The sequence below is a fragment of the Netta rufina genome (genome assembly GCF_964035555.1).
Source record: "Netta rufina genome assembly, chromosome: 6".
Lineage (NCBI taxonomy): Eukaryota > Metazoa > Chordata > Aves > Anseriformes > Anatidae > Netta > Netta rufina.
Genome location: NC_140129.1, coordinates 7673940 through 7808260, shown reverse-complemented (window position 1 = coordinate 7808260; position 134321 = coordinate 7673940). Strand labels below are relative to the sequence as shown.

The 134321-nt window shown below is 44.1% G+C and overlaps 4 protein-coding genes across 10 annotated transcripts; 3 read left to right on the top strand and 1 right to left on the bottom strand.

Annotated features, from left to right (window-relative positions):
* The first annotated feature begins 18373 nt into the window (after positions 1-18373).
* Positions 18374-36767, top strand: MYL1 (myosin light chain 1). Of its 2 annotated transcripts, none has more exons than XM_084288891.1 (7): positions 18374-18638; positions 29564-29591; positions 32715-32858; positions 34259-34432; positions 34927-35004; positions 35530-35582; positions 36443-36767. In XM_084288891.1, exons 1-6 carry the CDS (start codon positions 18513-18515, stop codon positions 35556-35558), a joined length of 579 nt encoding a protein of 192 aa, XP_084145017.1. In that variant the 5' UTR covers positions 18374-18512; the 3' UTR covers positions 35559-35582; positions 36443-36767. The 2 variants fall into 2 exon arrangements, with proteins under 2 accessions (XP_084145017.1, XP_084145018.1); XM_084288892.1 differs by lacking the exons at positions 18374-18638; positions 29564-29591 and adding exons at positions 28378-28510; positions 29292-29316.
* Positions 36768-47392: 10625 nt separating this feature from the next.
* On the top strand, positions 47393-63522 carry ACADL (acyl-CoA dehydrogenase long chain). Its single transcript, XM_084289188.1, has 11 exons — positions 47393-47529; positions 49514-49675; positions 51980-52117; positions 52531-52695; positions 53642-53708; positions 54785-54949; positions 55511-55612; positions 56888-57001; positions 59026-59153; positions 61384-61470; positions 63157-63522. The coding sequence occupies exons 1-11, from the start codon at positions 47456-47458 to the stop codon at positions 63248-63250; spliced, it is 1296 nt and encodes a 431-aa protein (XP_084145314.1). The 5' UTR covers positions 47393-47455; the 3' UTR covers positions 63251-63522.
* Positions 63523-68857: 5335 nt separating this feature from the next.
* KANSL1L (KAT8 regulatory NSL complex subunit 1 like) lies at positions 68858-126308 on the top strand. Of its 6 annotated transcripts, none has more exons than XM_084289251.1 (15): positions 68858-69954; positions 83633-83771; positions 87457-87654; positions 90753-90874; positions 95481-95682; positions 107205-107367; positions 111419-111529; positions 112012-112071; positions 114485-114609; positions 115944-116068; positions 116961-117015; positions 122510-122622; positions 123896-124076; positions 124704-125006; positions 125102-126308. In XM_084289251.1, exons 1-14 carry the CDS (start codon positions 68867-68869, stop codon positions 124950-124952), a joined length of 2931 nt encoding a protein of 976 aa, XP_084145377.1. In that variant the 5' UTR covers positions 68858-68866; the 3' UTR covers positions 124953-125006; positions 125102-126308. The 6 variants fall into 6 exon arrangements, with proteins under 6 accessions (XP_084145377.1, XP_084145378.1, XP_084145375.1 ...); XM_084289252.1 differs by having other exon boundaries at positions 83630-83771; positions 114530-114609; XM_084289249.1 differs by having other exon boundaries at positions 83630-83771.
* A 4113-nt stretch (positions 126309-130421) lies between these two features.
* RPE (ribulose-5-phosphate-3-epimerase) lies at positions 130422-132579 on the bottom strand. The gene is made up of 7 exons (XM_084289255.1): positions 132449-132579; positions 132283-132362; positions 132071-132210; positions 131856-131990; positions 131610-131696; positions 130632-131191; positions 130422-130441 (listed from the first exon to the last, which is right to left on the bottom strand). The coding sequence occupies exons 1-6, from the start codon at positions 132568-132570 to the stop codon at positions 131069-131071; spliced, it is 687 nt and encodes a 228-aa protein (XP_084145381.1). The 5' UTR covers positions 132571-132579; the 3' UTR covers positions 130422-130441; positions 130632-131068.
* Between the last annotated feature and the right edge of the window lie 1742 nt (positions 132580-134321).

The window sequence follows — 134321 nt, the reverse complement described above, 5'->3', positions numbered from 1 at the left end:
TGTCCCGAGGACCACAGCTGACACGCTCACAGCTAGCTCATGTGTCTGAAGGCAGGGCAGTCTCTTCTTTAACAGTGGAGTAGGCAGACCTGAAAGAACCTCCACGAAGGGTGGTTTTAGCAAAGGGTTGAAAGCATTCCCTGCAGGCTGCCTTCTTCAAAGCCCAGCCTTTTGCAGAGGAGGTGGTTCATGCAGCCTGGTGTTGCGGCAGCAACGCGTCCCAGGCTTCATACATCAATCAGGTAAATCACCAGGGCTGAGACACAGCTGACAAATGGAGTGCTGTTCAATGAAACACTAAAATGACCAAGCTTTGGGTTATTTTACCCCCCACTTTGTGACAAGGATTCACTTCTGAAGAGATCAAGATAAGCCACAGCCACCACGCTGGTGAATTTGCTGAAATGTTCCCGGATGCATCCATAAGCTGGACAGTGCCTGTGGATTACAGGAACACCTTCAGAAGGTAAATGCTGCTGGGGCACTTGAGCCTGGTATTGCAGGAGTCCAAAGCTTCTTGATCACAGGTGCTTTCTCTTTCCAACAACCATAGTTGCATAGACTTTGTAGTCAGAAGCATACACATGTGACCATCAACTAAGAACTACAAATTACATTACTCATTGTGCTGTTTTGGTTTAAAAACCTAGTGCTGCATACTCCAAGAAATAAATGAAAACCACACTTGAAGACGCTGCCACCCAGCTCCATTTTTGTTGCCAATAAGATGAAAAATGTCCCAAATGCTGCCAGCCAAACAGCATCTGTAGGTGTGCAACCCCCACAAAACCCTGCTGTGGTTTCAGCTCTGAAGAAATGACAACAGGCTCAGTGATGTATGAGGTGACAAAGGCAGGGACAGTGCGAGGGGACAAATCTGTTACTGTTCCCCCTGCTCATCTTTCTTTGAGCTCCCATTCCCACACTCAGTTTAGGTACAGGGCAGGCTTGGGGCCCCAAAAAGCTGCTGCTGGAGATGCAGCTACGTAGGGCAGAAAATTATTGGCACAGAGCTTCTTTTACATGAGTTACCCAGCCAGACTCCACTTTTCGCCAGGATCCCCACCATGGTATCACCTATCCCCTTCCCCTCTTTTATTTTTATTTTTATTTATTTTTTTTGTCCAAAGGGCAACAACTTGGCCAAATTTGAGTGGGGTTTTCTTACTGTAGTAACCAAGGGAAGGAAGCCCTGACCTGAAGGCCAGCACCCAGACCAAGCCCCCAAGAGTTATAACACTATCCCGTGCCTGAAGACAAAATCAAGCAGAGTACAAGGTAGCAAACTGTAAATGCAGGAGGGGAGAGCTGCCTGAACTCTGTGGCCGAGGCAATGGGCTGGAGCCTTGCTCCTGGCAGGGGAGCGGGCTTGGAGACTGCCCTCATCCAAGCCTGGGTGGAGGTGGCTTCGGAAAGGGTTTGTCCCCCCCAGCAGGTGGCAATGCAGCCCGACTGCTGCTGGCAAGTCTGTGCCAATGCCCTACCTGGCTCCAGTTGCCAGGGGTTTGCACAGAAGCTTTGCATGCACTTAGCTTAAGGCAGCCGAGCCCAGCAGCTGGGCAGCCACATCCATGGGGTTCCTGCAGCACCCCAAGGGCTCTGCCTCTCCACTGCAGCCACCTCTCTGTGCTTTCCAGGCCAGCACAAGCTTGCTGGAGCCACCCTGAGCCCCAGGAGCTCTCGGTATGGAGGGGGAAGTAGGATCTCCACTGCTATACCCTGCCAGGGCCTGCCTGCTCATCCCAGGGCTTCTCATTTGACCTGAAGCTGCGATAATGCAACAAGCAGGAACAGATGAAGTCTTTTCATCAGGCAGCTCTTAAAACAGCTTGAACACAGAAATGTCTGATCTGGGGCCAATAGGGGCCATGAAAAGGGTAAGTTACTCCTAGCTAGCCGCTCCTGATTTGGCCGAGGAAGGCCGTGACCAAGATTGTGCTCACAAAGAAGACACCACCACCCCGAAACGTCCAGCCAGAGCCTACAGTAAGGAGTTACTCTGAGGCAACTGATTTTAAAAGCAACAGGAATTCTTTTTAACAGGATACAGGGGGTGTGTCCCCCCTCTAGTGGAGCAGGGCATGGAGAATCTGAGGGGGGCACAGCCCCTTCTCTCCTCCTTTGCTACCAGGAACGAACACTTCTCCAAGACTACAGCCTTAGGAAGAAAGAGAAGCCCATCCAAAGCAGAATTCCCAAAGAAAATCTTTATACCCTGATCTAAATTTAAACCTCCAATAACATGACCTGATCCAAGCACAAAGCAAGCTTCACAGTGACCCGTAGCTTAGTGCAAATATCTGATAGATGCAATGAACTCTCCAGGTATCAGAGGAAATGTCGTGCTGGATAGAACGGGCTAATTCAGCAGGCTGCTAAACCACCAGGAATATTGCAGGAAACCTAGCAAGAAAGAAGAGGCTTGTAGTTCAGTTGCTAAATCATGCCTGAAAGAGCTGGGATTCAGTTCATGTGGAGCCCTGGGAAAGTCACAGAAACCAAAATGCCCATGGGGATGAGGTCGTATTCGTACAGTGTGAGGAGCGAGAGGGAACTGAGAAACGTGGAGACCCCTCAGAAGTGGTGCACAGCCTCAAAATGGGGCTTGAAAAAACACATTGCTTCATTGACTACTCTCTTCCTGAACGAATCAAAATAACACATTTAATACCTTCTGCTTTTTTTCTTTCTTTTTTTTTTTTTTTTGTAATATTTTTATTTTTCTCTTTATTACCTTTGCTTCTCTCAGTAGCAGTGATGCTGTGGAAAAATCATCTCTGTGGGTCAGATCTGGAGCCAGTGCCTGAGCAGAGCAAAGCTCATGGCATTAAGCTGGTTTAGGGCAGTTTAGGATCCAGCCCTTCTGCAACAGCTGAGCGTAGGAGTCAGGGGGAGTTTAATTGACTTTGAATGGTTGATCACATTTCAGGCCTACCTAATAAACCTGTTTGTGCCTGACCTTAAAAGTAAGTCTTGTTATATTAATTAAAGGAACCCAGTGACTAAGACATGACAGGCATGGTTTGGTTTTGTGTTTGTTTTTCTTTTTCCCTTTTGGAAAGAACAGGTGAACTCTCCCATCATTGACGCAGCAGCAGAACGGCTCCCAAATACCCCTTGTCCATAAGCTGGAAAAAAGACCCAACACTCTCCCTTTGACACAAACATATTGATATCCCATGTGCACTCGCTGAAGCCCTCTGGCAAAGGCAGGGAGCTTCTTCGTGGCTCTGGAGTGAGAATTATGGTGGCTGGAGCCAAGCGTCACCCACCATCCTGGTACCAACCCAAGGGTGTCACTGACCTGTGGAAGCAGAGGGTGAGCACCGAGACCTGGGCAGCTGCTCTGAGACCTGGAGGGGACCATCCCGTCATCACATCCTGGGGGGTTTCTGCTGCTTCAGAATCAAAACCGCTCCCTTGGAAGCTGCTGGGGAGAAAACAGGACAAAGTGGCTGTCGATACAGCTGCTGCCTTAAGGCAGAGCCTGCTTTTGCATCACCCGCAAAGCTTGGGATTCTCGGCTGCTGCTCAATATTTGGGTAATCTAGATGCTACGAGGTTCCAGCAGAAGGGGAGAAGATGAATAAACCCTTTCTCATGTTGCCCTCAAATCTGGGGGGGGACATTTCTTTTTAACACCCCACGCCAGACAGGACACCTTGCAGCCAGCCCTGCACCCTCAGATGCTCTGCATCCCCTCTGCTCTTTCCAGAGGGGAAAATTCAACAAATTTGCCCCAAAAGGCCACCAGATGCTGTAGTGAATGGCCACCCTGCCATTCATACCCAACTGTTTGTGTGGATGATAGGGCACAACTTGGCTTCCTCGTGGTGAGGAAGACAACCAGCGGCAGAGAAGGCGCTGAGGTGCTCCGAAAGCCTGAAGGAGAGAAAATAAACCTGTGCCGGAGAGGAGCTGTTTCACTCCATCTCCTCATGGCCAGGGAATTTCTCACCGGCAGGACCCGCATCGGGCAGCCCTCATTTTGCGACCGTTGCAGTTTGCTGCAGCATCGCAGTGATCTCAGACAGTAACCCGATCTGCTGCTAGGGCTTCATCCTCCATAAATCCCGCTGGAGCCTGGCCCATAAATAGTTACACCGCGGCACGCAGCTGCATACGGGGCAGGAGCAAATGTTCCACATCGCGGCTGTTGGCTCTGATCGGATTAATTGAGGGGTCGATCATGTTTCTGCCACTTGGCCAAGTTTTATTATAGCTGCCCCCTCCTTACGGCGTGCTCCTGCCAGCGAGGGGGAGACCACGGCACCACCAAGCAGCTTCGTTGCAAGAGACCCCCAGAGCACCTCAGCTGCAGGGCTTGCCCCGTTCCCAGGGTTTATTTGGGGCTGTTTTGGGGCACTTTCTCTGCCACTGAGATGTTGCCATCTCCACGGTCTCAGGGATGCTCCTGGTGGTGGAGAGGAAGGAATTGATAAGCAAAAAATGAGAGTGAGACTGCAGAAGACAATGCCTAAAAGACCGTAAGAAAGTCACAGACTTTGGCTGAGAGCACATCCCACATCCAGGATACCCCCATTAGGGATTTGTAGCTCATTGCTCCCTCTGGGAAAGAGGACAAAGCCCATCACCCAGAACAGGGCTCACCTCCCCACCAGACCACAGCCCAGAGCATTTACAAGGGGTTCACGCCCCCCAGAGCTGGGGAATATCCCTGTCCAGCAAGGCTGTGTGTTAGGGGCATACAGAAAAGACTGAGCCTGTCGTAGGGATCCCAAATGAGTACTCACAGCCGTGGCTTTGGGAAGCACACAGATCTGGTATTTGGGATCCTATTTAAGATAAGACAAGCGTATTTCCCCCTCTCATTATTTTCACAATAGCAATAGTTTCAGTTCCCTGGTTTTCATCAGCAATAATCGAATTCATTCATACCAGCAGCCACCCAGCCGTTATCTGAGAGGTTTATGAATCCAGGTATTGAGTTACTGCCCTGTAAAATGGAGGAGCGAAGCTGTTAGCACTCACTGTCCTGATTTGTGACAGGAGGTAGCAGTGAGGGGGAAACAAAGAGATGTTCCTCACAGCAAGAAAAGAAGTGGCCCAGTATCCTCTCCTTGCTTTTCTCACTCTAAGGTTTAATATGAGGTGCTTTATAATAAGATAGACGATTTGATCACAGGTTGGCTCACTTCTAAAGCCAGGGCACGTGAATTGCCATGCTTTTGTGCCTTCCTTCCCTAATTCTTCCTCATTCTGAGTAATCCCAAATCCTCTGCATCTCTAACGGGAGCTGCTGCAGGACACGGGCAGTAGAAATAGTGGTTGTACCAGATCTGTGCACTGACTGAGACACGCTTTTTATTGTACAAGGTTCATGCTGTGTCCATGCAGACAAAGCTGAAGCCTTTAATAGCTGCAAACAACAGAAGTTTCACATGCCATCCTGCTACGGCTGCTGAGCTGCCAGGAGAGGCAGCAGGAATCCCACACCACTCCTGAAGTAGTTTGGGGAGCTCCGTTAGGAACTGGGAGAAAGCCTCTGTCTGCTTGGGTCCACCTAGGAAGTTCAGACCTAAGGGTTGGATTCGAGCCTGAAAAGCCTCTATGTGATGCCCTGATGACAATTCTTTAATCTTCATTTCAACCAAAAGGAAGAAACTTAAAGAACAGGGGCTGGAGGAGATGGCTGAGAGCTGCTCCTGAGAGGGAGCATGTTCCCATAAACATGCCTCACCTTGGACTGGGGCTCAGCAGACAAATTTCTGTCCTCTGTCTGCAAATGCGAAGTTGGGGCTGCTCCAGCAAGTCATCTGGCTGCTCTCTGCTTCAGTTTTCTCCTATTTCTTTTAGATTAATTTACAGCATCTCTGAGGCAGGGATTCTCACTGTTTCTTGGTGTGGTTTGTAACATAGGGCCCCCAGTCAGAGCTTAGAATCTGGCAATAATTCTTCGCATTTGTCCTAGGGGAAGTAGTAACTTTTGTACAGCATTTTCCAAATGCTCAAAAGCCACCGATTTCTCCCTGTACTTTGCAGTCAGGAGGCACAGCCATGGCAGTGGGGTGTTTGACAGATTTGCAGTAGCCATGCAGAGAAAAAGAGAGCAGCATCCCACGTCTCGCAGCTCCCCGCTATTGCAGAGCTCCCCTCTCCCTCTCTGACCATGCCTGCCGGTGCAGCTAGACGGGGAAAGCCGGGCAGGCAACCCTGCACAGCCCGGCCCTGCAGGCCTGCAGGAGATGTGCACTGTGAAGGCAGGTCCCAGGGACTTGGGATTTATTATGATGCAGATCACACGACCCTGTGCTCTGCCCACGTGCAAGCCCGTGCCCTGGATGAACCCCAAGGGGAGCACAGCTCCGCAGCAAGGAAGTTGCCACCAGCTCTGTAAAAGGACTGTGAAAGTTGATGGTGAGAGGTGCTTTGCTTAACTGCTGCAAAGGTCACCTGCCTGCACGAAAACCAAGTTAAAATGAAATGTGCCACATTTGCTGGCCAAGAGTGTCAGGGAGCTATTAAAAACAGCAGGGATGTCTTGGCCATCTATTCCACAGCAGCCCAGGCACCCCAGCTAGCTGCTGGGCATGCTTGCTTCAGCTCCAGCTAAATCACTGGATGTAACCTTTAGAGGTGACACAGGACTGGGAGTCTTGCGTGGGCATGAAATTAGGGCTGGGAGAAAAGACAACACAGAGAAATCCAACTGGCAGTTCGTAGTGGCCCTGGGAAGGTGAAAAGCTTCATCTGTCAGGAACACACAGAAGGTGGAAACACATGAATGCATGCCAAAAAAAAAAACACAAACAGAAGTCATACCAGGAGTCTCCTCTGACCCTAAAGCAGAACTGGAAGCCATGCTGAATTGTGTTCTTCCCAAACTGCATTGGAAATAAATAAAAAGATAAAAAATCCCCATCTTTGCTTTCCAAAGGGGTTCAGCACTTGTTGTTTGTCCCATGGCAGCACTGGGATGGGAATTCAGGCCCCCCGACATGGTCACCCTGTTCCCCAGAGCTCAGAGAGGAAAGGTGTGCCAGAGCCCAGTTAAACCCTTCCCATCAGTGCAACATCCAAGGCTTTGCAAGTGACACCACTTCAGTGTGCTGGGTACCATAACCCTGTTCAAACATTTTTCGAGCTCTACCCTGTTCCTTAAACCCACCTACCAGACTGCTTGACCATATTTACGCCTTTGCTTTCATCCTCCCTGCATGTTAGTTTCCCATTAGTTTTTTTCTCCCCTTAATTTGAACTCTAATCACGCAGCACACGCGTACAGCAGACTACAAGATCCTGTGGCCCCAGAGACCTTGTTAGGAGCAGAGTCAGCTGCTGCTTCCTCTTCAGAAACCCATCCCTGGTAACACAGCTTCAAAGTGAAGTGATTTCAGACACCTTGATTTGGAAGATGCTTGACTTAAAAATCCATGAAAGGAGGCTGCTTTTTTTTTTTTTCTTTTGCTTTTTTTTTTTAATGGGAGAAGATGTTCATCACTTTCTGAAAAAGACAGAATTGGTCTCGGAAAATCACTTGTGACTCCTTGGCCAATAAGTAACAATTACCATCCTCATTACTGAGCAAAGGATGACAGGGAAAGCAGGTCTGCAGCAGAGTGCACAGAGGAGAAGAGCAGCCCTCAGCTGCCAACACCACGTTCCTCCTGGCAGATGTCTTCTTGTCCAAAGAGTCGTTCCCATCACTTCTTGCTGGACTCTTTTCTCCAGCTGTCTAACCCCCAGCTGCAGCAGCTCTCCTCCCAGGGAACAGAGTGCGGGAGCAGGCGCTCACAGCCACGCTGCAGCTTTGGGTTTCTCCTTCACTTTGAAAGGACAGGACCGTGGGACAAAACGCACTTGTCAAGATAATTAGGAACTGGGGAAACATCAGCTATTAGCTCTAGTACGCAGGCAGAAGATCTGCTAAACCAGATAGGCTTTTCAGTGTTCAGCACCCTCAGGTAGAGGAGCAAATGTGCAGCCGAGAACAAGCAGCACACTGGCATTAAACGTTAAAGCCCACAGCAGGCTGAGAGTCACCATTGTAACAGTATTTAAAGAACAACACTACAGAAAACTCCCTGTGGAAACCGAACTTTTCAGAAGGGGAGATGAACTCACCTCCATAATGACAACAAAAGGGAACCCAAAGAGGTTGACAAAATAAAATGAAAGGTGATGCCAAGTAAAGCCAGCAGGGAATGCATCCCTGCTGGAAGCTTTCTTGGGGACATCTCCACAGTGATGCTCCACGAGAGCATAAGCCCCAGCCAGCATTTTAAGATGGCTTAGAGTCTCAATTGATTTAAGATCACGAAAAGCACAAAGGGAAGAGAGAGACTCCCCAACTCTAACTCCTGTCAAACACAGCAGGCACAAACATGACACTGCAGCCTCACACCTCTCAGGACAGTAACCACGCTGGTATTAAAAACAGAGCTGTCCCCTCCAGTCCTAAGCTATGCTCTAAAAGCTGTGTGAAAATGGCATTCAACATGGGAAGAGAGAGAAGGAAGGAACTGCCAGGAGGTTGCCAAGATGACATCGCTTCCCATCCCTTGGGAGGTGCATCCGACAACACAAAGGTTGGATCCAAGTTCCACCCCTAGCAATAGACAGATTTCCAGATGCCTTGATTTTCAGAACCCTTCATTATTTCAACAGGATTTTATCACACTAAGAAATCCTGTACACTCATGGCAGGGAACAAAGCATAAGTTAGGAGAACACATCTTTTTACATGGCCTTTATACAAATACTAAGTTTTCCAAAGGTTGTGATTTGATTCTAAGCCATCTCCTTTGCCCCTGCCAATTTACGTAAGCACAATAAGAGAAGAATTAATCAAGTGCCTCTAATCATCATCTGTACGTAACGTTTACAATGGCAAATCAAACAAAATGATTTCATATTTTCTGAAAGAAGCATTGGCTTGAGTTCACTGCAGCACATATGGCTTCATGTTATTACCAGTTAAAAGTATTCAAACATTATCTAAAATGCTTATTTTAGACATCTACCAGGAAACAGACCCAACTCCACTTGCCACAGAGAATCGGCAACACAACATGTCACAGATAAAGGGGAGCCAATCCCCGCCAGCCAGAAACACTGCACGCAGCGCCTGGAGACAAAAGGTTACACGATCCCATGGCCCCATCCTATCTTTCTCCCAGGGAGCCTGAAGCCACAAGGCATTTCAGACTGCAACACTAGAGGAAGCTCCTTTATGTTGAAACTACCTTCATTTCATATTTCATCACGTTAGTTGCAAAACATTCCTGCTCCTTTGAGATGGTACAGGTACCATTTATTGCTGGGAAGGCAGATAAATACCAGAAACCAGCATTTCATCTCTACACAATAGATGGAAGCTTGTTTGAGTTTTGCAAAAACCCACTAAATTCCTTCCTTAATGGACAACGTTGTTGTATGAATATGAAAGAAATACTACAAAATAAACATTTGAATTTCTAAATTACTTCAGTGTAGTTGAAATGCCTTATATTCTTTGGCAAAATTTTCGCCAAGTCTATTCACCTTACCCATTATTTTTTTTCACAATATTTGCTGAAAACTAATGATGAATCTGCAGGAAATAAATTCCTACGTAGTCTACTGGCTAATCAAAATGGCCCAGAGTTTACACTGAGAATAGTTACCTTTCCCCATCCTTGACAAATCCAGAAACTAAAATTCATTTGCCAAAATGAACAGATAAATAATTCCAATGTGATCACTGCTAAACAAAAAGGGTGGCACAACCGATTTTAAGAAGTTGTGGGGCTGGAGTTTGTGTCAGGCAGCTCTCGTGTGGCAGCATCACCTTCCATGATCCGATCTCTCACATTGACTTTGGAGGCCCCAAAACTAGAAAAACAATAACTTCTATGCTGCACTTACCACGGTCGCTTCAAACTGGTCTTTCTGCAAACATTCATCCAAATCAGCGTCAGCACTTACTGAACTTGTTGTTTCTGAATTTTCTCTAGGAAAAAAAAAAAAAGATATAAGCTCATAAGAGAAAGAGTTAAAAATAGAAGTTGTACCTGCACACCTGCAAACAGCACCCAGCAGCAAACTGTTGCAACCCTATTGAGTTAATGGAGCTGCTTGAGAGAGATGAGTTTGGGACAAAAGTATGTAATGCAAATAACAGGCATTCCTGAGCTACCTTTGGGGGTAACAGTCTTCATAAAGTATGTCAGCAGCCGCTCGCTGGCAGCTCCAAAGCGATCTCATGTTGCAAAGCGGCTGACTTTGACAGAAGTTTAACAAGCAGGAAAAACCACCTCAGGGCCAGCTATTCAAGCGCAAGGGGCTCAGGTTGAACCCTTGCTCATATCGCACCCTGCAGGTGGCCCACCAGAGCCCTGAATACCTGATAGGGGACAGCAGCTTTCGCTGTAATGCTTGAGGCCTCTCGGTGGAGGCAGAGGCAGCTTGTGCTGGCTGCCAAGCACTGTCACACGAAGGTTTCGTCGTGGTTGAGGAGCTCCCCGTGGCCAGAGGGTCCCCCTGGTCCTTCAGCACCCAGGCACTGACGCCCTGCCTCACCCCGCTGGGTTTCCAGGTCCCGCATCCAGCTGCACTTTCGGGGAGGGTCACTGGACATCTCCCGCTAACAACCTCTGATCTCATCGGTCACACGAGAAGCAAAATGACATTCTTGAGCATCCCCGTGTCACTCGTCTCCCTACAGCTAAATAAGGGGTGCAGAACCAGCAGGCTATTTAAAGAAAGCCAGCAGAGCGACTTGACATCCTGAAGAAGAGGCATTGCACGCATATGCATTCTTGCTCCCCAAAAAGAGGCTCACGGCTCCAACGTGCTGATTTCAGAGCCTTCCCGAGGTCAGTTTTCACATGCAGAAGGAAGGAGGAGGTGCTACACGCACAACACAAAAGGCCAGGCTCCACCACAGACAGTTTTAAGTGACCTGGACAGGTTTGCCCAGGGAATCGGTGGCAGTGCTGAGAGGAAAACCTCCCTGCGTGCTCCGTCCCCCCATGTGGCAGCACAAGGGGTTGCTGAGTCTCCCCTCTCCCACCAAGAGCACTACGGGACCCAGGGTAAGCAGGGTAAGAGGTGCCATGAGACAGCACCTGCTGATGCTATGGGAGAAAGCAAGTCCATCGACACCGGGCTGAGGATGGTGGTGGCCAGAAGGCTGGACCAAAAGGCATAGCGTCAGCTGTACGGGGCTGCTACAGCCAGGGTACCAGCAGGCAACACCCTGCCACCAGACAAAATAATAGCCTCAGATCTCAAAAGCTCCCAATCAAAACATCAGCTCCATGTCTCCATGCTGATTCTCTGCCACAGATCCTTCCCAGGCAGCAACAGACACGCTAAGGAGGCACACGGGATGCTCAGAAACACTCCAAGTGATTTGTGAGAAAGGAGCTGCTCCCAAGCACTGTACTCGTGTCCAGCCTGACAACCATGGCACAGATTATGTCCACAATACTTCCATGGATCTCTGTCAGGGCTTATTAAGCCCTGACAATGAAGTTAGACCCTTAAAAGGACTTTCTGAGATATGTGCAATACAATCCATCACCTGATAGCATACTTCTATAGTCTGCTCTCCCAGAAGAGCAGCATCTTCAGGGATATGATCCAAAATGCGTAAGTATTACCTGAAACCCATACAGATCCCATAAATCCAAAGCATTTACTGCAAGACATGGAAATAACTGAAAAAAAAATGAGTTCCTACAGCTTTGTTCTTGCTGGGCTGTTTCAACTCTAAAACAGCAAGGACTCGTGCACGCAGTCAGAAATCAGGGCGTGCTGGTGTACCCAGCACATTTTGGAGAGCCTGGACGTTTGGCAGTATTTAAGCAAACACAGACTGCGTGCTTGGCAGAGGCAGGATGGCAATGAAGAGGACAGCACGTGTATGATCAAAGAGTGATGCTCGCATCTCTAAGCTGCAGACCCTGAAGGCTGTCCGTACCTCCAGTCATCGTGAAGCTTATTAAGGGCCAAAGAAGAAAAATCAAGATTACAACACTAGATTTCCCCAAAATCAAATTATGTCCAAAAGGAGAGGGAGAAAAAAGGGAAAGAAAAGAGGTCGTTGCCCCATAAGTCACTTTGAGACTTTCCAGGCAATGCAGGTACACAGGGACTCTGTGCCCTATATCAGCTATCTTTCAGTGCCCTTTCCAAGGCTGAAGCCATTCCATCTCCTAGTAGATTACTGAAAGGGGATCTGAGAAAGACTCGGTTCATTTAAATGAGCAGTAACATAACTCCTCTGCCGCACGCTCCAAGGAAAAGGGAAGAAGGGAAAGGCAGTGAGTGTCTGCAGCTCCCACGCAGGGTTCAGGGCCAGGAATCCTGATCGTCCAGAGCAGCACCAGCATGATTTTATCGTATGTTGTGTGAGAGAGTGTGCCAGGATTAGTGTCTCACGCAGCACTTAATCTCCACATCTAAAATCACACAGCACTCCTCGGGGCCTGTGTAAAGAGTCACAGAATCACAGAATTTCTAGGTTGGAAGAGACCTCAAGGTCATCGAGTCCAACCTCCAACCTAACGCTAACAGCCCTCCACTAAACCATATCCCTAAGCTCTACATCTAAACGTCTTTTGAAGACTTCCAGGGATGGTGACTCCACCACTTCCCTGGGCAGCCTGTTCCAATGCCTCACGACCCTTTCAGTGAAGAAGTTCTTCCTAACATCTAACCTAAAACTCCCCTGGCTCAACTTAAGCCCATTCCCCCTCGTCCTGTCACCAGGCATGTGGGAGAACAGGCCAACCCCCACCTCGCTACAGCCTCCCTTGAGGTACCTATAGAGAGCGATAAGGTCGCCCCTGAGCCTCCTCTTCTCCAGGCTGAACAAGCCCAGCTCCCTCAGCCGCTCCTCGTAGGACTTGTTCTCCAGGCCCCTCACCAGCTTCGTCGCCCTTCTCTGCACCCGCTCAAGCACCTCCATGTCCTTCTTGTAGCGAGGGGCCCAAAACTGAACACAGTACTCGAGGTGCGGCCTCACCAGAGCTGAGTACAGGGGGACGATCACCTCCCTAGCCCTGCTGGCCACACTGTTTCTGATACAAGCCAGGATGCCGTTGGCCTTCTTGGCTACCTGAGCACACTGCTGGCTCATATTCAGCTGACTATCCACCATCACTCCCAGGTCCTTCTCTGCCTGGCAGCTCTCCAACCATTCCTCTCCCAGCCTGTAGCTCTGCTTGGGGTTATTGCGCCCCAGGTGCAGGACCCAGCACTTGGCCTTGTTGAACTTCATGCAGTTGACCTCAGCCCATCGGTGCAGCCTATCCAGATCCTCCTGCAGAGCTTTCCTACCCTCGAGCAGATCGACACACGCACCTAACTTGGTGTCATCTGCGAACTTACTGAGGGTGCACTCGATGCCCTCGTCCAGATCATCCAGATCATGCCTGGCAGAGTTTGATACACGTGTCCTGCCCTTGCCCAGCAGGAGCCAGGCACAGCGTGGCTGCGTTTAGCCAAGGGGCTTGCACATCAGAGCTGCTGTGTGATCTACAAACCTCGTACAGCCACGAAGGCCAAAAATAACAGTTTGATGGGACAGTGAAAAGCAAACTGCAAAGAGCTCTTGGGCAACTCAAGTTCTTCCCCCGAGAACAGCAGTGTCGGGAAGGTTTCTGTGAGGCTGAACCTGAGGCAGAGGCGGCCCCGAGTAGCCCAGCACCTCCTTCAGGGAGCTGCTTCTCCCCGGGCAGCCTCCTGGGGGCACGGAGATGCTCTCGAGCTCTTCGAGGAATGCCTTGTATGTCTCGCCACCGCTTGCTGGGGGACGCTGACATCGTCTGGGACAGAATTAGAAAACCTTGAGCGGGAGGCAGGGCGACTGGGCACAAGTGCTAAGTCAGCCACAGGCTATATGCGGCGCACCAGCTGGTGCCTCTCCTCCCTCCCTCCCGCCCCAGGGCACATGCACGCTTCCCCCAGCCCTTCTCAAGCATCCCCTGTGCAGGTAAAGGGCAATCGCACTCTCTCAGGCTTCCCGCAACCAAATCCACCACAGCAGCCTTGTGTTTTCAGATATCCATTCCCTTGCCTGCTCCTTTGAAGCTGTTTGACTTCAGCCTGCACCACTGATAGCCTAGGCACAGCCCAGCTTGCCAGTGCCTTACACAGCGCTTGGAGGAGCCAGAAGACAAATCCTCCTTCCTTCGGCACGCCCATCGCCCCCCTCCAGCCAGAGCCCTTCACTTGTGGCCGCAACCCAGCCTTCGTGCCATTCACATGGCACTGTTTGCTGCTCACCTTCCTGTGCTCTCCCCTGCCCGTCCAAGGACAGGGCAACATGCAGGCTCAAAAGGTTTTTGGGAAGGCTCACACTTGTTATGGTGCCTTAGCCAAAATCCAGCAGAATGCACAGCCACGTGCCCATAACCACGCGTGCATAGAAGACCTCGTTTGACCAAGACAGCTCTGAACATGCTGACCCAACCATTTACTGGGCAAGACTCCTTCCCCAGCTGGCCAGGGTGCCACGTAGCTGCAAGTGCCTCAGGTAGGAACGGGCTTTACTTTTCTGTGTTGAAAGGACCTTGCACTGACAAAGCCAAACCACTGGTAGAAGAATTCGGTGCCTTGGTGCACGCAGTCAGCATCGTAGCCTGAAGCTGAGATCTTGAGAGAATTTGCTGGCAGCAGATCCCCAGCTTGTTACTTTAAGCCTGTGGTGAAATGTGGGAGAATCAAAGCAGACAAGCAGTCTGGCCAAGGCAGAAATCTCTCTTACAACCCCAAATCCCACATCTATGAGAGCACAAGAACCTTTGCAGCATCTTGATGTGGAAAGATGCAACTAGTCTCTATCACCTCAAGAACAGCTTATTGTGGTGAAATGGATTATATTCCTTCCCAATTTGTTACAAATTACAGTAACTCCGATAACTGCCTAAATGTTTGATTCCTTTCTACATCTTGTTATGTTCTTGGCCTTAGGTAGTCCCCCTGGCAACAAGATTCACAGCTTCAGCTTGGTGCAGGAAAAAACACCGTACTCACATACTGGTTCTGTAGCTCACTGACCCTCCTTTGTGTGGTTTCAACAAGCTTCTCCATGGCATTCCCTGTGCGCCTTGTGACTTTGGATAATAGGATCACTTCCCACTTATCAGCTAAACAAAGTAGGTGGTTGTACCATGGCGCAGCTCCAAGCCGCTGCAATCGGTCTCAAAGCTCAGTGCTTGCCAAATGGCACACACACGCTTACAGCTTTTCCTGCTGACACTGCAGCCACCCAACCTTCAGCAGAGGAACACTGCAAATGCTCAACAGCAACAGGTGTCAGGCAGGAGTTTATCACAGGAAACGAAGGACATGTCAGACAGCTGAAACGGTAGAAGATGAGTAGGTACGGGGCAGCAGAAATGCTCCAAGAAGAGTCCGAAATAGGTAGTTGTAAATACTGCCTGTATGCCGAGTGCTGCACACCTTGCCTGAAAGCGAGCTCCCCTGGGCCCTCCCAATGACTGCTATCTCGGGCAGCCTAAGGCACCCAGAGGGAAACCACTGGCCTGCGCCCTTCCGAGCAAATCGACATGGGAAGAAGCAGGCTTTACCTTCTGATCCCTGTGCAACATGCTGCAGGTATGCTGGGAGCAGCAAACAAGTGTTTCTTGGGCACTCGTTATAGTGTGTGGGCCTTGGTGGACATACGAGAAGCATAAGAGGAAAACGAAGGTCCTTCCTAGACAATCAAAAACCCAAGTATATACATTTTTTAATTACTAGGAAAATGGGAATCAAGGTAATTGCATCCTCAGTCCTTTTAGACAGCAAAAGGCAGAAGTGTCAAAGGGAGCACACTGTGAGACGGAGCAGAAGCAGTGGCACTCACCCTTGCATCCAACAGCTCCAGAGCTCGCCCATTCCCCTAGCATACGGCAGATCCAGCCTGCTACTTCAGTGCCTGGATCTAAACCGGCATCTCCCTCCTCCAAAAGGAGCACCCGGCTCCCTGGGCTATAGGAAACCCTCTGGCAGAGGCATCTTGGTAAAGACTGGCCCAGAAAGGCAGACTTAAAAGCAACTGCAGAGGGACAGCAGCCCTCCCACCCCAGCGCTGCCATCAGCACCATCTCTGTGACCCAGGCTTGAAGAAGCCAGATGCTTCATTTTGAAAGTGGCAGAATTAATCATATCAGTGCTTCAGAGGGAAGAATGCACCTCCCTTTATTAAACCAACCAAATTTGGCCCAAATGCATCAAGTTTTGCATTGGCCAATACCGCATCTTCATCAAACTTTGGGAAAAAGGAAACAAAACAAAACCAAGCGGATCCAAACCTGTTTCTGCAAGTGACAGGACTCACGGAGCACGGCACCAAACAAACAACGTTCCCCCTGCTGCATTTTCTGGGGCCTGGTGAAACCCAAATCCCTCTCCCTGCTGACGCTGCCTCCCCCTGCTGTGGGATTCTCCTGCAGGATGGAGGTGCCCACGCACCCCGGCAGGACAGATGCCAGCGATACCTCACATCCTCAGCTGCTGCTGCTTTCTCTTAGAAGTGGATCTGGGCAAATCCCAGTGAGCGTGAGGCTGGGAAGTGGCTGCTAACAGCACAGGAGGAGCCCTCCTGCTGCAGCACCTGGCCCCAGAGCACGGGGACACATCTCCTCCACGTCACCTGGGGCTTCGCTCCCTGGGGACAGGCAGGGGCACACCACACACGCTCCCAGGGATGCCTTGGGGCACATCCAAGCTCACCCACAGCACCCTGTCCCAAGAAACGTGACAGAATCCAAATCCTTAACCCAGCTGGTAAAATAAGGACCTGCCACCCACTTCCTTCTTTGCACCTGCTCATCTTCCCACCTGATCAATATGCAATTATTTTGTGGCAGCTCCTCACAAAACCTCTTTTCCTGACAGCCATCTGCTTTCTTAGGCCACGCAGTAAATTCATGCTTCATTTTTGGGAGCCTGTCTTCCTTAGTTTAACAAATATTTGATGGTGGCTTTCCGGACTATTTCATTGCAAACCTCTGGTGACTGCAGAAATTACTGAACTTTTTGTGTCACTGGTTTTTGCAATTAAAGTTCTCATAGGTAAAAAAAAAAAAAAAAAAAAAAAAAAAAAAAAAAAGATTTCCAACTAAGTTACATCTCCAGGATCCATTTCTGCTGGTGGATTTTGCAAAAGTTTGGTTTGTTTGTGCAGTGTAGGACAACAGCATTACACAAAGGCCTTTGAGGGCTGAATTTCTAAGCACTTGCAGAGTGCAGTTCACAAAACTCATAATGGCCCCACCAAAAGCCTCGCACTCGGGAGGCTGAAGAGTGAATGGAAGAGAGACTGCTGGACCAGGGAAGAGTAAAGAGCAGCTCTGAATTTCTCTGCAGAAGATCTCAATCATACAGACCAGGGAAACCAGGTCTGAAAGTCAGAAGCCACTTTGTTGTGCTGAAGAGGCTGTTGACAAGAAAGCTGCATCTTCCAGTGAGACCTGGAGAGCACAGGGGGGCCATCAGGAGACTGCGGGGTACAAGGAGAAACAGACACAGGATGGGCAACCAAACAAGGGGACAACAGAAACTCCTCCTGTGCCTGGTGGCTAGTTCCTGATTATAACTACTGTAGGAGAAGGAAACCTTTTGTGGGGGAAAACATGGCATCCAGCTGATCTCCGGTCTATCTCGGGCTCAGCTTATCCAAAGGAAAGGGAAAAAAAAAAAGGATCAAAAGGAAGAAATTAAAGGAAGCAATTTTAAATTTTAAACAGGGTCTTAATGTGATAGAAAGGAAGTCAGAGCAGCTGAGAAATGCCCAGGGTTTGGAGAGACGCCTTGGTTAAAGGCACTGCGGTGTTTTCCATATTTGTCTGCTTTATTTTTAAACACCCAGAGCCTTTGCTTGATCAACACTTCCTTGTAAAAGGAGGAAGCAGAGGAGGAGTACGGGGCTCTGGGGAGAGAGGCAAACGAGGCTGGAAATTGATGATCTTCCCAGCCATTAAAGTCAAAATTCCTGCTTGAAACCAAACCCTCCTGGAGCACTGCGCAGGCATGGGGGAGAAGGGGAGGGAAGGAGAGAATATGTATTACTTCAGCAGAACCCAGGTTCTGATGAGAAAAAAGGACCGCTCAACCCACGTCCGAATGTCGGCAGCAGATCTGAAGCTGGGTTTGTCACGTTTCCCCTCCACTTTCCACACCTTCAAAAAAATAAAAATAAAAAAACGCAGGGAAGGTGGCTGGGGTTTTTAAAGAGGGGTGGGGGGGAAGCCACCGAGGTCCCTTGATCTTATGAAGCCCTGAACTCTTACATTCCATTTATAGCCCGAGCTGGAATGACATCCCCCTTGATTAGCAAGCTGTCCAATCCAGCTGCCTGGGTCAGGACTGTACAAGGCACTAAGTGAAATATATATATGCCCTTTTAGATTTTAGCACATTGGGTCCACCCCCAGGGCACAGGCTGTAGCTCATTCTGACCACTGCTTCTCTCCCAGGAATCACTTTTAAAGGGTTTTTAAACTTTTTTTTTTTTTGGGGGGGTTACCTCTACTCTCAAGTTTAAGCAACACAAAATGGCACCAAAGAAGGACGTAAAGAAACCAGCAGCGGCCGCAGCACCAGCACCAGCACCCGCGCCAGCACCAGCACCGGCGCCCGCTAAACCCAAAGAGCCAGCGATTGATCTCAAGAGCATCAAGGTAAATGGATGAACGTGTGCTGAGCGCTGACCCCGAGCGCTCCCGAAGGGGAAAGTTAGCAGAGTCCTTGCTGAAACTGGCAGGGAAACGTTGTGTGTGTTTGTTTCCTGCTTGGGGACTGTGGTGAAATGAATGAGTAGCCCCCCAGGGATTGATTTCTTGATCTGCCTGAGCTTTCGGTTGTGTTAGCAGCTGGAGGGATGCGAGGCATGGCGCATGATTTAATGCAAGAACGAAGCCTGGTGATTTCAAACGTGTTGTAGAAGGTGGCCCTCAGAACTTTTTACCAAATCAGAATCAGTCTGACCTGTTTTGTAAAGCTGAATTTTAAAGTTCCACCAAAAAAATCCTCAACCCCCAAGCCCTGACCTAAATGCATGAGAAAGGGTTACTGAAAAGTGAAATGAAATGTTTTCCCATAGCATGGTACTAAAAACAGATGTTATTTTGCAGTTTCCCCTCAAATTTATTTCCAAAATTTTGCAAATACCTGATAACCCTTTGGCCATGTGTTCTGAGATCAGCACTCCTTATCTTTAAAAGCAGAGATGAAAAGGATTTGCCAATTTCATCTATTTTCATTCTCTTTGCACAACAAACATTGAGAGAGACCCATGAGCTAGAAAGCCACGAAGGGAAGCATTTCAAGTGATTTCTCCTCATCTCTTCATGTTTACTCAAAATTTGCAATTTGCTTCATATTGAAAGTAACCAAGAAAAGATTTGCAGAGGTTTCCCTTGACCGCACATCCATTGGAACTTGCGCTGAATCGAGACTTTGCATGCCACCCGACATCACCAACTGCTGCCTGGCCCCTTCAAAGAGAATTCCTCAAATTCCCTTCAAAGGGAAATTCTCTATTTAGAAAGAGCAGAGAGAGGTTAAGCAGTTAAAGAGATGAAGGGACAGACCCACTTCTCTGGGCATGACTATACATAGTTATTCTCCACCTACCTGACAAGCTGATTGGTCCCAGGGCCAGTTTGCTGAACGCTGCATAAGGAATCATGCCCACTAGGAAGAAAAGAAGGAGTACAAGGTCTCCTAATAGGACCTACTCATTTTAATTTCATGATGAATTCTGCTTCAGGTGCCTTAGTACACACAGTCTGTCACCCACACAGTCCCAGGATTGTGACCCATTTGGTAAAATTTCTGGAAGTTTTAACTTTCACCACCAGTAGCCAGTCCCTTGCTGAAAGAGCACATAGTTTCTTGCAAGGCTGAAGCTGAACTCCCTGGCAAAGCAAAACCAAGAGCAAGAGGGGTGGGAAAAGACACTTTGGAATATTTCGAGTGATCTTAGTAAAGGCTACAAAGAAAGCCACTGTTTTTGAGAATACTGTCTGAAAATTAGATAAGACCTCACATTTCACCCATCTCCAGAGATGAAGGGGACGCAAGCTAGATTGCCTACTAAATAATTTAATATGATTTGATAGCTCTCTGTGTCCAGTTCATTAGGGGAAAATAGAATTTTCAACTCCAGTGATCCCAGCTAATCTATCTTTACATAAATAGACTTAACAGTGCATTACCCACTGAAAAATGGCCGGCTGCAGTCTGAGGCATCTCGGTGGTTCAGCCCAACCTACTCCTCTACCCGGGCAGCTCTCTGTCACAGCAGGATATATATACAGGTAGCAGAGAGAACACGCTGGGTTTTGTCACGTTGGGACTGAGAAAAGATAGCCTTCCTAAATTCTTTCTTTTGAAAGATACCATCAGACACTATTCTTCCTCTGTGATGTGCAGAAAAACCTGGGCTGCGTAAGACAGAACTATTCCCTTACCATTAGTGGAAGCACATAAGCATTACTGTTCTTATTTGCAAATGAGTAAAGCTACGAGCAGCACGCTGGATGGTGCAGGGCTGCCCTGCGATGTGCTGCTGGCACAGCCCCTGCCACACAGGCTCGTCACTGTCGTAGATCCCTCTCTGAGCATCCCCTCTGCTCTTCATCCTGACCTCAAGGAAGCCTTGAGGCACTGCAAGGAGGGATGGAGCCCCCCAGCACTGAGGGGGCCACCCCATGGCACAGCAGTCACCACAGGGTGGCACAGGAGCCCGCGCTGCCTGTGAGGGTGAAGTGTCCCCTCTGTCCCCAGCCTTCCCCTCTTACCTGAGCCTCCACAGCAGGCCAGAGCTGCCCAGGTAGACTGTGGCACCTCCAGGGCTGGCTCTTTGGGAAGACACCAGGAACAACCACAGCACCTTTGACACAGACTTGGAACAGGAGCAGGGGCTGGAAAACCTCCTGAGGTCCCAACCAGCCACCCTGGGCTACCCGGTTGCATTCTTTGAGACCTCAGGCAGGGATGGGAAATAGCATCCTCCTCTAAACAATTTGCTCGGGAGATATATGTGGCAGAGTCAGCAATCATAATTCACATTTTCTGACTTCTAGCTCAATCCCTTCTTTATCAGTAATTAATCCTGAATCCTTCCATTTGGCCAGGAAAGCATCAGCACAAGAAAAAGCACAGCACCATTTCCAGCCAAACTCTGGAGCCAAAGAGTACTTAAAGCTAAGCTTCTGACCAGGACTCTCAGTAAACAGCCCAAGTCCTGGGGCTCTTTGCACAGATTTACCAGTCAAAACCTCCAGCCCGCCCAACAGGTCCCTTTCCAAACGGCCCCCCTGTGCTCACCAGGGGAATTAGCAGCCGTGCTGCAGCTTGCTGCTAACAAGGGATTCCTGGGACCACCTAGCTGTGGGGCTGGTGAGAATCTGGGGGGTCACAAAGCAGGCAGACGCACAGAAAAGCTTCTGTAATTTTTACACAAGTTCCCCCAAGCTCCTTCCATATCTTACAGCTGGAGCGGGGAAGAGTGGAGCTGCCTGATCAGGGTACAGCAGCTAAATAATCCAAACCTGGCTGTGCACTTCATTTCAATTGTCATCCGAAATAATGTTCTCCAGAACAAACAGTAAAGAGGTTTAGCAATATGACAGGGGATTCTTTTGGGGGCACCCCTTCCCTTGGATGCCCTGCTTGGTCTGCCTTCAAGGAAACTGGTTCTGGGCCTCTTAGGGTGCATGCTTTGAAAGCCAGCCCTATTTATGAAGTTTCAAGCTGGGTTCTTGCAAAAGCAGGCACCCCAAAACCACCTGGCATCCTCAGAAACAGTGACAGGCCTCTCACCCTCTCGCATCAATATTGTCTGTTCTTTCTTCCCCCTCCACCCTAAATTAACCAAATCAAAGCAAATCTTTGGTGATTTCCTAGTAGCAGATTTTCTGTTTTTGAGCACCACCTATTGACTCCAGCACCGAGTAACAGGAATATGAGACTTGAATCTAAACTCAGCCCTTTATCACCTCACCTCACCGTAACCAGCACAGGAAGGGAATCGAGGCAAAGACTGGGAGGAAGAGGAATTTGTTTTGATGTGGAAAATTAAAAGACCCTTCTTCCTCCTACTCAAGAAAACAAAACTCAGAATTTACTCTATACAAATCTTTCCGGCCTTAAGTTATATTTCCAATTTTCCTTATCACTTGGGCATCCTGGGACTTGAATGTCAGGTGCACAGGTCAATAGTTACATCATAACTGACAGGAAAAGAACAGGGTGAGGGACACAAGGGAATGTCACCAACTGGACTTGAACAGGAACCAACAACAATTAAGAGAGAAATGACCATTTGGGTCATTTTGTTAAGAGACCCCTGGATTTTTTTATTTTTAACCTAAGACTCTAGGAAGGGCATTCTCACAAAACGTAGCTCGTTTGTTTTGTCAGCTTTTTTCTCCCATGCACACCTAAGCAAGAAACTCTGAGCTGACGAACAGCACTGCTGTGGGCCACTTCTGATGAGGATTCCTCACGTGTTGGGTTTTGCAGCAGAGGCAGGGAGAAATGCCTAAACTTCATACTGTCCAAATCAGAAGCAGGTAGAGAGGGTTTGTTGTGTTCAACTTTGTCCGTATCACCAACACACAGAGTGTGCTTTTGTTGTTGTTGTTGTTTTTTTTTACTGGAAATCTAAGGGTCCTGCCCAGCCTCACAGCATTGGCCATAAGGCTTTGGGACTGGAGATGCTGAGCTCAGTGCTTTGTAGGCTCCTGCTCTGCAAAAGGTGACCCGAACACACAGTGTTTCACCAGGCCCTTTGCTTACAAGGGTACACCTGAGGGTACTTGCAAGTATCCACAGTATAAGGGACACTCGTTTGGTGCATGAGGCTTCCCACACTGCTGCTTTCAAGATGAAATTCCATGGACAGGGACCAAACATGCTAAGCCCTGTTGCAGATAAGCTACCTATATGCACAGGGGAAAGTAATTCAGAGCAATCCACTAGTAAAGACTTGCTGAGGCCTTGCGCAACTGTGTGATGCATGATGGAGCCTGCTGCATGGCAAACAAACCTGTGTGATTGTTTTGCTTTTAAATACAGAGCTCTTAAGGCTGTAAAAAGTGTTTCTTCGACCGTCCTAACTCTTATTACATTTACTACTCAAGGAGGTGACCTCTGAACAGGCATTGCGGTGGATATAACCAGAGAGAGGTAATGTCCCTAAATGCACTGACAGAAAGCTGCTGGGCTGGAGGGCAAGCAGGACTGCAAATGTCAGCTGAAGCGCCCAGAGCGACGACGCTGCAGACCAACTCTGTGCGAAGTGGCACAGTGAGAACAGGAAGGTTAGCAGGAGCTGTGCTCACAGCACTAGAGGCTTTCTTGGGAACTGGCAGGTTCTTGGCTGAAGTTTTTGGCGCAGGCCTTTAGGTTATGCCTGATCCGACCCCAGTGATGACTCCAGAAAGATTCTTTAGGACGGACATACCTGCAGGACAAGGTCACCAGCCCCAAAGCGCCCTTCAGGTAGGACAGAGACAAACACAAGTACGACTTTGCCTGGAGAGATGTGCAAGTACCTATCAGACCATCCAGGCCAGCTTCCTCCTATCACTTTGACTGCTGAGACACAGCAGCATTTGGGATCCACTCCAGAGCAGCCCCGGCCACCACTCAGGAAGTTTTCTTTACAATTTTTTCAGAACTTTACCTCCTGTTTTTCCTCCTTTTCCTCCTAAAGTGCTAAGCAAGGAGTCCCTCAGAAGCAGAAACTTCCCCGTATATTTTAGCAGACACTTGCTTACATCTGCTAATGGGAAAAATGGTTTGAAAAGCAACGATTTTTGACAGGGCCCCATTCTTAGTAATTCACAGCTCTGGCAGCATTTAAAAGATGCCTATAGCCTTTGGAGGGTCTGGAGAGTGACAAAATTTGGTAGAAACAATGGAATTCAGAGAAAATGACAGAGAGAGAAGCATCTCAAAAGCTCACTTAGAGTACTTTCTAGTGCTAACATGGTACAGACTTTCTCCCATCACCAGATAAACTGAAAGAACCTAACAGTATTTCTAAAACAGCTTTAAACCCCTCAGTGCACAGAGATCATTACAGACAGCAACAAGATATTTGAGGTTATCTTACATAAGGTAAGAAGAAGGTGACTAATTTAGCCAGTGACAAGTAAAGAAAGAAGTTGCCTGTAAGGAGATATGAAACAGCCAAGATGGAAATTTGCCCCTGGCTCCTTGAGGCTTTATTACATCTTATACCCACTGCCAAAAAGTGCTTTCAGCTGGCTGCTTTACTGCATAGCATTTAAATGTCAAGTAGCAAGTTTAAAATAATGTTAATACTCTACCACTGCCACTGGGAGGCACGTTAAAACAAGGGATGCCTCAAAGAGCAGAGCTCCAGAGCCTCGCATTTCCTTGCACATCCCCTCACTGAGGCACATTCATGCAAAACTAAATGCAATTAGAAAAGGGACACACTAACAAATGAGCACATCTGAATGTCCTTCCCCCTATAAAGCCAATACAATCTGCGCAAAATGGTAAGATCAGCAGCTGCAGCACATTTCACTCCCAGGCATTTCAGAAGGGCACGTTCAATTAATTGCCAAGGTTCATCTAAAAGTTTTTGCCTAATTGTAAAGTTGCAAACTAAAGTCAGCAAACCAGGAAGTTACCCAGAGTACTTGGAAGGGGAAAATCTAACCCAATTCATCTATGTTGAGTCCATTAAACTAAGAGATTTTGAACTATTCTTCCAAACCTTGTAGTATCTCACTTCTTTCCCATATATTAGCAGTGTTCATCTTTCTTCTTTCTTCTATTATATTTTCAGGCAGTTTCATTCTCAAACCCTGCATTTAGCGTTTATTTGCCTTCTAAAAGGCAGGAGGCTAAATGCATCAGGCTGCTGATTCTTACTTAAACGAGAAGCAGCCTCTATGAATTCTGCAGCATCGATTGCACCAGTTACTGAACCAGGGTGAGGGTCAGCACAACGACTGCCTGCTTTCCAGCGGGGTTTGAGAGCTCTGTAATCCTGCCCACAGTCATGGCTGCTAGAAAATACGTGCATCTGTATTAATCCGGGAGCAGGCAGTAGTGGCAAGCAGATACTGTGTGAACTACAGCAGGCACAACCCTAGCTATATCCACCCAGAATTAAAGGAAATCCTTTAAGGCCTGTATAAACTGCTAAACATATAACAGGCATCCTCAGGGACCCTCTGATATTCCCCTCTCTGATTTTCCCAAACATCCAATGAATTCTCAGTCTCTTCTATGGAGACAGCACCTTGAACCACCTGGGGGCTCTCTAAGCAAATCCCAGCTAAAATGATTCTCTTCTCTGTAACTCACCCAAAGGGTACCAAGCAGATGGAGCATCTTTAGCTTCCAGCAGCATCCTTTCCCGGGCCTTTTCACCCTGCCCAGACCCATAAAACGAGTACAAAGTGGCTGTGGCTCAGCACAGCTGTATTTAGAGTGCCCACCAGCCCAAACTGGTGAGAACAGCACCACACAACAAAGACTTGGACCAGGGGTCCAGGAACCAGTGATTTTTTTGAGAGAAAAGTTAGGAACTAATAAGAATTTGGAAGTAAAGGTTTGGATGGATTGGGTTTTCTGCTTATCTGGTGATAAGGAGTTGCATATAACCCTGTTCACCCTACCCTATATAACCAGGTTCTGGTCAAAACACTTCTAATTTGCAATGAGAGGAATAGAAGGCGGTCACAAGCTATACCTGAAGAGCATTAACTGAAAATAAACAGCACTTCTCCTTGGTATAGATATCCTCCTGGATAATAACTTAGTCCATAAGTAAGGGCTGAATCAAGTTAGAGAAATCCAGTTCCTGCTGTTTTTTCCCTATCTTACAACATGTTCCAACAGAACAAAGGTTTCCTCATTGCAAGATCTTCCTTTCTACCTTGGGAAGTTTTTGAAAGCTTCTTACAGAATCACAAGTCTTACCTTTGACGATTTTTTTAAAGGATTGTTGCATTTGCTTTCCTGAGGGCATTTATAGATGCACTTACTCAAAGTGAGTAGCATTTTAAGCCCCCGACAGACCCCACAGGCTGAAAGCAGAGTGATTCTTAATTCAATTGTATGTGATGTGCCCATGCTAGAGAATTACTCCCCAGCAAAATTCTGTCTAGGACACTTTTATTTGACAAGTAATGAAATGAAGGGCTGATGTGGTGCCCAGGTATTTCCTCATCTAAAACCTGAGCCAAAGTCTCATACAGTCAAGAGTTCAGCTGGCTTATATGGAGACCCCTCTCCATTTATACACACCTGATAAACCATTCAAGCCAGATACTTAATCCAGGTATCAGTTTTCTATATTCAAGACAAATGTGCCCCAATTATTTTCTGGTTGTCATCTAACATGTTTTAGGATAGGTTTTGTTGTAGCCAACCACAGAGCTGACGAGGAAGTGAAGGTATCAAGAAATGTTTTCTTTGAACCAAATTCAATCATGTTGTTCCAGGGGAACATTTTCCAGTTGCCAGCACTGGACAGCAAGAGGCTGAGGGCAGGAGGAAAATTCCACAAAAGGCAACACACCACGTTGACCCAGGCAACATTTCAGCTCTGCCAAAGTCTTTAGAAAGCTTCTCTATTAATGCATCAGGACTGATGGCCAAGATCCATATTAGCTTTCTCACTGCCTGTGCTCCAGCCCCAGGCAGTATTTAATTAGAAGGTCTGAACTGTGCTAAGCCTATGTTGGATAATTCAGACAAAAAACATCAAACCTCTTTCCTACACAGCCCCATAGCCATGCTCTGTCCTGAATACGGTCCCGTTCCCACATGAAAATAGGAGCTGATACAAGTAGAAGAGGAATCAAAAGTGAAGAACTGGCAGCAGAGCATTTTTCATGCTCAGTATATGTTCCCCATATTCCCCCAAAATGCAAACAATAATCTGTATGGACAGAGTGTTTTCCAACTGAAATGACTAGCTTGGAAACTTCTTTGCAGTTGTATCTTTAGTTTTTAAGTGGGGAAGTAGGAGGCTAAAGTCTCAAATTTAACTAAATATTTTGATTTATTTTGATTGTTCAGTTTAAAAAAAAATGTTAACAGTCTGCTTGGATCGGATTATTTTTTTCAGACCACTCAACAGACTGAAAAAAGCTGAATATTCAAAAAGGTTATGCTTATCTTCAGGGTAACTAAGTGAACTGCAGCAGAAAGTTTCTCACTAATCACATTTTATCATTAGAAAAAGAGTGGCAAGTGCACAGCAAAGGAAAATAACAAAAAATTAGAGAGGGGATGTTTGCAACATGGAGTCTGTTGCTGTCACAACCATTTCCACGCCAGCTTCATGACCCTCCCTACCCATTTGAGGTGACAGGGAGCAAGGTTTGGAGCAGTTTTTCTCCCTCTTTTACCTCTCACAGCACCCATTTGGAGATTGTGATACAGGCTTATAAGATGGCACACGATAGGAATTGGTCTTTGCTACTAGAGGAAACTGCAGTACCTCCCTCCTCAAACCTATCCTGAAACTCTCCACTAGCAGTCCCAACGGGACCTCGTCTGCTACCCAAAAAGCAAGCGCTGCCTTTCCCTACCATGAATAGTCACCCTTCCGACACCCAAAGCTTTCTGGAGGCTCTTGCTTCCATCACGGCTTCTTCCACATGCCTGTAGAACAAAAACCTCTCTAATTCTGGCCCCAGCAGCTGCTCTCCTCACCACACCAGTGAGCTCTGAAGCTGGCACACTACTGTCCTACCCCAACCACTAGAAGGAGGGTATCCTAAGTGTCCCACTGCTCTGAAAGGAACTTGCACATCAGATGCAAGCCTAGTACTAATATAGCTGGGTGCAAGACACTTGCATCAGTTTTCTCTTAGAATCATTCAAAATTTGGAAAACCCAACCAGCAGCATTTGATTGCACCAAACAGACAAGCAGCAACGCCACTCATCTAATGCAAAGCACCATATTATCCAAAAAAGGGGTCGAGAACAGCCCAGTGAAGGTGCAAGGAATATGAGCGATTTCATGGGCTTTGAAACAAGCCCAAAGCACACCATCCAGCTATACCTTACACACAACCTGCAGGCTACATGCAAAAACAGCCAGCTGGGCAAACGCCTTGCACCTCTTGCCCCAAGTGTTCCTCAGTCGCTGACTTAATAGCTTATCGGAAAAATAGGAGCCTTCCCTAAAGGGAATTCTTGGTAGGCTTGGACAGGGAATATCCCTGCTTGACGGTCCGGACCCAGAAATTGCTGACGTGATTCAAACTTACTGCTTGCTACTCCCCTGCCCCTCTCCAGCCTCCTAAAAATAGCCGTAAGATGCCCATCGAGGCATGGAGCCTCCTGTCACTTTGCCCTAAGAAAGCTAAAGAACTCACCGAGGGGAGGGGCAGCTTCCTTCTGACACCTAATCCAGGCAATGCCGTCAGCGCCGCCAGATAAATAAGAGGAAGAAAGGCCAGGAAAGCAGGACCACTCTCAGAGACATCTCAGCTAATCCCTCCTGCCCGTCCGCCGCTCTACTTTTCCAACTCTCAATCATGGTGGGTCCACTAGAAAGCTAAAGTAGTTCGCAGCAAGCCAGTGTATTTTACATGATTAAATCCAGCTTCTCGCTCAATTTAGTTCTAAGTGGGAAAGATAGACCAAAAGACAGCTTAGGGTTGCTTGATTTTCCTCCTCAAGCCTAAAGGACTGTGGGAGGCTTTCCAGTCAGCCTCAAGCTCTGCTCTAGGCGGTGGTAGACGTGTGGTTCCTGCAGCTTCAGGCAGAAGGGTTACAGTTTGCTGGTGCTATAAGCATTTTTTTAATCTAATGCAAGAGTGGCAAAGGAAAACAGTAATATTTTTGAGATAAGAAAGTATTATAGTTTAGTACTTTATGAAACAATGTACTGTCAAAAGCTAATTGGAAACAAACTTTAAGGGCATGGTTTATTTTCTTTGTTAACGTATAAAAAGCTGCTCGTTAAGCGATATTACTTCAAATGGTCATAATAAAGCAGGTCTACACTAAAGCAGTAAGCGACCTGATGCTACATTAATGACTTATATGTTAGTTAAGAGGCTTTAGATTGTTATTGCTTCTAGCCACAACCTTGGCTTTCCCCAGGATGCAGATTTTAACAGAACCTTTAAAAACAGAGCTGGTGATGCGTTTTTACAAGGCAGGTTGCTAGCTTAGGTTGGCAAGGCCTAATTAGGCAAGACAGAAGTGAGAACACTCAGCTACCTTGCAGCTACCTTGTGCTATTTGCTTTCTCTCAGTGCATTTTCAGCAGTACTAGCTCTCTCTTTTTTTTTCTCTCTCTCTTCCCAACTGCAGTCCTTCACTCCTGACCAAATTAATGGTAAGTGAAACAAAAATTAAACTTTACCAGGGGCAGGAGGGGGAACATAATGGCTACTGAACACTAAGTATTCACCAGTCTTAAGAGCTCTTTTGCTATCTGCATTACTTCTGCACATCTGACAGGCCGTATTTTTGCTGTTTTGGAAGATACTCACGGATTGAGCTGGATGCTTTAGAAAACAAGCAGGTTCTCCCCCAGCCCCCCCTTCCTAAGCTATTTTTTGTGATTGATTTCCTTCCAACAGATCGAGTTCTCCAAGGAGCAACAGGATGGTAAGTTACAAGACAGCCAATGTGTTTTACATGTATGTGAGTTCAGAGAGGAGCTACAGGCTCAAACGTTTAACCTTTACCAAAAGATGAGCTAGGACTTCAGCCAGTACAAGTCACCACAAACTTGGCTTCAGAAAAACTGTGCTGAGTTACACCGAACAGGAACATGGCCTCAGCCTTACATGCAATTTATCCGTGTGCTTATGTATGACCCAAGCTGAGAAGTTCATGAGCTTGTTTGAGTGGAAATAGCGTGGTGTTACCAGCTCTACCTGCTGAACATTTTTCAGCTGTGCTAAAGGGTGCTGAAAAGTGGTCTTTATTTTTAAGCCATGAGTGAAATAGACAGATGAAGTACAACAGGAAAGAGTTAAAAATTTCATTTAGCTGGGACTTTATATGAACAGAAGTATGGGATTCCACCAACGGCCCACTTGTCACTTTTGCTGGGGGATGCTATGGAAGGGGAAGCAGAGAGTCTGTTTTATTGTAAATATATTCATGAAGCATGGGAATGTTTGGCAAATAAGCGACTTGTGCAACCTGTTGCTTATAATGTAATAGACTGGATATTATGCTGAAATCCTCAGGGATCTTGCTGTATTTCCTGGGGGTGATTTGTTGAGCACCAAGTTGCAAATGTTTTTTTTCAATCTAGTAGACATGTTGATAAAAAAAATCCTGACATGAGCAGTTCCCCCGAAGACCTGGAAATTTAAGCTGAAGTTTTTAAAATACTTCAGAAGATGCATTTAGGTTATATTAAATAATGTAGTTTTTAAAGACAATGTCTAAAATTCCATATCAAGTACAGCAGACCTCACTGTGAACGATGTATTTAGAATAGAAAATACAGGGATTTACTAGAAAGCTAGAGGAAGAGGAACAGCTTGAAGTAGCTCTTAAGAGCTCTAACCTTCCTGAACACCAGCCTTCTCCGGGTTGCACCATAAAAATCATCAGGGAGAGGTACTGTGCAGCAAGTGGGCACGGAAACCTTCTTCCGGCAGTCCAAATAGTCCTGGTCACAAAGGAAAGAGACTCCTCCTTACTTTGTAATTCTGGAAATTTTACAGAAGGGTAGGGAAGGTTCAATAGAGAAATGTCATCAGTTCAAAACTGTTGGCATGTACAACAAAGCAGATTTTTCTTCCAGCTTCCCTACATATTTCAGCTCTAATGCTAAAACACTGTTGATTAAAGCAAGCAGAGAAGCAATTAATAACCACTTGCGAGAGGGAGGATTTCCCTGGAATAGAGATGTCCCGCCCTCAGTAGCTATTTCCAGCCACACCAGCTGCTCGGCATTGCCCCCCTTAGAGAGGGATTTTAGATTTGCTTATTCCAGGGGTATAGGACTAGGACTAACTATTAACAAAAAAAAAAAAAAAAAAAAAGATACTGCAGTGAAGCACATGCCTGAGACAAAAGTAAAATTTTCTTCTGAGCTGAGGAGCTGTGTTCAGAGCCCAATGAACATAAACCTCCATGGGATTTACAAAAAAAGAGAAACTCTCCCACTGACTTTGCTAATAACAGACTGGAACTGTATTTTATCTCTTGCTCTGGCTAAATGTCATGAATGCACCAGGTGAAAGATCTGATTGTATGGTATAAATCAGCACAGCTCCATCAACCTCGTCTGCTAGAGCACGGGCTGATACGAAGCTGGGATACTCTAAGGGGAAGCTCTACACAGCTCCAGAAGGCCTTGATTTCATCATCTGCAATAATAGCTGTAAGGGCAGAGGGTTAGCAGTGAAGGGTTATAGGTCTCACACATCAAACAGTAAGAAGATTAGTTTCAGGTGTATTAGATTACAGCCTACCAGGCTGACATCCTGTATCAGCAGTTTTACTGGGTGCCAGCAACTCCTCCACTAACACAGTGTATGGATGGCTGGAGCAAGAACCAAGTACCTCTGTCAGATGTCCCCAGCACAAGATGAATGAGGACATGACTTGATGTGGTTTATTGCTCCTAAATCTGCCCCGAGGCACAAAGAACATTCCACCTACACGCACTGCGGGACACAAAGCCTCTCCCTAGCTGCTGGGAGAACATGACAGCCAAGGGAAGGACATTGCGCTGCTTTACTCGGAGTTAAAACACTGAGCTATTAGGCACTGCAGTGCAGGAAAAGACCAAAACAACAGCACAGACCAAAATGCTCTGGACGTATGAGGTTTGAAAATGGCCTTTTAGATAAACCCATTACATTTTTTTTTAATTTTAAAAGATACTTTTACTCATTGCAATAAACAGCTTAAAAAGCTTGAAGAATACAGTAAGATTAACATGGAGTTTTGTAGCAGAAAATGAAGACAGGCAATGTGTTGAAGGCAACTGCTTGCACCAATTTGTATAGGAAAAGTGTCAATACCCCTAAGTCCTTTGTCAGCAGCATGGGGGGGGAGATGATTGAACTTTGATAATTTGGCAGCACTGAAAGAAGCAAAGTCTCAAAGTTGTATGCACTGGGAACGTGCCAGAATAAGGCAATGCAAGTGTTGCCACTGGAAAAAAGCTGGATATTCACCCATCTGTAAGAAGTGAGGACAGACAGGAGAGCAAATAAAGTAGAAGTGTCTTTTTAAGGCAGCTTTATGGAAAAGCAAGAGTAGCAGCATTTGAAATCTACCTTCAAGTTTCCCATTAGTACTGTGTGGCTGAGATGCTGGAATTGCAGGCAGGACCCATGGATGCAGGCAAATGTTTTGCACTCCTATGTGCTTTGGCAGAAGAGTCCCAGTCCTTGGGCAGGATAAAATGGAGTGGATTATTCAATAACATTTTTACCTTCTACTACCATGTCCTATAAAGAAACGTGTTCTTGAATGGCAAAGTCTGTAGAAAGCTTATCTTCCTCTGTGCTTGAAATAACTACAGGGTCAATCACAAAGCTACTGGTGGTTATTAAAGCCAGGAAAAGTTTAAAAATAGTGAAACCAAAACATCAGAAGGGAGGAGTTTTTCTTGGGACCATGGGTCAAAGATTCCCCTTCTAACTCCCCGGGAGTCGTTGGAACGGTGCCAGGAGACAAGAGGCTCACATCTTTGTCCACACAACTTGTCACTGCAGAGCTGTCTGGCTTGATTTAACCACTGCTCTTCCCTTGCAGACTTCAAGGAGGCCTTCCTCCTCTTTGACAGGACTGGTGATGCCAAGATCACCCTGAGCCAGGTCGGTGACATCGTCCGGGCGCTGGGGCAGAACCCCACAAATGCTGAGATCAACAAGATCCTGGGCAACCCCAGCAAAGAGGGTGAGTGCCCTGCAGTCTCTTCCAGGCCCTTTTTCAAACTGAGGAACTGTAATTAGGCAACATTGGTACTCACAGTAGGAGGGAGAGGATTTTTTTGCTCCAGTAGGGAAGTCAGGTGGGATCTCAAGCAGGAACACATGGAATTTCACCAGTTCCTTTTGAAGAGGATGGCAGCCCATCTGTATATTTCAGCTGAACAGGGTGTTCTGCTTAAAACTGGTACAAGCATAGACATACGAGGTGTAGGCTGGATGTTTTGTTAGTGGTCTTTTACTAGCTGCCACTTTCTATTTCCTTTCCTCCCCCTTTTAGAAATACGAGCGGTGAATACTGTGATAATCTTTTCACAAGAGCTTAGGTACGGGACATCCCTGAGTTCACTCAAGCAGTCACTTATTAAGATGGGCTACATCATATCCAAACACTTACATTTGGCAGAAGAGGCTCTAAGGAACAACTCAGAAGTCCTGAGTTCAGCATTAACACCCGTGGGAAGCGCTAAGCAGAGGACTAACAGTGAGGTGAAACCATCAAGGTGCTGTAAGTGACTAGAGCAATAACTGTCAGGGGTTTTATATAGTCAGGTAGCAAAATACTTTCAGTAATAACCCTACATTCAAAAATTTCTTATGTTTCCATCTATTATATTTCATTCCTGCCCAAATGAAAACTGCTTTTTGCAAAGATACAGGTAAGAAAAAAAAAGAAAGGGATCGTTTTAGCAGCCTTGCTCTAACAAAAACACATGGGGAAGGCCTCACTGGAAACCACAATTTCTGGCTCACGGAAAGAAAGGGGCTAGATGCACTAAGCTTGTGAGGCCTTCAGCCTCTCCACACTGAATATGTGGAATATTCATATTCCTCTAGGCATTCTTATTCTTAATTGGCTTATTCTTTTGCTAATAACCTCTGCTTCTACATCCAAGAGAACCCAAAGAGGTCAGTAATGTGATATTGGCAGCCCCAGGGGCTTGCCTAAGTCCCAACATCTCACTCTTGTTGTCTTTCCCCACTGCTTGGGGTTCAAGATCCGTTTTACCATATTCTGTAGCTCCCGCCCATCAAAATCTTTTCAACAATCAACTCATACAGCAAGTTTCATTCCTGGAAAAAAAAAAAAAACAAAAAAAAAAAAACACACAAGTGTAAGCTTATAAAACTGTGTGAAAAGTTGAGCAAGTATGTGAAAACTCATATGGATGTGAAAATTATCTCCCATGGTAAGAGGGAATTCAGATTTCACAGAGAAACTGCCAAATCCCATGGGAAAGGCGGGAGTAAGCTGGAGAACAAGGCGTGTAAGTGAGGTGGGAGGCTTCCCTGCATGTGGTGGTGAATACCCCAAGTGAACACACACTGAAGTGTGCAGTAGCATAGCAACCGGTGCTGTCTTTCCAGAGATGAATGCCAAGAAAATTACTTTTGAAGAGTTCCTGCCCATGCTGCAAGCAGCTGCTAACAACAAGGACCAGGGTACCTATGAAGACTTCGTTGAAGGTCTGCGTGTTTTTGACAAGGAAGGCAACGGCACAGTCATGGGGGCTGAACTCCGTCACGTACTGGCTACGCTGGGTAAGGGATTATCACCTCTGAACATTAAATTGCTGCTGTTTGAAGGCATGAGAGAAAGGAAAGATGTTCTAACTAGCTTGGAGAGACAGGAAGCTACAAGGCCAGACAAGACCAGGTTTCTGACCTGGGAATCCAAAGGGAAAGGTGATATAAAACACAATAGAAAACTTAAAAGAAAGGCTTTATTACTTCTAAACTCAAACCAGGTACAAAGAGACCTCTTGAGTGATAGACAGAACAGGCTGTAAACTTCAGTGAAGTAAAGCACACAGACAGAGGATTTGTTGTGTAGTTTCTTCACTCTGTAGAAATAACTACAATTGCTGTGTCTATGTGCATGTACAGAACTTCTAAAGAGAGTTAAAATGAATAAATCTCAGTTCAGCTGTAGGCCTTTTCACTAACCTAGAAAACACAGGAAGCATTTGGAAGAGCTGTAGGATCCAGCATCATGTGTCTGTGTAAGAATTAACCAGGCTGTGTCTGTTCTCCAGGCGAGAAGATGACAGAAGAGGAAGTAGATGAACTGATGAAAGGTCAGGAAGACTCCAACGGCTGCATCAACTATGAGGGTAGGTGTGGGGGCTCACCACACTCTCTCTTGTCCTACATTTCAGCGCTGAGTTTCATTGCACTTGGCTTTTAGCTTCTCCGGCAAACCAGCTCGACAGAGCTACAGCTGAGTTATGTTGAAAGGTTTATGCATGAAAACAAGCACTGCAACACGCTTAGCCTGCAGTCACACTGCTGAAAAGGCTCGCTTTGGTCACAGCAGAGAAGGCTACTGCTGTCAGCCCTGGGTCTCTAGGCTCTGATATTCTGGAGAAAAGCTGTACTGGGGGGAAGTAAACTAACCCACGGCAAATGGCTTAGGCAAAGCACTCAGTTTGTCATTGGTCTCACCACACCTAGGCAGAAAGAGAATACAGTTTGTACAATATTAAGTTCTTCAAGCTTCCTATCACATTACCAAATCAAATTCAATCAGAAGTGCCTTTTCGACACCATCGGCTCCTGACCAGCTCTTGCCTTTAAGAGCATTTCCCAAACTACTATTTACTGCTCCTTCTAACCATCGCATTTGTATTTCTCCACAGCATTTGTAAAGCACATCTTGTCTGTCTAAGTGGACATCCCCAGATATGAAATGGTAGGTTCTTCACATTTGCAGTCTTAACCTTGTCTCTTTGCTATGCTTGAAGGTTCCTACAAGTCCATGGTTACAGACACAGGTTATAAAATCAACATGACACCATCTCCCCAATGATACAATAAAATTAAACTGTTTTCCAAGAGCAAGGAAAACAGGAGAGCAGATTCTTGGGCCTTAATCCCAGCTCCACAACTGGCTGGAAACTGAGGCAGTGTTTAGTGCATTTTTTTCAGATATCTGTACCATGAAAAAAACAAAAAAAAAACAAACAAAAAAACCATTCAGTTTATCCATGATCACAAACACCAGCTTAAATATCATCTTAGATTTCTGTTGTCATACAAAATTGGAGTTTACACTATGAAAATTGACAGCTTAAGACATTTATCCTATAATCACAGAGAATATTTGTTTAAAGAAAAAACAAGTCTAAGCAACACCTTACAACATATAGATTACTGTAGAGAGTAGCCTCAATACTTTTGTGAGCTACTCTTCAAATAAAATTAAGTAATCACCTGAAAAAAGTATTTTAAGTCATGATCAGTAGCCAAAAGGTGGCTTCAGAAGTATCTGAGCATTTAGCAGTATTTCTACAAAGAGAGAGCAAAACCCCACAACCCTGACATGATTCTCTTTTGTCAACAGCAAAGGCCAGCAGATCTCTTTAAAGTGCAAAAACAAATACCATGGCTCTATGGGCCCTTTTGGACTGTTATTCTATCCTGGGAAAGACAGTCTCAACTTTCATAAGAAACAGACACCTCAAGATAGAAATCAAGGGCTCCGTTTGTTATTTTGCAAGTGTTTTTTCAGCCAAAGGTGACTTCAAGTTCAACTCTCTCATTCCTTCCTAGAACAAGTCAAATTCGGAAAGACCAGATGGCACCTAAGATCTGCCCAAGTGAAATTCGTGCTCTGGCAGGCACCATCAACATGGAAACTGCAGAGGACTGGACGACGTGCCTCTAAGCCCACTAATCTCTACCAGTGCATCCACAGGTATTGCCTCTGGGTCACTACACTTCCAAAAACTGAACTTTCATCAGGGCAAGCAAGATGGAAAAGCTGCTACCATCCAGCATTCATCCATCCCAAGCATCTCTTTCCATGTTGTTTCCCATGAAGCAATGTAATCCATTGGAAAATTAAAGCATCAATAAAACCCTGTGGTCACTTTGAGGCTATAAAGTCTTTTTTCCCCCCACCTAAAGCAGTTCCAACCTACTCAAAGCAGAACTCAGCACTTAATTTATTTCTGTATGTTGTATTCCACAAAATAAAGTTTTATGAAAAAAAAACAAAAAAACATATTTAAACTTCTTCCAGAGGTCACTCTACTTAGTTTGGATGAAAAGGGTTTTATTGGGGGAACCAGCAGAAGGAACAATTAGGGATCCACCACCTACATCAGCACTTGAATGTTTTGGGGAGGACACCCGCTACCTGGCACCAGAACAGCCCCTGGGGTGGCATCTGCCTTGAGATCCCAGGCAAGACCAACCACGGTGACCCTAATTTGGGGAGCCATTCAGAGCCACCCCCTTCCTGGCAAAATCTCCTCCTTAACACTACAACAGTGAGTCCACAGCACAATTAGGAAGGGATCCTAACTACCTGCGGTATTTGTAATCTTATGGACATGTGGAACAGCAGCCGCCCATACAGGCTCTGTACTGGGGGCACCAACCCCATGGCTGTAACCCCCCAGGCCTGGGGAGCCCAATAACCACAGGAGTAGCCAGCTCTCAGAGCTGTATTGTTACCCACACCTCCCCGCCCTAAGCGTAGCTCATTGCTCCTTTCCTTGAGTGTTCCCAAAACTGCCTTACCCTCCTTTCTGAGGGTCAGCTTGTTCTATAAAAATCCGGCTTAGCCTTATTAAATTACCCAAGAACCATAATTCAAGAGCCAACAGGTGCTGCAAGGGCAGCTGGTACGAGAATAAGCCACGGCACAACCAGTGAAGCAGCAGCTGCCTCTTTTCCAAGGCTTCCCCAAAAAAGTCTCCCACTTAAACCCTCAACATGCTGGCAAATGGGGCCAAGAGAGACCCAAAGATGAGCCCTGCCCAGAGACCTATGCCAGCAGGTAGTTTACAGGTGGTTGCTTCATGCAGTGGGAAAAAACCTTGATAGAAAGGGAAAAGAAAAAAAAAAAAAAAAAGGAGGTGGTTGCTTAGCCTGTCCTAAAAAGGTAAGGAAAAAAAGCATGAGATGCATTAACCAAACTATTTATAGGGCCTCAGCCTGAAGGATGTTTCTCAAGGGACTGCTGGACACCCTTCTGTTTCTGAACATACTGCATACACACATGTTGTGTGCTTCCTCCTTCCAAGGAAACCGTGGATCTCAGTTGCTGGGAAAGCAAACAAAAAGCAAAACACTTCACCATTTACACTGTCAGGCTCCTTCTGATGCTTCCTTGCTACACTACCCTGACACGCAGTCACGTAGCCAGCCCAGTCCAGGGTTGGACATGGCCTGAAGGACCAGAACTCCCATCGCTCGTTCCTCTCTGAACTGCAAGTTCAGTTAACTTTTCAGATATTTGGGGCCCAACCCCAGACTAGTAGCAGAATGGGATGACTTCTCATTTGTGGAGAAATAGGCTGGATTAAGCTACCCATTAAAAAATATATATATATAAAAAATCATGTTTTTAAAACAGTCCCATGTTATGAGACATAACCAGCTCGACAGTACTTCTCTGAACTCTAATTGTTAAGCAATCAGGACAACATCACCTACATTACTCCACTACAGTAAGATCAGAGCAGAAATAATTTTCAGATAAAACAGATGAAAATAAAGAGAATACTCCTTTCCCACTAAACACTCTGAGTGGGAAAGGATTTCATTGAGCTACACAGGGAATATATTTTTATGATAGAGTTTTGGTAGTTAAAAGTTTCCCATCCCAAACATAAACAATTATTTGTAAAAAAATAATAATAATAATAAAAATAATGTCCATATTCTGATAAGACAACATTTGGGGATTATCTTCATTCAACCATTTATAAAGAAAGACCCACTCCTTAAATAGTAGCCTCTTCCAGCTAGTGACAGCTTCAACCAGCCACTCTCACTCAACCATTGTGACAACAACCGGAAAATTGTTACTACATCTTCCAATGAAAACAAGATGTTTTGACAATTTAAAGAAAAAAAAAAAAAAAAAAAATGTTCTGAGAGAAAGAACAAACCCAGACCACTCAGTTTTAATTCCATTGATAAACCCCATCCCAACAGGTACCCAACCTGAAAGCACAACTTGGAAATGCATAAAAAGCCCTGGTGTGTTTTTTATGAGCTGCCGAACCCTCTGCTTTGCCTCAAAAACAATTAAAAAGTTAAACTTGTTGATTTGACCTACTGCCCACATGCTAGTAACCCCTGCATTGCTCAGAGCTCTGATCTTGGGGGATGCTCCTGAAAAGAAGGCCTCCTCTCCTTATTTTTTGCTTCCTGAGGAAAGATGTGCCCAGCACCAGCAGCACCACGCTGCACTCCCATACAGCACGTGCTCGCACAGTGCTGAGCTCCTCAGCTCCTCCTCACCCCAGAGAGAGAGACCGGAGACCCCAGCAGCTGCAGAAGGCTGCCCTGCATCTGCTCAGGCTCCGAATGGAAAGAGTGATTCTCAGTCTTGGTCATCTGACACCTCTTGCTATCGTTGCATTTGCTTTGTATTTTAAATAGAACATTGTTAATGAACATACTTTCCATTACTCAAAGCAATTGAGTTTAACTCCTCAGGAGCAGGGCTAGATCCCAAGGGAAAGGTCAAGCTGCAAAACGCTGGCCCTTGGCACACAGCACCATGGAGGGTGACTGATACCACAGAGCTGGGGCACCATACAAAACCAAGGCAGAAAGGGCAGAACAACTGAGGAAAGGTAGCTCCAACACATGCCACCACGGAAAACCCAATGAGGAAGCTCAGCAAACACATCCTCCTTCTGGCAGAAAAATTTGCACGTACAAGGCTCCTGACTGAACAAAGTCCTCTAATATAACCCATCCAGGGATGTAAGTCTGCTCCCCCATAGCAATATTTTCTTTTTTTCCACACAGCTCCCCTTTTACAGTATTTCATACCATTATTACAAGACCACTCCACTTCAGCAGGTTTTCAAACTAATCTCAGTTTTTAAACTGAACAGGTTCAGTCTTTTTCCAAGCAGTATCTTGTTGTCCACGTAGCCCTGATGTAGCTTAAACCCGCATCCTTCTTACAGCAGGGAGGCTGACTTTTATAGGGGTACAAGGAAGGGCTTAAGTGTCTCATGGAAAAAGGACAGTTCCTTAGTAACCTATTATTTCTCATTTATTTTATCATGAAGAATGCCACACTTCCCCATCTACCCAGGTACTTACATTTATTTCAGAATGAAGACTGAAACATTGCTGAAGATACAGGATTTCACTCTCACATCTACCTTCTAGATTAATTGGCACAGCATACATGAATATCAGAGCACAGTTTATTAGAGCATTAAACTGAACTTTCCATTACCAAAATCTATGGTTTGGGAGGATGGTATAGATTAGCCCATAAACATTTCATTTCTTCACTAATGTAGCAATGATGGGCAGCAGCACTCCTAAATCAAACTGTTTGTTGTAAAAGAAAGGCTATCGCCAATCCTCTGGAAAGGATTTGCACTAAGAAACGTACAAGGGAGATTGACAAAAAAGCAATAAAGACACGTGCACATATTTCCTTAGCAGCATGAAAAGTATTACAAGACAGACAGTTCATGCTGATTAAAAGAAACAGCCATGATAATAGATATTCATAATTATACTCTGAAGTATACACAAAAATGCAAAGTGGTTTAGAGACTCACTTCCCAAAGCAAGCAAGGTTTCCAGACTGTTTTCCAGACTTCCTGGTGCTCCATAATAATAAAATGTCTCTTTCCTTTGAGAAGATCCTCTTCCAAGGCTCTCAGCCCCCATTAAACTCTTTCCACCCCCACCCCCCAAGGGCTTGGGCAGACACAAGCCCTGTTGAATCTCAAAAACCCTAGCAAAAGTAACAGAAAATTCTCTCTTTCCAGGTAAAAGGAATTTATTGCTTCCTACACCCTAGTAACAGAGGACATGCACATCCTAAACTGCACATCCCTCCATAAACAGCATGTATGTTAACACACACCATACACCTAGTACCCCAGGGGAGACCAGGGATGCGTGTTTTAGGCTCTGTCCTTTAGTTGTTACGCTTCTTAGGTCTACCAAACTGGAGTCAGAAAAACAAAATAAGTTTTGTCTTGTCTTCCTAAGTATCAGCCCTCCAGATTGCTTGCCCAAGAAAGAGCTTTCTTCAGGTCTTTGTGAAAGAAAAAATGATTCATTTTTTACTCCACACTATACCAAACACTGCCATTTTTCAAGCTTTTCTCCACACAAATGACAGCACTTATTTACCACCTCATTAATTTAAGAACTGGTTTCAGTCCAAAGTTTATCATCTGCAATGTTCCTGAATATCCAAAAAGTTAAATTTGGTTTTAATCAACAACAAACATTTCTGCCTTTGTTTAACTAACAAAGCTTCTTCTGCTCAATTTCTTTATAATTCGGGACCATCACTGATCTTTTAAGGGACGACTGATGTTATTACTGGATTTTTTGCACCTCCCTGATAAAATAAAAACCATCAATTAGATGAACCATATAGGTCACATCACGCATACCAAGAACAATTTAAAAAGAGTAGGAGTTACCTACTTTTTTTTTTTTGACAAGTTTGCTAAGGTTCTGTAACAAGCCAAACCCGTAAGGGAGGTCAATACTTACACAAGCTCAGATTGCAGCCCTACTACCATAAAATAGCCCTGCTAAGCACTACAGGGCAATGCAGAAAGGTATAATGGGATGGTTGCAATCTCTAAACCCAACACCTACACCTGTGTGAGACTGGTGCTCAGCTGATTCAGGTTCTTGAAAGCTATGAAACATCTGTTAAAGAAATCCTTTGCTCCCCAGTGTATGTTAAAGTGACTACATTAATCTGTGCAGGTCTGTAGGAGCTTTCATCATCCCAGTTCTGCACTACTCCATTAAATACAGACTGACTCTCTCCCAGCCCCTTGCTACACTGGAGATAAGAAAACTTACTTTTCTATTTGCCTGCACTAATAGGTGCAGGCAAATAATGGCTCCTGGTCTCTGTGTCTAACACAATTAGCACAAAGCAGGGGAATGAATTCATAGCACAAGCTGCAACTGAGACCTCTCAAGCTCATTTCACCCCACTAACACTGAACTGGTGAGCACATTTTTGGTTAATGCCTGAGTTAGGCTGGATCTCAGCTGAAGACCCTGAAGGAAATGGAGGAAATGCTGAGTATCTCGTTAGCACTACAGCATTCAAACCCTCAGAGATGGTTAATTGAAAAACAAAACAAAACAAAACAAGAAATGTTGCAATGTATTCTGCAAATAAAATACCTAAGCTTATGTAGAAAAGCTACATAATTTGGAATCAGGAGACCTTAGCATCATAGTTACTTGGCACTTATAAGGAAACAGCTAATGGGACTGATCTCAGCATTAACTTTATTATTTGAGCACTATTAAAGCAGTCGAATGGAACGGCTTTCCCTCAAATACCAAACAAATAATGAATGCGAAGTCTGAGGCTGTAAGCATTGATATTGCTTGAGGAGAGACACTTTAAAATGCTATTGGAAGTGCTTGTTGCCAGCACACAGGATGCCACTCATCTTGGTTCTGATATAACAGAGAGCAAAGAAGTACATTTTCATCCTTGTATAAATACACCATTGATTACATATGCAGGCAGTAAACCAGTTCTGGGAGATGAGGCCATATGTGCACAGCCCTGTTTCAGACAACAACAATACTTTCAACCTCCAGCAATATAAATTTCACATATTAACATCCATTGTGTTCAGTAAATGCCATTGTGTGCCTTTTACATTCAGAAACTGCAGCTCTGATCTGTGTCACTTGAAAAATAAGTAAATTTTAAATGGTCTGTGTCTGATGTACATAGGCCGACAGATCTGAGTAAGAGACAAACTTTGCTGAATTTTTGAATTCTTCACAGCCATCTTTGTGAACTTTTACCCCATGCCATGTGCCAAAGGGAACATAGACTGATGAACATCTCAGTAGCTGAAGTTTCCTTCTATGGTTACAGACCTAATAAATTCTCCCTACAGTAGAAACCCCTCCAACTTCTTCACTGGGAGTGCTGCTGTTCCTGAGCTCTGATAGAAATGATTTTGAAAAAAAAATTCTGAGTAACGCACATAATCCTGCTCCAAATCAGTACCGGCACATGTTGAAAACTGCTGACAGCTGCCTAACTCCTAGAAGATGTGCTGGCACATGTACGCATGAGAAGTCTTCACAGACTCAAGCCCAGCACCCTAGATTGGCAACTCCATTTTAAACATGATGGTTTGAAGTTTCTCATAAAAAGACACGAGGAAAAAAACCTTGCCCCTCAGATGGACATAATTATCTTCAGGCCAAGCCATCTTCTCTGCTCATGAGACTTACACACTTGATTCCCACATCCCTCTCCTTGCTGATACCCAGCTGACTGACTTCTCATAAGGGTCTTGGAGGGCTGTGGTGTCTCTCCAGTGAGAAGGAGCTGGATCTCCTGGCAGCAGTGTGTCTATATGCTACGGGTGGTCAGTGAGTGAGAGCCTGACCGTGGTGCTCTGCTGGGACGGAGGAAGGTTACCAGCACCCCAGAGGAGGCCCACCACTCATCGGCCACAGTCTCTCTGTCACATCACATCACACATGCATATTAACACCGTGTAACCCCAAGCAAAGGCTCACTAAGGACAGGCACATATCAGAGGAGACGTAAGTTGAGAGCCTGCATCTTGTTCAAGCTTGCCCTGCGCTATAATGCCAACATAGAAAAGTTGGACAAAGATCATGCAGGTCCCCTGATGGCCAGACATGCTAAATTGGCACCTGGGCTCTTCTTGAAAGAAGACAGCACATAACCTTTAAATAACCTACTCAGAAACCAAAGCTCTAGGGTATTCATATCAGACATGAATAGTTGGGCACTCTCTTTGCAAGAGACTGAAAGTCTAGAAAGGGAATAAAGAGCTTTGTGAGAGGGCTCAGTGCTGTCCCTTACTGTGTTTTCAAAGCTTCTGTTTTTTCCTGCAGCTTGACTTTACAAACAGCAGCACCACTACATGTAGCAAGGCAGAGGAATACACTGAATCATAGGTCTTTTAAAAGGAGTCTCTGTTACCCAACCATGCAGACGGCCGAGGCCCTCTGGCAGAAGTCGTCACCTTCAGGGCTTGTACCCACTGTTTACCTGCTGTCTGAAGGCCTCTGTTCAATGACTGATCAGCTGTGAAAAACATGCCTGCAAGTGGTTCCTCCACTTCAAACTGGGTATCAAAAATGATTTAAAAGTCACATACATGCCAATTGCACAGGGAAAGCTCTAAGGAAAACTAGGACATTTGCATTCAAGGCCTGCAGTTGCGTGTAGTTTCCCACATAAAATCATCTGTTGTCAAAACTAAATCCAACACACCTATTCCTAGAGGAGAACATGCTTGCACAGCAATAGCTGCTGCTGCAGATGTCATAGGATTAATGATGTCCTAGTCCAGAAACACAAGTGGAAGCTTGTAGATGGCTTATTTGACAGAAAAAAAATGCATGCAATGGGATTTGTTTGCTCAATTCTTTTATAATTGTTTACCTGCAGTGGAAATAAAAGACAGCAAAGAATAACTCTGGAAAAAAAAAAAAAAAAAAAAAAAAAAAATAATAGAATTCCTGACAAAGAACTGTTCAGACCTGGAAAGCTTTGCACAGGCTTTGTATCTGGAGAAGGTATACTCCTCAGATGAAAAATAGGAACATTTTGACCAAAACCAGAACAAATTTCATTTAATCTGTCTTACCCACAGATCTCCACCTGAACACTTTTTCTCCAGGTAACCTACAACTTCCTTGTTTATAAGTTTTGCATTTTGCTAGGCCCCATGCACTTTTTCAGCATTATAATGCTTTAAATTACATTCTTTTTAGTAAATACATTTGACATTGTTCCCAAAAAAGGAGGCACTGAAGAGACTATGGGTTCTTTCCAGCTGTAGCAATGACCTATAAATGCTGAAAATCATAAAAAAGAGCATAAATAGTGACCCAAAAGAGGGGTTCAGCCAAACCAAATTGCAACAAAGCCCAAATGTCACAGTGTCCTCAGATCAGGGCAGTAATACACTGTGTTAGAGCCCCCTGAATCAGTGCTTTAATGACATGCTGGCAGCACTTATGGTATGAGAAAGGTGGTGATACTAATGCTGTGTATGACTGGGGACTGTAGTGCTTACTGGTATAACACAGATTGCTCTAGCAGTTTGGAGTCTTAAAGGAAAAAGTCTGGCACTAGCCACACAATATGAGAGCAGGAGAGCTACTAGTTCAAGAGAATTTATGGCTATGTATGTATGGCAATCTGCATCTCTCCCCTGAGCTGCCTGTACCACAGGTCAGGATGGACAGACAGGCCATTTCCTGGTATGGCAGATAACCTTAACAAAGAGAAAGATTCACCGTGAAGAGGGGGAAAATCAAAATCAGAGACTCACCCTGTGACTATGTCCACATGAGGAACAAAGATGCAGAGACCAGAAGGAAGGTGTACACCACTGTCACTTAACACAGTGCTGTGTCCCTGCAAACGTGCAGAAGGCTGTGATAATTAAAGCACTATCCCAAACTGGAAACAGCATCTAGAAGAAGGCCGGAGATGTGTCCGCACTTTCTGCTCTGCTGTGGTAACTATTTCTGTCCTGTTTTCTGCAAGCAGAAAATAAGTAAATAAATAAAAAGAAAATAATTGTTCTTAATGTCCATTTTTTTCACAACCACCCTTATTCCCCCCTCCTCCCCCCCCCCCCCCAAAATATGAAAAATATCACTCTGCTTGCCACTGTCTGAGGCATTTCCTGACCTCAGGAACTGACATAGGAAGCCTAGGCAAAGCTTGTTTTTCTGTGGCTTAGGGCAGCAGCTACCATCTCATAGCTCTTTTATAATTTTATCCTGTGTGTGGGCAGTGGGATTTGTCCTGCCAGATCTCATCACTGCAACAAAGCCACCAACTCTGTGAGCAGGGTGACCAGGGCACCCCCAAGAACGTGAATCTCCTCAGCCTCAACAGACCCAGGACCAAGGTGCTACGCTCATCCTGGAGCCAGTCCATGGGGTGCACTCCAGGCATGATGGGACCTCACAGGCAGGCTCAAATCTTACCTCTGGGCACCCAGATTCAGCAATTCCCACCAGTTTGTTTTATTCATTTCCTCTTGACGCCCCTCTGCACTAACACTTTCCCCTGCGTGCTTCTCTCCTGCCTAATCCGATATAATACAGGATCAGGCTCCTGAGTGAAAAAATGGTGTGTATTTTCTGGCTGCAGTTAGTTTTTCTGGTAAGGGTGCTTCTGGTAGCACAAACTCTGCATTGCCAGAATATCAGACCAAAACCAGGAGAAGCAACAGTCCCTTCAGGATGCCCATCAGTAGCAACAGCAATGCCTCTGGCGCCACCGTGTGGCTTAGGCACAACATTGCTGAACAAAAATGAGGAATTTTTGTCTTAAAAAGAACACAACAGGTTTAGACTATGGCCTGATGTACAGAAACACCCAGATCATGGGAATTCTCTCAGAGAATTATGTTCTATTCACCTCCTTGTAAATTACTAGCTTTAAAATAACGACTTTGAAAGCTATCTTCTGTGTCACTATGCTTTTGAGTTCTGAGCCACTTCAGTTTTTTTGTTTTGTTTCTCAGCAAATATGAGGGTTTGAAACCTCCTTTTTGCTTACGAATTTGTGCCACCTCATGACTCCAGGAGATAATGCCTGAAGTTTCCCCTCCACCATGTGGGGAGAGAGGAAAGCATATAAAATCTCCCTGCCTGGAGCTATATATTGTTTTAACCCAATCCTCATCACAACCATTAATTAGTGCTATTTTTTTTTTTTTCTAGGCAGTTTGTATTTCAGGGCTTTGTTAAAGGAAACAGGCAGGAGCTCCTTCCTGAGTGGAAAGATGCTCTTTGATCCTCAAAACTTTCCCAGGTGGCTGACCCAGGAGAGAGGGGACGCCACCAACAAAGCCCTGCGAGAAAGGGCATAACAGGGATGTGGTCGTGAGGTAAAAATAAGAGCGCCAAAAATTTTGGCACACTTGTTCTGTAAATTAAAACCCACCTGGGGCCTGTGGAGCTGTCTGGCTGCTGAGAAGGACAGTGAAGGGTGGCTCTTGGGCACAGCCCCATCCCTGAGGGGACATTGCCTCAGAGGAGGCAGGACAGAGCCGAATCAAAGGCCTCCCAGAGGTTGGGAAGGATTCATGCCCGGTGAAATCACTCAAATAACCCTTCAGTAACTCCCTGAGTGCACAGCCCCTTGCACCCCATTGCCCACTCCCCTCTTCACCTGAGCCACGATTGTTTCTGCTTCCTCGCTTCCTTCCATAACGTGATTTCCAAACTACACTTAAAAAAAGCACAGCTATTTCAACATAATCCTATTGTGAACACGGATGGATTAGAAGGAGTTTATAAACGAAGGTAGGCAGAAGCGCGCTTCATCACACAGGCGCGTATTTCACGACAGCCTTCAGGAACCAGAAATCCTTCCCTTTACAACACAAGGCAAGGACGGGAGCAACGCCTCCCTGACTGCAAGCTACCGCAGAACAAACCGAGGGATTATATATTCTGCATGGAAATATAAAATCAACCCCCGGGGAGGCGCCCTAGCAGCCGCGATCGGCGGCGGGGGCCCGGCGCTGCCTCACCGCCACGCCCCGGCGCAAAATGGCGGCGCGGCTGCTCCGCCTGCGTGGGCTCCTGCGGGCCGCCGGCCCCCGGCCCTTTTCTGCCCAGGCCAGGTAGGGGGGCGCCGGGCCGCGGAGTGGGCACGGCCCCGGGGGCCCTGAGGGGGCTTCGAGGTGCGGGGGGTGGCGTGGACGGGTGGGGTGTGTGTGTGGGGGGGGGGGGGGGGTGTCCGGGTGGCTGTGTTTGGGGCTGGAAGGGGGAAGGAGCCCATTGGGGAGGCGCTGAGAGAAGGGGGTGTCTGTTCGTTGGGCGTTATGTGGGGGCACAGATGGCTAGGCAGATGTACAATGTGCATGTTTAGGCATAAATGTGTGTGTTTTCCTGTCTGTGTGGGGGTGGGTGTGTAAGTGTTTGTGGGGTTACTCACAGCGTGTGTGCCCATCTACGTACGTTTATGTGTTCATACGTGTGAGCAGTGTTCATGTCTGTATGTATCCTGTATGTATCTGGAGGGGTTATAGGCATGTGCTCATGCAGCAGGAAACTTTTAGGCACAGGTACAAATCTCTAGCTATATAAATGTGTATATATACATCTACAGGTGTCTATCTATATACATATGTTGGTGCCCCACTCGCAGGAGGGCTGCCAGGATCCGGGCGAGCCCCCCGAGCATCCTGGCCCCAGTGGCTTTGGGAGCGCGCTGGCAGGGCTGAGGCTGACCTTTGCTCCACTTCTGGTCACACTCAGGGACACGGAGTCCCGGTGGTGACAGCAGGTGACAGGGAGGACGTGTCCTTGCCCTTGTGAGACATGCTGACCTGCTGCAGGAGAGATTTTAGGGGGAGCAGCAGGGCCCCGGTGGCCTTGGGTGGCCTCTGAATTTTGAGCTGTGCCACCGTGGGGTGGTGGAAGAGCCCTTGTCTGCATGCCAAGTGGGCTGTGCGCCCTGAATCAACAAAATAGCCAAAAGAGCCGTCTTAAATGTAGCTCGGTGTTGTCATAAGTAGCTTTAAAAATAAGCTGCAGCTTTTTGGGGAAGTCCGTTGTATACCTAGCATGGGAAGCCTGAGTCTGAAAGCACAGCAAGCAGGTTGTGATACTGCATAGTTTGGGACAGGATTGGAGAATCTCTTTTCCATTATAATGTAGCTCAGCTCTGCGGGTATAATTTCTGCTGTCTTGTGGCAATAAAGTAAAAGCAAGTCAAAGAATCCAACACACAAAGGTGAGAAATGAAATCTCACTTCAGCCATAAAGTGGTATGTCCTTTACACTGTAAGCTCCTGGAAAAGTTTTAAACCTTACTGACTTTATTTATGCTTTCCTCATGTGGTTTCCACTACTGAAATCTATCACTGTTTCAGTTTTCCTTTTTTTTTTTTTTTAATAATAAAAGAACCTTATTTTTGCAGATGTTGGTGTTAAGAGTTGTGTGATGATTAACAGTCCTGTGCTAACCTTTTAATGTATGCAAAAATAATAAAAGCTAGGGGATGTTAGTATTATTTTCAAAGTTAAAACTTTGCAGAAGTTGATGATAATGCAGGGTCTAATACAGCTGTAAGAGTGTGCGAATCCACGTTGTACTTTTATTTTGGAGAGTTTAAATTTTTTGCCATTATGGATCCCAAGTTCTGGGGCTTCGGGGACCGTGTATGAGATGAAGTAAATAACAGGAATATAACAGTAAAGAACAGGTTGTGAAGGATCACAACCCACAAAAAAACCTTTGCTCGTTCAAAAAGTTTGTTATTTGAAGTTGAACTGAATTGCTTTTTGGGGTTGTGTCATGGGGGGATGAGGAGGTGGTGATTTTTAGCATCTCTGAGGATGAAAATATTTATCCCCTTACTTATGTATGTATTCTTATTGTTTTTAATTTATTTGAAGTGTTAAGGACAAAATGTTCTTGCTGAGTCTTTGCTGTCTCAAAGCCCAACAAAGTACGGTATTTATTGCAAGTATCCTTTGGATGTAATAGTGGGTTAGACTTGTGATATGAACTAAGTTTAGCAGGCAGATGTTTCCTTTCTTGTAAAAGGGTTGCGTAAATAGGGATAACTGTTCAAACGGGTATTCGCCTTTCTTTTTTAGCCCTGCACACGCTGAACAGCATGGCACAAAGCGCCAAGAACCCTCTTCAGCTAAAAGTTTAACCGATATAGGAACTCGGAGGATCTTCACATCCGATCATGATATCTTCAGGGAGAGTGCCAGGAAATTCTTTCAGGAAGAAGTGCTGCCTTTTCATGCAGAGTAAGATACCTTTCAAACATTCTCGTTTGCCAAATAGTTTGCTTTTATTCTAAATATGCTTTTTTGGGTGTTACTTAATATGACAAAATAAACAGGGTATTTGTTTTCTTTTACCTTCTATTTTCAAATTGACTTGATTAAAACAAACCTGCCTATAAAATTTATGTGTGGATGAGTTGCACACAATCAAAATTCACAGAATACTGAGCTGCCATTATCATTTTAGGCATTTAAGCAGGACAAATGCAGTCTGTAGAGCTTCAGCCAAAGTATCCCTATTAACTCTGACACTGGTGTTTTGATGGTAAAGTTAAGGAGACAGTTACCATGTTGTCATCCAAAAAGCATTAACGTTGTGTCTGGATTAGTGCAATGGATATTGGAGATATGGTCCATGCAGGATGGTAAGCTGGAGTATGCATTACCCAGAAAGTTGCACAAAATATTGTGGTTTAAATTTGCATGTTTTTTGCTTCTGTGGAAGTGTGTGTGCTCTCTTCTACACAGTAGAGGTGTCATTCTTCCACTGAAATGGAGCTGGAGTTTTTTTCCCCTTTATTTTAGTTGCATATTATAGTTGGGGGAGGTGAGATGGGAAGGAACTGAGAACTTTTTTTTTTTTTTTTTTTTGAAGGGAATGAACTGAGAACATGTGTTTTTTTGAAGCGTTAAGCTGCAGTACTGTCTTGAGCAATTCTACTTTACCTGAAAAACATGCCTGTAGAAGCAATGGGGGGGCTAACGAAGGGCTTATTCTTCAGTCATGCTGCAGGATGAATTTCTTGATGCAGTTCAAAGTGTATCTACAAACAATCGAGATGGCACAACTGAGTGGGTGAGGTGTTGTGGCTCCAGGGCCGAAATGAACAGCAGGAAGCAAAGGAAACTGCTTATGTCGGGATTGTTGCCAGTTTTTTTTTTTTGTTTTGTTTTTTTAAACTCTAATCAGGACCTCAAAGTCATGAAAAAGTGGATTTTCCACTACATAATCATATTCTGTGCACAAAAACAGATATTGTCCTTCATCTTTTGTTAGAATGACTTCTGCTTACAAAGCTGCGCCAGATACTGGATCTGCGTGAGGTTAATTACGATCTATGTACTAGCTTGCTGACAGCTATTTCCTAGGTAGATTGGAACAAGTCAGACTTGTGTTCTTGCGTCACTTCAGTGACCTCTGAACCATTTTGTTCTCGCACCTTTGAAGTAAATGAGGAGGCTTCAAGCACAGAATACCAATTGGCTGAGCCAACATGAAGAGACTGGTGTGGCATCAACGAACATGGATGGCTGTGAGAAGAAGCATTAGTGAGGGGTGAGGGTAGAGACAGGAATAGCCCCGAAAATGGGGGGACAAAAAAAAAAAAGCAAATATGGTCAATAGAAGGATTTGTTTAAGATTTCCAGCGCAGGAGCAAAAGCTCTGGGAATAAGCTTAAGTGTATATGGGATAAGATACATTATTAACTGTGGATAAAGTGCTGTGGTATAGCTCTAACACACAAGTGAGTGCATCAGAGGAATCTCTCATCCAATTTATCTACCATATTATTTCAAAAGTGTGACTTAAAAAAAACTGTGCCATTAATAGCCATCCAACTTCCTAATATGTTGGCGAACTTGGTAAAAAGGTACTATTTTTCTGAGAACAAGTAATTCCTGTAGTTTTAAATCTGCAGACTGTCAGCAGATGAGCCTTAGCTATCTATTTGTGGACTTGAAACCACCGTGCAGCGTTAATTTACCAAAGTACAGTGCAAAGTACACAGGCTGTTGTTTTTCTTCCTTTAGGTTGCTAATGTGTTGACGTGTCTTTCTTAAAAAGCAGTTCTCACTGATGGATTTGAAATCTTTCACAAACTGATGTGTTTATATGCATTTTGTATGTGGGGAAAATAGTGTCTGGAAGATAAGTAATTATCCAGATGGTTGTGGCTTAATCTTCTAAATCCTGGTGTAGTGCTCAGACCACTAGGCAGCACAGCCTTTCATAACAAGGCTTAAAGAGATGTTGGGTTATAGATTGGAAACAGGAGTTCAGACGTGTTATATAGGTGATGTCTGTGGAATGCCAGTGGCGTTTGTGGGCTTGGAGGATGGAAAACCTGTTATTAAGCCACCACTTCTTAGCTGGGAAATTGTAGTTGTCTCTGCACCCCACTTGTGTATTGCTGAGGCTGAAAGTCTCTCTCCTGAGCAGTGAAACCTGGCTGCAGGTGCTCTAGTGGGAAGTGGCAGCCATGACAAATGAGAGGTAGCACATGGGGAATTTAATGGATGACTCTGTTCTTGTGCTGTTTGCAGGTGGGAGAAGGATGGCCAGGTGAGCAGGGAGCTCTGGGAAAAAGCTGGACAGCAGGGCTTGCTGGGTGTTGCTATTGCTGAAAAGCATGGAGGCATTGGAGCGGATATTCTCTCTTCTGCCGTGGTCTGGGAGGAACAGTAAGTACTAGACACTTCAGGAACAGTTTCAATCATGTTATCAATAACCTGTTTTCGTCATAAGAATTCCTCTATGGTTACAGAAAATAGTGTTTCTCATGAGAAGGATACTTTAGACCTATGTAAGTCCCTCCTGCTTTAAGTATTCCAGATAATTGTTTAAGTAATAAATGTCATTGTGCTCTACTGCTAGGACCGAGGGAAGCACTTTCATTAGTCTTCTAGGTCATACAACAATTTGGCTGTGAACATACATTCTATAAATAACAGTACAAATGCCACGTGTTCAGGTTATGTATGAGACTTCTGTGGGGTCGGGCTTTCTTTCAGTGTTGGGGCCATGTTGTAAAGTTGTCAAGTTCACTGTTTAAATTTCTGCCTGAACTGTTTTGCTTTTTTCTCCACTTTCCAAGGATGTACGTTAACTGCACTGGCCCAGGCTTCAGCCTTCATTCAGATATAGTCATGCCTTACATTGCAAACTATGGCTCTGAAGAACAGATTAAGCGCTTTATCCCTGAAATGGCTGCAGGCAAGTGTATTGGTGCCATTGCCATGACAGAACCTGGGGCTGGCAGGTAAGCTAAAAACAAAGACAGATGGTCATAATGTTATGTGCAGTCTACTGATTTCTCAGTGGAAAAAAATTCACAAACATCCTGGTTATATGGTCATCTTAGTAACTACACAACAACCTAGTATAGGTAGGACTTCAGACTTACAGATTACAGCTTTGTCATTTCAATACTCTTGCTTAGAAAGCATTTCCTTATTGTATTGCCATCGGCAAATATGCTTTGCATTTGCTTTTATAATATGATTTTATAGTTAATAATCTGCTTGTCATGTGAATATAATTTTAATATGAAATGTAATAAGGAGAAAATCACGTACATCAGCAAAGAAGTCTTGACTTCTTTGGTATTAGATTTGGTTTGAAACAGGTTGTTGTATTGTTTTTTTTCCCCTCTGAAAAACAGAAGTGTCCTTCCTTTGCTGTCATTATTGAAGGGCAGACAGCACATGTTTTGGGTAGACACAGCTGATCAGGCCAGTTTCCAAAGCAGAGGAACAGGTGAAGAGCAAAACCTTTTGGTGTCACACTTCTCCAGTTGGTAGGCATTGCCAACAGCTTTTTTGCAGAGCCTCCTCGTTAGGACTGAGCCTGCTCAGAAGGTGTCCTTTTGTCTGGCATTTGTCTTCTGAAGCATGTCAGCATAAGGGGAGGCTGACCCATTACTGATACATTGGTGTCAGTTCTTGATTATTACCACCTCCCAAAAGCCAGTACATTAAAACCACCTCATGCTCCTGTACAGTGGCCTAGATTTGCATCCCTTTGTGCAGTAGGCTTTTGGTTTCTGTTACACTCCAAACCATTTCACCATGTTCCATTATCCTGTGCATTTTCACTGATTGCATGTAGGGATGGTATGAAGTCTACTTTTATATTGGATAGAATTTAAGAGACAAATTGCAACTTCTGGAATGGTTTCTTGAAGGACCTTTTGAATTTCATTCTAGTGATTTGCAAGGAGTACGAACATATGCAAAAAAAGATGGAAGTGACTGGATTCTTAACGGGAGTAAGGTAAGTGAGCAGACCTATGCCACTTGTAGCCTTTGGTAGTTGAATGCACTCAGTGAGGGATGTACACCGGAATCAGTGTTTCCTCCTAGTCCTTCCACTTTTTTTTCCAGTTGTTTTTTTAGTAAGACTTATATTTTTGCTATTGGCAATTAATGGACCAATTTATGGAAGGGTTTCAGCAGGTAGTTTTGTAGCTTTTAAATCATATCTAAACGCTTTCTTTTTTCTTGAACTGGAAGAAGTCCTGCATAGTATAATCAGAACCAGGGTTATTTCTCAGTGCTGAGGTTGAACAACAAAATATGTGTGTTACCAATGTGAAATCTTCTGTGGCCTGAGTGGCTTGTTAAAATGCAAGCTGTGGAATCTTTATTCAGGAACCTGCTGCTCATATTAGAAAGACAAAACCACTGCATTAGATTCCAAGTGTATGCTGTCAAGCTGTTACAAAGCTGGCAGCATTAACCTCATCTTTTGTTCCCATAATAAGAAAGCAAGAGGGCAGAAGTAAAGTGTTGAAATAGAAGTGTGGGTTCAACAGGTGTGTGGTAGGGTTGTTTTTGGTTTTTTTAAAGCTTCATCTTTCTGTCCTCTTATTTTGTAACCCTGTTGGAATCATAGTAGTGACAGAGACTTAAGGCCTTAGCAGAATTTCAGGTGGTGAGAATGCATGCAAACAAACTTTTACAGTAGGTGTTTAAAAAAATACTCCCTTGTTCTGTGTAGTTGAAGTCAAGACTGCGTTTCTTTTGGTGGAGTTAGGATGAGTCATGGCAGGCGGATGGATAATTCTGCAGAACTGTAGTAAGCAGTTGTTAATAGAAACCATTAATAACGTTTATATTTTATACCTTGCTAACTCATCTTCTTTAAAAGAGAACCTCTCTTAATTTGATGTCTACAGTTGAAAGCACTTTCTGTCTTTATCATGGGACAGACAAAAGAAACAGATTTGTGTTCTTTAACTTCACAATTCTGATCCTAACCATACCTCTCAAACTAATCCTTCCCTTTGACAGACCTTGTTCTAAAGCAAGTTTTTGTTTTTGTTTTTTTTTTTTTTTTTCCTTATACAGGTATTCATCACCAATGGTTGGATGAGTGATGTAGTGATTGTGGTTGCAGTTACAAACCGAGAAGCCCGATCTCCTGCTCATGGAATCAGCCTTTTTCTGGTGGAAAATGGAACAAAAGGTTTCATCAAAGGACGCAAGCTGAACAAGATTGGCCTGAAAGCTCAAGTAAGTTAATACAACCTCTAACCCACAGTAGACTTGGAGGAATTCTAAAACTGGTTAATTCCTGGCACTAGCTAAATAAAGATAGAATGAAACTGTGCTGTTATCTTAACTCTTGGGCTTTAGAGCACAAAAAATATACATCCAAAGTATGTATGCTGAGTTTGCATATGGATGTCTGAAGCACATGATGTTCAAGGAGAGGTTACAAAGCTGGATTTCTTCACTCTGAAGTTTGGATGGGATGGGATCATGTTGCTGTCTTTAGCTTTGTAAACAGTGTCTGTAGAGATGGAGGAGAACAGTGAAAGGGTAGCAAGGCACACAGGTTACACTGAGGAAATTTCTACGTTGGTGCTTCAGGAAGTGTAACTGGATAAGGCCCTCAGCTGTCTGCGTTGCTGAAGCTGCCTTGAGTAGGATATGGGTGACCTCAGGAGGACCTTTCCAACCTAAATTCTTCTATGACTTAATGCAGTAGCATGAAAAAATGGGGTGCAAAAAAAGTGGAATGAAGAGATGAGAATGTCAGACTAAAAACCCTTGCACTTAAAATCCTCTTAGGACACAGCAGAGCTGTTTTTCGAAGATGTGCGGTTGCCAGCAAGTGCCTTGCTTGGACAAGAAAACAAAGGCTTCTATTATTTGATGGCAGAGCTCCCTCAGGTAAGAGGAATGAAAGTGTTTGTTGTCTTTAGGAAGAATACAGAGACCCAACTTTTGTCATTGCAAGAATCTGCCTTAATCTTAGAGATGATTCGTCTTGGAGAGCCACATCTGTCTCAGAATTGGGATGTCTGTAAACAGCGTCCTGTTGATACTACTGCTTTTTACCTGAGTTACACAGTTTCTACGGATAAATGTTTGGTTCTTTGGGCATTAGTAACAGTCTTGACATCCCACCAGCTCAAAGCCAGAGCTCTGAATCACAGTTATTGAAGAACCTGCACATAGGGTATTATCTTAAAGAACATGTCAGTTTTCTCATACACTTCTAGTATGGAAGTATGGAATTTTGCTCAATAGACTACATACAGCTTGGAGCTCTCATGACTTTGGCATTCTCTAATGAAAGACCAAGTGTTGCTGTTCTAGCTTTTCTAATTGCAGAACCATATTAAAGATACAAGTTGGTTTTTTTTCTATCCATATAGCAAAGTAGAGAAGTTGTTACCAAAATGTCTTGCTAGTGAAAATAACACAGTTTGACTTACTGAAGCTTTGGAATGGTTTGGGAGGACAAAGAGGCAATGCGATTTTTTTTTTTCAAAACACAACTGTGCTTTGTCAAAACTGACTGTTTGCCTCATCTGGTAAAGATCATGTTTATTTAATTTTATGCTGTGAGTAAATATGAAACCTGATTAAAGGAAATGTACTGCTTTAAAAAAAAGTGCACTCACAGATTCAATGGGATGCATAAGATGACTTCACCTGTGCTAGAAGTAATCGTTCTGTACTTTGTTTCTCAACACGTTATGAGAGGAAGGAAAAACAGGTAGTGTTCTTGTAGGTTTTTGTTGTTTTTTTTCAAAGGTTGTCCAATTGAAATAGGTAAACACAGTGTATTTTGTTTTTGTGTTTTTTTTTATTATTATTTTTTAACTGAGCTGTGAAAACTAATAATTAAGCATAAATCAACGTGCAGCTTTCAGTCAGTCGGAGTCCTATGGTTGACGTGTAGCTATTTTTCTGGGATGATGTTCTGTCAGCAAAATGACCAACAAGCCTTAAAAGTGGACTTCAAGCATCACGACGTTTGTGTCACTCATTAATTTCAGTAATGTAGTGTCTGGCTTGATCCCTAGTGTGACTTCTGCCCCTCTTTCTCAATGAACATCACTGAACATCTGTTTCCCAGTTGTGCATTTACGTGTGAGCGTCTGATGCACAGAAATGTAGGACTAATTCCCCTGGATTCTGTAATTTGTGTTTCTAAAGGAGAGACTGTTAATTGCTGATATGGCTCTTGCTGGCTGTGAATTCATGTTTGAAGAGACAAGGAATTACGTGAAGCAAAGAAAAGCCTTTGGGAAGACGATTGCACACTTACAGGTGAGTTTAAATTGTAAGACTTGTAAAGCCAGATGCACAATGGAATTTGTATACATTCATATGTGTAATGTTGAGCAAGTGAAAGTCACTGGACTGTTACCAAAAGATTGCTTGTAGAGCTTCACTCTTGGGCTGTGGCTGATTCTTTCATGCCCAATGTTTTTAAAAACCACTAAAAGGCAATGTGTGTATTTTAAGTCAATAAGGTACCCTACAGCAGTACTGCTTTTGGAAGTGAAATATGCAGTAGAAACTATACTGGCTTTTTGCTGATGATGAAGTAAAAATATTTTTTGCATTTAGTCTTGCATTTTTACCATCAGAGGTCCTAATCCAGGTTTATTACACCTGCTTGGATTCCTGTATATGCCTGGAATCCTACAGACCGCAGAAGAGCTTGGTGCATGTGCAGGTACTGCAAAACTGCACATAATGCATTGCAGCAACATGATCTTCATGAGAGTGATGCTCAGGGTCCCCAAGCAGTGACCTTGCTGCCTGAGTGCCTGCAAAGGTGTTTGTATTCAGCTTTATGGGTGTAGTAACAAGATTCCTGAGCTACCAGGTAGCTGGGTATTCAAGTGATAGCATTATAAAACTGTTGGATTTACTGTTGGAGTATAGCTCACTTTTGACAGTGCAAGTTAAATTGTATTTTGAGGCGTGCTTACGCTATTTGGCTGTTGTCAGAAAGCCCAATAACATGAAAGCAACATTTGATGTAATTTTCCTGAAAACTTTTTATCTTTTAAGGCTGAAACAGACCAAGCTCCTGTGTATTTCATCTGTAGGATAGGAGTGACTACTACTTGTTGGAGCATGTTAGCTTCTTTTCATATGCTTCAGAGATAATTGCAACTTGAATATTTTGATTTTGTCTTTCTTTGTCAAAATCAAATACCTAATTACTGGGAATAGCAGCAGAACTGAGCTCTTCAGAAGGGCTGGAATGGGAGGTATCTTTCTGGAAATCATGATCTTCATTTCTTTTTGAACCGAGTATTCAGAAATACTGGAATTTAGTATGTGCAAGGAGCAGATTTAACACAATAAATGTATTTTAAAGTTTATGTAGGTGTGGAATGCTTTCTAATTGTAGTAGTTCACTGTTCAGAGACCTCCAAAATAACGTTTTTCTAGGGTAAACTGTTGCCAGTCACTAGGAGGCCAAAATTGAGTCAAAAAAAAAAAAAAAATAATAAATCCATTCTTGCATACCTTTTCAGTTTCCTTTTTGCACTTAAATGTGCATGGAATCAAAAATCTGTTCTAATTAGAGCATTGACTTGCCTAATTCTTTGTTTTTTTTAATACCGTACTGTAGCAGGACTCAGTTATAATAATTGTCTAGGGAAGCAAGGAGACTTATTCTATAAAAGTTTAGAACAGTGAGATCGGGCAAAACTTCTGTTCCTGTTTGGTGTTTTGATCCAGTTCCTACCAGAACTGCTCCAAGATGATGACATACTTGCCTTACTGGATTTTAGGTATCCTTAGCAATGGATTTTACCTTTTCCATCTAGAAAGCCTTTTCCAGTGTGTCAGAAAAATTTCTGATAGTTGGTCTAAAAACTTCTTTGTTTTTGCATATCTCTTGGCAACGCTTAAACTCTGAAAAACTAAATGCTCAGACGATGCATCCAATGTATGATGAAATAAATGTTACAGCTAGAGGGAAAATACATGCTCCCACAAGGGGGAGCAGAGAGTAACAGCTCCCACTACCTCTTAACTCTGTGCTGTCTGGGAACTTGTTTTCAGGCTCTTGGAGGGTTTTCCCCATAATGCCATGTTTTGAGTTGGTCTGGAGGATTACAGAGCAGTAAATGTCTCTAATAAGATTGGTAAAGATGTAATTGTATTGAAAACATTTAAATATAAAGAGCCCAAACTGTTTTGAAACAGTGATATCTTACAGGAATGCTTCTAGAAAATGCTTCCCGTTCTACTTCAAATGTAGCTTAAAAACAGTACTACTTCTACTCTTTCTTTCCTCTGCCTTATCCGTCCACTCCCAAAATAAGACTGTACAGCACAAGTTGGCAGAAATGAAAACACAGATTTGTGTGGGACGAGCCTTTTTGGACAACTGTTTGCAGCTGCATGCAGATAAACGCCTGGACTCCTCCACAGCTTCTATGGCGAAGTACTGGTATGTGGTTGAAGTAATCTGGAAATGTTACTTGTATAACCTTAATGGGAGTCTAATAATAAAAACGCTGAACTGCTCATATTTGAACAAAAGATAAAATTACTGTCTGATTAATAACATTGTCAGTTTCTAGTAGAGGCCACTAGCTTTAACTTAAATCAGGTAGTCAACAACAGTGAGTTATGTTGAAAACCAGGGCTGCTAAAACAAATCAATTTTAAAGTAATAGCATGCTTTTAAAATAGGCTTCCATTAATACTAAGACCAGGACTCAGCCTCAATTAAAAGTGAGCATTTCATTGGTATTTAGAAAAAGTTACATATTTCTATAACAAATCATTTTTTTCTTTTTCTTAATCACAAGTTAATTTGAAGCTCATATGATACAGAATACTTTTCAGTTAGCATTACTTAGCAATAGTTGTTTGGCCCAGCTACTTTTCGAAGCTATCTGGTTTTGGGAAGAAATAGTTGGCTACAGCCAGTGCTGCAATTGAGACTAAACAGTTCTTTCTTTTATTAGCCAGAACTTCTCCTCCTGCTCCCTGTATTTGATGGTGTTATCTGTTAACTTAGGCTTAACCAGAGAAATCTGGATGAGTAGGGGCATCTAAGATAAGGCACATGAATTTGTAATCTGTGTAGTTTTATCTTGGTTGTAAAGATAAGAGGAAAAAAGCATGCCAGACATTAACAAAAAATGTTATAGAAAATAGAGATTTACAGGTTCTAGACCTTCAAAAGTAAATGTAGAGTTAATAAGCAGAAAATGCTGATGGAATATAGTCAGAATACCTACTATGAAAGTAAGGATTTTATTTGAATGCTATTCTTAGCACTGTTTACCTAGAAATAACAGGTACGTAAGTAGACTCATTCAGTTCTGAGGAGGAAGAAACAGCTAGTGCCAGGTCAGATGCAGACTTGCTTTGGAAAAATCTGTTGAGGAAGTAAGGAATTTGAAACTCCCCTATCCACTCACGTGTTAGTGCCACAGTTTGTCGTGGATTTCCCCATTCCCTATTAGAGTTCCCATGGCTCCTTTCCATAGCACTCTTAGATGGTCTAGAAACTGCTTGAAAGTAGAACTGCTTCATTCCCTAATATTCCAGGGGACTATCTCCCATTGATTTTGCTTATTAACTTTTGCCGAGTCGATGTCTTGATTTAGAGGTTGGGTGAATTTTGAAGTGTAGCTTGTGTCTCTCTCCTGATACCTGGTGAAAGGTCTGTAGACTTTGTGGTGGCCAGTTGTACTATATAGCTAAATTTGGAGATACATTTAAAGGCAGTTGGCAGTAACTCACTGTTGCAGGTCTAAAATTGGTATAATAAACTGTAAGAACCTAGCTGGAGGGTTGGTTTAGAGAAAGAACTCCTCTTACATTTTTCCATGAAAAGCAATTGACTCCAGTGGTCATCGTCTTTACTTCCGTTATCACTCTGAAACTGATTTTTTTTTTTTTTTTTTTTTTTTCCCCCAGGTCATTTAACTTTAGCTTGAACTTCTAGTGCAGTTAAAATCCTAGGGGTTCTTATGTCTGATTTTCATTGATTGTTTGAAATAACATGAAGTATGTAGCGTGCCAGAAGCTGAGAGATGCAGCACATCGACTTCAAAGGGCATGTTATCCCTCATGTTCTAGAGGGAAGGCTTGCAAAACTGAATGCTTTAAGAAAATTATTTTAGATAATAAAATTATTGAATATTTTGCAGTGAGCAATCCTGTTTAAGAATTGAAGTATTCTTGCAAATTTAAAGCTGTAAAATATTTATGGGAAAATAAAGCATTCCCTAATAATGGTTATAGTTAAAGAGCATCATGGTATGTTGGTGGTGGGGGGCAGAAAGCCTGCAGTGTTCTTAAATTTTATGATGCAACTGAAGGATAAGACCAGAGAATATACCAACCTGCTTTACAAAAGAAGTCTCTTAGCCTGTGAGAAAGGTAAACAGGTTTGTTTGTCTTGAACGCTTTCCTTCTCTGAAAGCTCTTCTGTAAGGGGAACAGATCTTAAATGGTTTTCAATTCAATGTATTTGTTTCTCATCACGCAGGAAGAAAATAGCCCTCACAATCTAAAGTATTTTAATGGCCAATGCTTTAGATCAGTTATGAAATATAGCCAAGAAGTTGGCTATCTTTTTGTCTTGGTAACTTCTCTGTGTCTCTGGTAATGTTTCCCAGCATACATCCTTCTAACAACCAATTTCTTTTTGATCATTTAAGGTCGTCTGATCTCCAGAACAGTGTAGCTACTCAGTGTGTGCAACTGCACGGTGGCTGGGGGTACATGTGGGAGTATCCAATTGCAAAGTAAGTGTAAGATTTCAGACTTGAATGATGAAGGATTACTAGCAAAGTAAAATGAGGCACTTTTACATCTACTTGTCAGTTGTTTTGTGTTAGTACTGATTTACTGTTCCTTTTTCATCATGTTTATTGAAAGGCAATCCTCTGTCCAGATGTCTGCAGGAAAGCTTTGTTTTGATCCTCCAAATAATTCATAACCTGTTGAGCAATTGCCTGTTTTTCACAAACAGAAGTTCTCCTTGTAGGAGTAATAGGGAGGAAAAAAAGTATTTAAAAAAGAAAACGAGCTACTGTACATAATTTATCTGGAATTAAATATATATGCATGAAGGGGAAAAAAGGTTGGTCAGCCTAAAGTTTGCCTAATACTGTAAAATAACAAGTTGCCTAATCAAGATAATCAAGAGCATGAGTGGTTATGTTCAGCTTTTTGTACCTTTTTAAATGATAAAGCTGAGGGACTTGCATGTAGAGAGATTTGTCATTCCCAATTTCTGGCTTTATGTTTTTTGGAACAGTTACAGAGTTTTTACCATTTTCTTACATTCTCTAGGAAGACGTTTTTTTATTTCTCTACATTCCATTGCCACAACAGGATATGTAGAGCTTCTGTTTAAAAAAAAAAAAAAAAAGTTAGAAGGGTTAACTTGAAGTTAAAAGAAAAATAGAAGGGTTAGCCCCAGTTGTTATAAGCAGATACCTAGAGTTCGTTTTTTAAACTGAGCAGGTTTAGATTCGTTATTCTAAATATACTTAGAGTATGAAGAGTTACTTTCAACTGACTGTTTAATGTGTGTTTTTAACGCTCACATATTTTGTCGAGTGTCCTGCATGCTATCTCATTAAATAGGGAGGTCAGCAAGCCCTGCTCGGGGTGTCTTTGAAGTGCTGCTTATCTGTGTGTGCAGCGGCTGTCTGTATGGGGATGGCGATTCCTGTAGTTCAGCAACTGAGCTACAGGGATCAGGGATCATCTACAGGGATTCAGTGGGCTGCGCTCTCTGTATAATGATGCAGAATTAGGATGGGAAAGCACACTGTCACCCCGTGTGCTGTCACCAGCCATGCATGTCCTGGGGCCAGTTCCAGCACAGAGATGGGAATGATGTGGCTGCGTGCAGCTCTTCAGCTGCTGGCCCACATGGAGCTGGAGCTGGTACCAGCAGAAAGCTGTAGCCAGGCTGACGGGAAGAAAATTGGCACTTTTCCTCCCAAGGTGTTTAAGGCCCACCTGAAAGAAAGAACTGACAGCGCTGGTAGCAGTCCTGTTGACAGGATCAGACAGGCCAGGGCATTAGAGCAAATTACCATGATAACTATCAGGTTGGCTCTGCAGGAGTTGTTTTTTCACAACAAGGAGGCACCTGGCTCCCAGAGGTTATGCAGGCGTGCTGTTGTCGATCAGGACGTGTGCGGGGGTGAGTGGGGTTTTGGTGGCCAGAGCTGAGTTAATGCACAGGGGATGTGAGGGAAAGAGGGAACAAGAAGCGAGGGGGGAAAAAGTGGTTAGGAGTCTGGTGTTGTAGAGCTTTTAAAACACCTTGATGTGTGTGAATCTCCTTAGAAAAGTACCAAAGTTTGTCTTTCTCACTTTTCAAAGTCACTATTTTTCCCATTTCTCTTTTTATTGTATATACATTCTGAGAAATGCTGATTTAAATCTTTTTTCTTTTTTTCCCCTGTCCGCAGAGCTTTTGTGGACGCCCGCGTTCAACCCATCTACGGCGGCACCAACGAAATAATGAAGGAGCTCATTGCTAGGGACATTGTCAGTGACAAGTAGGGCGGGCGCTTGCCCCGCAGAACCCCTCCCCACCCCCTTTTATACTAACACATGGCTTAACCTCAGCCACCCGAATGTAAGTAGAAGAGATTCGCCTAGCACGCCAGCTCCTTCAAGCAGACAGAACCTCGAGGAGAGGGGCGGTGGCAGCAGGAGCAGCTTCCTGGGGAGTCCTTGCTTCGACCACGAAGCCCTGCGTTGAGCGGCATCGCCCCGCGCTCTCAGCCGCCCCGTGCCTTACCCCCGCTGCCCGAATAAAGCCTTTCTATGCACACCCCGCCTCCCTCGCTCCGGGCGCGCCGGCGCGCCCGCGCGCGCTGGGGAAGGGGGCGGAGCGTCTGGGGGGCCCCGCCCCTCCCCTCGCGCGGCTTGGCCCCGCCCCCGGGGCGCGGCGCGCTTTAGCTGGGCGCGGACTGTTCAACCGCGGCACTGCGGCCGCGCCGCGCGGGCCGGAGGCGGCGGCGCCGCTGCTGCTGCTGGAGGAGGAGGAGGAGGCGGGCGGAGGCAAGCGCGGGGCGGCGGGGAGCGGAGCGGGAAGGAGCGAGGGGGGGGGAGCGGGGAAAGCGGGGGAGAGGCGGGGGGGGGGGAGCGCGGAGAGGGGAGCGGGGAGAAGCGCGGCCCGGCGGCGGTTGGGTCCCGCGGCGCTGGCGCGCATGCGCGAGGGGGGCTGGGTGGGGGCGGGGCGGGAGGGGGTAACGGTCCGGGAGGGGGCGGGGCTTGGCGCGAGGATTGGGCGGGAGGGGCCGCGCCTCAGCCCCCTCAGCGCCCTGCCTCGGGCCCGCCGCGGCTGGGGGGGGGGAACGAAATCCCCCTCAGCGACACCCCGCGGGGCCCGGGACCTCACCTCCCCCTCAGTGACACCACTGGAGACCTCAGCTTCCCCTCAGTGACACCCCCTCAGCACTGGGGACCTCAGCTCCCCCTCAGTAACACCCCTCAGTGCCGGGGACCTCAGCTCCCCCTCAGTGACACCCCTCAGTGCCGAGGACCTCGACTACTCCTCAGTGACACCACTCAGCTCCCCCTCAGTGACACCCCTCAGTGCCGAGGACCTCAACTACTCCTCAGTGACACTCCTCAGTGACACCCCTCAGTGACACCCCCTCAGCACCGGGGACCCTACTGCCCCGTCACCGCACCTGGTGCCTCAGCGCGGCACCGCTCTCGTCTAAACCCATTTTTCACCTCCCTCCCCAAAGCCACAGCTCCACAGGGCAGCTGGGTTGTCGGTACGGACCTCGCAGCGGATCTAAAAGTAACGCGAATGTTATTTCTGTCAGTAGCACGCATTAAAGATGACTTCAGATGCTGCACTCCGAATATACGGTGCCGCAGACTGGGCAGGAATTAGTTGATGGCGCGGTAATAAACTTGGAAATTATCCTCTGTGCAGCAGCACCGGGAGAAAAACAACCCTGTGAGGAGATTTTAATGAGTCATGGGTTTTACCATAAATGAATACTAATGAGTTCCACTTGAAGTATGTCCTTTTTGATGTTTTTTATGATTAGAACTGTTTGGGTGGTCTGTCCTAAATTGCGTTCTTGCTGTTCAAAGAGAGATCCTTTGTAGGTGTGTGGCGGTGTTTTGTTGTTTTTGTTTTTTTTTTTCTCCAGAGAGGAGAGATTTATGCTTGTATCTCCCGGGGAGCGCAAAACCCCGGGGTTTGCAGTTTTATCTCTGTGGCACGGACTGCGCGGTGAGCGCTGCTGAAAGCTGAGACTCCCCGCATAATCCTGTCAGTTTGTTTTTTCAGGCTATTAATAGAACAAAATACGAAAATGCTTAAATACTCGTCATGAGTAACCGGGCTGCTCTTGAACTGAAAACAAAGGCTGCCTACCGAGACGATTTCTTTTCTGAAAGAACAGTCCCAAGCATGCTAAATACGGACTTCTTCCCTTTTTCTTTCATACTTCTAACCAGGACGTGCCCGATGGGACCCGTCCCTCCTTTGTGGCCATTGCTGCCGACTGTTCTGTCAGAAAATGCAGACTATGCCGTGAGCTCTTCCCTCTATTCTTAGTAATCGTTACGATCCTGTTCCCCTGGTGAATATCGGGAGGGCAAGGTAACGGGGACCCGCGTGGATGGATGCTGTGGAGGAGCTGCCTGCGCTGCGCTCGGCGGCGGCTGGCGGTCGCAGCGAGCCAAGAAGCGCCGCAGTAGCACCTGTCTGCCAGAGCAGCGCTTTATTTTTGTCCGGCGATAATCGGAGAGGCGGGCTGAGAGCAGCTAGGGGTTACAGGACAAACAGCTCAACGCTGTAGGAAACCAGGTATCGCCAGCTCTGTTGCAGGTGGTACCTGAGGGGCTGTAACGCGGCTCTTGTCAGTTGGAAATAGAATATTTTTGTATGCTCTCACTGAACTTAATTTGGGGTATTTCAGCAGATGCTGTCATTTGCTGGTTACTTTGCTTTGCTTTTGGAGTGTTTTCTTGAGAAGGAATAAACATTGGAAGTTCTGTCTAAAACACAGTTAATCTGTGAATAAACCAGAAACAAGTTAGTTATATTTGTTTGAAATGTAATTTGTGGGCAGACAACTGAATTTGAAAGCAAAAAATAATAATACAGAGGAGCCTTACAAGCCCTCCCACAAGTGGAAGTTTTAAAAAAAGATAACAAAAATCACGAAAAGATAAACCCACACCCTTCCCAAGCAAAAGTCCCCCAGCATGTTGTAGTGTTGTGTAACGTAAGTGATATTGTTATGCAAGGGGGGAAAGAGTCAAAAAGCGAGAGGACTATAAACAAAAGCTGCAGGCTGGGAAGGGAATGCCAGCCTGCATGCAGCCGGGCTTGCTCTTGTTGTTTTTTAATAGGGTGCTACTGCTGGCCTACGTGAAGGCATTAGATTCAGGATTCAGACAAATTGCAGTGAGGTAAGGTGGGTAGAGAAGGGCGTAAGAGCAAAATGTTCGGTAAGGAGTAAGCAGAGCTGGCAGGGTGGAGGGCAGCAGCAGAAAAGCAGGGGTAGCTGGGGGTTAGAGGCTGGTAGCTGTCATGTTCAGTGGTGAGAGAAGGCAGCAGGGTGTGGGTCGGGACAAACTGCAATCCCAGGCTGTGTCCTGCTGGGTAATTAAGGCGTTATAGAGGATAAGCATAAAGTCACTTGAAACATCAGTTGCTGTCCTGTGTGCGTCTGGTACTTGTTTTCTTCTCTTCCCCTTTCTTTACATCGGCTTTCCTTTTTACAATACTTTTTAGACTTTCGAGTGAAATACATATTACACAGACAAAAAGCAAAACATTTGCCAGTTTAGTGTGGAGGTTTCAACATCAGCACAGCACAAGTAGAACACAATGGAAAAATCCTTGAAATGGTTTACCTGTGACAAAAAAAGCTTTTTCCAGAATGACAACACAGACTTTTCCTCAGTACTGTATTACGCTACTTGCCCTCCCTCCCCTTGCTTTTTTTTTTTTTTTTTTTTTTTCCCAGAAGGTAATAGGTTTGGCTCTGAAAACTCAGTTCCAATAAGGGTGGAGTGAGATTATTTTTTGCTGCCTTCTGCCAAAATGAAATAAAATGTGTCAACATGAAAATTGTACAATTTCTGTGGAGCCAAGTGCTTGTACTAAAGTTTGTTTTTAATTTTTTTTTTTCAGCTCGTAGTTTGTTTTGCTGGTGTGCCAATGACATTTTGTGTGTTTGTGTGTGAACTTCTTGGAGAAATGCCAGGGGCTGGAGTCTGGGATAGTACCAGCTTTTATAAAGTCTTTTTGATGTCGCTGAAATTAGAGGAACACACGTGAAGCGTCTCACACAGCTGTCTTCAGGGCAGAAAGGTTGTGTGAAGTTTGTAAGTTCCTGGGTGAGGGGTTAGGTGGGAGATGTTTCTCTTTGAAAGCATTTACTTTTTAGTTGTGTTTTAGCTTAACCATCTTTTGTCAGGAACTGATAATTGGTGGCTTGTGTGGTGCTTTTTAGTTTAATGTTAGGGGGTTAATTTGAAGGTACTTCAATTTACCTTTTCTTTCTATCTTTCCCTTAAAGGAGGGGGAAAAAAAAGGCCCCCCAAACTAATGTAATTGTGCCTGTTAGTTCCTACAGGGGTAGAAGGACACAGAGCTGTCAGTCAGCGTGATCCGGAGAGCATTGCAGCGTCACAGGCGTGGCCTTGTCAGGTCCCAGTCACGGGGCTTTTACTCTGAACAGCTCACTGCTAGGGAGGGTGAAAGTTAAAATCCTGTGGTTTCTTTTAGTACTGTTGTTTAGGGTTAGTGTGAGGGCTGCTGAACCTGGTCCCGGTGATGCTGAGTAGGAGCTGTACAGAGGTAAAAACCTAACAGCCGAGCTCCTAACTGCTTTTCAGGTTAACCAGAGAATTTACTGTGAAGTTAGCTGCACTACACTCACTTTTGCCACTCTCCTGTTGTTTCTGGTGTTGCCTCTAGTTTCTTAACCAAGAACAGACAGTAGCTTGCTGTCCAGGCTTCTGCGGGCCAGGCTCAGTTCAACCTTCCTTTGTGTTTATTTCAACTCCTAAACAGAGTTGAAAGTAGGGTGTGCGGCAATGATTCCTGCACTGCAGGCTGTGAAGTGATAAAGTGGGGCATGTCGGAATAGCCGGTGACAAGGGGTAAAGGTTGACCCTGGTCTCTCCATCCCAATAGTTTGGGAACCCTTGGTCTAAGCGATGACAAGCCACAGGCAAAAGAGTCATTATAGGAAAGCTAATTGTTTTTACTCCAGGGGATATCGAGGAGTGTTGGGTTTGTATTAAATAAACAGTGTCTGATGAGTAAAAAACAGGATACAAAAGCAGGGGAAGGATTTTAGGAAACATTCAGAACTGGCACTTCCCTGTTTTTAGAGCACTAGCCCTGATGACTAACTCCTTAAGTGTTCTGTGAGTGTATATAATTAAATAATCAAATACTTGCTCTACATAAATTGACTTTGAATACGTTTCTCCTGGTAGTGAGTCTATTTCAGAGTGTTTCATCATGTGGTAGGTGTTCTGCTTAGCTGCACTTGTAATAGGTAGCTGCACATCTCCCATTCTCCTGTTTATGTCACACTGTTGTTGACTCATTTAAAGTTTAAAAAAAAAAAAAAAAAACTTGAACGAAGACCAAATGCAACTTAAAGTTCTTATCCCCAGAGCAGATTAAAACAAAATCCCACCAGAGTTCTGGGTTGGGAATATGTAGATGTGCATCGCATCTGCGTTTGTGCATCTATATATACACGCGCGCTCTTTTTAAAATGCAGCCTTCTAGTCCTACGCTTTTGGTTGTGTTTTGAGTTTAAGCAAGGTTAGATGACAGTCGTGAACTCTGAGAGGCTTATTTCTAAGACTGATAGGATCAGAAATGTGATGAGGTGTGAACACTTACTCCCCTGCAAGGTGGAGGCTTTTATTGCACATGGGACAACCTCTGCGTGAAATAAATTAAAATTTGAGTGTTCTTGTTTGCCTCGTGGGAGGGCGTAGTCTGTGCATGTTCTTTAGATAATACCCTTTTTATGACATTTAAATAATGTTTAAGTGTTGAAAGACTGAAGTGCCTGACTGAGTTGTATTTGTATCATGTCATGAAAATGAGAAAATTTACATGGCCCGTGTTGTTTTCAGGTTTGCTGTAAACTACCTACAGTAGCTATAATGACACCAGCCCTCAGAGAGGCAGCAACAAAAGGTCATGGTATCCACTTGTCACCTTCTTTGTCCTCTAGAGCTATGGAGTCTGATACAACTTTGTGCATGGAAAATTCCAGAGCAGTGGAAGAGAAGATAAGAGAGGACTCCATCGCACGGATTACTTGCTCAGTCCTGGGGTTCCCCACTGCTGAGCCCAGCCTCAGGAATGATATCTTCAGCATGCAGCATTTCGCTTCTCCGCCGTCCTCCAAGCGCTATCAGTCTGTCTTGTTAATGAGCACAAATTCTGCATTTAGCAACAAAACCGGTAAGCAAATGAAAGCGGGAGAGCCTGACTGCTCCAGGATGAGAAGCGCGTTACATAATGGTGCTGACACATCGCTCGGTCACATCAGTCATTCGGGACCTGAGGAGCAGGTCAAAGGGGTCGCTTTTCCAGACACCGCACCTCCAAATCTGGCAGAAACGCCAAGACTTTCGGATTCAAATGTGACCGAATCCAGTACTGCAGAGGAAATGCAGCTCTTAAATGGTAAATGGTACAAGAAGAATGGGTTTTGGGGTAGGGCTTTGGGAGTCTGCACTGAAACAATAAAAGGGGGTTTATTACACCAAATTCTTCACGGGCCTTCAGAAGGGATTTTGAGCTGCACCCCGGAGGAGGTGTATGCTCGCTTACTCCAGTGTGTCACTAAGCAACAAAAGGAAATCAGTCGCGCCAAAAGGACACAGAAACGTTTACAAATGCTCCTGGCAAAGCACGTTATCAAACACTGTGATCAGCAGCTGAAATGCTTTGTAAAACATCAGTTACAAAGAATGAAGGTTTTCCACGAGCCAACCAGGTTTTCGAGCAGTGGCTCCCTCAGGTGCGCGGAAGGTTGGCCAGAAAACAGCACAGCTACTTTGGAAGGTAGTTCCAGTGCGGATGTACAGAACGGAGTTTGTGTTGCTCCGGGGGAAATCCGGGGCTTTGCACTTTCTGCCGGAGGGCTGCTGTCTCGTGTGGAGAAGGACCTGGACTCGGATGCAACCTGTAGCAGCTCAGACGAAGACTGTGACGAACAGACTGTAAGAACAACTGTGGAAGCGTAAGTGTTAAATTCCTGCTAGACTCATGTGCTTCATGCTTATAAATCAAGCTGGAGGGGGCTAGACCTGCAAATTCCTTCTGGTGTGAGTAACCTCACTCCGTAGGTAGGCCTCCTGCAGGAGGACTGCCGACGGGAGCCAGGTTTGGCAGGGTCCAGCCAGAAGTAGGAGCATGGAACTGTGCAGCGTTTACGGAGCAGTCACTTCAGCAGGCTGTAGAGCTTGACTTTGTACTGCATCCTGTCAGCTTGCATTGCATTAGCGCTGCTAATTATTCCCCACTCCAATGATGCTGTAAATCAAAACAAATAGTGATAGCAGTGCAGAAAAGGATACTTTAGGCCAGTAAAAAAAAATAAATCTTTTTATTCATGTTCTGAGTCATTAAGTATTAGTCAACATTAAGATCTTGAAGTCCACTGTTACATGGTTAAGACTAAATATGATCATCAATGCAGATGTCAAGCCATCCAGAGTCTGGGGGGTGCACACTGAAAAAGTTTGGTTCTTTGAATTATAATTAAAAATGTTAATTTACTTAATGAGGTTGTTCTGTTAATTTGAAGCTGGCAGGATTGTTTTTGTTGTTGCTGGTATCTTTTTCAAGAAGTACTAGAGTGAAATTAATGTAATTAACTAATTCTGCAGTTCTCTGGGTCTATTAAATTGACAAGTAACCTGTCAATACGAATTATTGTAGCTTTGGAAATCGGTGATGGGGAAGACAAGTGGATGGTTAAATTGTTTTAGCCTGTTTTTTCTTACCTTACTACAATGTTAACTCTCCGCTGTTGAGAAATTGTAGAAAGCAGTGAGAAGACAGCTTCTTTCCCCTTCTGACAGGTGAAGAGAACAGAGCACGTCTTAAGATCTGGTAGGATGTGATGGTGAGAGTAGATAGGTAGGAACTTTCTGGTGCTTACATTTGTAGCACCTGAACTCAGGACAGTTCTTGTGTTTGCTGATCTACTATTACAGGAGGGGACTTTTAGGGAGTTTCTGGAAAGCACTAAGAGTGACACTGGTGTTGAAGGAAAATCAAGTATTTAAAAAAAAATAAATCTTAGTTTCTTCAAAAACTTAATGTGCAGAAAAAATCAAGGAAACTTCATCTTCCTTTGGAAGAGAGCTGTGCCCTATTATGTGGTTATAGCTTCATCAACGAAAGCTTCGATACAGCGTGGTTGTATCAAATCCCTGCTGCATGTTGTTGAACTCTGTAGATCTGGAAAACAGTAGAAGAAAAGCAACATAAACATGACTTTTCATTTTCTTTTACGTATTGTCAGTGGTAAATACAATATTAAAAAGACCAAAGCGTAATGAGTTGCCAGCTGAGCTATGATCGCCTTAAATATTTGAGTCTGCACAAAATTATTCTTTTGAAATACTTCAGTGCAAACACAGAATCGTTGGCTCCTGGTGCTGGAGAATCCGCATTCTTCTCTTAGCTGATACCTTTGAACTTCTGAGTACCAGCTCTGCCTCTCGGGTTCTTATCTGGTGATTACATGACCTGAATAGGGAGAACTGATGGGAAATGCTGATTCTCGGAGGGTTGTGAATAGTCTAAAACTTGGACTGAAGTTCTGTGCGAGGGCTTTCTTTTTTATTCTTGCCAGGGACAGTCCAGTTTCTCATTCTGCCAGTCCTTTAACTTTATTTCTTCTTTTAGCTTATGAATTCCTTAAGTTATCTTTCCACTTAAGGCTTATTCAGTTTGTTTTGTTGCACTGACAAAAAAATGCAGAGGCTTATTAACCACACAGACACCACCTTTGGCTCAGAAAATCCCCAACCTGCAGCTGCTGGAAGCTGAGGGAGTATTCTTGAGAAGCGCTGCTCTGCGCTGCCCCGTTTCAAGGCTGTTATCTGGCCACTGCTTAGAGGCAGGACACTCGGTAGATCATCTGTAGGCTGACTTGGTGCAACTTCTTTTTTTTTCTTTTTCCTCTTTTTATGTTCTTCCAGTAGAGCAGCAGGGATACTGTGGTTAGCAGTGTGCATTAGCAAAGGCTTTGCTGCGTTGTCAGCACGAGAATCACCGGTGTTTGAACTGTGCTGCTGGACCAGCAAGCTCAGAGTTAAAGCACTGGCTAATTTAAGCTGAAGATTTTTGTCTGTGTGCACAGGTTGAGCCAATGCTTGAATTCACATTGCAGCAAACACACGCTGTCTCTTATCAGAATTTATTGCTATCTTAAGCTTGGAATGGTTTTCTTCCTTCTCCACCTTTCCCAAGATGTGTCTGCCTGGCTAAAAGGCCATACTTCTCCTCCGGGATGGCAAAGGTGCATCAGTTCTGCAGCAGTGCAGCTGCTGAGCCTTGCTTTTCTCATGAGCTCTATCACTTGGAAGTTCCTTTGGGTTGCCTTTGAGCAGGACAAAAACCCAAAAACTTAAAAGTTAGCATCCATTTTTACTTCCACTTAGTGGTTTTATGTTGCTGTGAAATGCCTTTCTCTCCTAGGGAATTGGTTCTTTGTGCTTTCCAGAAATACTGTGATTATGTGGGTGAGGGAATGTTTGTTGCCTCGCTTTTTGACTTTTATTTCTCACCTGGAAAGACTCCTCTCTGTTGTATTCTAGATGTCACGAGGTTCTATTAATGCAGTGATGGATGGGGAAAATGTTTGTGGTTTGCCTGTGTCACCTTACACCGATTGCATTTAACTTTCACAAATCATCATGCTAGTCGGAGGCTATTTGCAATACATCCTTGTTTTGTGTGTGTGGGAGGGGGTATCAATCCAAAACGTACGGGGAGAGAGAGGACCCTCCCCTGTCATATTTACCTGAGACCAGGCTGTTTCCCATCAGCACAGCGAAGTTCTGATTCCAGCCCCAATATTTCATGGCAGGCAAAAAAAACGGAGCTATTTTTAACTTCTTGAACCTGTTCATTCTCGTTACCCTGAAAAGGGTTTTGCCCGATGAGTGTTGACATAAGCTCTTCTGAGCTGTGTCTCGATGCTTCGTGTCTCAAGTACGATTGTCTCTATCCATCTATCTCAATACCCACGTTGGTCGGTTGCAAATAGCCCCTACAAGGCGCTTAGACCGGCGCTCATCCCTTGGGCCTTGCATCGGTACTGTCCTCACACAAGAGGTTCTCGGTCTGCTGGTGAGCGCGGTTCTTTTAGCTGACAGTTCACCGTGCTTCTCTGGTTTCTAGAGAGACCGGAAAATCTTGTTCCCAATTCTGAAACTTCATCAAAACATATTTGGGCTTTTGAGTATTTGTCAATACGAAGAAACAGTTGGCTTATCTCAGGAATTTCGGTGTTTTGCTGCTGGTGTCAGCTCAACGGCGTCTTTAACTTGTCACATCTTTCATGGAAGGTTTCTTAGGCACTGTACCAAACTGTCCTCAGCAGCTTGTCGTTTCCTAGCACTTTTCTGGCCTTTAGGCCATAAATTCCCTGCAACACTGTGTAGGGGATATGGTAGTGTTTCTCTGTGCTTTCTTAAAGATGTTAGGTGCTAGCTCCATGTTCAGTGCGTTAACCAAAGCGGCTGGAGTGCCCAGGGAGGCCATCAGAAAGCTGAGCATAGGCAGTTCCCTCAGGAATTCACAGCAGCCAGCTAAAATGCAGCACAGACAATGCTGCGCCAGCCGAGGTTACTTGGAACTTTTTGGTTTTTCTTGAACATGGAAGATTTACCGTAGAAAATGATGTCAGATTTCAAACAAGGTGACCGGGGGGGGAGGATGTGAGTTTGCAGTGCTTTCGAGAGCATCTCTGCTCAGGGAGCTGCCTGCCATATCTTCCTGGGCTAACTGCATCCTCAGTCAGGTGTTTTGTGTGATCCTGATGTGGCAGGAGGTTCTGGTTGTTTGCAGTGTACTTCCAAATGCCCCGAGTGATCTTCCAGAATCAAAAGATCCATCCCTGGGGTTCTTTGAAGGCACAGCTGCTCACTCCATCAAGCAGTAATGTCTGTACCTAATTGATTAGAGAGAAAAGCTTTTTACAATAGATTTTTCTGTGAAACAAGTCGCTGTCTGTCTACTTGGGAACAGTCCCGTGCCCTTTTCCCCCAGTCCTCTTCCCCCATCTGAACACAATCCCTTTGCATCATGTGGTGGGATTTTTTCCTTCTGAAATATTTTCATGCTTTTCCTCTGATTTTGAAAGACATGTTTTACTGATTATCTTCCAGCAACCTCAAGCCTGACGAAGTAGCATTGTTGTACTTTTCCATGCCCACAGGGTTCATTGCGCCTGGAAACTTTTCTAATGAATGTGCAGAGATAGTAAATCTGCCCCCACCTCCTGCTTTTTCTGTTTTTCGTTTAATTTCTAGTTGGAAAGAGAAAAGATTGGAAATCTACTTTTAGTACAAATACTTGGCGGGGAGGGGAGTGGTAAGGCGGAAAGAATACAGGAAGGAAGAAAATATTATGACGGGTATCTCCAGATCTCATCTGTTTGTTCTAGATTATTTTCCATTTTTGCTAGCATTTTTCTCATGGCTAATTGAGGAACATCAGTGCACTTCTGCGGGCCTCACGACAGAAGGCACTGCTGAAGGGCTGGGGCTCATTGCCCATCTTTGAGCCATGTTATAAGGGGAAGCTATTTGTTTTTGCAAGATCAGGTCCTAATTTTCCACTCTGAGCTGTAATTTCACTTCAAACCTGATAAGAGAACTGGATTCTGGTTTTTGGAAGGGGAGGGAGACAGTCTGCCAGCACTAAATGCTGTTCTCCGTTTCTCTTAAGCACAAAACCCCAATTGTTTCCAGTTTTTAAGACCTTTTTAGTTTACAAGTCAGGGAAATGTCTTATTTGCATAAAAGATTAATGTGAGGGCTTCTGAATACATAGAAATTCGTAGGTGCTAATAATATGCTGATTTCAAAATGTTTTACACATTGCTTTTTCACGAATTCCATTCTCTTAATTCTTGGCTCTTGTCACTAGGATGTGGGAGGAGAGTTGTTACCAGGGAAAGAAAGAAAAACCAGCTTTCTATTACCTTCTGTTTTCTTTCTAGGGGCACAGGTATTATTTCAGAATATACTTTAACCTCACTTGGTTGGATTTCCATACGAGGGATTTGCAACTTTTGGGTCCCCCTTTCCTTTTACTGTTTTTCTTTAGAAATCTGGTGTACGGCAATAGCAACTTGGTTTTGTGCAAGACTTCCTTCTTGCAAGACCAGAGTAATGCTCTTGTGAATAAGGATCCTGATTTCAAACCTGTAATTACATTAATATTTCTGCAGCTGCTGAGAGCAGGCTGAATGGTTGTAATGAAAGGCAGCAAGTTTGACAAGTTGTAACATGCGAGGGAATCTCAGAGCTGGGAATGTCAAAGCTTTTGAGCTAAATAAGTGCTGAATGCATATTAAATAAAAACTTGGCAGTGCTCTTCTGAATGACAGCTTAATACACAGTCACTACAGCATAGTAGAGCAGAGACTCTAATAAGCAGACACATGTATGTACACGATATCCTCGCGCGCTTAATTAAATGGTAGATCAAGAAGAGTTTTTGGTGCTCGATGTGAACTGCTGATTAATCAGGGCTTTACGGCGAGTTTTTCTTCCGTTGCTAAGCTGTGAAATGTGCTTGTTTTTATTGCAAGATTTGTTTACGATCAACAGCAAACTGTCTCTGTTCCATCTTGGGGAGCGAGGGCATTGTGATTTCAGTTTGCAGATAACGTTGATTTCAGAAGAATCGACTTCAAAGGGATACGTCCAGTGCCTTTGAAAATCAGTGTTCGTGGGCCCCTGATACAGGAAATCATTTAAATGCTTTCCGTTTCACATGAAATAAAAAGTGTGCATAAAGGCTTCCCAAAATAGGAATGCTCTCCTGTAACAGGGTTTCATTCATACTGCTAAATATGGGTTAGGAATGTAACTTTAGATCTTAGATTTAAATATATTGACCTATGCTCTTTTTTATTGAAACCGAAATTGCTGTAAATTATTTTCATCCCAACGTTTTACCTAGCTGCTGTGGGCTAGAAAGCTTTGGGGGGGAATTTTAAAGACTTTCCAATTAAACAACTTCTAATTCTCAACTCTGGCATTAAAAGAAATGCAAACTGAAGTGCGTGCATTGTAACCAACCCTTCCTCCCAGCCAGCAGGCGCTCACCATGAAATGCAGTAGGCCTCCACCCCAGGCTCCTACCAAACCCCCAAACCAAGAAGGTTGCAACTGTCCAACCACAGATTGGTCCTTCTGTCCGTCCCTTGTCCCTGCAGCCCCTGGCGCTCCATACAGCCGGAGCGAGGCCACTTGGAAGCTAGAGTGAGATGTCACGGCACTGCCACACCTGCCTGCCTCCAGAAGAATATAAGGACAGATTTTGGGACAAACTTTGGAGGTTGCAAAGGAGCACTGATACTCTGCCTGCGTGCTGCAATAATGTGCTACTGTGCCTGTCTTTAAAGGATTATATTGTAAGCTCTAGCTTACTTTATGTTGATCATGGGATGCATACATAGCACTGCTTCCTTGATGTCTTCTTTCAAGGGCAGTTGTGTAATACAGGGAATTTCTAGGCTAGTGTTCCTGGTGTTTTGTTGTTAGCCTATTATGTTGTGCCATTTCAAGGACGAGAAAAAAAGCCTGTTTCCAGGCAGCCCTGATGTTCCTGAGTTTTGTTTTTTAATTTTAGATTTTCCCGTGCATGTTAGCACTACCTGCTTCCATGCTCTGTTGATCTGATCTTCAGCATGCAGAAGTTAAGTGGAAGAAGCTGTGGTGCTGGAGCAGCTCATGGAAACTTAAAAACTCATTCCAAAATATTTTGAGCAAATGGCATTTCTGGCTAAGCATTTTACAGGTGTTTTTATTTTATTTTATTTTATTAAAAGGTGAAATGGTGCCGACTGTTTACCTTTCACAGGTTTTTACTTCTCGGGTGGTTAATATTCTAACTGACCCTACCTCCACCAGCAGTTTGGCCTTTTATCATTAACATCTGTGAAGAATTACGTAAAGAGAACTGAAGATGAAAAGCACCCACCAGTTCATGAAGTCAGCCATTGGAGTTCAGCACTGTAACAGATACCTGTTTTAAGAAGCTGAATGTGTTTGTTTTGTTGAGCCCTCAACTAACAGTTCAGTGCGAGTGTGACAATTCAGTCTCTGTATAAGAGCTATAGGAATTGTGTGATTCAGTGCAGGAGCCTTGTAGCTGGAAAATACTGACTGTAGCATCTCCTTGCATTAGAAGGTGTAATTTCTCCTTTTCTAGGATCTCCAAGCACAGAAACTCCTTTTTTCTCCTTATATTTTCAGTTATCCTACAGTTGTTTTTTTTGCCCCAAATACTGATTTTTCCCCTTGCTTCTCCCCTTCTTACTTTCCCTTCTAAACTTATTTGTGGAAGATGTAAAAATCTTACTGTGTCGCCGCTTATTTTTCTCTCCACTCTAACGCTGTATCATGGATTTTCTTTTCCAGGGAAACCCACAGTTATGGTTGATAATTTCAGGTATCAGTGCCTAAATTCCTTAGGCCTGCTGGCTCAGCAGAAATGTTCAGCTGGATCAAGTTTGGCAGTTTGGGATGACAAGAGATGGTGGGCGCCAGGAGTTGTTGCGATAAGCAGTTGCCGATGTCTGTAGACGACAGGGAGAGCTGTAACCCATCTGCTGGGAGGCCGGGTGGTGTTTAAGAGGGAAATCTCTGCCAGGTAAAAACTCCTGGTGAACGCCAAAGAAGATAGCAAGCCTGACTGATCCAGCTGCAGACCTTTTATGAGGTCTCGGCATAACTCTGCGTACCAGAGCGCCTCTCTCAACCCATGAAGGGTTTTGAAGTGTGTAGCTTGGTTTGGTGCCTGTTAGCACAAAACGGTGGCACATTGCTCTCCGTGTTTGGTCTGTGGTGACTGTCAGAGTAAATAAGCAGTGTTCTGTTGTGTGGTGCGATGCCAGAGGATGGTTCTAGCTGCAGTTTGTTTTCATCTTGTTTTCACTCTGGGATGAATGGAAGAGGTTGAGTTCACAAGGCAGCGCTGATTTTTCTGTCATGTCCTTATTATGGATTTAACAGTTAACTGGTCCAGGGGAATTAATACTTCAGCAGCAACTGAAGTTAGTTAATTCTGAAAACAAACATTAAGTAGGCGTGCTGGAAGAATTAGTCCTTGAGAAAGCATTTACGGGTCATTTCAGAGTTGGACATGTTTGTTTAGCCATTACAAGGGTTGGAAGTTTTTGGTGGGAGTGGGCATTTTTATCTCATGAGTAAAATCTAGATAAGATTGTCTAGAGTACATTCACGACATGTCTGAATTTACCTATTTTAAGCCTTTTTTTTATATGATACCATCTCCTGGTTTTCACATGTTAACTCCTGTTGACTGGCAGTGTGGAGAGAGGAGAAAAGGAGCCCTGCTGAATTTCACTGCTGTGCTGTCAGAAGCCCCGCGCTCACCTTAATGCCTTGCAAAACTGCTCGTATCCAAGCCAGCTGCTTTCTGAGCATTGCCACGTGTAGTCCCAGGCAAGCTGCCTGCAGTGCTGGTGTAAAATCAGGGCCAGTTGAGGACGTTCACAGGCTCATGGCTCCGCTCCCGTGGGACCCCACACAGCTAGCATGCTGTTATGCTGGGGTGAGACAGTGCCACGGGGTGGATGTGAACTCTTTGGTGTTTACATACGACTGAGTGAGCTTCCCAAGACAACCGGGGGATGTGTGATATTTTTTTTTCCAGTGTGTGTTAAGTCTCATGAATTTCAGCATGAGTCATACGATGTCTGGATAAGGATTTAAAGATCGGGAGAGTTTTCCGATTGTTCACTTTTCAATTCTCAGACTCGAGTCCTTCATCAGAATAGTAACGTTCTGCTGTTGTTTGCAGTGACTCCCCACGAGACAGGTGATTAGCTTGTAATCCTGAGAGTAATTAGTCTGTAGTTTGGGCTGATCCTTGCTCCCAAATATTTCATCGTCACACGGTTGGCAATGGGCCTGTGGTAGCACAGGAGATCCCAGCGAGAGGAGGAGATGAACCATCAGGGCTGGCTGTGGTCAGGATCACTGCATCGCTTTGGGACTAAATCATCTGAAAACTGGATACCGCAACAACGTGGGATTAAATGGGAGGGGATGTGGCATGGCAGGGAGAGCAAAAACCACAGGGTTAGGAAACCGAGGTGGGCATGTAAGTGTGAGAGCATGTCAGGAGCAGCTGCTGTTCTTACATTTCCTGTGGAATTTTGGAGTTTTTCCCATCCACCCAACGTGAATGCCTTCCTCCCCTGCTTGTCCTTGTTGAAGAATGTCATAACTTGACAATTCTGACGTTCTTTGAAACAAAGCTTTTGGGAGGAGCCTGTGTTTGGAGTTGGCAAACCTGTGTTCTAGAGTCTTGGTGTGGGTCTGCCGCAAGCATCCTCCTTTCCTGTGTGGTAGGAAGCGTCCTTGTCCCTGCAGGCATGTCACGCACGGTAGGGGTATGCTAAGTATTCCCTCTCAAAATTAGGAGGCTGGAAGGCTTTGCTTTCCTTTTAATTTTCACAACTTGAGATAAGCGTGGAGAACCTTGCTTTGCATTCAGCCGTGTGCACTGAAGTATCGGCTTTCCAGAGCACCTGTGCAAAACCCAAAGAGCAGTGTGTGCCTAGCACAGCAGTGTTATTTTGGCTAGCAGTTCCCCTTTGCACTTGGTTAAGTAGCCTGGGGTTGTTCTTTGGGACAGGCTGATCTTAGCTATTGGAAAACATAAATCTCACCCTCAACTTCAGTGAGGCCCCGGGAGGAGAAGACACTTCTTGAAGTCCTCTAGCTTTCTTCTGTGCTCTTTGTGGCTTGTTTGTTCTTTTGCATTTCTTTTTTCTTTTTCCTGTTGCAAGCCATACAGGACTGACCTCCTGCAGTTCAGCCAGAACAGTAGAAATGCCAGCCAGCATCTCACCGGAAGACAGATTTTGCCTCTCCTGCCATTCCAGCATGTTTTTCTAGGGAAATTCAAATGGTTTACTTGTGCAAAATGAGAATTGCTCCATTTCTTGTCATTCTCATGGCCCCGAAGGAGTGCAGGAGATCACCTGCAGCTCGAGAGTCAGCTCAAGAGCACTCAGTTTATCTGCTGATAAATGTTTCATTGTATTATAGCACTGACCATTAGTAACTGTTGGAAATATGACGTGGTTTGTATGGACTTGCTGGCAGCATTTGAAATTCCTGTGGAGGAGGTAGGATGGGGAAGCACAGGAACTAAGTAGAGAAGCTCTGCAAAAGGAGTGCAGAGGAGGCAGGACAGACAGCTGCTTCTTTTCTTGTCTCCTTCCCAGCAGAGAACCAGAGCTGGGAGCTTCTGCTGTAGCACCTGAGCTGACTTCCTCCTTCAGTCCTGGTTCTTTTTGTAACTTTGGTGGGTGCTTTTTTGTTTTGTTTTGTTTTTTCCTTTCTCTGGATCTGTAGAAGTAACGAGTTTCACCTTGAATCAGCTTTCTTTATCCACCTAAGCCAAGAAAGAAAGAAAGAAAGAGGGACACCAGAGTTACTAATTATCCTAGTGTTAAAAAGTATTCAGTCATCTACTCCTGTTCATCAAAAACTGGCCCGCAAGTTCTTGTTGTCTCATTTCTTTGCTGAGTGCATGTTAGGCTGTACACTGCAACATACCAGGAACATGATACACAACAATTATGGCTTATTGTTTTATTGGGATAGCGGCTTGTTGCTGTTCAGTGCTTGGCTTGCCGTAATATTTGCTTGCATACAGCTCGCTGTAAGATAAAGGTAGCTTATAAAGATGTTATGATTTGCTGGGGCGTTATAGGATTTACTAAATAGGTTGTAGAGAAACACATTTGGAGGCAAAGATGGTAGATAAATAACGTGAGCTCAAACAAAGGGCGAGGGACTGAGATGGGAACAGAATTTTGTATCTTGGCACTTGCCTTGCACCTCCAGCCCCTTCCCTTGTGCACCGGTCTGTCTGTCTGTCTGCAGGGCATCAGAACTAGGGAAGGGATCGAGCCTTTAACTAACGTGCTTCATTCACCTTCCTCCTGAGGTTAAAATTAACCACGAGCAATTCTGCACCCGTGTCACTGCGTGGCTGCCCAGCTGCTTGTACTGACACCAACACGGGGCAGCCGGGGCTGGCAGGGGTGAGAAGCTGAAGTCGCTTCCTTTGGCGTGAGCCTGGTCTTGGAACCGGTGGAAACTTCCTCGCAGAGGAGCCTCAGGACATCGTTATTACAGTGTAATTAAACTAACAGGATTTAATTGCATACCACTCTTTATGGCTTTAAGAAATACCTACGTAGAATTGAGAAGGGAATATCTACATAACAGATTTAACACCAGATGCGTGAATTTGAGACTGAGTTTTGTGTTAAAGAAAAAAAAAGCTGTGCAAACACATTTTTGAAAAATAACTTGTGATGCAACTGTGGAGCGGATTTGTTTGAGATGAAAGGCAGTAATATACAGATAGGATTTGTTTATCTTAAGGTTACAAAATTTAATTGCTCTTCTATTATCTGTTGTGGTTAGCTATGTGAGCATGGATTCCCTTACTGGCACGCTGGTTTCATACATAAGACCAGCTGCAGCCCTTGCCATTCCTCTTTTTGTTTCCCAGCTGTGTGGACAGGCTTTTTATTTTTATTTATTTATTTTTTTTTCCTCTTCTGCTCTGCTCCCCCCTCCATGATCTGCTTTAAAGCAGCAGTGTTCTCCCAGCACTGCAGTATCTGGCTTGGGCTGTATTTCTGGCAGCGTGCTCCACCTTCTTTCACCTGGCCTTCTTGGGGTATTGTCCAGCTTCTGTGGAGTTTTTTTTGCAACTATCATCTTTATTCCTGTTTAACTTCGTGTGTTAAACTTAACTAAGGGAAATGTTACAGCCTCAGTAGGCAGCTTTTTCCTTAGAGCTAGCATTTTGCCATCCTCAGGTCCCAAGACAAATCCTTTTCCAGCCACCACGCTTGCTTGAATAGCTGACTTCACTGAACTCCACCTTGGGCCAACTGGGAATTCAGATCCTTCCCCCCAGATTATTTTATGCTTTCCAGAAGCACAAACATGCAAAATCCGTCAGTCCCGGAGAAAAGTTCTCCCTGGCTAAAGCAGAAGTCACCACGGTTACTTACCGAGGGCTAGCAGTAAAGCAAAGAGAAGGAAGAGATCATCAGAAAAAGGGGTATTTATGAGATGGCTTCCTTCTTCCCTACTTTCTCCTTTTTTCCTAGGACAAAATCACTAACATTTACATTTTTTACAATACATATTTGTAGAATTTTTGAATTTTCTGTTTGATGGTAATTTTATTTGGTTGCACTCACAATCTGGGCTTCAACAGGACGTGTCCATCTCCTGTCTAATTTCCCATGTTCGTTTTGTCTGTGCAGCAGAGAGTTCAAGTTGGTTGTAAAATATGTGGGCAGAAACAGGGAGGTAATTCCTGGTAAAAACGGGAGATGGTGTATTTTAGAGGTAACCTCCCAGAGACTGTGTCTAGTTTTCCTTGTATGATAAAGTAGACAATGTTCTGAGATTTTGAGTTATGTTTTATAATCTTTGCCTTGAAAAATACCAGGATTCTCAAATTGGTGATTGTTCATGCCAGAAAACGTCTAGTGTCTTCTACAGAGTGCTGTGTTACCTTTTCTTTCCTTGTTGAGATTGTTGAGGTTGGCATACAGTTCTGCATGAAACAGCAGTTTGTGTGCAGTGTTCCTGTGCCACTTTGCTTCCAAGTGCTGGTGTCTTTTCTTTCTTCTCTTGTGATACTTTGATGTTCTTCATTGCCAGGGGAATGAGGGATCACAAATTCTGCCTATGTAAAACTGACCGTGCAGTGTTATCCAGGGTTGTTCCAATCCAGTAGTTTCTCCCAGTAACTTGATGGAACAAAAGCACTTCCCTTCCAGAAGTTTGATTTTATTTATTTATTTTTATTTTACTATTATTTTAAATATACTTTAATTTAAAGTTACTCTTGTATTATCTCTGTTCCTTAAATTTATCCGACCGTTAAAATGATTTGCTGAGTGGTACCATATGCCATTCATTTGTTTAATATGTGGGTTGAGTAAAGTTTGCTGATAGCAGTAACAAATTCAGCATAATGAAGTTAAGCTAGTCATAATGTCAAGTACCTGGAGGCATATCCTTTGTTAAAAATACACCTATTTGTAAACTGCAAGAGCCGTTATTTTGACCTACCTATACTATACTTACCCAGCTATGTTTATAAAACAACGTGAATAAAAGAAAGCTAAACTACATGGTAGCATTCTTGGCCAGTGACTTGATAGCTCGCTGGCCATTGCTGGATGATGTCTTAGTAGATCGCAGTTGTTAGCAACTGATATTCATGGAAGCTTGTGGGAGGAAGTGTGCTGCAAGAATTTGGATGCTGGCTGGTGGAGTGGCTGGAATTCTTCACAAATCTGTGATCTGCATTAACTAATATAGTTCGGTAGTTTCTCCAGCTCTGGGTTTGCAATACCTAACAGAGAAGTAGCCTAGCCTGGGAATAGTTAGGAACGTTGATTGTAATGGTTTGGGCAAGTTCTGTAGTTACAGAAATAAGCTGATGTGAAACTGGATGGGTATAATCAGATATTTTCTGAAAGCAACTGAGATGCTTGCAACATGAGGCAGAGCAGCTGTCAAAAATGTTCTTGTGCAAATGTGGTTATCTTTATTTTTGGACTAACCAGCATTTTGTCTTCACAGCAGCTATACTTCTGAATGGAAGTGGCTTGCAGACAGAGCTAGAATTGGCAGCCGTTGGACATGGCTACAAGCCCAGATTTCAGAACTAGAATACAAAATCCAACAACTAACTGACCTTCACAGGCAGATACGTGCCACCAAGGTATTGTCTGTAAGCTCATAACTGGGCTTTTCCAATCATTTTTTATTTTTTATTTTTTGACAGTGTTTCTTGTAATATTTATTTCTGTGGTTCCTCGTTGTTGTTGTTGTTGTTGTTGTTTGTTTTGCCCTGGAGTTCTTGTATCTGAGTGGACTGTTGCACACAAAGGTTAATGACAAAGACATCAGGAGCTGCAAAGTGTTGTACCCTAGAGGCATCAGTACAAGTCTGGGAGTCAGGAACCTTTCTATCTGTGATAGTTAGAGACTTTGTTAGTGACTGTGAGGGTCCTGGCACAAGGTACTTCATTTGTCACGCTATTTCCCCCTCTGTGGAGAGGCAAGATGTAGCTTTTAGGAGGGGTGGTTGGCTATTCGTTTTCATGTTGAGAGGTTTGGGGGGCTTTTTTGTTATTTACAGTGCATGTTTATTCTGAGGAGTAGTTAGTTAATGTTTGTACAGCACTTTGAACAGGTCAAGGATTAATTATTACTAAAATTCCAAAGCGTATAACTCATGTACTGGCCTTTGTAAATCGAACTGGCTAGACAGTGGTAAAGTCACATTCCTGAGACATTAATAATCTATCTATCAATTTAACGGCTTGTCCAGGTCAGTCTCCTGAGCAAGAAGCCTAAACCTGTGATCGCTCTGTTGGTGTGAGAGTAGCAGGTTTTGGAGAAGGGCTCATTGACGAGCCTCATGTAAGTTGTGTGATGTGTGCTGGGGTCAGATAAGCACAGGTGGAGAGGAGCCAGGAGATGCTTTACGTTTTATGTGGCTGAACATGAGACTTGGCGGGAGGAAAAAGGAGAGGGAAATCGTGCTAGAGACTGTTTCCTTCTGATCACGTAAGAAGCCTTCTTGTCATGTGCAGCTTTATCTCTCCTGGTCACAACTTTTCCGCAGTTAGGTTTTTCTTTAAAATAGAAGTGAAAGGAGATTTTGTATTTTGCTGAATGCTGAGTGTCCCTATTTTAGTGTTGTTCTAAATACCAGATACCTGCTAGATATGCTAAATACCAGATATGTGACAGATACATACAGCCTGTTATGCCCCAAACCTATCACACTTGAAGGTGGCATAGATCTCATGAGCTGCAGGACAAGGAGAAAGAAATAGCAGAGAAATGAGGGAAAGAGCGTTCTTTTAGTCATGCATTTTCTTCGCATTAGGTGGCGGGTTGGCTCGGAGCCTAGTCATCTTCCTGCTGGAGATCTTTAGTGACATTCCTTTTTGCAGACTTCATGCCCCTTTCACCAGCTGTGGTGTTCAGCGTTTGGCTTTGTGTCCCACGGTGAAGGTGGATGTGTGTTTTCTTTGGCTCTGGCCATTCTGTATGCGCGTTTGTAGCATGCCAGTGCAGCGGCTATGGAAGGACATGCAGGCTGATAGAAGAGCTCTTTGTTTTCACTTAGTGGCTGCAGAGTAGTTACACAATATTGGTCGAGTTTGGATGCTCTTTAATGGTTTCAAAGTGCTTTCTGTATGTTTTGAGTGGAAAAAAATGTGATTCATAGCCAGTGAACAATGACTTCAGGCACAACAGGAAGGGAGATGGTTAAACCATGACACTTGCGGGCAGTTTTTTGGCCTGGTGCATTGTGTCTTCTGCATCCCCGTGCACGCAGAAGTAGAAGCTTTGGATCTTTGAGAATCGGTCCATTTAAAATCTGCTTATCTGCCTAACAAAATAATTTGATTTAATTTTGGGGGAAGCAGACAGGGGAATTTCGTTGCCAAAACCTACTGGTTGTAACCAGTTTGACTTGTGATTCCTATATAATCAAGGTTAGTCTTCTAATCCTTTTGTCTTCCTCTTTTATGACTATTCTGTCTTCCTTTTCATATTTTTCAATTTACTCTTCTGTCCTTTTCCACTTCCCTCTATCCGTGCTTGTCAGCAGGATTCCACAACTTCAAAAAATAAAATTTCAATGGAAAGAGGTGGGTGTGGGGGGTTCCCTCTTGTGAGTGCTTTTCCCGTGAGCTTCTGATTTCAGAATTTGTTTTAGACATTTATAGATTGTTTTTAGCCTCTTCCCATGATCAAGACCTGGGATATTTTTGCTGCCTTACTTTCTAAAGCTGTTGAGCTGGCTTGTCCTCCTGATGTGGCACATAAAAATTAGAACTATACTTGAACTTCCTTGAACGTAATGCCCACTTTGTAACTGCTGTGGCCTGCAGATTAGAGTATGATAGTGTCTGGCTTCATTTCCATCTGGCAGAACTTGAAAAGCACAGATGGTGAACTACTACCTAATAGCAAATGTGGAAAATCTTGTGTTGACCTGGTGGAAATCCAGAATCTCTGTGCGCCTTTTGGACACGGAAGCAAGTTTTTAAGCACCTGAGTTTATTTTTAAAGTTTTTTGTTGTCAGGCTTGAAGTTATATCTTAAACAGAGGAATAAGTTAGAGGCACAAAGAGGGACTGGACAATTCAATGTTTTTTCCTGGTCTTGTCTTTGAAGCCTCTTTGAGAATTGCTTTCCTGTTTTAGGACAAGCTGCTGCTGAGGCAGGAGGCAAGGCACAAGTAAACCTATAGGACCCTTGATTTTCTACAACCTAGGTGAAGTCTGTCCCACCATCTTACAGGGGTTCCTTGTGTTCAGTGACAGTTTTCCCTTGCTTTTAGTGGAATATTCCCACTAGAAAGAAAAATTTGAGGCAGAGCAACTGAATGATCCCATTCTTTCCATATCTGGTTGATATCTGAGTAACAATCAGTAAGCCCTTTCTCTTTGGAGTATGTCTGTAGAGGCCTTTTCTGAGTATTCCCTGTATTTGCTTAAGATAATGACAAATTAAGAGGACATTTGAGGAACTGTTCGCAAGTTCTTTTTGTTTATTTTGTTGAATGCTTTAAGTTTGTTAAACCAACTGAGATGTTACCTGGGAATATATTTTACACTTCCGTTTTTCTTATCTGTGAAGTGGAAAGCACAGTGGGGTGTTCTTTTTCCTACTTTCATTTCTTAAACTGTTACTTCCCTACCATGTAAATCTGTATTTATCTGATTAGGTGATGTACTTTAGATGGTAGATCATATCTCGTGCCGTGTTTGTGCAGAATGCCTTGGAAAGGATTGAGATTGCTAGAATATGTAGGGTAGTTGCGTCTGTAATTATGAAACTCTAAAAATGCTCGCCTTAAAAATCAATTATTAAATTGTAAAAGGTTTTTGTTTTGATTTGTAGCAGTCTGTACTACATAAAACGACAACCTTAATGCGTTTCGTTTAGAACATGGATAAGAATAAGAAAAATAGAGTGCTTTAAAATGCCTCAGAGAAATCCATTGGCTGCAGAATGTAACCAACTTCAAATCAAAGGTGGTTGTTTCTTGCAGAAAAAACTCTTCTTAAACCAGCAGGCAAATGATCGTGTAGTTGCTCTAATAAGTATGAATTTCTGATTTGAATTTTGGCACAGATGTTTAAGCAGTGGTTTAACACTGTAGAGCGATTGCTGTTATAGGGAGTAGCACGAGCAATGCAGCTTTTCATTAATAAAAATACCTGCTATTTTTATTTTTGTGTATTTAAAATCTGGGCTAAGTGCTCCAGAGAGTCGCTGGGAGGATTTAAGGGGGATGTGCCAGGTTCAGCCGCCCCTTAAGCATGATTTAGGAGGGTTAATTCATTGTCAACCAACTGTGTTCAATTGCTGTTGTCTAGGGGATGGTGATCTTAGAAGAATTCCCATTTCCAAAAGACATTTTGAAGAAGCAAATACAATTGACAGACCAAGAAGCTTTATTAAACGCCACAGGGAATTCGCAAGCTGCCATTGAGAGACAGGATTCTTTGCCGGAGCATGACTTTGAAATGTCACCCAGCAGTCCTACCCTGCTTTTACGAAACATAGAAAAACAGGTAAAGTAAAATAAGAACTGAATGGTCGATGGAGCCAAATGATTTACTTCAGAAGCAGGGCAGGTTCCATGGTGATGCCACCCAAAAAGGAAGGTATTTTGCACTCCTGAGAGTGGGTGCTGTTGGATTCAAGGGCTTAAATAATACATTGTACACAGGTTTACAAATTAACCTTTTATTTCTGACGTGTCTGTGTTACCGCGTTGTCTCCATCAAAGCGGCCACATAACCGCTTCTAAAAGCTATCCCCAAACCTGCCTCTCCCCTGTAGTTAGGTTTCGTGTAGAGCTGCCACAGGTTATTTCAGGAAATACTTGTGTGAGATGAAGGAGTGCAGCTGAGGATGGAGGTATGCTGCATTTTACGAAAGCCCCAGCTGGATATAATTGTTGGGTTGGCTTTTCAAGTGTTGCAGGAGCAATCCGGCTAGGAGCTGAGGAATTCCAGGTACTTCCGAGGCAGAGCCGTGAGCAGAGTTTTGGTTCATGGTGTTCAAAACAGGCATTTCCAAGATTAATTCCAGGAAATAACAATAGAGACTCCAGCAGGGTTTTCTTTTGCTAGAAAGTACGTAAGGAATATGGTAGGATCACATTGCTGGAGGAGATACAGGAAATTTGTTTTCTGAATGAGTTTATGGGGTTAGCGTAAAGCAAACCTAACAAAAGCAGTATGGTGCATTAATTACCTTGCTGCTGTCCCTAAATTCTTGGTCATATGCACTTTGTTCAAGTAGGGTAAAAGCAGCTTTAGATACAATGTCTGTTCCTGAATCTCTGTGCCAATTTTTCTTATTTGATAGTCATACTTTCCTGTTCTTAAAATGCTTCCCCTGTTTGATGGTTCTTAACCACAACAGACAGGAGCGTGGAAGTGATGAAACAGGAAATTGATATGCACAGTGCTGGCAATTGCACAAGGTAAACCAAAGAGCATTTTTAGAATGTGGTAAACGTCCCCTCTTAAGTGATTATTTGGAGAATTAAACACAATTTTCTTTTAGTTAGACACTTAACAAATGAGGTGCTAGGACTGTGTTTGCTGGTACCAAAGCATCTACAAAGAGAGGTCCAAGAACTGCGATGACTTGGAAGTAGAAGTGCTCTTTCAGTGCATCTCTCAGATTACACCAGATTTCTTCCTTTTTGACCACACAAAGATGTGGGGTTTGATTTTGGTTTTATTGTTTTATTTTTTTGACTATTGGTTCTATAAATCAACCTGGACCCTGGGTTTCTTCTTGTTCACTGTCAAGAACAGCGATGCTGTAGGCTGAAGTATATCCGCACACATTCCCACATAATTCTTCAGTCCTATGTTAGAGCATTGCTTTGTTAGAAATAAGTAATTTTACGTGTGAGCGAAAAAAATGAAACAAAATACAAAATGACTCAGCCTCTCTTTTTTAAATCTGTTTTCAAGTTCTTTTCAAAGCTATGCAACGTCTTAAAAACATGTAATTTTTTCCTTGCAGTTTGGATGTCTGCCATTGTTGTGGTGCTTTGACATTCAGTGGAGTCTTTGCTCCTTTTACGGATTGAATGCCGCTGAGATTTTGAAATCAATCTGCTAAATATTTTACTGACAGCGTGTTTGCTTTGTCCAGACCCTTTATAATTGACTTGCTATTTCTGTGCTTTAATATCCATCCCTGAATATTTTATTCTGACGTGAAATTTCTACCTGATTAGCCAACAGCATCACTTAAACATTAACAGAAAAGACGTGACTTGTAATAAAATGGAAAATAATTTTTTCAGCCTCTTTCTACATAAATGGTAGTGCCTGAAAACATAAGCCAAACGTATGGAGTGTTGCAGGAAGAACGGCCGAAAACACAACAGACACTAGTATGGTCAGATCATGCTGCCCTTTATTACCCGAAAAGCCTGACTTTTATAGCAAACTTAACAGGGACGGATAGTGTCTCACACAAGATTATTGGTCAAAAGCACTCAGACAAACAACTGCACGAAAACAACCCCACCTGCAAGAAAACAACCCCTTTGTGATTAGCAGTCATGTAGATCCCGTCCTTGAAGCCAGCTGCTGGCAACAATATTTTTCTAAATTCCTCAGTTGGGTGATGTGGGAACACTGTCATGGGATCGTCTCATAGTCATCCTGGTAGGTTGGTTTGCTCAGCTGCAGCAAGCCATGGGATCTTTGCTGTTTCAAAAATCCCTCAACAATGGAGTAACCTTTAGTAATTCTTGTTTTAAGCAATCATAGTCCTGAATGATAAACCCACAAAAATTTTAGAAGTTTAAGAAAACGTACTCCATTTCAGATACATTTCACTTATGTTTAGTATGCAGCAGACAGTTTCCTCTAAGTAAACTTGTGGCTACGTTTGCTGTTGGAATAACCATTAAGGTTTGACATTTAAAACAAAAACATTGTGAAATGTTATCTGGAGTCAGTCCACAGCTGCATTGCTTTACAGGGAGTAATTCTTAGTTTTAACAGACAACCTGCATTTGTTTTGGGACAGCCTTAAAAATCTGGCATTCTGGGGGGTGGGCACTTATTGCTAGTTTTAAGGACATCAGAAGATTTTAGCCAATCTGTCTGTAGTTACTCTTGTAGATTTCTTTTTAACTACAGCGAGCAATGAGGAGTATTCTTTTAACAAAAAAAAATACTCTGGGTGAACAAAATGTACAATGAATAGCAGACTTTTTTTTTTTTTTTTCCTTTCCTGTTGAAATGCTTTCTGGACAGCCAGTTAGCTCTGAGCTGCAGCTGTTGTAATGTCAGCTGTAAAGTGTCCTGGTTTCTTCTACCTTTCAAAAAATGTTGCGCTAAAATACTGAAATCACTGATGTATTTTGTATGTTATTTATTCAATGTCTGTGGCTGGGAGTTCAGAGTTGGTTTTCTTGTTTGTTTGTTTTTGTTCTGTTTTGTATAGCTGAATATGATAATTGTGAAAGAAGGAAAAATGACCTCTGATTATTCAACAAGAAGAAATTAAATATGTTTGTTCCATGATGTATGAGACTGGAACCCTAAGTAGGAAAACAACAAAAGCCCAGGACCTTTGTGCTGTTGAGTATGGATAAGGGTCTGACTACCTTCCGTTTTTTATTTTCCAGAGCGCACAACTGAGTGAAATCATCAGTAGCCTAATTGCTCCACTCAACCTGTCTCCAGCCTCTTCTTCTCTCTCATCCAAAGCTTGTAGGCACAGGCAGCTGGTCAACGGCATCTCCTTCAGGTAGGTGACAGCGTGGTACTGTTTTGGTTGAGACCAACTGGTAAAGTGAGGTAAATGGAACAGATTATCCTTATGGTAACAAATTAGGAAAAGAGAACTGCTTTCTGTAAATTTCCAGAGAGACAAAGTCTTGCTTGTAAAGTTGAGTGTAGTAAGTTTCTGTTTGGTTCTTAAATGCATCATAAAATAATGCCATCACTGTAATTGCACTTACGTACTAGGATGGAGAATGTGTCTGTGTAGTAGTGAAAGAATACATTAATATCATGCTACTTTTGATTATTTTAGTCTTAATGTATTCAGTCGGCATGAATTCAACTTGAATTACTTGAAAACTGACAAACTAGACTTTGCTAGGTTAGTAGAAATCACAGGCAATGCCAGCTGTGGCACTGTGGGTCAGGGTCTGTTTATTTGTTTCATTAGTTTGCTCTTCATTTTGAGGCCAAATTTGTCTTTTCCAGCTGCTTTTTCAGGAATTTGAGAGAATATTTTTTTAGTTTGTGGTCTTTTGTTCTGGATAGATTTACTTTCCATGTACATAGCAGCTTGAAATTAATACTGTAGACAAATGTTTCTCAGTACTATCCATACGTTGTAATAATACCATCCATTATTCATGAATTTTCCAATAAGCTGGAGGTACTAATCAGTATTATTCTCAAAACGATACTAAGATAATTATCTACAGTCCTGTCTTACAAAAGACCTAGATATGCAGGGTATTTCTCTTGAGATACTGGTAATGTGATTTGGGGGGATGAAGGAGTTGCTGAGTTATTCACAGATCTTGATTGAAATGAAGTGGGTGAAGAAGGTGTTCCCTATCAGAGCTGGGGCCTTCTTGGCAGCGTCTGCAGCAGAACCTAATTCCCTGGCTCCTGGCTCTGCATGGGGCTGGCCACACCGTCTGTTTCTGCAGCTTTGCTGCAGAAGCTGGAGCTTCCCCCGAGGAGATTATAATGAGCAGCTTGGATGGGCAGCTTCTTTAGCCACCGTCTGTTGCCAAAGCGATTGTGTGACTGTGCCCTAAATTTAAGGATGAAGGGGTCCCGTCACGGAGCATTCGTGTTCCTGATGTGTCGGTTGTTTACAAATAACACAGGGAAAAATCAGAAGGTTCTGCTGAGCTTTGGAGTAGAAGTAGCCCTAAAGCAGAGTTGCTATTAGAGTTGGGGATATGGAAGAAGAGAGGAATTTATGCTCTTGGAGACCCATGCCTTGAATCAGTGACTTCCTCATGGAACAGATGAGGAAGGGTTCCTGCTTTTAAAAGTGTTTTTAGTTGTCTCCAAAATCAGTCCTCTTTTGGCTTTATGAGCAGCACGCTGGTTTGAGCAGCTCAGGGAGTGCTCACTCTAAGGCTATTTTTTTTGTTTTACTGATGATCTCTAACAGTCCAAAGAAGAATGGGAAGACTTGGAAGATTTTCTCAGTGCTGTAGCTCAGAACTGAGAGGCGTGTGACCTTTCTATTTATCATCTTGGAAAATCAGTTAAATTAGTTTAATTTTTCACTTCTTCTGAAGTGTTTTGAAATCCGTTAATAAAAAAAAAAAAAAAAGCAGTTCATTAAAGATGGTAATTAAGCACAGGGTAGTGGTTACAATAAGAATCCTGCAGGGAAATTTCACTGACTCCTACTTGTGGTTTTGAGTATGTTTCAGGTTTTCATTGTATTTTGCTGTTGTTGTTTAGTGTGCAGTTAATTCAGGGAGTTACCTACTGGAGTTGGCTTCTTCTCCCCTCACTCTTCCCAGAGCATTGTGACTGAGTTATGTACTTGAGAAAGTACAAATCAAAGCCAACTGACAAGTAGGGTGATTCGGAAGACAAAACAGAAGGGATGACAGCTATTTTTACTTAGGTAAATTGTTGAAATTAGTTGTAGGCTCCTGATTTGAAAGATATGATAGGCCATGTTTAATGTGGGTCTGCATGTGAGGTGCTTCGAGGTTGATAATCATTGATTTGCAGGATGGTTGGTTACTTGGGCTGTTCCCACTGGAATAGGTGGAGCATGCATGCACCTTCTGGTTGATTAAATGCGGGTAACCTTGAACTGCCATTTGTTAAGGTCTAATTCCATTAGTGGCTTCCTTTTTCCATGTAGCTTTTCTTTGGCCAGTTGAATCTGGATCCCAGTATCAGCCAGGAGCATTGTATGAAGTTAAATGTTTGTAGTAGCAGTTCCTTAAGCTAGTGAAAACCACTTTCTTAGCAGGAGAGAGGAGGGAAAAAATTCTTTCGCTGAGAACAGATAGTCTGTCCTGTGGCTTCTGGTGTGTAGGAGTGTCTGTAAGGTCTTGCTCTTCACCTAGGCTACCGTGCCAGAAAGGCCAACCTGCAAGTTTGAAAGGAGTACTTCAGCAAATTCGTGAATTTTACATCTGGGGATAGTTCACCTCTGTTCTTCTGTAGAATCTCGTTTTGAAAAGCACCCTCAATTAAGATCTAAATAAACAGATAACTTCAGCCTTGACTGGGAAGCCTATTTGCAGAAGGGGCAGGAAAACCATCCTGCTGTGTATTGGAGCTGCAAGCCATAGAACTGACAATTCTGCTCCCTCTGAAAATGGAGCTGAAAACGTTCCTGAAAGGCACAGGAGGGTAAATCGAACAGCTGGAAAAGACTGCAGAGAGATTATCAAAGACCTAGGCAGACCACCAGAACAAAGGCAGGGATTGCAGAAATTGAGGAGCCAGACTGAGGAGCTTTTTGTGCTAATATTCTTGTCCAAATTGTCTTGTACGTAACAGGGAGGTAGTGGAAGTCCAGAAATTGGTCTTGACACTGTCTGACATGAAGGGAGATAATGAGAGAGAAATGGGGTTTTGAGAATTCAGAGAAAGTATTTTAAGGAAACTTTTGCATGGACTTTAAATATTTAATTTCTTTCTCAAGTTTTAAAAGTTCAACATTAGCATTGAGAATGTCATGCTTCAGTATTTTGGGCTGTTTCTTGGCACTTACTTAACATGTCCCTCTAAATAAATTATACCCTTCTTTTAATTAGCACATTTTTTTATTGAGTGTGTGTTGCTTCTTGGGATGGTTTTGATACGTTAAAAGGCTGGTTCAAATTCAAGCCAATCAAGCATTATTACCACACCAGCACAACATGGGACAGTGTTTAATCACACTTTCATAGCAAGTGCTTCTGTTTAATAAAATGTTCAGTTAGCAGATAGTTACTTGTCAAAAAAGATTGGTAAGTGGCCTCATAATAAATTCATTTTCAGATTGTATTGTCTGTTACAAGTTTTTTAAGGAATCTGTATCTTGCCAGATGAAGTTCCTGAGAGAAAATAATCACTGCTTCAGAGAAAGTAATGCTTGGTGCAGATAGATGACCTGTTAGGAGCCAAGGCTGCAATACCCCGTGTACTTGCACTTCTCAGGAAGTTGAGAGTTGCAGTCCAGGTCTTCAGTATCATAAAAAATAAATGCATGCTTGAGTGTTTTTTGCAGTAAGCTGTTTTCTTTGCAAGCAGGTGTTGCTACAGAAACAAAACAAAATTGGGACACATATAAAAGCGAAGAGTGTTCTTCCCACTGAATCATTCCTACCCAAATGGAGGGCGTTTTGAATTCTCACCTTGCAGCCTACCTTGTTTGGATGAGCAGGCAGGCTGCAGTTAGGTGAGAGCGAGGGATCCAGGCATGTTAAACGAAGGCAGTTGTTGCTATTCTTGGCCCTGCGCTGGCACATGGCTTTTTTGCTCGTGTTCTATATAATAAATGTTATTATATACATTCTCTATATAATAAAAGTAAAAATAAAACAATACCATATGGTTGCAGTAGCCCTTGCTCAGTCCCGCACGCCACTCCAGCAGTTCTTACTCTTTTCCCCAGCCAGATTTGCTGCTGTCATTTCTCTCTTTGAGCTTATGTATGAGGTAGATACTGTTTGGTGATAATGAGTGAATAGATAAACAGGCTAATGCAATTCGATTGTTCTTAGTGGCTTCACTGTAATAATTGTTGAAGGAAGTGTCAAATACCTTTCCCAAGCAAGACAGTTCCCATCGTTTCCCTGAAGGTGAGGTTTAATGGCTTTGTGTCGGACAAACTAAACACGCAGAATTCCTGATTCTGATACAAAAGTTTCACAGTGAGTTGCAGCCCCTATTGTAAGATGTTAGTAAAGCTTCAGTCCTTGAGCAAAACTACACGATCTGAAAGTCTTCTGGCAGCACTCTAGGTCTTCTTTATGTTAGCACGACTGTTGCTTTGAGCAGAATGTAAGTTTGTAGGGAATTATTAATTGTAATTTAATGTTCATAGGTATTAGAAGTGTCAGAGAGAGTTCTTGATTTGGAAAACCCAAGAACTGTTACACGCTCAAAATCTTAACTTTATTTCAACGTTGGCTTCTGTGACCAGAAAAGTAAGCAAGAATGATAAACTTCCTTTTGTAACACAGAATTAGTCAAAGAGCAAACAAAGTACGTACATGGTTTCCTGAAACAGTAAACCAAAATACTTCAGGATGTCTTAAAATTAGATGGCTAATGCTAATCAGAGCTTGAAATCTTGGCCTGTGTACATGGAGTGTATTTAACTTTATGGTTTTCCTCCCTTATTAATTATGAAACTGCAGAGCTTCAGACAACAGAGAAGTATCCTCTTCGAGCAGCTGGTTGCTTGATCATCAGCACATCAAGAAAAGAAGAAGAGACAGGACAAGACTAAGATCTCTCTCTGTGACCAATGTCAGCACATCTGCCCGAACGAGGCCACTACATAGTTTCCAGAAGAGAAAACTCTACAGAATGCACGGTGCCTGTTACTGGAATCAGCAGGTAGGCCCTTGCCTCTCTCTCCAGGAGACAAAACCAAAGAATCTGGCTGCTAGAGTCAGTATGTGTCTGTCTGGTATGTCATAAGCACAGTGCATGCTGTGTTGGTTATTTGTTACGTTCAGGGAGCATATAGTGTGTGTGCTGGGAGTACTGGCTGTGTCAGCAGGAGCTCAGAGTTAATGAGTCAAACATAAAAATTAAAGATCTCGCAGAATCCTGCTTTTCAAACCAATTTGTTGCATGGCTATCTGTAAAGTTTTTGTACAGTCTAAGGACAGCTCAAGAGCTTCCTTGGGAGGCTTGACTGCTGAGGAAGCATACTATGGTGTAAATCAGCTGCCTGCTTGTTTTCAGAGTATTTGTTTTAACTACAAGAAAGTTTACACAGCTGGTGGCACATTATTTTCTAGGAAATTAAATAGCAGTATCTTAATCTCGTTTCCGTTTTTGCTGTTCTTGATTAGCTATGTTGCCTCTTTCATGACTTTTTATGAGTGCTTTAAAACTCCTAAAATTTTCTTTTTTCGTTACAAAAAAATTAATACTTCAAAATGGGAAAAAAAAATGTAGAGCAAGACAAGGCATATCTGTTCACAGCTGATATTAATAGCATATTGCTGGTAGGAATGTATAATGAATTTAGCTGTGGCACTTAAAGCAACAGTAGCTAATCTGGGAGCAGAGACAGTGTGAACTCATTCTTTAGAGCAGTGTTAGTCCCAAGTGATTTTAATTTCTCGATTACTTTGCCTTTTAGAAACAGCATTACAGTGACAGAAGTCTCCATGTCTCCTGTTAACTATCTAGAAAATACAAAGTGTACCAATGGTCTGGGGGGAGAAATTTCCCCGCACGGATGTTCTGTGTGAGTGTGCTGATTCAGCACGCTCTGCGAAATTGCAGTAAGTGTCCTAGTTTTAGCTAAAGACGAGCAGAAAGCAAGAATTTTGTTGAAAAGCTGTCTGGTTTCTTATTAGCTTGACTTCCCAGCTTCCTGGCCGCGGGGCATAAAGACTTGGCAATCTGCCTGGAGGGTTGATGGTGGGGGTTACAGTTTGGGAGCTGTAGCTCCTAGTCACTTAGGCATCTCCTCTTGCATTAGCCAAGGAGACTGCTGACCTGGGCTTGTTTCCCATTCAGTTCAGTCCACGTCCTGATAGAGAGCTGACAGGACTGATCCCAAGCTGAGGCCTGACCAGTGCTTCTTGCTGATCCTTAGCAAGAGACTCTAGGACCTTTCCTTCTCCTTAAGCATGCTGGGTTTCTGTTCCAGATGCAGCTTCTAAATTGCAAGCTCTTTTGGAAGCCTGCATCCTGCAGGTTCAAAAATCTCAAATACACACCTATGCATGCAGGCAGAAGTTTCTACAATTGCCCCTTATGCGTCTGTCTTTTAAAAGCTGGTCTAGAGCAACTACAGTCCAGAAAATAGCAGTAGAAGCTTGTGAATAGAAACTTCATTTCTGCAGACCAGCACAAAGCGGAGTTTACGTCGTCGTCTTCAACCAGCAGGAGAGCCAAGCTGCTTTGGGTGCTCAGTAGTTTACCGAGACCACAATCAGCAAGTGTGTTTTATGTGTGTGTCTGCTCCGTGCTCTTCACATTTCTAGTGCTGGGTTTCTCTGGGCTAAGCCACCTCGTGTCTCTGTACCGAAAGCACAGAGGTGGCCAAAGATGGTGTGGTAAAGACCTGTGCAGGGAATGCTGTGTCAGAGGAGCCTCCCAGAGCTTGATGAACATAACCTCTTGCTGCTTTCCATTTAAAAATGACCACTCCCACTCTCCCTTTAAAAAAAAAAGCATTCCCATTTTTCCCGCAGAGGAGCCTTTAGCATTAGTGAAATGGAAGCAAAAATGTCCTCCATGTTAAAGGAATTCCCGTATGAATTCCTGCAATTTTAAGGCATACGCCGTGTTTTTATATTCCTTCTGCAGTGATGTGATCCCAAATCACAGAATCACAGAATCACAGAATTTCTAGGTTGGAAGAGACCTCAAGGTCATCGAGTCCAACCTCCAACCTAACGCTAACAGCCCTCCACTAAACCATATCCCTAAGCTCTACATCTAAACGTCTTTTGAAGACTTCCAGGGATGGTGACTCCACCACTTCCCTGGGCAGCCTGTTCCAATGATCACATTGGTTTGGAATCTCTAGGCTGCTTTCCAAATATCTAAAACGCAGTCTTATCATTGTTGAGTTTCTGTAACGGACCTCATGGGAGAAGGGGAGAGATCTGTTCATTTGCATCTCTTGCCTAGTGATCTCTTTATTGACTCTGACTCCCAGCATCTTCAGGGTGGCTGAAGGCCACATAACTTGGATGCCATCGATAGCTACTGGAAATGTGTGCACCAAGACTGCAGGGCAAATGTATCTTCTACTTTACAATCAGGTACTTGCTTGGAAGGGTTTGGAAAATCATTGCTAGCCTTAGCCAGCTTGTGATGGGTGACTGTATGATTTGTGATGATGAGTTAATGCTTACCTCAGCTCTCAGCACAGAAGTTTGTGGTTATGCTGTGCTTTCTACCTGGGGAGTTAACCAAGGGGCTTCGTGGAGAGCTGTGTTATGTGCTACAGAGGGATTCTGCTCATGTTCCTGGAGAAAGTAAGAGGTGGTGGCAGCAATCAAGCTGTCAGCTTCAGACTTCATGCAAGTGCCAAGCTCAATTAAAGTTTTCAAAATTAAGGTAAAGATTTAACAGAGGCACATACAGTGTTGGTTAAAAACAGAGATCCTGCTGGGAAAGTAAGGGATAAAATTGAAGTAGACAATTTCGGCATGTTCTGACAATCAAACCTGAATGCTTATCAAGTCTTAGGGTTAAGAGCCATCAACAGTGTATAGTTTCATTCAAGAAGTTTGATTCTAACAGGCACTGGCACTGTCTGACTCGTGCACTCCCTACACTTGGTCACCCAGCTGATGAGATTGCTCAGCTTGAAAAGCAAGCACACCGGATATCAGCCCAGGCTGAGCTGTAGATTAGGCAGATGTCTGAGGGTAAGGCTGCAAAATGCAGAGCGGCCTCTGGGACTGATACCTATTTTTCTTAGAAAATGCATTTATTTTCCAATTAGTAATCCAGCAAATTTCCTCTGGCCTTTTGTAGAAAAATTCGTTATTGCTTAGCAACATGGAAAACAGTTGGATTTTTAATGTAATGTTACTGTGCTGCCTCTGGCAGGTGGTTCCCCCTCATTTCTTTGAGTTTTAAGTATTTTTATAGCCCATGGTGCCATGGTTTGTGAGCATCCCCCTTTCGTTAAGGACATTGGCCTGACAGCAAGCTGCAGCTAGGGGAGACGTGCTGCTACATCCCTGCAGCAGCGGTGGAGTTAACAGAGAGCAGCTTGCCAAAGTCTGAAAGAGAAGATTGGATCTTCTGAACGCTGCAGCTCCTCTGCCAGCTTCTGGTTCGCACAGCCAGCGAGTGCCTGGCGGTGCTGATGGGCAATGCAATCTGAGCAAATGGGGACAACTAAAGGAATCACAGTCAATGCAGACTTCCCGTGTGTAGGATGGAAGAAATGCTGGCAGAGCTTTGAGGAATTTGTTTTTTCAGGAGGGCAGATGACCGACTATGTGCCCTTTTGTTTATTGAATGGCATTCAGAGCGTTGTCCTTAGCATCTCTTCAAATTCTTTTGGGAAGCTCGTTTTCCCCGTGCAGCCCCCAACATCCATGTTAGGAAAAGGAAAGTATGAAACTGTGAGCTGCTATCCCATCTGCCAGTTCATAAGGTCACTGGGAAGAGAGCCACATTTTTTCTCTATCTGCTGCCATGCCGCATACATTTGCGGTGCTGTCAAAAGTTTGAGTCTTCAGTGACCCAGTAGCCTCCCAGTGCCTGCTGAGAGATGCCCTGCATTGTCCTCTGCTTTGTTGTATTTCTCTTCTGAAGAAGAGTATACCTTCCTCTACTCCAGTATTTTAGGTAATGGTTATAGTGTCTACAAGAAAGCAAAGAACTCATGCAAGAAGCAGTGCAAAATTAGATGAATCCTTGAAATTGCCCTGGAAATGCAGGGGACCTGCCAGGTGAACAAGATAGCTAGGCTGCAGTGGGATAAATAAACCAGGATGTGGGGTGTTTGCCTTATTCGTTACCATCCAGTATCCTCAGGAACTTAAAACATCCTTTGGGGCCAAATTCTCTTGTCCACTAATTCAGAATGAGTAAGTACCCCAGATCATCTTTTGGCTGTGGAATCTGTTTTGCATCTTTCTTCTTTCGTTATCTAAATACCTCAGTAAGAACTTAGGCCATCTCTGGGTTGCGAGTCAGTGCGCAAGCCACTCAGAACAATCCCCTTGCACAGTGAACCCTGGGACTACAGTTTGGTTCGGAGTAGAGGACGTGAGTGTAGTGATGATTTCTTCAGCCAGAGTTTTCAATGAGTGTTAAGAACTTGCATGTGGGGTAAAACTTTGGAGCAGCTGCAGGCGTGCTCTAGTAGGAGGGACACGTGCTCCTGGACGGGGGCTGGAGCCCTGAGATGGCTTCATTTGAAGCACTGAGCTGCGATTGAATCTTTTCCTGGTGTTTGTGGCATTTATAACTTTCTTTTTATATTTACAACATTTATGACATTTCCACCCGCACCCACTGTGGATTCTCCAGTGCCTGGGTGCATCCACAAATACTTTTTCTGCAGCAGGGACCTGGAGTATCTCTGGCTACTTTTTGCCTAAACTTGGAGGAACTTGAATTTATCTTTGAAATTTCAAAAGCTCTATAAAATTTATTTAATAGCAGCCAACAAGTGTTACTACTACTTGGGTAGTCTCAGCGAGGTCTTTGCTTAGCTCACATGTCCTGGTGTTTGCTAGAATGTATTTCATCTGTGTGCCCTGTGTTTTGCTGTTGTTATGTAAAAAAAAAAAAATAAATTGTTTCACCCAGGTCATTCTGTTCCTTCTTCGTGTCATTAGCTAGGATGTTACGTTAGTTTCACCTCTTCTGATTAAGTGTTACTTCACCAAGAGGTGTCACTGGGGCTTATACAGAGATACCTAAAGGTAATAGGCCAAAGAGGCGTGAGATCTGCCTGCTATCAAATTTGGTCCTCTCAAGTTTTTGTGGGGTTCTGGAGCACGGTGTTTGTGTTTTTTTTTTTTTTATTATTATTTTAATCAGAGAATTCGCATTGTATTCTGTATCTCCACCTGCTGGAGGAAGGCATGGTTGTGTGGACTGAGGCACATGTGGGGAAAACTGCTATTTAAACTTGCAGAGGTGCCAACACCCTGAAAGTCAGGAACTGAGGTGCAAAAGCTCGCTTTTTTAGATGCCATGAGCAAACAGTTGGTATACTGTTGCCAATCTCTTGCGATTGAGTATTGCTGTATTTTTCTTTTCAGTCTCAGTCTCAGTTCAGTGAGAGCGTAAGAATATCTGCTTCCATTTAGTGGTTTAAAAAATATTCCTGCTAGTCTCAAATAATAAAGATAAGAAAAGTGAGTGCTTATTCAGAAGGCTCAGAATCGAGGCGGGGGTTCATATTTTAATCTGTTACTCACACCAGTTCTATTTTTGCATCCCATTGCTTTTCCAGTGCGTGCTTAGTGCTAGTGATACTTTCGGTAGATGTCACTTGATAAACGCATAAGGATCTGTGACCAAGCCTTGTTAGTATATATATTTTATATATATGTATAATCTGTATTATACCTAGCGTGCAGAGCCTTTTCCTTAATTGCTGAGCATGTGCTATCTACAAGTGGTCGGTAGCTAGCACCAAAAATCAGAGGAAGAGAGAATATGGGACAGGGCATGTGTGCAGGCAGGCAGCTCCACAGGGCACTGCATGTACCGGGGAAGCTGGCCCCTCCTTTCTGCCAGGTGTATGCCTGTCTGGGGATGAGTGTTTTATCAACCTGCTTCCTAGCATACCATCCCATTTCCTCTGCCAGATTGTCCCTTGTCACGGTTTATTTGCTTTTAAGGAGATTGGGGAGATACAGGTGAGTTCTTTGTGGCTGTTGTCAGTTGATGGTTTCTCTAGCTGCAGATGAGAGTCTGCAAATGAGAAAAGGAAAAAAAAAAAGAGCAAGCACTGATAGTAATGATCCAACGTATCGTTCAGTAGCCGGCCAGCAATTCTGCCTTCAGGCGGAGCAGCAACCATTTCCCCGTAGTTGCACTGGAAGGAACCTATTGGTTGTCATTCCCCTTGGTGTGTCACTGGATGTTGGCTCCACCACCTGCTTCTGCACAGCTCACTGGCACTGCTGGCTTCTCAAAAGCTGTGAGTACAAGGGGCGGTGCTGTCTTGTCAAGTCTCCTGCAAACTATTCACAAGAAGAGGACGCATCCTGCTTTAGTGAAAGTGGTGGAGTGCCCCTGTGGATGTGTCAGTCTTCTGGTCTCGGGGGGAGAATCCATTGGCTCTGGTTTACCAAGCTTGTAAGTGGAAGAAGATGTTGATTAGGTTAGTGTTTTAACTCTGGAAGCTTTAAAAAGAAACTCTCTTATATGTAAAATCAGGAGGGGAAAAAAAAAACTCATCTGGAAAAAAAAAAAAAGGTATTTTGTACACATTCAACTATTCTGAGTGCGTGATAAGACTTATCTGTTGGGGAGGAAGGAAGGGAGAACACCTTTGGCTTTGTAATTCTGTGATATGAGTAGAACTAAATCCCTCTTGGTAAGGTTTACGTTAAGCCAGTCAATCTGTAAATTCACTTTTCCAGAACAAAAAACTTGAAGTGTTCTTTTCACCGTGTTGCTACTTTAGCTTATTAAAATGTTTGAGTGTTTTACGGATCACATCTACTCTTAATGTCTATATGGCATTTTTACAAAACATATCTACATGGGTTAAAATGTCTTTCCTTCTTTGGATTTATGTGATTGGTCAAAGATGAATCACTAACCTTGATTTTTTTCTGTTGATTTGCTTCTTCAACAAAAGGGCTTTGTTTCAGAATGTTGAAGACAGCATACATGTCCCCAGAGCAGATGGAAATCCATCTCCCATTGGCTTAAAACTGGATTAAGGAAACCAAACTACATTAGTACTTGTGAGAGGCAGGTGGTCTGTGAGAAAGGTACAAGCTACCGGTTCTTTTATGACACCGACCAAAGGTCTGAATTTGAGACGGGCTGGATGCTGAGTAAATTGCCACTAGGCTTTATGAAAGTCAGTTTCTTTCAGTTCTCTCCCTGGAAAAACAAACCTCTGCCACAGGCTCTGCCTTACCCACAGCTTGAGTGGGGCCAGAGGCAGACTGCCTGCGGTACATCCTAGGGCAGCTCGCTCTGCTGCACCTGCTGCACCTATGTATAGATGGCAGGCAAGTGCGTGGGAAAGGTCATCTATAGAAACTGGAGCTGGCAGGCAGGCTCTGTAACACAGCGTGCATCCCTGGCACCATCTGTTAGGCACCTTCCCATGGAGGGCTGTCCGAGATGCTTCGCCCATCTTCCCCCTGCACCTTAGGCTGGCCTCTAAGGTGGGTGCTAAAGCACAGAAGCAAGTGGGTCACACGGTGCTCTGTTGGTTTGAGCTACACGTAGCACTGCTGGAGGATTAAAAGTGAGCAGTGTGTTTGTTCAGAGTGGGCATCAGCCATCCATATGGCGGTACTCTCCTGTCCCACAGGTAAGCTTCTGCAATGTGGTTGGCTGCTCTTTTACTGAAGAACAGCATTTAATATTTATGGAGGTAGCTCCTATTTGATATTGCTGTAAAGTTCTGTGTGTGTGTAGGGAGAATAAATACTCTTTCGGGCTTATAAGAGTAATCAGAAGCAGACATGACGGGTATTCAGCAGAGTGTGTTCGAGCTGATTAAATTAACTTAGTGGCTTCATACACATTGGTGTAATTGAACTGGGGCTCTCTTGTACTATTACACTTGTACCATTTTTGGAAACGTGCCTAAGTTTCAGTAATCAGTAGCTGAAACCATGAGGCGAGTATTCAGAAGTCTCAACTGGGAGCACAAAACATTTTTCTTTTCAGTTGTGGCATGCTTCACAAACTTATTTTCTCACTGCAGGACGATGGTTGGCTGGCACTGTTAGGCTTTCTGATCTTTCTAGAATAATGGCATGACCCCATCGTGCCTTGGCTAATGTATTAATTTATCACAAGGAAGTGCAAAAATTGTTTTGAATATCAAAATTAATTGCTCACTGCGTTGTCTGTGACCCAGTAAGACAGTACTAAGAAAAAAAAAGTCCCAAGAAGATTAAAATTCATAATATTCTGGAAAATTAGATTCTGTTGGTGACACCACTCCTTATGAAGTTTAAAACAGAGCTGCTATTTTAGCTTAGGATGTAAAGGTCACACACTTCTGATTTCCTCATAAGTACAGCATATTTTCTTCTCTGTAATAGAATTAACCAAATGTAATGCTGTTCTTCATATCTACGTACGTCAGGAAGCACGAGGTTTTGCATTGCAGTGCTGAAGAAAAATGTGTCACTAGATGCGTAAGGTATTGTATGGCAGGAGAAAAACGATAAGGGTTGAGTAATATCTTTCTTGCCTTCTGAAGGGAAGCTTGGTGCTGTAGCCAGGCTTGTAGACACCTGTCTTCTGAGGGCTCAGTGCCTCGGTTTTCATGAAACCGCTTGGCTTTGCTGTGGCAGAGTGTCTGTGTTAGTGGGGTTGTTTTGTTCAGTTGTTTGTGGTGGTTGGTGGGGTGTTTCTTCGGTTGGTTGGTTTGGGGTTTCTTTTTTTGATGTATTGCAAAATCAGTAACTAACGGCTGTAAAAGTCAAGCTGTGGACTCCGTTTGATGCCAAATTGGAAGGGGGGAGAGTTTTGTTCTCCAATAGAGTTCTTCAGTTTTATTTCATTAAGGTTGAAGCGCTTTCTTTGAGCAGCAAGCTTCCATTCCAGAATGAAGGGCTTCAGAAATTGTTTCATCAAGAGTTGATTAAATCAACATTCCTGACAAACACCGTGATTTCACTAATTCAGCATTTTCCAGTGGAAAACTACTGCATTAGAAATTTAAACCAGATCTAGCAACTAGGAACACAGACACTGCCAGGCCTTTTTTATTTTTTAAGCTTTTTTTCTAGTAACTTCAGAGGGTTTAACTAAAATTGCTCTTTACTATATAAGTCCTTATTTTCTTTTGAATTATGGACCGACTTAATGAAAGATGGAATTATTTAGGTGTTGATGCCAGAGCATTGAAGGAAATAATGCACAAACTCAGGCGTAAGCTTTGGAAACTCCAACCACAGACAAGATGAGGAAAAGAATTGGGCACTTACCAATGTTGGCAATTTGATTTCATTACTATTTCAAAATAGACAGATTGTGGAGGTTATTTGACCATTTTATGCATGTTTTTAAGGAGGCTTAGCTTTAAGCTGGATTGTAAACGTGTTCACAAATGAAGTGCATTAAAGCAAGTCAGGACTAATGGACTGGCTGTCAGCATGTGTTGGTCTTTGTCTTTTCTAAGTAATTTTACTGATTACCATTTGGGGATTTCTTTAAAAAAAAATAAAATAAAATAAATTTACTGTACTGTGGATTCATTTCTGAAAAAAATGAGGCAGAATGAGTGCAGTAGCAATTTAACTAGTGGACATTGAGGAAACTGGTTCATTTCTGAAAAATGTATCTGGAAACAGCTTTTTGTGCAATTTTGAAAAGCAAAATTTTGAAATTGCATTGAAATCAAAAGCTCTTCAGGCTTTAGCTTAATGGTCCATATAATGGGAAACATTTAAGTTTGCTTTAGCACTTACTGCTTGCTATATATTGGCTTCTGTGCCAGCACTTCATGGATATTTAAAGTTTACCAGAAGAAGCATGCCATATGTCTGCCACGGGAAATGACAGACAGTGCTTTGAAGGAGTCCTGGGCTGGAGAAGAATTGTTTCCAAAGTAAGCCAAAAGTGCTGCTGAGTAAACGTGTGTATGGAGATCATCAGGGTGGCTCAGGGGCTGTTCAAGTTCTCGTTTGAGAAAACTGGGAAACAAAACAAACAGTCCTCACTACCAAGGGGTCTCCTCTGCTCCAGCATCCTAACAGGCAGTGTGCGTGAATTTAAGAGATCCTGCAGTTTGTTGATGGGGAAAGGAAGAAATGGAAACGGGATTTTTTTCATGGGATATTTTCAGGCTTAGCATGGGTTGCAAAAACTGATGCCACCTGACAGAAGTAAATTATTTCAGCAGGGGGAGGGATTGTTTCTGTGGTGGATACAAGCAGTGCATCACATACAGGTGAGTGATGCTGCTAGAATACAGCCTGGAGTACCCCAGGCAGGAGGCAGCTAAAGAGATTTCTTTAAGCAGAAGGATTTAGAAATACAAGCAATGTTTGTTTGAGTGTCTTTCCTCTGATGCAGCTGCTAGATGTTTTCCTCTTATTCCATAAAAAGTCTTAAGAAAATCAAGACCACTGTTAAATCCATTCTTGCAGTTTATTAGGTTGAAATCCTTTTCCAGGAGATGATAGATGTGGCTGTCTGCATGGTGTTAGGCTGAGAACCTCGAAGTACCTCAGTTGTCTCCGTTTTAGGATTCTGCAGCATTTGGCAAAGTAACAAAAACCTCGTTTTCTGCATAGCAGTGGAAGCCCTTAATGGCAGTACCTTTGGGGTTACTACCGCTAGTCTCTAGAATGGCTGAAAGTGGCATCGGCAGCACTATTGCCCTGTAGTGGTTTTGTAGCATATTCTGAAGCGTGGACTTGAGTTGCTTATTACTTAGGAGTACCTTGTTCAGCTCTTTCCTTCTGTCTTTGAGAGCTCAGCATATTGCCTGCACCTCCTACTTATTTCTGCCCATTTTCACCCTGCCTTTTGCCTGTCTTGCTACTTTGCACCCACCGGTTCTGTGCAACCCATCGTTTAACTCGCTGTGCTCTAACAGGCATTGCAAAGAAGCAGCTAAATTGCTCTTTCTCAGCTCTCCTCCTAGTAGTAACTCCTCTTACTACCTATTAATGAATTGTTAGTGCATCCCTCTCCTGCGTTTATTGTTCTATATCTTCTTTTGTGTCTGTTGCTTATCTGACATTTAAGTTATAACAAGACAAGGGCTTTGCCCTCTTGCTTTGTGTAAATACACTGCGTGCACAAAATATTTAATGTTGTATCTTGCATTAAAATGTACAAGCTGTCTAGAGATGTAGTCACTAAGAATCATACTAAAGGGATAAATGGAGGAGAGCCCTATGCATAGTTCAGCGTTATTATTGTTTGTGCACCCATGTCGTGCCTATTGTGCTGGAATGGCATTGTAAGGGGTGGTGGTTGGTCACAGGATATATCGGAATAATGATTGGAAACAGCTATGTTTTGCTCTGGAAACCCTGACAACTGTTTCCTGGTCCTAATTAAAGGGTATTTTTATATTCTTTGTATTGTGCACCATAGTTCATAAGAAGTGGGGTTAGTCATGTTTAGAGTAACTAAGTTTGTAGGAATACTTTTCCCATTCACACATCAAGGAGTCACTTTCTTCTTCTGGTCCCAGTTTGAGGGAAGTGAGTAAAGGAGAAATTAACCTTCCGTTCTGTGTATCCATGCAGACTTCACCATCTAGAGATGCCTCCTTTCCATACAAAACTCAGTTACCATGCGTGGTGCCAGCCTCCACGTTGATCAGCAGTGAGTACAGAACAGAATCGAGAATACTGGATTATGTGCAAGAGCTGGACTCTTCCTTCCATCCCGTCTTATCATTCCCTTCAGGTAAGTAACTCAAACCTTGTGACTCTAACAGGGTTGGGCTTGTGAAAGCTGTAGAGCTTGTGGACTACTTTTTCCTACGAGCGATTTCTTCTAGAATTTAGTTCTCTTACAGAAAACTTCACACTGGCAGAACATGAGTTTAGACTAAATGAAAGCCTTAGCTTCATCCTGACATATGAAAAGCACACCGGCTAGATGTCCTGTGCCAGTAAGACAGCTGCAATTCAGAAAGACTGCCACAGGAAAAATATGGGGGTAATCTGTGGCTTGTTTCACAGTGTGTTTGATAAGTCAGGGCTAGTCCCTTCAGTGGTGCTTTTGCCTATGCACTCCTCTATCTTGGTTCTCTCGTTTTTGAACCACTTCCAGTTCAGGCCCTTTGCACTAGGCTCAGAAAGCTTTTACTTTAGTTTTTGTAATCGTTCTTGTAATAGCCTTTTTGATGATCTTGTTTAAACCATAGTTCCGGTTTCTGTCATCTGATTCTTTACATTTTTTGAACAGTAATGCAGATGGTTCTGACTCTTCTTGGCCCTGAAACTAGCGCAGGTGCAACTTGGCAGCACTTGGGGCTTCAAAATTGCACATGAAGTGTGCAGGAAGGATTCATTCTGTTAGATATCCTGATGGACCTGAGGTATTTGCTGACCAGTACAGCAATCCTGCTGTTCTGGGTGTTGTCTTTGCCACAAAATAATCCTGAACATGAGGCTTGGACTTCCATGGAACTGTGTGAGCCTTTAATCACACCCCCTGGCTTCCCAGAATGACGGAGTTTATGCTTCCTCCTGCTGCTGGGAAGTCAGGGATTAAATGAAGTGTTGGGTTTGGTGAATGCGTCGCTGACCAGTGGAGAAGAGCTGGGTGTGGATGTGGAACCCTGAGGAGGTCTCAGCTCCTGCAGGTTTACATCCCCCGTGTGGGATCCAGAGGAGATTCCCTCAAGGGGCAGACAGGGGGAATAAACACTTCAGGAGTGCCACAGCAAGCATCCCAATCAGCAGGACTCCTCTGGGAAGAGGAGAAAGAAGCAAAGCACCTCTTAAATCTTTGTTCTTTCCAGACCCTTTCCCTCACTTACGCCGTGTCTCTGGCTGCCCAGCTGGACAGGAGCCAGGGGCTAGGCAGTTGTTCCCAAATCCCTACAGAGGAGAGCTGTCCCCACTCGCTGCTGCTTGGGTGGCTGCCAGTTTGTCTAACTCATCAGATTGTTTCCTTGCTTCCGCTTCTGTGCGAGCCTCACTGTACTACAGTGTATATGTTTTGGGTGGCTTTTTTCAGTGTTTCTTAAGACATCTGTTCAAGGATAGTTGTTTAAGGCTATGCCCCTTGCTTTCATTTTTTCCTTAATCTCAAGGGAGACTAGGAAGTTCGACAAGAATGTTGGAAATCTCTTTTCTTAGAAAAGACGGCTCTAGTCGTCATGAAAATGAAAGAGACTGAAAGGCTTTTGATTGCCTTGTGGCTGCTGTTGGTCACTTTGCCAGGAGGGAGGAAGAAAAATGTTATTTTAGCTTCATTCTGATACCAAGGACATCTTGCTTTTGGGGAATATTTATTCTCTTTTCCAGGAACCTTAGCCTTGCTAATAATAGATGAGACAGGAAGAGCGCTACGCTACTATGTCCTGCTCAGATGCAGTCCTTGCTTTTGAGGACTGTGCCGTCTACTCCATCGTTTCTTCCTCCTCACGAGGACTGCTCGTCTTTTTGTCATTTTATTTTATATGATCAAATTATGAAGAAGCGCATGCTAGAAATTTTCCAGTTTGGTCAGGTAGTCTGATTCACTTTCAGGTTTTATTTGCAGCTTCCTTTGTTATCCCCTTCCAGAGGGACAACTTCTCTTAAAATACCACTTGTGGCGTGCCCACATCTTTTATCATTTTCTTTTGAATAAAGAAAGTTTGTCAGCAGCGTAGAAGAAAAGGCTTTTTTTTTAAATTTCCTCCGTGTGTTAGAAAATATTATTGGTATTTGTCTTATTTCAAAATTCTGTGAATTAGATTCTTCAGTGTGTGAGGAGGGATTCAGATTGAAGATTCAGATGTTGTTCTCTCTTGTATTTATTTATTTTTTTTTACTTCCAAAGGAGAATCATAATTTACAGACAATTTAATCGTACAGTGCAATTGGACTGGCTCACAGTGTACTTGCATCTGGAAGTATAATGCTCGTTACAGATTTAAGTCCTGCCCTTAAATATTTCCATATTACCAAGGGTCTTTACCAAAAATATGAGTGGTTACATTATACCTTGAGTATAGAAGTGCCTTTTCAAACTTGCACCTTGACACCTGGAAAATTGTAGTTTGTTTCTGATGTTTGGGTCTGGTATTTGTGCATCTAGCTTGTGGATAATCTGGAACAAATACTCCTGCCCTTTTAATTAAGGTACAGGAGTGCATAATAAAAAAACCCTGAAACATCAAGGTGGTTCCCCAGGGGGGAAAAAAAAAAAAGGCAGGAGAAGCTTTTTTTGTTGTTGCTTACATAAATGTCATGACTAATAAACCTTTCAGACCTTATCGATGCTTTACTCAGAGGTAGAATAAAAAATGTGCCAAAAAGCTTTTGCAGGTCACCTTTAGTCTTGTGACAAAATACCTGCTTAGATCAGTATCAAATTTGAAATAATTTGTCCTGTTTAGTTAGCAAAATATATTGAAAGCTTCTGTCCTGGCAAGTCCTCAAGGCTAAGGTTGTATGTAAATAAAAATCCTCCAGTGCCCACCCTGTGGCCCTGCGCTCAGTCCTCTTCTCATTCTGAATGTAATAGTTGTCAAGCGTGCTGCTTACGATGACATATTTCTTTCTACTTAATTTCTTTCATTTAATTTTGTTTCCGGAAAGGCTTTTCAAGCAGAGACCAATTTTTCTTAAGCCTTCCTGTCCTAACAACAGTGGCTGAATTCCTTACCACTTGAGATGTTTTGCAGACTAATTCTTGGTTAGAGCTCCCTCGGGAAATGAATTGCATTTCCCCGCTGTAGCCTTTGCCAGGGAGAGAAAGAAGGAATGTACCTTGAAATTACCTCTAGGCTCCCAGCAGTAGTAATTTTCAAAAGCGTTAATTACTTGTACACAGAAGGCTGAACCGAAGGCTTTTCAGATTACAGAGGAAAGTGCGCTGTGTGCTCTCCACTGTGCTGGGTTTTGTGCAGGAGGTAGTGAAGAGGGGAAGACCCCGGTCCCGTTCCCACCGTATCCTCCAGAGCTTGGTTCCAGTCATGGGGTCACTGCAGGTACAGACATAGTTTATTCCAGAGTAAGATAATCCTGCGCTTTCTTACTTGGCCTTTGAAGACTAAAAAAATGCTGTTAATCTACAAAGTGCCTACACAGAGATTGGTTGAGGAGCATCACTTAGGTTTGAGTCCTACTTTGATCTTAGTTGTCTTGTCAGCCCTTAGAGCTCACAGTGGTGGAGAGAGCTTGGAACCACTTGAGCGTACTGCCTTGGTCAGCACGTGTGGCTGCGTAGCTTCACAGCTAAAACTGGATGTGGTGTTACCCTGGCATAGCTCTCACTTTCCAGTAGCAGAAAGAAAGGTACCTTCAGTTCTTACCTCCCTGCAATTACAGGACGTTATATTGTGTAGTACTTGTCTTGGAGAACAGATGGAAAAGGCTACAGATCTTTGCCTGCAGTGCAGGATCCCACACGTGCAATAATTATCTGGCTGAGAATTACTTTGCCTCAAGTTTTTTACTTATGTATGCGAAACTCACGCCTCTGAAGTGTCTGGTTGGGCTTTTTTTGATTGTTGTCATCCGATTTTCCTTTTGCCAGTTTTGGGTGCTTCCCTATATTGTGTCCAGCTTGACTGTGTCAAGATACTGCAGCCATGTAGCGGTTAGTCCTCATGGCATTGATGTTCTGTATGAGCTGAAGGACTCAAAGCAGTATTGCTCATAGGTTGTATTACGTAGCACTGCGTAAATCCACTCCTAGACCTTCAGTGATGATGCACAATTCATTATGTCATAGGTTGCCATCTTCCCAATACACACTCCATTCACTTTGTGTGTGTTTTTTTTTTCTCCTTCAGATATTCCTCTTCACATATACTTTGAAACATTATTAAGGAAGGATGACATCAAAGGAGAACCTGTTGATGCCTCATCTCTGGGAGTGGAGTTTAAAATATCTCCAGACAATGGTATGTAAGGCAAGACATTTTAATATTTGCAAGACTGTTTTTCATTAGTTTGCCCTGAAAATGTTTAATGTATAAATTTGCCACAAAGTAGGTTATCAGAGAAAGTAATGGGCTAGGGATTTAGGTGGAAGAGGAATTTCTTTGCCAAGCACAGGGTCAGGTACCCTGCTGTTAAGCTGAAGCAATCCTTTCAGATCTGCAGGATGGCACCAGTACAAATGCAGGGAGTTTGGACCACAAGGTCTCTGCAAACACAGGTGCCTGCCTGCAGTATTCTTTAATACCTGGATTCCTATCAGAAGTCTTTTTTTTTTTTCCCCTATATTAAGTAGTTCACCGAGACCGCCTGTAAATCGCAGCAATGAAAAATAAGTTTACAACATGATACATGTTTATGTTGTAGCCTACAATCAGCATAATGTTTCTCTCAAACAATGGAGCAGTGACTGTTTATCTAATTCATAAATCTTAATCAATGTCAGGAACATCTGACCAGCTGTCGGAGGGAAGAAAGAAAAGACACCTAAGTGAGACAGCAGTAGGTAAGAGACAAATTGTGTTAAGACAGTACTATTTTTTAAAACATTTTATTACTGTAGAAATGAGTTTATCACGGGCTTTTGAGAATGAATTTTAAAGTATCTCCAAAAAGGATACTATTACAAAACCTTACAGGAGTGAAGAAATGAATTTAGGATTCCATGAAAATAATGTGCTACTTTAAAGCATCTCTTTCTTCATCGGTTTGTATTACAAAAGGAGACAAGCTTCTGTATTTTATTTTTGGAATGCTCTAAGGAAGCTGCTCAGCAAGTCCCACTGCATTTTGCCGTGTCATTATTTTCACCATGAATTTTGTATAGTAGTATAGTGAAACATATGAATTGCAAATTTATCTGTCAAATTGTGCACCCAACCAAACACTTACTATTCCTGGCAGTTTGGTCAGCTATGTTTCATTTGTCATGTACTGTCAGTTGTGGTTCTGGCTTCCTTCCAGACAGTTAAGAGTACTTGTGGGCTACCAGTGCTTATAATTAGTATTTTCACTCTTCTTATCTTTATATTTTAAGCCCTTGAATCTGTACTTCAGCAGTAGGTAAATTAATAGAAACTGCTCTGAAAGTTCTGTAGAACCACATAGAATGATGTGGTAATTTAGGGACAAAAATTCAGCATGCCCTTGTAGAGATAAATAGCATCTTACTTCTGCAGGCTATTAGGATGTAAAACTTAACAGATTCTGTTAGAGATTGATTTATGCGAACCTTCAGAAAATGCTTAGTGAAACTCCCCCCAAGGTATTTGAGGAAAATGACTAATTATATTATTCTAAAATTTCCCCTAAGAAAGAACGAAAATATATAAATCATCAGTTAACATTATGGAAAAATACACTTCCAGTGCATATCCAGATAAAGTTGCTGGTGTAATCTTGCAATAGAGGTGGGAGAAGGGGAATTGCTGCAGATGATTTAACCAAAACTTATGATCTATTTAAAAGCAAACAGCAACAACGAAAAGCAATGTACATATTGGTTAGGAAGTTGCAGGAGGGGCTGAAAGATGCGTTTGGACAGACTAAAAACTCTCAGATTTAGATGAGTTTGTGGGTCTGGGGTGGGTTTTTTTGTTTGTTTTCCTCGTGTTTTTTTTTTTTTTTTTTTTTTTTTTTTTTTTTTTTTGTTTGTTTTTTGTCCTTCCCTTCCCTTTGTCATGCACTCTCCTCTTGTCTCCTCCTGGGGGGTGCTTTCCCCTGTCCCCTCTCGCCAGCAGCAATCTTTTTTGTCCGTGCCACCTGCTGCCCTAACCAGTCACCAGCCCCCACAAGGCAGGTGCTGGCCCAGTGCTTCCGAAACCACGCTGTTCCCCTAAGTGAACAACTGGAGTTACTTGGGAGCACTAGTAAGAGAGAAAACTTCTTGGTATAAACCTTTTGAACTTACAGTTAGGCTTCTGCCAACAGTATTTGGCTATTTGAGTTAACAGAAGGGAAAAAACAAAACCAACATCTTTTATCGTAAGGAGCATTTCCCAATGCCAGAAAACTGCAGTGTGGTATCGTTGTGAGTAGCAGCAGCAGTTCTAGCTTATTAGTGCTGGGGGTGTAGTACTACATATTTATTCCTAATTTGGGCTCTGTCTAGGAGAAATTATCCATGGGGAAGGTCAGCCTGATGATCAAGGCCAAAAATAAAAGCTGTGTGCCAGGGAGCTGCAGAGCTGCCGGGGAGATGAGAGTTCACGTACTTGACCCAGTGCAATTCAGTATTTAGGATCTGTCTCATCTCTTCTTTTGATGGTGGAATCCACCGACCCTTTACATTAGCCGCTATTTTAAGTTTGAATTCTCATTGTCTACTGGAAATTCAGGTAGAAGAAAAGCAGAATACTGGTGGTTAACTTCTGAATCCCTCCCAGCTTTGCTTACACTGGGACTGAGTAAGAGTAAACAAGAATTACGATTTGCCTGGGGCAGTGGACCACTGCTAAAAGAAACCACACATGGAGATCTAGAAACTAATTTTGTTACCCTTTCTGCCAGTTTTGTTTTACAGTTTTATCATTTAACCAGGAGGAATCTGTCACTTAGGGATCATTAAGTCAGTGGGATATGAAACACTGTGTGGGGACACTCAGAGCATTCCTCTAGGCCTGGTTGTATTTGCTGTGTGTATTGTCTAGGACAGTTTCTGTAAAAAGAAGCAGGATTTGCCCGTATGAAGCTGGTTCCAGCAGAAGAAATCCTTCATAGAAAGAGAGGGATGAGTTGTGTGGAACAACAGGATGAGTAACAAGTGTTTATTTAGACAGCCTTTTATAGTGTTTGGTAAATCTCAAGTGGTTAGCTGTGGGCTTCTAGAAATGACTTTACTCTTACTGTATGGAAAAATCTCCTTAGTCTAACAGGCAACAGACAGTGTGCAGTATTGTTTACTACTGTTTTTGTGACAGGCGAACGTAACACTAGGTTTGAGACGTTCTCCTTTCAACATGCAGAACCAGAATCCCCTAGCAGTTTTGCTGCCGTGACCAGCGTCAATGCGATGTCTAGGCCCTCTCACAGCACTTCATCACAGGTAAACAGAAAGTGTGTCACTGTCTTAACAGAAATGTTAACAACTGTGCAAATTAATAATCCACAAATACAGGCTCTTTAAATCTAAGCTAATGTTAAGTTACAGTAAAGAACTGTGAATTAAGTGAATTACATCAAGAAATTTATTCCAGATTTAGTATGTAGTGCCCCTAAACCAGATAATTGGTTGTGAAGAGTTTTACAGATAACAGAACTGAAATAGATGCTTAATTTAGTGGCATTGGGCCTTTCATTTTACTTTTTTCCTCTTAAGTTTCATTAAATGTACTGTGATATATGCTCCCAGTTTTACACAAGAGCTCTTGCCCTTGGTGCAGCTATGCCAAATGGCATCACTGTGCAAATACATGTATAGTCACAGCACTTAGTAAGTCTCAGCTTTGCTATTTAAAACCTCTTGTGCAGCACTAATGGCAAAGTCTCTGGTATATGAATTTGCTGAGGAGCAGCAGAGCTCTGATTCAGTGAAGTCCTTGCAGAAACACACTTTGTTTTAATTCTATTGGAATTAATTGAGAAATCCATAATAATACTCAAATCGCAGGCCCACGGTTCTATTAAGCCTGGTGTTACACTGGTGCTCAGTAAGTCATCGTTTTAATCTGGAGATGACGACTGGAGAACTGAATTAAGATCTGCAACCTCCGAGCAGTTTTGATAATACTCACTCACATTCTTGAGGCCAGCTTTAAAGAATGTCTAAACGAGCATTTTAGAACAGACTGCTTCCATTAACTATCAGCTAAAAACTGAGATCTTGCAATATGGAGTATACGATTTAAAACTAAGCTTTCTCCTGTAATCTAGAAAATTCAGTTTTTGACACTTGTAAGTTCCATGAACTATTGAGGAGAGAACACTGGGAATGTAGTATGATCATTCACTTTTTGTCTTTTGCGTGTCTTCTAGAAAAATATTTCCATGTAGGTTGTTCATCACTGCTAAATGTAGATTCATTCTCTCGGAATTAATTGTGTCATGCTGAAAAACCACTTGGGTTATGTGTCAGTAGATAGGTTACAGAAGGTCTTCCTTATAGGCTGAATGTTAAGAAGAACACAGCATTAAAGTTCTCTTAAGTATTCAAAATTAACTCTACGTGAAGTTAGAGAAGCATCCTTTGATATCAGTAAGAGCTATGCAAGCAAGGAGTTAATCTTAGAGGTGAGATGGTTTTAAGATCTGTTGAAATTACTTTAAAAAAAATAATAATAATTTGGGCTCTAGAAAATCTGTTACAGAATATCTCAACTAACATGGATTTCCTGTCATATAAGCTGATAAATCTCCTCTTTTATTGATTCTGTTACACAGCATAACTCGAGGAGGAGGTTGAGAAGTGAGAGCTCCTATGACATAGACAACATTGTTATTCCCATGTCGCTGGTGGCACCGTCAAAGCTGGAGAAACTACAGTACAAAGAAATCATTACTCCGAGGTTTGTTCATGATCTCCTTAGTTGCAAAATGAACACGAGAATACTATTAAAGATATTAACATCTAGTTAGATGTTGTAATACTGAGATGATCTTTTCATGTGCTTGTGGGGTTTTGTTTGGTTTTGTTTTTTACTATGCACATCAGTTTGTGTATAGGAGTGGATGAAAGATGAGTGGTGGGAAGACTGGACAGCTGATAGCACAAGGGAAATAACATGATAGGCGCAGGGTGGTGGCAGATGCACAGACTGGCTAAAAATAGAAGTGTTTTTTTTTATCATCTTAATTGTAGTGATACTCATGGGCTTAAAAGTGCTGTTGGGCTGACATGCTCTTAGTTATTTGGAGATTGCTGTCTTTTGTGTTACGGTTCACTAAAAAGTAGCTAACAGCAAATTAAACAGAATTGTTTTAGCATATTATTTTTAAAAAAATTTCCATTTTGATACTATGGATTAAGCTGAACTTTTTCCATATAGTGTAAACACATTATTTGTAATCCACAATTCTAGAGATGTAATAAATAAATACATCAATAAAAGAACATCTTTAGTTTGCTAGAGCAGAGTAATTGATCTCCTGTGCTATAATTCAGTGTCTTTTAAGTACTGCAAGTTGCCTGCAATACTGTAGCTGTTCTATATTTCAATCTCTAATTTGTATTTGTTTTTATATTGTCTCTAAAGATAAAACACTCTGAGTAACTTAAAAAGTTTGTTGGGGAAAGGAAAGGTTAAACGTTGGGTTAAGAAAGGAGAATTACATTGTGAGCATCTGCTATTGGCACCTGAAATTTGAAATTATTTTATCTGTAGAAACAGAGTCTTTACAGCTGAACCAATGAAGCAGCGTGTAGGTAAACTAATTCGACTTTTCTTGTTTCATTTCTAGTTGGAGAGTTGTTGAATTTCAACCTTTGGAAAGAGCTCCTGCAGATGATGAAGAGGTAGGCTGTATTTTAATTAAACCAACAGTTTAGTTAAATTAGATACATAGTTGGGATAATCAGTATCTGTTTTTCAAAGTCACTGACTTCATGCAAATCCTGGTAAGTTTCAGATTTCAAAAATAAACTATTAGGTATTGGGCTGTGGCAATGTGTCCTACCCCAACTTACTTGACCCTGGAGATAATTCACATTTCTGCCATCCACTACATTAAGACTTGCTGTTCACTTGTTCTGCCCCTTGTTGTCAGCACAGTCAGAGCTCCTGGAGGATCCCTTTGAGGCCTCAGCTCCCCCATGCTCCTGGGCACTCTGATGCTGGGTCTCTCTGGGTGTGACTCTCTCTTTGGGGCTACCTCTGCAGTAATGCCTTTCCTTCTCTCTCGTCCTTTTCTTTCATGGCCAGTTCCCATGGCCTCTTGTTCTTGAGGAGGTAATTTGGCATTTTGCTTGCGGGTTTCCTAAGTTTTCTTCTTGGTGTTCCTGCAACCCTCCTGTTGGAAGCAAGCTTTTCTGCTTTGTCAGGAACATCGCAACCATCAGCATTTCCCACTCACCTTTTTCGTTAGGTGTGCACACCGTGTGCTACTCTTGCTTCCTCCAGATGTAAGAATCCACCTTTTTCTTTCAGAGTACGCCCATGGACTTTGGGGCAGGGAGATTTCTTTATCCCCCAGTGGTGGGTTTGAGGTGTTCCCTAACCCCAGTGTGAACACAGCAGTGTGTCTGGTCTCTGGGCTGGCTTTCCACTCTTCCTGTCTTATTGTGGCTCCTTTTCCAGAGCCAGAGGAGGAATCTGCCAGTTTTGCTGTCCTCTGGACATCTGTAGCCTCCCTCCAGTCCCTGCTCTAGGCCCCTACCAGCTGTTGTAGCTGCAGGTAAAACTTGTGTTTTACCTTTATCCACAACATCCATTCTAGAGCTTGTTTTACATCCCTACAGCCAGGATTAGAGACCTTAGTAGTAGACAAAGACTGCCTATCTGTAGCAGTACAGCAGGGTATGCTAAGCACCCTAGGCAAGTGAAATTACTGTGCCACTCCCTTGGGGTAGAAAATACACTCTCCACAAAGGCCAGGCTTCTTCAGGAGAGATTTACGAGGCCTGTAGCTTCCTCCTACCTGGAAATTGATGCTTTCAGAGAGCATCACAGCCTCACCTGCCTACCTGGCATAGTTGCAGTCATTTCACATGGTACTCCTGGCTCTGAAGCAAGGGAACAACTTCCTCTGACCCTGCCTTTTTCGTGCACTTACGAAATTCTTGGTAGTGGTCAGATTTTGTCACCTCCACCACTGCCTGTTAGCTTGGTACTGTCTGCTGGCAGGAAACCTGCCTGATCTTCTTTAGGAGTGAGAAGGTCAAACTATAATACACAGGAGAACGCTCTTGTGAGGATATTTAATTAAACTACGTGGAGAATTACTAATAAGGCAGCAAGGGCACAGTGCCCCTTGAGAGTCTGCTATTCATTGTGCTCGCCTCGTCCTGGTATCGAAGGGCGGGGGTAGAAAAAGAACTTCAACAGTGATTTGCCTTTCTTCAGGGCTTCAAGGGACTTGCTTGGAGCACTCATTGGATTTCTGTCCTAGACCCCAGATCCCATACAGACTACTTATCTTGCATACTTTTAGCTCATTTTTGCTGAATGGACTTCAAGGAGTCTGTGAAGTTTGTGTACTTACTGCTTGTTTAACAGCCCTCCCAGTCCATTTGTATCTGGCATTACTAGTTCGTGTATGATTCATCGTTTGGCCAGGAAATACTTGAGTACAATAAAGTAGCCTAGCCTCCTGCTGTGGTCCACTGCTTCAATATTGTCTGTCAGCTGCTGGGTATAACAAGAGAGGAGGGATGTCAGATGAGAAATATGCTAAAGATCTTACTCATCTAAATCATCCTTTGCCAATTTTCTCCCTTTCTTTTCAGATCATATTAATTGGTTTGGATGTTCTTCTGAGGACTGAGAAAAGGTGGCTGTTTGATCTTAATTCTTTCACTGCCTTGCTTCAGGTTTTAGGCTGAGTTAATTTGTTACTGTGTAAGCTTGAGAAAAAAACATCAGAAAACAGGAGCGTTACCTTTTCTTTCCTTCACTCACATTCTGCCACTTGAAATTGTTCCATGCGCTGAAATCAAGGCAAACTTCATCTAGCAGATCATTTGGGAAGGAGAAAAGGGTAGGCAAAATGTACCGTCTGCTTTCATACAAAAGCTTTTTCTTTGCTTTCCACTGCATAGCAGTCTGTGGTGGTACTGTGTAATACTTCTGTGTGGCCAAATTTAAAACTCCTCAAGTTGTCCTTGTGTTGTCCAGCACTTTAGGGATTTCTCTCACTTCATGCAATGGGCTCACACCAGAGTTCCCACAAGTCACAAACAAATGTGGTGTCCCAGATTTGTCGGGTTCTACAGGAGCTGCACTTCCAGGGACGGGAACTCAGCACTTTCTGAAAATCAGGCTCATTCATGCTACCTTATTAGAGCCCAAAAAACTTTTTATGGGGTGCCACAGTTTTGTTTCTGGAAAATTTGCCTTACAAGGACAAACAGATAAAAGTTGGACAATCTAAAAGTTAATCAACTATCTGTGTCTGCTCCACTGCTCGCTCTAAAAATACTTAGTTTTGGGACATTACAGCGTTTGTATTTCCTGGTTTGCATGTGTAAATTTGCAGTCTGTTGTTGCTTTAGTGCAGGGGAGGGTGCGGCATGGGCTTTCCTGTTTTGTTTGCAGTTTGTTTTGTCCAGGTTAAAGTTTCTGGCAAGGCATGGATATAAAGTAGAGTTAAAGTTTATTTTGTAGTTGTTTTAGCAATTGCAAATACTTCAGAATAATTCTTTGTGTAATTAGTTTTGCATAAGTGTTTTTATGGCGTATGACTCAGCATTTCCCATGGAGCTGACGACTGAAGCACTGACTGTTGTTTTGAGAACCTTTCAGAAATATCCCTGCCTGTTTATTCCTGGTATTATTCCTGACTATTCAACATTAATGCATAGTGGCTCGCAGCTTAACTAGATGAGATGGGAGGGATTCAAATCTTAGTTTGCTCTAAGTCTTTCTTTGAATGAAACCATTAGACATGCCTCACAAACACACCTTCCTAATAGTCTTTTCTCTCAACGTCACTGCTAGACCCTGCTGGCGAGCAATGACAGCTCTTTGGCCTTTTTCAAGCTACCTTTGGTGGAAAAAAATACTTTTCTTTAGTTATAGTAATTATAAATTAATGTAAAGTTGTTTGAGGGAAATATAAAATCTTAGAAAGGTGAGGAAGGGCAGAGGCTGCACTGAACCAACCAGAGTTTTTTTACTCTGAGGTAATGTGATTTTTTCTGTAGAACAAAGAACAATTTTAAAGTAAGAAACTGTATTAATGGTTGGTCTTCAGTGGAATAGGGTAAAACTCAAATAAGTAGTTAAATCTCTGCTATTAGCTATGGAAAAGGTACAGTAAGGTTTACTTCTAATATTTTTCAGAACTTGTAGAGGAATGTGGGCTTGGGTTTTGAAAGGAAGCTCGTTAAAAATAAAGTTTCTTCCCAGCATGAAAAGTTTTGGCAATTTGCTAAGAAAAGTAATTTCAAAGTCTAAGTTTTTCTTTGAAAATTATCTTTTGTTTGCACTTCAAAGGAAATTGATCACACAGAAAAATCCTGCATTTTCCCTGAGGGAATAACACTTTTGTAGTCCATAAAATTGTCACCTTCACACTGACCTTGGAAAGGCAGAATGTGAACTGAGATGCAGCCCCAGACCCATGCCATCCAGGCGACAAGAGCTGGTGAATTCCAGAGAGGAGGAGACCCATTCGGTTGAGTTACGTGAAGAGAAACAAACAGCTAACAAAGACGTTTGTGTTGAACATAAATAAAAGCAAGGAGGAGTCTTTAAAAAGAAATCTTGAGCTGAGCAAACAAAGCAGGCCTGTTTGTCTGAGGATTCCTCTGGGGTGCTGGGCTGAGCAGAAACCAGGCAGCACCAGTTCTGGCAAACGGGTCCAGTGGCTGGTTCGGATCACACAGAAATCTTTGAGATCCTTTTCACTGACCCTGCTAAATTTGGTTGTGGGGCTACAGCTCGTGGCCAGCAGCCTAGGATGGAGGTGTGTGCTCTGGCAGGCTGAGGAACGCCGCTGTCAGGTATGTTTGCAGCAGCAGCAGTGCGTTGTATTTTGCATTCGTACCCATAATGGCCATGCACTACTTGGTGCTGCAAGGCCTCCTGGAGAGAACGGCTCCTGCAGAAACCTCAGGGCCGAGAGCTGCCTGCTGCAGAGTGAATCCTGCTGACAACATAACCGTCTCTCTGGTGGTGCAGCTAGGACGCTGCTTTTAGTTCTCTGTTTTATCAAACTAAATCAGAAGATGAATCATGTTGCTTGTGTAGCAGCCACGAGAACTTTGTTTCATGGAAAATCAATTTAATTTTCTGTAACCTCCCAGTTCTTGGTATAGTTCTTGTCCAGGACTGATCTGGCAGTGCAGCTTCACAGCTCCTACAACCAGGAATTTTCTTTCTTAGAATTTCTCTGCTTTTAAGGTGGGAGTGGCTGGCATAAAAATCCATGGCTTCTGCACTCCTGTGCTCTTGCCAACCACAGCTTTTTAGGTGAACTTTGAGGCTGAATGGTTTGGAGCACTTTGAAGTAATGCTGAGCTGTGCTGGAGTGGTCCACCCTGCAGTCTGGGGAGTGAGAGGGAAGGGCAGCACTGTGCTCCTTGCCCAGCTGCATACACACAGCAGACTTAGACAATGGAAAAGTGAAGATGGCTCTTCCTAAGTGAAGGTCAGATGTAAGAGCTGCATCTGAGGAGCTCTGCATAAAAAGCTGGCTCGTTTGACTCTACGAGCAGTTAAAGTACATTTATATTAGGGCTGTGTTAGGTTGTGCTGGGCTCATGCCGCTAAGAAATGCTCTCTTCACAGCAGACACCATTTTCTGCTTGGTTTCATAGCAGGAATGCGGCACCTCAGGTTTGCTGCATGCCTCTCCATGTGGAGCTATTGCAAGCCCCTGTGATCTCAGACCTGCCTCTCTGTGCTTAAAGAGCACCTGGCAAATCCTGCTGCCTCCCAGCCTCCTCCTAAATCAGTCTCTAAAAACTCCTTGGATTTTTGCTTGTCTTCATTTTGTGCTTTTAATGCTGCCTTGATTTTGCAAATGAATACTTGTCTTTTTAATTTTCTGCTTCCCACCGTAGGGAGAAATGTGCTAGCTGCATAGGGCTGTAACTTCTGTATCCCTTCAGATCAACCACAGACACACAAAGAAATGCACAGAAGGTGACAGCGTCCCATAAACTGTGGCTCTAAGTGAGAGTGCCAGCTGGCGTCATTATTTTGATGTACCCTGGTACTGCTAGCACACATTGTCTTGTTTGCTTGTGTTTGGTGAACAAACCTTCACGGAACTACATCCATCAGCACCTGTCTTTGTTTCTAGTGATGTTGATAATTACAGCAGCTATCCCTCATCTTTCATTGCAGATAGAAGATCTCTCGGATGAAGTCTTTTCCTTACGTCACGCAAAGTATGAAGAAAAAGAGCGAGCAAGGTGGTCGCTGTGGGAGCAGAGCCGCTGGCCCAGAAGGAATAGCAGGCAGGTGTATTGACTTTGATAAGAGCATTCCCGTGGGACCAGGGGTGGGTCGGTTGGTGCAGCAGGTTCAGAAATGCTGCCACAGAGCATAATGCTGCTTATTTATCAGCTCCTCAGAGTCACTACCAGGCATAAATTGTTCTTGCAGTTGAAAAGGGAAGGCCAGGCAGTTCTGAAGCATGCAGAACTTACAGAAAGTTGGCACGTTGGTGATCTGGCACCGCTAAGATTGTAGTGCCATACACAACACACGGCTCTGTTGGTTTGTGCCACTCCCTGTTACCATGACTTTTAGCCACCCCTTTCAATTTGAATCAAGTATAATCCCTGTAAGTCTTGGAAAAAATAGTGCATATAAGGCCAAACGTCATATAGCGGCTGTATCTCCAATTTTGGTCTGGGAAAACGATTCCCATAATTTGCTTCAGAATCTGCCACAACAAAAAACATCCTATAAACATTAGGATAACTTTTCCTGCTGTTTATCATATATATGCCTGTGTCTGTTCCTGGCTGAAATTGAATCATGACGCAATGAATAAATATGCAAAGGTAGCTTTTATACTGCAGAATAAAATTAGAGGTAAAATATATTCAGGAATTAATTCTGAGCGCTTTTGAACATAAAGTGACTTTAGAACTTTATACTGAAAAAAGACTAAACCGTATGAAAAATATAGACTTTATACGTACCTTTTATTTTGAAAATCTATGAGTTCTTTGGTGAAATCTTAGTGTAATTGGAAATCAGAAGTAAAACTGCCATTAACATGAGGAAGGTCAAACTTCTACATGACATTTGAAATGCGTGCCAGTATTTTAAATATTTTAGTTCAAATTTACAATAAAGGTGAGGTCAACGTTTCTACTCTTATTACACAAACTATTTTGCTTGCTTTGGAGATTGTGGGTACCTTACTCTATGGGCCAGAGGGGCCCAGACGAGAGGTGGGGTGGCAGCGTGCTTTGGGCACCTGTGTGTGATGCTGTGCTTCCGCGTGGGCCATGCCACTCGCTGTTCTGCAGCTGGGGTGTGTCTGTTCCAGCCCCGTGGCAGCTGCTTATAGCTCCTCCACACAACACTCTTGGCTGTGGCTTGCAGCAGCAGGGTTGTTCAGAACCACGTGTGTTGTTGTTCAGTTCAAGCAAGCGGAGCACAGGTAGCACTTGCAGAGACACTGAACACTTTGAAAAGAAAATCTGAACTATTCCCGGTGATGTGAAAGGGCAGGGAGTAGGTCTTAAGACTCTTGTCTCTTTTGTTCTGCACTAGATCTTACAGCAAAAACGCAGATGGACGACACAGCCAAGATGCAGTGCACAAAGACCACCACAGCAGCTCCTGTGCCTCGCTGCACTGCGCTGCTGAACCTGTTCCCGACCCGACATCAGAAGCCCACGGCTCTGTTTGTTCAGGGATTGCACAGCTCTGCAGGGAGAGCCAGGAAGCCAAGGTGGGTGCTCCCGGTGCCCTCCGGGTCTGCTCAGGGCCTCAGTGACCACTGGCCCTTAACCTGAAACAGGGAACTTGAACATACCCACGTCCTTCCCTGCTCAGAATGCCCCTAGTTTATGTGTGCTGAATGTAGCCCTTCTGTTTAGACATAAATGTGTTTTTTATGAATGAAACCTAACATTTGTCAACAGGCTCACCGCTCAGTGAATGCGGTGCGTGTTTTAGAGGCGAGTGTGGCAGGCCTGGGTTCAGGGATGTGGAATCTTCCCTCGGGTATGCTGGCCAAGGGTTCCAGACAGACCTGATCTGATTGTTTTGGCGGCCAGGAAACCTGCTTGCCTGGCAGTATGGAAAGGAGCCCTCCCCCGTCCTGCGCTGTGCCTGCACAGTTGCAGCTCTGTTACGGGTTCAAACCCACATGAAGCCGGTGTACACTGACAGCTGGTGCCCAGCAGTGTGGTATTCTTTATCTGAAGAGCCCTGCAAACATTGTGAAGAATGACACTCATTTGTTACTTGATAGCAGAGCATTCTGCACACAGCTAATCAGACTCAACTGAAATCTCTTTTTTTTCCCTCTTTTCTCTTGTTCTACCCTCGCTCCTACCCTTCTGATTCCTTTCAGTCGGGGCTGTGGGAACTTCGAGTTTTTCCACTAAAAGATGAAGAGGTAGAAGCTTTACTGTGCCAAGATCAAGTAACGAATCAGACTGAAATGTCAAGTGCAGCTTTCCCCAGCGACTCGCTCTGTACTTCATGTACGCCCATTGGTTTGCCAGACAATGGCCATCCACCAAGAAAACAATCCACAGAAGAGTCAGAAGACTGCGAAAATGTTTGCCTGGGAATCAACAATACGAGAAAACAAAGGTGACAGGGAATAATGTGGTTCATTAAGAAAGCCAATTAAGGTGGAGAAAAGTGTAAGGTAAAATCTCTCTTGTTCACACAGCATATGACAGCACAATTCAAAACCTGTACATTAGCTGCATATAATATATTTTCTTTCTTGCTTTGTAACAGGCAGGATAAATCCCAAAGACAACACTTTCTTCTTCCTGAACCCCAAGAGAAAGTAATTATTTCAAGCTGGAAGTCTAATATTCCCAGTGTCGGGAGTGGGCGCACATAAATTGCTGGCACCATTCACTGCTTTCTGTTGTCATATTGCCACATTCGTTAATAATCATCCTCTTTTGTTTTGTTTGTTTTCAAATGTGTTTCTGGTTCTAGTGGATTCTGGTGCAGCAGGATATGCTGTCTACCTTAAACCAACAACTTCAACTGAACACAGAAAAACTACTTGAAAATACAGTGGTGAGAAAGCGATAACCACAGATTATTTTCCTGTGTGGCATGAATGTGTGGCAGAAAATCCACCTCTCTTTAAAGGCATGCGTGCAACCCACGCGTGAGAGAAGGGCAGGTGAGAACCAGCAGTCTGAAAGCAGACGTTGTCGAAGCCTTGCATCTAGCTTAAAACCTGTACTCAGCTCTCAGTAGTGCCAGGGCATGTTCCGTATAGACGTCCTCAAGCAGTAAGATAGACATAGACCACTGCATTTCAATAGTCCGTGTATCTGCTACTCAGAGTAGGGTTCCTGTTTGTTGTGTGGGTTTAGAGAAAGGGAAGGGAAGAGGAGGCGCATCAAATCCCTGATGCAGCTCCCTGGATGTTGCGTTTTGGGTCACCTTACTTCCTTAGGCCTTCAGTAGCAAATGAGGCTCATAATATTTTGCTTTAATATGTTAAAGATGAAGTTTAGTTCAAATTTCTGTACAGTGCCTTGCAAGAGTCTCATAAGTATGCCAACATTTGGTGACTAGCTGAAAAGGAAAAGATGATTGATGTCTAGAAGACCAATAAAGAAAAAAAAAAGCCCCAAAGCTCTCCATTGTGATTCCAGATAGATTTTTAATTTCCCAGCAAGTTCACGGTGAGGAAACAAAAGCAAGTTGCTGAAACTTGCATCTAAATAGCATAGTTTGGAATGTATCTGCAATCTGAAGAGGTATTAACAAAGATTAAACATTGAATGTAGGTATAATTCACCAACAGGAAGTTTTTCTGTGTAGGACAGTTGAAGGCAATTTTATAGGAGTCTCTGTTTTTGTGCAAGATTTCCTTCCATGTGTACTATCTAGAACTGAATGGCACTGGACAGATGACCCAGTTTTAGTGTCAATTCTTTTTTTTTTTTTTTTTTTTTTTTGTCAAAATGACAGGAAATACACACTGGACATCTGAAAACAGTTCAGTAAAGTTTCAACACTACAACCTATTGCTACATTGTAGTTTATTGCACATTATGATTATTTTTTTAAACACTTTTTTAACACTGGTTTGTCTTAAACTTGAATCTTGCCTCATTGTCTGATACAATAATCTTTGATGCAAGGTTGTTTTTTTAATTAAAAGTTATTTCTATATATATAGACCCATATATGTGTGTTGTATATGGTCTGAATTGGATGGCCTTTTAGAAGTGGAGTGCTGGCTTTCGTGCTTTCTCTTGGCACAGAGACCTGCTCGGCCCAAGCGTGGCTTTGCAGACGCAGTGGCGTGGCAGTGGCACTGAGCTTTGCTGTCGTACTCACGTTGCACTGGTGCTTGGGAGACTTCAGGTTCCCTCCAGCCCCTGAATTCAGAGGTGAGCTGTTCCACCTCTCGTCCTGCATGTGCAGCTGCTGCTGCTGGGAGAAGCTTTCTGAATTGCAATGCCTCCAACGCCTCCAGATGTGTCGCCCTCCACGCAGAAGGCTGACCCGACCAGCTCTCACCCAGCTTGCTGTAAGGTCAGGGCTTCCTGCCGGCTGATCCCTGGGGCAGCGCGAGTTCCTGCGATGTGGGGTGGGACAGGCGCAGTACGGCAGCCAGCGAGCTGCCTGACGTGGCCCAAGACGCTGTCAGGAAGCGGAAACGCATTCCAGTGTTGTATGGGAAGGAGGCAAAGCGGGGGGGGGTCTAAATTCATTTGGGGGTGGGGGCAGGGTGAAGAGAATGTTAAAATGCGAGCAAGGAGATATGAACCAAATTTGGTTGGTCTCAGGAACTGTGAAGCTGCTCCTGTACGGCTGTTCAGTTCCCAGCTGTGGGCTCCTGTTGAACCATGGTGTGGCTTTTGGGTCGGTCCCCAGTGTGCTGCTCCAAAGCAGCTGTTTGTTACCGTGCCAGCTGCAGAGGCTGCACAGGCGGTTGCTGATGAGAGCGAGGGTAAGCACGCTTTCTTTGTCCTCTCTTTAGATGCTTTTGCTCAGCCATTGTGGGAAACAGCTAGTGCGTGGCAATGCAGCAATAAAAAGGCTAGGCAAAGAAAGCCAGAATGCTAGGAAAAAAAACAGCTTGTTGAAACTCTAACAATGTCAGTTGGGCTATACCCCGCCCCAGCCCTGTCAGCTCTCTTCTCTGTTAATGTCTGCCTCTCAGCTGGCTGGACCTGCAACAGCAGCCTGCACAGAGCTGCCCGAGCGACTGCGAGGCTGGAGAACCACACCCGGGCACTGCTTCCTCCTGCTGCCTCCACCCTGGGGCTGCTCCCAGAGCCTTGCTGGTGTGCAGCTTGTGCCATCAGGTGAGAAGCACACACGAGCATGGTGGGCAAAGGCTTGTGGCTGCAGCTGTTGCCTGCCTGCCTCTGGCAGGGGCAGCTTGGAGCAGACAGGGTGCACGTGCGCTGCCTCATCAGCCTCCTTTCACTGCTGCAACAAGGTTAGAGAACTTGGTCACAAGCCCACCCCCTGCCTTTCCTGTGTGCTGCATGCAGCTGCAGTTGGCACTAGTGCTCTATTTCCCTGCCTGCAGCCCTTTTCCCCTGCAGAGCTGGACTCCCACCTTGGGTCAGGTTTTGCGTGAATCCTGGTGTCTTGAGGATGGCACCGGTGGTGGGAGTGGGCTGAGAGCTCAGAGCCAGAGTCACGCTTGAGGCCATGAAATGAGCAGGAACCCCCTGCTTGTTTTCTTTTTGAAAAGTTAAACAACGGGGGGGGAAGAAAAAAAAAAAAAGCTGTTTGTCTTTTGGCTGTTAAGCTGTAAGAACAGCTGTGAGCACTGCTTCCAGTGAAGGTACTCTAAAGGCTGCCTTAAATACCAACTCAAACATATGCAGTAAGGCCTTCCCCCCACCCATACATGAAACTGGGGTGTTGCAGCCTCACAAAGAAAGCCATTTCCCTTGCACTTCATTTACCATTCTCAGCAGAGAAGTTTTTACAGCCACCTGCATTCTGCTCCCTGCTGCTACAAGGGTTTAAATGCTTCGTCCAGGACCTTGATGGAATGTAAGTACAACTGCACCCTGTTGAGCCCCGCTGCAGTGAAGCCATGTGCGCCTCCTGCGTTGTTCCTCCTGCTCAGGGATGGGCACTGTTCCGCCCTGCAGCGCACACCCAGCCTCCCTGGGGCCGTACCCAAGTGCCTTTTATCCCGCCTTGCAGTCGGTGCCGGTGCCGTGCTCTGGCAGCGCACTCTGGCCTGCTGTAGCCCACATGACTCAGCGTCACCACTGCCTCCCTGCTGCTTCGTTGCTGAAACTTTATCAGAGCATTGCAACATGTAACGGCTCCGGGGTTTGTTGGCCCTGCAGATATGCAAACACCTCGTCTGGTTTCAAGTCCTGCAGCTGGGGTGCTTCCTCTGTGGCGCTGCATTACTGCGCAGAGGAGGACAAGCCCAAACACAGCCTAACGGATTACTTCAGGTTCTGTATCAAGGCACACAACCGGACAAGTCCTAAGCAGTAAAGGAACACCTCTTGGTGCTGATATTTTCATGGATTCTTCAGCTCTGCGCTCACAACTAGTTTTAACCTTAGGTGTGTAAAAGGGCACTGCCATAGCAACCAGCTGCACAGACCCACCTGGGTGGGATTCACACAGAAAGCAGCAAGTGAGCGATTTCCTGTGTGTCTAATTCTCTTCTCCCACAGCAGTGCTAAGGTAAGGCTGAATGGAAGTAGAACTACCGCATTGAAACAGGGACAAAGCAACTGAAACCTCTGAAAGAAAACATACCGCATGGTTCTGTGCTCAGAACACAACGTAAAGCTCTCACGCGGCATGACTTGGGGCCTTTTTTTTTTCCAAATTAATGAGAAAAAGCAATGGAAGTTGTTTGAATGCCCTTCAAACGAGCTTGAGATCAACTGTAGGAAGCAAATACTGCTTACAACGGAACGAAAAGTCATACTTCCCAATCCTGAACTAAACTTCTGATAGCTGTTTTTTACTGCTTAGCCCTGCATTTTAAGTACCAAAGCCTTGATTTTTTTTTCTCAATGTGCGCAGTATTTTAAACTCTACACAGCTGCTTTCCAGCTTTAATGTGTCCAGTGGGCACATGGACCATTACCTTTTTCCTAGCCAAGCTTTTTTTGGCTGCTTCTGAGATGTTTTCAGAGCAGTAGCTCCAGCAGACTCCATTTTTCTCTTGCTAGCTCTCATCTGGGGTTGCAAATGGAAACAGGAAGCGAAGACATTTGTTCACCTAACCCACAACCAACCACACAGGAAAATGAAGCGGCTTAGCCAGCTCTGAGACCTGCCTGCATTGTCTGCAAGCCCCCTCCTTAGTGCTGGCAGCAACCCGGGCTGTAACAGCACCCTGTGTCTCCTTGCCCAGCACCAAGCATTTTACCCTCCTGCGCTGTTGGCTGCTGTGGGATCGCAGTGGATGCAGCCCAGAGGCCGGGCTGTGAGGCACTGCACACCTGGGTCTCACAGCAGGGCATGCATCAGCTCCAGCACTGCTGCCACAGCAGGGAGGTGACAGGTGCCCAGCTTTGCTGCAAGAACAAATTTGACTACGTGCTTGAACTGACCTGGATGCAATTGTTGAGCTGTCGGGCCTGCTCCCTTGAACTAGCATACAGCAGCCCTTCTGTAGCTTATGGGAAAAAATGCCAAGCTGAACAAAATAAAATATTAAAGGAGTGAGCACTACTGATTAGAGCCATGCGAGGCAGGTCTGTCTAACATGACCCACTCAAGTCTTCCTCTAGGGGGTTTTAACTCTCCTATTCCACATGTCCAAACAGGCCAAGCTAAGAAGTTAGTGCAAACAACCAGGAGCTATGAGAACTATTTAGCTATGAGAATGGAGCTGTTTAATAGGTGAAGAACCACCTCCACCTAGTGCATGTATCTCAAGCTACATACAGCGAAATCACTGCAGTACATAACACGCCTGTATGTCACTATCCTAATCACTCACTTGGACTTACTTATGCACAAATTCAGGAGGTTGGGGTCAAGATACTGCACTGTAACATTCCAGCATGGAATTCCATCAATTCCAGGAATTTGAGTCAGAGCTGTCTTACCTGGCTATTTGAAAGGCGAACGAGAAAACAGTTCCCAGCCTGTGACCTGGTAAAGATGTTCAACAGATGGGTGTGGTGTTTAAAAAACTTCGATAGGTCAAGTATTTCTACACAGTAAAAGCAAAACAGAAATATTTCTATCATCCACAGCTTTCCCCAGCCCTAATAAACTGCATTTTCCCCAAAGTTACTATTCCAACTCCTCATTTTTGACAGTCAATTTAAAGGAGACTTACCACACCAGGAGAAGTGTGTTTAATGCAGACATTGGAAAAGTTTTGTAGGAATGCACAGATCAAGTGACAAAATACAGACAGCAGAAGGCAGGTTCATTAGAGTCGTCCACAAGAGAGATTGCATGTGGTGATGCTACACTCTTCTAGCAAGCAAAAACTGATTGAATTTTAGTTCGATCCACTCAGCATTAAAGGTTGTTGCATAAAATTAGCCTCCACAGAATCAAGAAACAGGTTCAAACCATTGCATTTCCAACCCTGAAAGACAGCCAGAATGTTTTTTCACTGCTGCTTGCTTCATTGCAGTGAAGGAATGATTCCTCTGTTCAGCAGCAACAAATTTCCGTAATTAATGTTCATCCAGCCCTCCCTTACGCACGAGAAACAAGGGCTCTCCTGCACGCACAGAGCCTTCTTGAACACTGTTCGAGTAGGTCTCATCGATCCAGACACCGCTTTTGAGCAGCTTCTGAACACACGTTCCTTAGAAGGTTGATCACAGATCTCGGATCTGCGCTCCTCATAATAGCACTGCCAGATACAATCATATTTGCACCTGCCTGGAAGATATTAAACACCCACTCAGTGACACAGAACAGACCCGTTTCTTAAGACTTTTCTTGCTGCAAAACACACGAGGAGACAGCAGTTTGTAGGCTGATGAACAGTACCTGCAGGACACAGGTATCATGCCTCTAACTACACCTGCAAATTAACTTTGGAAAAGACAGCACCTCCCCTCACAGCTGACTGCTTCACCACTGCTCCTGCTTAGCTGCGTGTACAACAAACGACTTAGGAGGGGCTTCAGTAGCCACTGTTAAAAAAGGCACAGATGATTTTGCTACTATGTCAGCTTTACTGTTCCTTCTGAAAATGACTGCTCAAAGGGCTTGTCCTCCTATGCCTTATTTTCTGAGGGATGACTCCATCTCTCAACACGCTGACCCAGAGCGCTGTGCTGTTTCAGCCTCTTACCTCTGCGCACTTGTGGATGGTGTCAGGCCCAACTCCTCCATCCACTTCGATATCCAGCGATGGGAACTGCGTCCTCAGCCACTGAACCTGTGAGAGACGGCGTTAAAAAGCTGGCACTGAGAGCTGCACCCAGCCAGTTTATTCTCACACAGTTTATTCTCACACACACACACAAGGTTTATTCGTTTCCCCGCTACTCTCTCTGTGGTTAACTTTACGCTCGGTAGACGGGAGGCGTCGGTTCACCTTTGGCATCATGTCTTCCATGAATTTCTGCCCTCCGAAGCCCGGCTCCACCGTCATCACCAGCGCCATGTCGATCTGGTTGGCCCAGGGTGCCAGCTGCTCCACCGTCGTGCCGGGCTTGATGGCCAGGCCCACCTGCGGGAGAGGAGGCGCAGAGCGGCTGCAGGCCGTGCCGGGGGCTGCGTGAGGCGGCTCCGGGCTGCGCGGCCGCTCACCTTCATGCCGTTCTCGCGGATGTCCTTGATGAGCGCGCCGGGGTTGTCCGCGGCCTCCAGGTGGAAGGTGTACTGGTTGGCGCCCGCCACCGCCATCGGCTGCACCCACTGCTCGGGCCTGGCCACCATCATGTGCATGTCTGCGGGGCGGCGGCGCCGTCAGGGCGGCGCTGGAGCCGCGCAGGGCCCCGCGGCGCCCCGCGGCCGCTTACCGAAGAAGGGCTCCTGGCCCAGGCGGCGCCGCAGGCTCTCGACCACCGGGTGCCCGAAGGTGATGTTGGGCACGAAGTGCCTGGGGGCCGAACACACGGCGTTACCCCGCGGCCCCTCCTGGCCCTCCCCTCCTTCCCTCCCTCCCTCCCTCCCGCCCGGCGTTACCCGTCCATGACGTCGAGGTGCAGGTAGTCGGCGCCGCACTCCAGCAGCCGCCCGCACTCAGCGCCCAGCGCCGCCAGGTCGCCGTTGAGCACGGACGGCCCGACCCGGCACCCGGACGCCATCGCCGCCGCCCCGCGCACGCGCGGCCCAACGGGAGCCCGCCCCCAGCCACAGCCACGGCCACGGCCCCCAGCCCGCCTCCGCCCCGCCGCCACCGGCGCCATCTTGGCGGCCGCCTCACCCCGGCCCCTCCGCACACCCCCGGCCACACCACAAGCACCCGCAGGGCAGCCCCACAGCAACGCGCTGCAGCTCACACCTTTATAGGGCTCTGGCAGTACCACAGCGCACAGACCCCTCGGCCCCTGCTATGGCTCACTGCTGTGAAGGCACCCGTGACAGCGGCAACACCTTAGTGGCAACATTTATCACGTACACTGAGTTAAACCACGTAAATCACAGCTATTTTCGCAGAATACCACAGTGAGGTTGTCCACGTTTCGTTAAGGTAGATTCTCCCTTCTCATTTCACACAGAAAAGGTCGCTCTGTGAAATGCACCGTGAATTCTGCACATGCAGCATCCCAGCTCGCATCTGAGCTCTCCTGCTCCCTGCCCGCCTGCAGCCCAGCCTACCTGGGGACTGGAAAGCAAAGCGGTGTTTTTTCTCATTTGTGCATCACTGTTAATAATAAAACTTAGCATCTGGAATTTAGCAATTCTCTGAGCGACCTCCAAGCTAGGAGATAATCCAGAGCAGTCTGCCATAGGTAGCTGGCGCTGGCCACAGCGTGTTGGGGAGCTCAGCAGCAGTACAGCACGCTTTGGTCAGCAAAGCAAGCAGTTCCTCAGTCAGGAAACCCATGGAGCAGCAGAGCCCAGGTGCTGCCACCCAGTCAGCTCTCTTACAAAGCCCCGTACGCTTTAAAGTTGCATTAGTGCACCACCTATGGATAGATGGGTGGATGGGTACACAGACAGATACAGACAGACAGACAGAATTTGCCTCCAGTGCAGAGGACGCAGCACATGCTCAACGCCCCTGAGCCTGGGAGGAGGATGGCTTTTGCTATCATCTGCAGGTGTTTGATGTGCACAAGTTCCCTCCTCAGACTGGTATGTGCAGCTCCCATCAAATGTGAGCGTTTGGCGAATACCAGGCCGTGCAGCGCGAGGGCTCCATGGGTTGGAACAGGCTGAAACCTGCTGCCAGGTGCACAGTTAATTTTCCACACAACGGCAAAACCTGCATGCTGCACCACAGCAGTGAGACTGTCATTTGTTCAGCAGTACTTTGAGCAGCTATTTCGGAGTTGCTGAAGAGGGATGCGAGTCCTTTCTTTGGAGATGGATAGGACATTGTTCCATCTCCACAGTAAGGCTGGTTTATGACGCATACGTTCAAATTACAAGCCCCAGGGGCCAAACTTGTAATTAGCACATTTTGCAAACTCTCAGGGTGATCTAAGACATTTTCCTCTGCACAATAATGCCACGATTACAAACCGCAGTATCTAGCTCTTCTAATGTAAGCTGAAAAAGGCTTTATGTGAATCCCAAAGCACGGGGTAACTTTGGGCGTTGCTTATGATTTCATGGTTTGATTCACAGCTGTTGTGCAGTTCGTCTGTAAGCAGCTAATGGATAAATTCACATTTCAGTGTAATTCCATGATGCTGCAGCAGAGCCCGTAACTCAGCTGTGACGTCAGCTGATCCCCCGCTGGGATCACCTCCTAGGTATAAATGTAACACGTATACATCTAATACTTGCAGCCACCAGCATGACGTACATAAAATGGAACCTTTGTAAATACAATCTCGGCATGCCAAAAATAGATTCTTTCATCAAGTTTCTGCCCTGCAATATCCAT

What these genes read in the sequence shown, in the direction of transcription:
- ACADL (XM_084289188.1), top strand. Translation starts at nt 47,456, where the DNA reads ATGGCGGCGCGGCTGCTCCGCCTGCGTGGGCTCCTGCGGGCCGCCGGC. An exon ending in CCCTTTTCTGCCCAGGCCAG is followed by an intron (nt 47,530 to 49,513) that starts GTAGGGGGGCGC and finishes TTTCTTTTTTAG; the next exon opens with CCCTGCACACGCTGAACAGC. An exon ending in TGATGGCAGAGCTCCCTCAG is followed by an intron (nt 55,613 to 56,887) that starts GTAAGAGGAATG and finishes GTGTTTCTAAAG; the next exon opens with GAGAGACTGTTAATTGCTGA.
- MYL1 (XM_084288891.1), top strand. Translation starts at nt 18,513, where the DNA reads ATGGCACCAAAGAAGGACGTAAAGAAACCAGCAGCGGCCGCAGCACCA. An exon ending in TCACGTACTGGCTACGCTGG is followed by an intron (nt 34,433 to 34,926) that starts GTAAGGGATTAT and finishes TCTGTTCTCCAG; the next exon opens with GCGAGAAGATGACAGAAGAG. An exon ending in CGGCTGCATCAACTATGAGG is followed by an intron (nt 35,005 to 35,529) that starts GTAGGTGTGGGG and finishes ATTTCTCCACAG; the next exon opens with CATTTGTAAAGCACATCTTG.
- RPE (XM_084289255.1), bottom strand. Translation starts at nt 132,570, where the DNA reads ATGGCGTCCGGGTGCCGGGTCGGGCCGTCCGTGCTCAACGGCGACCTG. An exon ending in GGGCCAGGAGCCCTTCTTCG is followed by an intron (nt 132,211 to 132,282) that starts GTAAGCGGCCGC and finishes GCCGCCCCGCAG; the next exon opens with ACATGCACATGATGGTGGCC. An exon ending in CCATCCACAAGTGCGCAGAG is followed by an intron (nt 131,192 to 131,609) that starts GTAAGAGGCTGA and finishes AATATCTTCCAG; the next exon opens with GCAGGTGCAAATATGATTGT.
- KANSL1L (XM_084289249.1), top strand. Translation starts at nt 68,867, where the DNA reads ATGACACCAGCCCTCAGAGAGGCAGCAACAAAAGGTCATGGTATCCAC. An exon ending in CCTAAGTGAGACAGCAGTAG is followed by an intron (nt 112,072 to 114,484) that starts GTAAGAGACAAA and finishes TTTTTGTGACAG; the next exon opens with GCGAACGTAACACTAGGTTT. An exon ending in CTCCTGCAGATGATGAAGAG is followed by an intron (nt 117,016 to 122,509) that starts GTAGGCTGTATT and finishes CTTTCATTGCAG; the next exon opens with ATAGAAGATCTCTCGGATGA.